Source organism: Oreochromis niloticus, linkage group LG7, assembly GCF_001858045.2.
Source record: "Oreochromis niloticus isolate F11D_XX linkage group LG7, O_niloticus_UMD_NMBU, whole genome shotgun sequence".
NCBI classification, from domain to species: domain Eukaryota; kingdom Metazoa; phylum Chordata; class Actinopteri; order Cichliformes; family Cichlidae; genus Oreochromis; species Oreochromis niloticus.
This window is the reverse complement of record NC_031972.2, coordinates 17,157,240-17,299,280: the sequence shown is the minus strand read 5'-3', so window position 1 is coordinate 17,299,280 and position 142,041 is coordinate 17,157,240. Positions and strand designations below refer to the sequence as shown.

Genomic DNA, 142,041 nt, shown 5'->3' with positions numbered 1-142,041 from the left:
TCCTGCACTACATTAAGAGCCACAAGAGTGGTCCTCACAGCTGTTCAACATGCAGCTGAAAGAGAAAAAGAGTAATTATGATATAATTGCCAGTTTTTTGGATCAACTTGTGTATCAAATTCACCTCTTCTTTTCCCGTTTTATCACAAAGTAGCCACTGAGGGGATAAACAACCAATTCTGTACCTGTTTCTACAAAAATTACTCAAAATGTGAGCTATTACTCCAAAAAACAAATGAAAAAAGGATCTTCTGTGAGTTCACCTTGCAGTCTCAATTTTGTCACATTTTTTTGCAACATTTTTGAAGTTCCCACATCAGCTCATCTAAGCTTCAAAGAAAACAAAATTTAACCTTCAGAAAGTTGCACAAAAATCTTTCAAAATGAAGTTTTAGTTCTAGAAATGAACAAGCCAGTGTCACTAGCATGACACATTTCCTACGCTGTGTAATCCACAGTGGTAAAGAATCTTTAGATCTTTTGTCAGAATCGCAGCAGACTCTTTCTTACTGCTGACAGTCTCATCCTACGTGTTTTCACTAACAGTGAATTCCTGCTGTATCTGACTATTATGTTTCAGAGTGGAAGTGACTGCTATTGTGCATCGGAGTGAGTACTCTTCAGATTTTTATTTATTTATTTTCACATTCTAGTTTGCAAAGAAAAAGAGCACTTGTTGTATATTTGCATGTGAGGTGAAGTGAAAATTGTTTTATTTCATCTCAACACAAATGAAAAAACAAATAAATAAATAAATGACATACACTGGACACAATCCAGTCCAGCATTAATAAATGTTCTTTCTGCTGTGCCTAAGTATCAAAATGTTTAATATATTATTTGGCGAACTTCATCAAACAAAGCAGCTGAGAAAAAATACATATATATATTTGAGAAGTTTCCACCAGCAAGTGCTTTTCAAACCCCAGACTGTATATAAAAGATGGGCGTAGCTTCAGCATCTCAAAAAAGAAGCTAATGCAGAAGTGCCTGTAAGCCTGAATTCTTTTTAAAGGCCACCAGGGGCCAATAGCAACATTCTTTTCTCATAAATTCATGGCTTCAGTGACTCATTTTTGGTCATACTGATTAAGAAATTATCCATTTTGTATATTTTGATCACCCTAATTGTCAGTGATATGCTCACTGACTCTTAACTGACAAGTTATTCACCAATGAGCATATGGTTTCTGCAGATCCCTCGCTCCACCATGTCTGTTTTTAAAACATCAAGACGGTAATGAAAAAATGTTCGTCTTAAGGTTTAATAATAGGAGTTCACGAACCGACGGCTGTGTCACAGTAGTAGTAGTAGCTATCTGGTCCATTTAAATCTACTTCTGGTTTGTCTTCCGCCTTGGTGCGGTTCGCGTGGGCAGGTGTGAAGACGGTAATTGGACTTAAGCACGCACCAAAACCACAGGGCCAAGAAGACCCTTTAGAGAAGGTGGCCTCAGTCCAATTCCAAAAGACACCTGTAGATTGCTAATCTGGTTTAGGGTTTATTCCTATTTTATTTATTTGTTTAACTTTTTTTCATAAAGGTAAGATTTGAATTAACCAAACCAACATGCCTCCATGAATCAGATTCACTGCCAGCATTTTCCATTATGTCGGACATATTCCTATTTAGCTCGATGGGCACCACCTGATAAAACTGGTTTTAATGTGATCTAACAGCAACTTACCCGCTGCTAATGCAGAAAACCTAATGCAACCCAAGTTTAATCTCTTATTCCAAGAAAACAAAATCTGAAGCCAGATCAGCTTTTAGTTCTTAACCTCATGTGGAGTTTAGGAGCACTAGGACTGCTTGACATTAGTGCACTACATTTTTAAGCTAACTTTAACTACAGTCTTTCACACCATTGGGACTGTAAGTGAAGATAAATAAGACATTAAGTCAAGGCCTTGAGAGTGAGCATAACCTTCACATTCTTTGGGTTTTACAGAAAGTCCAGTCCAGGTAGAAATCGTCCCTTTGGCTGTTACAGTCAAGAGAAAGGTCAGGAAAGGTCTCCATTTGCCAAATTACACAACAATCTGTCGGCTCAAGGCAAGAAAAAAAAACGTTTAATACATGGAAACTACATCACATTGTTACACAGTGTTTACTTCACATGGTGCCCTTGAGCCAACACTAATGTGGATATATAAATCAATACAGCTGTAGCAAATGATAGCAAGAGGAATAACAAAGACCATTATACAGACTTTCTATTATACAGATTCTATACAGATTCTATTGGCCTGTTTTTGAGAACAATACATGATCAAGGGAAGGCTGCAAACTCTCAAGAGACTCATGAGAAAGAAGGCAAATGAAATTTTGAGCAAGAGTGTCTCTGTAATGGTGTAGAAAATCTCAAAAGAGACAGAGAGTCAGTGCATCAGGAATGTGGAGAATATGTGAGCGTCATGCCATAAGCACTTAATAAAACAATTTAGTTTTCTGAGATTTGGTTCGAAAACAATTTGCTGTTGTTTTTTTTGTGTGCTTTAATGTTATTGCCAGTGAGTAACTGACTACTTGAGGCACGTAGGCCAAGTCACAGTAATACTTCGAGTTTACTTCATGTTCTTGGTCCTGCAGCAACCACGTTTTCTTGGTTTTTTTAAATTTGTTGGCAGCGTGGGGCCTCAGATAAAACTGGAATGGCTGATTAATAATTGACATATGGCTTATCAATTCCAGCAGTAAGTTAACCTGTTCAAGCTGCAGTTTCATTTGATAAGACACACAGGATCAAGGGGGTGAAATGAGCTATCATCAACAATGATGAAGGAGTTTTCTTTACATTATCCATAAAGCCAGGTGGACAGGGTTCATTTTCTGCTTATGGGAGTCTAAATGAAAGATTAGACTGTCTAAATCCCAGAGGTACTCTGCTTTCAGTGAACATTTGCTCTTTGTCTTGATCTGATAAGCCAAAAATCTTCTGAGGAAACCAATGTATAGGACACGCTGTGAACCTCCACAGCACTGAGGATAAAATACAAATAAAAGCTGCATGAGAGGGAAAATCTTTGCTGTTTTAATCACAACTGCCTGCCTTCCCACTAGTTTCCACCTTGTTTTAGAAATATCTTCACAAAACAGCTAGAAAAAAAGAAAAACTCAGAGAAGAATTGTGGACGTGGCGAAGGATGACATGTGGAGGGTTGGCGTGACAGACTAGGTACACAGTGATATGAAAGCAGATGAGCTGCTGTGACGACCGCTAAAGGGAACAGCTGAAAGGAGAAGAAGAAGATTGAATTTAAAAGAATTCAAAGTTCTGATTTACCCACTGGCTCTACGTTAAGTGTCACTGGTGAAAAACAAAAAGTAAAATATTTTCTTCTCAAATATAGCAGATCAAATATGAACCAGCGTTAAACTGGAATAAAGTTAAGGACATACAGGCGTAGTACTGTAAAACTCATGTATTTAATGTAAAGATTTAGAACTGCCTTCCAGATCACATACTTTTCTACTGCAGCCCTTACAAAGTGTGTATGCACACATTTAGAATTGTCACATCATTCAGTTTTGAGTCTCTTGCTGAGTATGCAGAGGTTTGTGAGCATAATGATGACTTACTGAATTATGTTTATTAATTTAAATGTGGTTGTGCTCTGCTGACCTCCAGTGGCATTATTAGGACCTACAGCAGCTGAACGCAAGCTGGTTGGAAAAGTGGGAGGATCCAAAGCCCAGTAACTCTTCCTGAACAACTCCCCAAGCTTGCTTCCAATGCTGATTTAAGTGGCATCCGGTGTTTGGGAGTCACAGCACAGCTGTTGGAGCCCCTATAGCTGGCAGAAATACCAGAGAACAGATGGAGCTGATAGCAGTCATGGTGGAGAGTGAATCGAGATAGGCTTGTAGTTGTATTTCATCAAAGGTCTAATGTCCACCGGAAATAAACAGGCACAGTCATTTAAGGTGTTGTTTATGAAAGAGGTTTTTACTGCCTCTCTAACAAATTAAACATCTACAACAGTTTGGCAGGTTTCTGTCTCTCTTATCACATTCATTTCTCAGTACAACAGACACACCCCTCATATAGAAACTCCAGCATACCACGGCTCTCGCACTTTTGAAGTCAGCCGGGTGCTCTGGCCCAATGAAATTAGGTCAAAGATCCTAAACTTTCACTGTCAACAAAGTCTAGCAGAGATTTACACAGACATTTTTTTCACAGTGTGATTGGTGTTCAGAGTATTTTTAGTGCTTATTAATCAGTTGATTTCATTTATGTGGATAAAAATGTGAGAATTAGCCCACTTTTCAGACATCCTAGGCAAAGCATTTCACTGTAGCAGAAGCCAAGAACAAGTCAGTCTTGTCTCCACCTGCAACCGAGACCTTTTTTCACATGATCAAATTCAAACTGACTGTGACCAAAACAAATCACTGATAACAGAGATTCATGGGGCTTAATCATGGCATCGTGAGAAGTCCGGCAAACTACAGCAGCTGAGAAGATTGCGCAACCAATCACACCTATACACCAACCAGTCACCTGAGGCTGGTTCCACAAAAGTGAGTCAGTCAATAAAAAGTCCCGTGTTAAAATGGTCAGCTTTACTTTTTACTGCACTAAAAAGTATGTTTACAGCCTGGTATGAAAAAACAAAAAACAAAAGAATGTCTGTGGAGAGCTGGAATGGGGTGGGCTTTTGGATAATGGAGTTTGGTTCATGGCTGCTTTGATTGACAGGTGTCTAGACACAGCAGCTGAAGTCAATAAGTGTCTCAAGGCTTCAGCTTTGCTACTTTGACCCATTAAACTGTACCATACCATCGTTTGTTGGTACCTTGGAAAGTTATCAGGCTGTATTTCATTTTCTAAGTCAGACTGATGCTTTTGATAGGATTTAAGGGTTGTTTTCTATCTTTCTTTCCTTCTTTTAGATGATGTAGCAGTTTTACACATTTGCTTAACAAGTGAAAGATCCCTGTTCCAAACCTTGGAGTAGACACAAATCCCTTGGGGCTAGTGTAAAAAATGTGCCAAATCTAATATGTGGAGCTAACTGATGTTTCAACTCCTTGTGAAAATGGCAGCAGCTTTTTTTGTTTTGTTTTTTGAGCAACATTCTGGTCCACACTGCATACTAACTGGTGGTACTAACGTACCATGAGGCACATCAGGGGACCGCACTGGGGTAGGCACTCCTCTAATGTGGGTATACTGTGGACATGCTGCACATTTATAATGGGTCCCTGTCTGCTTAGTGTGAGCAACCCACAGTCAGCCCACGCCATGAGCTGCCCCACTGGGGCCAATCTGGACCTAGGCTCTACATTACACAGTGGGCAGCCCACTGTGAAATGTAGGTCTGTTCACAGTAGCTCCACATGGGCCCCAAGAGGGCATCTTTGCTGGGATGGCTGCATGCAAGTTCTATATACAGTGTTTATATACAGTGTATTACTGCAGTCCACCCTGACTTCACAGTCCAAATGCTATAAGTAGTATGTAAAACATCAGAGCTTGTAATCTGTACTGCCACCTTTGTTTATTTGTGATTTGCTTAAAAAAAAAAAAGCATCGACCAGGCTCTATCCACGAATGTACTGTTGTGGTGTTTTAAAGTACAAAGAGAAAAAAAGGCATTGCATTGTACTCCAGGTAGTGGTAGTGATGACCTAATAGCCTGTTTTGTTTTCAACTGCTATTCCTGCAACATGGTCGACTCGGTTGTGACGTCCCTCCCATCTCTGATGACGTGAAAGGAACGTGACTTATGCGCACAACACAGAGAAACAAAGCAAGCGCCAGCAGGTATGTTAACAGGAAGTACACAAAAAAGGCAAAAAAGAGTTGGCATTCTAAAAGGATTAGTTTTGTAACATGACATCTGTTTCATGTCATTGAGAATCCTTGTTTTAATATGACGTGCCAAGTATCGTTAAAGTTTGGTTAGACCAGTTTTTCTTCATACAGAAACAATCTTCCAGAGATGCAGACGTAAAGTATTAGCGCAACAGTATTTAGCGTGAGTTGTCAGCTGTTCACGGGGTTGGCAATTCCATCTCCCCTTTCTGACCCATCCATGCAAATCGGGGTAGATTTGCATGGATGGGTCAGTGTGTGTAAAAATCTGCCTGTGGATGAGGCTGGTAGTATAAAAAGTGCTAGATACAGTAAATTACAGTTCATTTATCTTGGAATCAACTATGACAAAACACAGAGTACACAGATGGGGAAAAAAATCGTTTATAAGCTCTCACAGAAGACATTGCTCAGCTTGGGGGTCAATGCTGACTATCTAACTTGATGGTGTAGTTAGATTAGTTGTGCAACACAGTGGTGTAGACTCCTGGTCACGCGAGGACCTTGATAAAGGTATAGCCGTTGCATCAACAGGGACCAAGGCCATTTGGCCAAGGTCAGCAGTCACTTCTCTCTGGCTTGTATAACAACAAGACATTAAAAGCCTATTGATAGGGACTAGAATGAGAGAGCATATTTCTCCCACACTAGCTTCTCTTCTGTGGAACCAGCTCCCAGACTGGTATGATTCAGTAGACAGACACTCACTCTATCTTTAAGATTATATTAAAAATGACCTTTTTGATAAAGCTAATAATTAGGGCTGGATGAGGCATCCCTGAACCCTCCTGTTGTTATGCTGAAATACATCTAGCTTGCTGGGAGCATCCCATGATACACTGAGTGTTTCTTCTTCACCCAACTCTTTTCAACCTGGGTTTTTACATCACTCATTTAATTATTAGTTATTATGATTAATCTCTGCCTCAGTTCAACAGTGTGTCTTTTGTCCTGTCTCCCTCCCAACCAGTCATGGTGGATGGTTCGCCCCTCCCTGAGTGTGGTTCCACCAGAGGTTTCTTAGTGTTTCTTCCCACTGTCGCCAAATGCTTGCTCATAGGTTTTTTCTGACTGTTGGGGTTTTCTTCCTATTATTGTAGGGTCTTTACCTTACACTTTAAAGCACCTTGAGGTGAGTGTGGTTGTAATTTGGTACTATAGAACTAAAACTGACCTGAACCCGTGCTTGTGTCAGATGCCTCACAGTAAGGCTCTAGGTTTCAACCTGTCCAAAGACTTGCTTGTCCGGTTAACTGGTGATTATGAAGTGGCTCCTTGGTGTGACAATACATGTTTGGGGTGTCTATACCACACCTCTCATCCAGTGTCTGGTATAGAGTCAGTAGAACTGGATAGAGTTGAGCCTAAGATAAAGAAGCCTTTATGCATCAAATACATGAAGTCTGTTGAAATAATGTGAATATATTGGCAGCAGATGACTGTCTGAACCTAACTGTATGCACTACAGTGCTGTCAAAGGCATAAACAGATCATCAATCTGCACCACACAGTGTAGCTGCAATTATTAGTGGACCACTGGAGCAACACATAACATATGTGTCATCTCAGTTATTTTGTTTTTCGTGAGACAGAGAAGCTCTGAAGAAGTTTTTGCGTTATAAATTTTCCATTTCTAGTACACCTACTCCCCTCCAGCAGATAAGGGACCACAGTGAGTTTCTGCACACTTACCTTCAAATCTAGACAATAATCAGCAACATTGCCCTTGAGACCTTCACAGAAGCGAAACAGGGGGCACCACACAAAAGACTGCAGATCATCATTCTCAAAAAGCGCTCCGCTGGGTGGGACACTATCAGACCTCCTCAAAATGGTGAGAACTCACCAATAAGTACAGACCAACTGCATTCATCTACATTCACATTCACCAGACGGACATGAGGGTAAATCTTCTTAATATAAAATAAATCTTCTTATTCATCTCTCTGCATTTTCAGACACCCAAATTATTAGTTTGAGCTGACCTCCTTGGTGTAACAGTATGACATCTCTACCTGCCATATTGTAAACAACACTTCTAAGAATAGCGTGGACATAATAGCTTAGCATGTCGATACCTAATAGAGAATGTGCATGACATTTAAGGTTCTACTAAGATGACAAAATTGTGAATTTTAAACTCTTAAGATAATTTTGAATGTAGTGAAATCTCTCTCTCATGTTCCTTTAGCATACTTTTAGGATAATACATGTAACAGCTGCTGTGCATGTGCATGACATATGCAAAGCTGTGATGGTTTTAAGGATAAAGTCAGTTACAGGATAATTCCCATTTGGGGATGTAATCCTGCAGGTTTGTGCCAGCAGGATTACATCCTTTTATGTCGAAGGATGATGGTGTGTTATGTTCGCTGTCACACTGGTATTTTTTGGATCACACTGCTGACACAAGTTACAGAACCATAGCAACATAACAACCACCTGCAATGAAGCATAATTACGATTTAATATGACTGCGGTACGTCTTGCATGCTTGTTTATGTAGTCCAGAGTCTGTGTTGTGGAGGATGAAATAATAGTTTCATATGAAAGGTTACAGAGATACAGTTATCTGCAGGAATTTGCACGTCAGCAGCGATTGTGAACACTTATTAGCCTGCAGAGTAAAGGCATGTTCCATTTCTTAGAGAGCACCGCATAGTGTCGGTTTCATTCGAAAAGACAATTTGGAAAAAAATGGCTGAAGCAAATGCAAATGCACAGTGCACATAGGAGGCACATTTACTGACAGGTGACATATAAACATGAGAACAAGCTTCTCTGACTTTGTCCTCACTCTCTTCAGACTACATTTAGAGTTCATACACATACAGATACACATTAAAACCCCAAAGTGAAAGGCTAGCAAGTTTGGAAACTGTCTCATACAGTGGAGCGCTTTTAGTTAAGCCAAGCCTCCACACACAGGCTCAGCTGTTCAGCCTCTGTAGCTCAGAGGCTTCTCGGCTCCAAATATACCGATCAAAACAGCCTTTAGCACAAGTTCTCCTTGTCCTCCTCCAAACCAGGAGAATCCAGAACTGCATTTTATACATACTGTATATATATACATGCTTTTCTTGCATTGCTAATGTTTCTGAGTAACAATATTCGGTGTTAGTTCATTTCTGTGGATTGCTGAATAAGTGACAACTGTTGATTTTACTGGTGCCTGTACAATAAACACTCTGATCTTGTGACGTGACACTAAAGCAAAACCAGCCGTAAACAAATAGGAGCAATACAAAAATGACACAAAGCTACTAAAACAGCAGCTGGCAGTACTCTGAAGATTTCTATACATCTAATGGTTTGTGCACATGACAAGAGTTTACTGGAGTTCATGGAGTGCCGTATCTTTGTAAAGTCCTTTTCCTTTCATGTCTTAGTGTCCATGTGTCGCACTATCTGGTCAGCCAGATCAACTGTTATCACTGCCAACTGGTGTCACAGCCTTTTCCAGGATAGCAACAGTTTATTTAGTGTGGTGCAGCCTAGCAGCACTTAGATGAGCCTGTTCCTCCACAGCAGTGGAAAAATCACCCGTGCCAGCACACCAGCAGCTAAACACAGCTCCCCGACTGATATTTATCATAAATCCTGGAAGGCATCTTCTTTGCTCTCACACTTCTTTGAAGAGTGTTAAAAGGAACTGTATAAACTCCCATAAAGTGCACCACCAGATGCACTTTATCCATAAACGCCCTTCCTTTAAGGTCTCGGTGCCGTTCACGGACCTCTGATAGCTTAAGCGAAGGTGGCCGCTATCCTCTTTTATGTATAAACGATTCCCAGACATGTGCCTCAGCTAGGTTCTCATACAGAATTTGTGAGGGCTTGCTCTGCTGAGTCGGGCTTTAAAGTTGAGCCTGTTGCATTGCTGTCCATCATCATGCCAAGCTTCTCCGTCCCATTCCGTGGTTCCTCCCTTCGTCTGTTGCTTTGCAATCTCCTCCTGCGACTGAGAAAGAAACAATCATGGCCAACAATCAAGAGCCAAGAGCTAATCATCAGTATGCAGCAGGCATACACTCTGATCCTTTACATGCATTACATACAATGGTGAAAAAACATTTCATTTAGCCCCTCACATGTACACAAAGACTTACCGTGAACAGATGAAGATGAAAACAACAAGAAGAATTAATAGCACAAGCCCTGCGATGGCACAGGCAATTATGATTCCTTGTTTGACTTGTTTCTGCCCCTCCAGGTTTAGGTACTCACACCTGGAACCAATGAAACCGATCTGACACCTGCGGCAAAGAACATAAAATGTGTTCCTAACTTAATTTTTGTCTTGCTTTTGTGTGCATTTTTTTTGCAAGGCATCTGTTCGTCTACTTCTTTAAACATGCTCGGAAGGAACCCTGGAACCACTGTCGTGTAGAAACATAAATGACAGGGCTTTCTTTTGCACCCTGTTGTTTGTTTAAATAAATGTCCTTGTTGTCAGTCTCCTGTCACTGTCTCTGCTCCACAGCTAAAAGATTTTGCAGAATGAGTTTTGTTTAAATTACATTTTACACAACTTGGAAACAGGGTTTGGAAATCTGCGCCTCACCTGCAGGATGGTGCATCCTGGTCCTTAATGTAACGACACTCCCCATGGATGCAGTAATGCTCAAGTTCCTCTGGGCATTTTGAGAAGTGCCCATTCGACTGTCCAGTATCTATAGTGTCTTCGGGAGGAGTAAAATGTGAGGAAAGGGGAGGAGTTTAATCATTGCCTGCAAGCACGTATAGAAGCTCATAAATACAGAAATTAAACAGTGATATTTGTCAGTTGTTCTATATAAAGCATAGTTTTAATCAGTTTTGGTAAAATAGTCTACTGTATGAAAATGTCTGTGACCATCAACAATGACCCCGTCACTATTACTAGGCATAAAATAGTCCCTTATGAAAGCCCTCACAAAACTACAACTTGGGCTGGTAGCTGGATTTTGTTCCCTTTAACCTGAGATAGATGAACTGTGTTCCCTTGTTACTTGTCTTTTTAAAACTACTCAAATGCTTATATGTAGCTATGGAGTCCTCCAGCTGTACTTATGGGGAAAATATGTATGTTGCATATCAAAGCTATTTTCTTATGCCATGTCAAAAATAAACTTTGCTTAGAAAAAACGAAAAACTTTTTTGTTTATGGTTTGAAAAAGTAAAGCACAAAAAATGTTATTAATATTACCATTTATCAAATTCTAATGTCACTGTCATTGATTGTATACAAAACAGATAGATATATATGTCGAGCATATAGACACCGAGTGAAGTCAATGTGTTAGTGCCTTAACCCTGCATTCTTTCTAATGGGGGAGACTCTTGTATGGTGGCCCCTAGAGACAAAGCACGTACAAACTCCAAAACACGTACAAATTCCAAAGCACGTACAAAAACCAAAGCACGTACAAGCTCTGGAGCACATGCAAACTCCATAACACAACAGAAGTGCTCCAGGACGCTAGGGGCAGTGTTGAGCTTGATTTGCAAAATAAAAGGCAAGTTTGTTGCAAACACATGGAGTTGGATACCGGCAGAAAAACCTGCAAGGATAGAACAACCACACTTATATATATTATGAGCTTGCACGTGTTTTGGAATTTGCACGTGTTTTGGAGTTTGCACGTGTTTTGAAATTTGCACGTGTTTTGGAATTTGCACGAGTTTTGGAGTTTGTACGTGTTTTGGAGTTTGCATGTGTTTTGGAGTTTGCACGTGCTTTGGAATTTGCACAAGTTTTGGAGTTTGTACGTGTTTTGGAGTTTGCATGTGTTTTGGAATTTGCACGTGCTTTGGAATTTGCACGTGTTTTGGAGTTTGCACGTGTTTTGGAGTTTGCATGTGTTTTGGAATTTGTAAGTGTTTTGGAGTTTGCATGTGTTTTGGAGTTTGTAAGTGTTTTGGAGTTTGTACGTGCTTTGTCTCTAGGGGCCACCGTACTATTGTGACTGCCAAAAGAAATCAGATTATAGAGAAGTCTTTGAGTAAATTATCCTACGCTTGATTTTGGAAAACATTTTCTTAAGTGACTCAATGTTTTAAAGCCTTCTTCAATACAGCCTGATGTTTATTTCGTAAATTATGGTTCCAATAAAATGGTTACCCCTGAGAAGTCCTAGTGCCATGTGCTGTCCTTGATTTCAGGTATTGGTTGCACTAAAACAACTTCTAAGAATAAGCTGTATCATTACCTAATCAGCTCAGTCTCTACTTCAAATACTTTTGAGCTAATTTCTCAAAAGATAGCAAGACCAAGTTCAAGTTAGAGCCCCCGCTGCTTTTCAGATTTCTGTCTTTCATATTGCCTACAGTGTATGGCTAACACAAAAAGATTTTCTTTATGTGCAGCCTCATTCTAGTATATAGGCCTAATGGAGTTCTATCAGTCACCTTGTCTAAATGAACAAATGTACCAAAAGCAAATGAGCTCATTTCTCCAAACGTCTATTTCTGTAACTGTGTCATGATCTTCTTTGATGTACACCCTCACCTTCTGGCATGGCATGATGTGTGTATATATAGACTGTTTGTAACACGATCCACTGAAGAACTGTGCAATGCATGCCAGGAAAGGCCTGGTGTCATTGAGATCTCATTAGGCACGTGTCTGTACAACCTAAGCTCCAGAAGAGTTGGGATGCTGTGCAACATGTCAGTAACAACTGAATATGATGATTTGCAAATCTGCTTATTCTATATTTTATTCATGATAGAACATAGAAAACATATCAAATATATAAACCGAAAATCCTTTAAGAAAAAGTTTCGCTCATGTTGAATTTGATGGCAGCAACATGTCTTTAGAAAGCTGGGACTCGGCCATGTTTAACAACAGTCTGCAAACAATTGCAAGACTTTTGAGAAAGGAATGTTTTCCCATTCTTATCTGATATGAAATTATAGCTGCTCAACAGTCCTGACTCTTCTTATTTTCCATTTCATGATGCATCAAATGGATTCAACTGGTGAAAGATCTGGACTGCAAGCCAGTTTAGCCCCTGGATTCTTCTACCATGACACTTATTGGCCTTGGGGTTAGGGTTAGGCTTTGCTTTGGAGACTTTTGACCTGAATGCTGATCATAACCAGATTGTCTTTGTCCTCCTTAATCCAGAGGACACCATGATCCTGTTTTACAAAAAGAATTTCAAATTTTAGTTTGTCTGACGACAAAACAGTTTTCCACTTGCCCTCATTTTAAATGAGCTTTGGCTCAGGCAGCATTTCCGGATCATGTTCATGGCTTTTTCTTTGCATGACAGAGCATTTGTAGTTGGCACGGTGAACTGTGTTCGCAAACATTGATGTATTGAAGTGCTCCTGAGTCCGTGCCAAAACGTTCCTGCCAGAATCATACCTGCTTTTAATGCATACTGATTTTTAGTCTTGTCGCTTACGTACAGAGATTTCTCCAGATTCTCGGAATATTTTGATGATATTATGATATTATTACCATAGATGATGAGATATTAAAAGTCTTCGCAATTTTGCTTTGAGACATATTATTCTAAAATCGTTCCACATTCCACATTTATTTTGCAGATTGGTGAACCTCTGCCCAACTTTACTTCAGAGAAACTCTGCTTTTCTAAGAGGCTCTTTTTTAAAACGTTATCGTGTTGGTGACCTATTGCCAGTTAACCTAATTAGTTATAAAATGTTCCTCCAGGTGTTTTTTTTACCACTTACTTTTCTGGCCTTGTGTTGCCCTCATGACAACTTTTTTAAGACATGTTGTTGCCATTAAATTCAAAATGAGCTCATATTTTTCACGTAGTAGTAAAATATTTCAGTTAAAAGATCTGATCAATTTTCTATGTTCTGTTGTGAGATTTGACATCATCCTGTTTTTATTCATCCCAAATGTTTTGGAAATCAAGTTGTTTCATTAAAATTCTTTACAAAATGAAATGGTTTTATGTTTTTGTCCTCTCCTTTTTCTCTATCACACACACACATGATACAACACACCCTGACAGCTGCTGGTTAGCCATGGAGATGAACTTCTGACCACCAGTTTCACATAACACTTCTTCTGACTACCGCTATCTTTACAAGCGGCTCTCATGACATTATCTTTGAATATTGAGCTTGTAAAACAATAGGGCTGTGACATCAATGAGAGCGCTTCACTTGTTAGCTGAAACACGAGACCCAGTTTGCTGTCATGACCTCAGTGCTGAAAGGAAAAATCTCATGTTACAAAGTTTAAAGAGATAGTTTGGGAAGTAGCTTTATTTGCTTTCTTGCCAAGAGTTAGCCGAGATGGGGCAATCGATACCACTGTCACTTTGTGAGCTATAAAGCTAACACTAGCTGCTGGTTAGCTTAGCAAAAACTGTGGAAAAGGGGACATAGCTAGCCTGAACAAGTCTTTAGACCCTATAAAACTCACAAATTAAAATACCACGTCTTTAAAAAAAAAAAAAATCAAATCAAAGTGAAAAGCGGTGCTAAATAGTGTGTTTCAACCTGTTTCTGCGCTTTCTCCACACCTTAGCTAAACAACGATGATTGTTTTATAGCTATACAAACATAAAGTCAGTGTTTTCATTTCAAATCTTAAATAGAATCTATTAATTAACTATTAATTTGGACTCTGATTAGAGCTTTTCCATTATATAATCAGTTTTTATTTTAATTTTATTTTGAGTGTTTGTCTTATATTCAGTTTAGTTTCTAGAGCGAAAGTGTAAATTTTAGTCTTTTTTTAATCAGTGTTGTATAGAGAGCATAATTCAGAAGCAAGATATAAGGAAATCAGTAAAGGTATTACAATAAAAACTCTGAACTTTCTTGAAGAAGTTCACATACAGTCTTATAGATATCCACAGTGTCAATAAACATGTCCATCAATGCCTTATCAGCAAAGTCGTAATAAAAACTTTTACCAACAAATACTAAAACTAAGCATAATTCTCTATATTTTTTATTTTAGTTAGTTTCCCAAGTTCTAAATTAATCTTCATTTTTCCAAAAGAATATATATATATTAGATTTTAGTTACCGAAAATGCTTTTTTCACATGTAGTTTTAGTCTTTAGTTTACTTTTAGTTAATTTACCTAACTAACTAACCTTGACTCTCATACTGAAAATACTATGCAGTATATTATTTAACAAAAAGGTGTCACTACACCAGGAATGGTAGGAGACTACCATTGTTGTTGAGTAGTTACAGTAGTTAATAGTACAAGATAAGAAAATATTGATGGTTTGAATTTTGTGCTATTGTACTTAATCCCATATAAAATACAACACCCATGTTATGGGTCTTATCTAGTGGTTTATTTCCCAAAACATCCATCTAACAATGATGAGACTGCAGTTAAAATTTGCTTAATTACAGAAATTACCCAGCAGAGGTTGTTGACAATACCTCTGTACTAAGGGTTGATACATTTTATATTGTGTATTGTATATTGTAACTCCTCAACAATGTACTTATAACATACTTATCCAAGTGTGTATATGTTTCATACCAACATCTGTCCTACTACTTCTACTACTGAAAAAGTCAAACCAAAGAAGCAGTTATGATACCGTCACGGAAATGCCCCCTGCACCACCTTTCCATATTTACCTGTGCAATTGTCTCTGTTGCCATGGAGATGACAGTCGGACACAGTTCCAGTGGGAGGCACGTCTGTGGCATTCCACTCTGCCAGGCAGTATTTGCATAAGGCCAGAGCTGCAGCCAGGAGCACAAACAAAAAGCCAATCACACACAACCAACTTACTTACACATGCACATTTTAACCAGTGTTTAGCCGCATTGCACTTACAGGATCTGGATAAGAGATGACAGGACCTTTACTACTCTATAAACATCCTGTATTACTTTTCCTGGTGACTGTATTGGCAAATAATTGTTTATTTAATATATAAACCTATAGAAAGGACAACGTCACAAACAGTTTCCAAACCTGATTTTGAGGGAAGCCTGATTTGATGATGATTAATGATCACAGAAGATGCACATTCCTTGTGCATGAGCTCTTCATTTAATCATTAACCACAAGTGAAGCTTATTGTACAAGTACAATTATTCCACAAGCTGCTCAGCGGGGAATTGCCCTTAAACCTGTTTTGGCTCCATTATTTTGATAACACATGGTTTTAATACCAGTCAAAACAACATAGAGCTATTCAAATGACAGTTTAAAAACTATATATGAGAAGAAAACTGGAACAGTACAGGACATGCATTTAAAATAAGAACTATTTACATATCATTTTAATGTTATCATTTTGGGTTTTTAGCCTTCTGCTTATGGACAATGAGAAAGAAAGGTGAACAAGAGAAAAGATCTTACCTATTACTATTCCTACATAGCGTCTGTACACTTTGGCCATCTCCCCACTTGATAAAAGTTTTCATCCAGTATATTAAAGTTCAGTTTCATTAACAAACAAAAGTCAAACTGGTTCAGTCCTTTTTCAGGGGTCAGCGACCTTTGAAAAAGGTGTGGAAAGGCTGTGGAAGTTCCCCTGTGGTGTGTCGTATTGTGGTTCTTCATTGATGGTGGCTAATTTCATAATCAACCGGGAATACTTGAAGCTATAACCAAAGCACAGTCCAAAGCTCGCTCGCTAACTCTTCTGTGACTGGCCTGAGCTGCTGGGTGTGAGAACAGAAAAAAGGAGGCGGCACTGAAACTCAACTCCGATCCCCGCCCATACCTTTAAAGGAGAAGACAACTCCATTCAAGCTATTCTGTTTATTTTCTCTTTAGAGAACAAGTTTGCCTTTATACCTGAGGTTTGCTTTCTTAAGAATGAAATGACAGGTGGAGCATTCATTGACAATACGTGGCACCGGTTTAGCTTAAAAGGACTTTAGATTCTATTTTTAATTTTCCATTCCACTGTCCGTCCCACATTCCCTGGAACAGAAAGCAGATAAATGTAGGTGGATGGGTAGGTGATAAAATCTGATAGTAAAATAGATGGCTGGAACAGCTGGATTCCTTGTAGGTCTGCACTGATTCCTGGAGAGTTTAAGGAAAGTGAAATAAAGTTTAATGCAGAAGTTTAAATGGTTGTAGCAACCTTCTTTTACTTACACTTTAAACTTCATTTAAACCATTTCATTTAGTCGTTTTACTACTTTTAGGTGAAACTTTGGAAGAAAAAATAGAGTAAAGAGATTAAAAAGAAAATAGGAGTGGTGAAGAACCATTCAATGCATCATGGGAAGTCCCTTGGCAGCCTCGGCTTATCAAATAGCATAGCTTTAAGGTCACATGATCCAAGCCTAACTATCAGCTTTATGAAAATGGAAAGTTTTATTTCTAATTTTTAAAAGTGGAAAGGGTGTCTCAAAGCACAGCTGTTCACAGGAGAGAGGCCCAGTAGCTGAAGGCTCTCCCTTCCATACTTTTGTAAACTCTAAACCTGACCAGTAGATGGTGTAATTTCACACTTTTCCATACATTAATAAGTGGAGTAGAGGTGGAGTAGAGGTGGAGTAGACACATAGTAACAGGTCTTTGAGAGCCAGAATTCTTGCTGATTGCCGGGTGTTCTAATACTTATCTGCAGCAGTGCTATACAAATAATGTCTTTAAAAATCATAAAATGTGATTTCTTGAATTGTTGTTTAAATGCTGTCTCACACAGTGGGAATACACCTACAATGTGAATTTCAGACCCCTCCATAATTTCATGATCGCAGGGTGTTCAAATATTTGTTCCTCACTCTATGTTTAAATCTATATGCATAACTATGACCCTGTATGGATTAAAGAAAATCCAGAATCAATTCAAACTTGTGCACCCATTTCTTGTTTTTGTTAAAGTCATTAAAGATGTGTAATGCTACACAACCATTCTACACTGGGAAAAAAAGAATAGTTCATCAAAATCATTAAAATCTCAAAGTTATCATGATACTCATGCCATACTCGCCACACTTTAACCCCCTTTATCACATACAGTTTAAACTCACCAATTAACCTAACAGGCATGTCTTTGGACATGGGAGGAAGGCGGAGTAGTGCATCCATGCAGGCACAAGGAGAGGATGCTAACTCCATACAGAAAAGCTCCAGCTAAGATTCAAACTAGGAGCCTTCATCCTGTGAAGGCATAGCGCTTCACCACCTTGCCACCTTAAAATCAGTTGAAACCGGATGTTTAAGCTGGAAACATGAACTTGTGGTCAATAGCTAGATTAATTTAGTCCTTTCTTTCTTCACTATGAGAAAAATAAATGTTGATTAGCTGAGGTTTGTCCATTATGAGTTTTGACTTGGATTCTATTAGAGAGACTTATATATTTATTGTAAATTAGATTATGTGCAGAACATTTGCTTTGGTTTGTTTGCACAAGATGAAAGACATCACCTAAGTGCAAAACTCACCAGGCTGTGAGGCTGTATGTCTACCTATAAACCAATTACCAGCACTTGTAAAGCTCAGTGCTTAACACCCATTTTATTTTTATTTTGTTTATTTTTTTTTACATAAACATATATTTACACTCTGACTGTAAATACATGCTTACATATGACAATACTGTCTTAAATCCCTCTTCTCTGACACTCTGAAATCCAGACTTCTGCTAAATAAACTGCAAAGATACACGAGAAATGAGAACTAGGAGTTTATTTAAAGCATCTGCAGAAACCGCTAAAGCCTTGTTTGCAGAGCAAAGGTTGCTAGCAAAGGAGGCATCATGACAGGAGAGCTATTGAGACTCGCCCATGCAGCGACAGGAAAAGGAAGTGATAAAGCAGAGCTGTCTCATGACTGGCTAGGCTTGTTTTAGGAGGATTAAACAGTTTCTTGAACAATTTAGACATATCAAAAAAATAGAAGTTCTGTTTTAAAATAAAATATACAAATAAACTGACTAAACAGAAAACGACTTATGTAAACTGTCGCACACAAATACAATGAACAACATGGTTTTTATATAGTTTGTAAAGCACCTTCTGCACAGAGTTCATTTATTTTATTTTATCTAAGCATTCTCTTGAGCTGGAACATCCAAAAGTTTTAAAAAGCTCAAAGGATAAGTGAAAAGTGGCATTTTGTCTTTGCAGTTTTGAACAGGAAGACCCAGTTTCCTCTCTCTGGCTGTGTTCCTGACTTAGACTGAACATCAGGAAGCGCAGACGCCACGAGATTCCAAGGCATAATTTAGAGCTCAGCAACAAACATCCGCTTTGAAAACTTTACAGATAATCACTGTATGACTGTTTGGTGCAGAAATGGCGTTTTCACAGGGCTACCTTTGTAAAAGCAATTTAAAAGGAAAACTGAAAAGACTGCACGTTCACGTGATGTGCTTTAATGTGTTTGGCAAAAGAAAAATGATGATTTACAAAACTGTGTAAAAATATTTTTAGAAAAACATGAAATTTAAATCTATTACACTATAAAAAAACCAAAAAAAATTAATATCTTCATTGAGTGAGATGCCACTTGTATCCACTTTGTCTTCCACTGCAAAAGGTGCAAAACGTTTTATTCCACATTTGAAATCTAGGCGTAATAATAGGCGTTACAAAGAAACAAAGCTGCACATTTTATGGACCCTGACCTTCACACTATGGCACAAGAGCGTGGTTCTCTGAAAGGGTTGCTGCCTGTGGGGACTCCAACCAGCAAGGCGTCTTTTCCTGCGTTCTGCAGACAATACTGCTGGAGCTCTGCAGCTGCCTGGGACACCTGGAAGCAGAAACAGAGAAATACACTCAGATGGTACAACTCTGTTACTCACATATTCTTTGAAAGGATTTTAAAAAAACAATTCAAGTGCAGGCTTTTTGGTTCCTGGGTTGTGCAAAACCAAAAACTTGTTATATCTATAACTGACACCCAGAGTATATTAGCATTTACAACAGCAGATTTGACGGATTAATAAACTCCTTCATTTAAACAATAAATCATTCATAAGATTTCCTGTTAATTTTAAAAGCACTGATGCAAAAATGTGCCATTATAATATAATATAATGCTTATAATACAGAATACAATGATAGTAATACAATAAATAATACAAAATTATAAATAGTTATATACTTTTATAGATTATTAGGGTTGTAGTTGAGGTGGCACTAAATATTTTGTATTGTGTATTGATTATTCAGTTTTGTTTTTTTTACTAAGTAACACTCAGTAAATAACCCAAATCTTAAGATTATTAACAATAAATTGGAATTTAGTAGTAAAAAAAAGCTAATCCGGCTTATATTTATAAGCAGAAATCCTGAACTTTTTGGACTTTTACATTAAAAATCATTTTTTGACTTAATGGTTAATCAATGGTGTGTGTTATATTAATGTAAGCATTTATAAATTTATGAAACTATACAGAGTGACTTTTCTGTAGCGTAATACTGTACACTAAGTGTTTTAAATAAAATAGAAGTAAAGAATTATATTCCAAAATTAATCTAGTTGCACTTTACCAACATTCATAATGTACACATTAAATAAAATAGTTACATCAATCAACAAAAGCTAGTTTGTAGAAAGCAAGCAGTCGTGTTCTGTAAAGATGCCAGCTTTACCTTGATTCTTTCCACACTGGCCTCAAGCTTCAGTTGTTCTACCAGCCGTCGCATGTTGGATAAATTGGAATTGGAGGTCATGTTGTTTGTAATTGTTTTGGGAGAGAAAATGTCCTTGGGAAGGAAAAAGGGGGAAAAAGACGTCTCTTTAGTCTTTTGCTCTCAGCAGTTGCCTTCACTAATGGGCAGCAAATGCTGGACAGGAACAGAGTGGCCGGGTTTCTTTCCAAATGACCTCAGTGCACTCAGCTGAAGAAATAAGGAGAGATACAAACACACTGACCTCCCTTTGTACTACTACTAGAGACTTCATAGAAAAGTCTTTTAGAGCTGTATTTTAAAGGGGAATTCAAGCTCCATTCACCCAGATTAAAAGTACTAGTATATTCAAAAAAGACTGTAGTCATTTTATTAGTGTGTTTCCTTAGAAATACAATTGAAAACCAAAAAACACAGAAGTAATATTATGGTTTTATAAATCTTCTCTCAAATATAGCACAAATACTTCTGGAATCTACCATTAAATATCTTTAATGACTTTTTTCCCCCTATGAGGCTTAGTATTAAGTAGCTTTATGTACATAAAGGTTTACGTAAAGTGGTATTCAGTAGATCTCTGTTATAACAGATGATGTCATTTGTGACATTATTAATGAATCATTTCATGTTTGTTTTGTTGTTTCCCTCTGTTGTGTTTTAAATTTATCTCCCTTCTTTTGCTTGTGATACAGAAGCTCTTTTAATAGAGAATAGAATACAATAATTCTTTAATACGTTATTATTACTGTGAAAATGATTTATCCGTTTCTGTCAGTGTTGCCTGTATGCATTAGTACTGAGACTAAAATATAATCTATTCCCTTCTTTTATTTCTAACATGTAAATAAAAATACAATTTTATGAATAGGTATCAAAACTACATTGAAGAGAGGAGTGAGACAAAGTATAAACCAATAATTAATAATCAAATAAGTTTATAGTAATTTACTTAGAAGTAAGTATACCCTTTTTAATGCTATTGGATCATAATTAACCTCAACACACATACCCACATGTGATTTTTAAAGTTTTTTAATCGTATGTCTAGTTTATAGCTTTGCGCCTGCGTACACCGATACCGGAAAGCGTCACGAGACGTCGTGCTTTTCCTACTGCTATGGAGAAGTTATGCTAGCTGCTTCTGAATGCAGTGTACGTGCGCGCGCGTGTGTCTTACCCACGTGGCTAATGAATTACAGCGGTTTCTGCGTCCTCATTGGTCCGCAGGCGATTATCGGGATTGGCTGTAAGCTGCTTTTGCGGAAAGGTAAACAGAACCTTCCTCGGAGAGTCCACACTTATGAGCGTTGTGTTCAAAACTCGGCAACAAATATGAGCTAAACAAATCTCAGAGCGTTTCAAAGCAGCCCGACTTCAGCAGACATGGTGGAGGTATTTTCCGGACGCACACTCCTGAACAAGGACGGAGAGTTTGTGGATCCCGAAGAGGCTCTGCGGAACAAGGTGGTGGGAATCTACTTCTCCGCGGGATGGTGCCCTCCGTGTCGGGACTTTACCCCCATTCTGTGTGACTTCTACACGGAGCTGGTGGAGGAGAGGGATCCTCCGGCTCAGTTTGAAATAGTTTTCGTGTCTTCCGACAAGTCAACCGATGACATGGTTGAATATTACCACGACATGCACGGAGACTGGCTAGCTCTACCTTGGACGGATGATTACAAAAAGTGAGTTTCATAATCTAATATTTCACATTTGAACTCAACGTAACATAATGAGGTGCTTTATTTATCTTATACCTACAGAGTGCAGTCTGTACAGTCTACTAGGCAGTGATCCAGCTTACGTAAAACGCTGATGCGCGTCACTGTCGAGGATTAGGTTTAAGTGACAGCAAGTCCAGACTGTTCTCTTCAAAGTTCGCTTTATTTATTTATTTTGATTTCCAGGTCACGTGATTTGAGTTATTGGAGGGTTGCGTGACTAAATTAAAACAAAACAGAGTCAGATCTGTGCACCTGTGAGTGCAAAATTTTCTCTCTAACATTTTTTTGCTAAACATAGGTACTTTAAAGGTGAGTTTCAAGTTGTTCAGTTAATAATCTTGGATGGAGTTGCAGCTATTCTCTTGATTTTTTTTTCTTCCCAAAGTTAAAAGTGGACTCTTTAAATGTTCTGTTTAACCATACCAATAGTGTGATTTAAAGATATTCAGCAAAGCAGATAAGTATTGAAATAAAAACATCAAAACATCCATGTGCTATTAAGTTAGCAACATTTTAATGCTGTATGTAAGCAGAGTGAAGCTGTTCTTCTTATATTGTGTTTAGGTGTGAGGATTAATTGCAGGCATTAATCATGTTTTATATGTAAAATTTGAATTTGTGAGATATCTGTAGCCACAGTTGCCATCAAACTGCGTTGTTATGTGCATGAATAAATGTGCAAGAATCTCACATTTATTCATGCAAAACTATCAAGTGTATAATAGATTCTTTACAGTGGAGGAAGTGTCCTTTCCTAATAAAGGCGCCTCTTTGTCTTTTTGTCCTCTCGCAGTGAGTTGAAGCATCGCTACAAGATCACAGCAGTGCCCAAACTGGTGATCGTGAAGGAGAACGGCGACGTGATCACGGACAAGGGCAGGAAACAGATTCGAGACCGAGGCCTGGCCTGCTTCAGGTCCTGGTTGGACGCTGCTGAGATCTTTCAGAACTTCAAGGGTTAGGAAACAAGGATGAGGAAAATAGAGGGCCTAACGAAGCTAATAAAATCTTCCTGCTTTCCACTTCAGTGTAGCCGTCTGAGAGGTCGCTGGATCACTGGACAGCTTGTGTTTCTGTTAGATGAAATTCTGCTTATTTTTAATTCATCTTCTGCCCGTTTTCTCGTCAGAGGTCGAACACCAGTAGTTAAAAATGCAATTTGAATGAAACATTATGAGAAAGAAAAAATCTCATTTAGATTCCAGTCATTCATAAGGGCTGGTCTAATGATGGTTTTGCAGTTATTACTTGGGCATAAGGAGTCAGTCTTGATTGCACAATGTAGTGGTCATATAGTTGGAATAATGACACCGTCAGTGATTAGACTGGATCCATCACTATGCAGTTCTTTTTGCCACTGGGTGTGAAATCTGCCTGTAATGTAAAGGCTCGACTGCACAACCAAAACAGGACGAGGGCAGCACTCGTGAAATGGTAGCTGATGAAACAATCTCTTTATCTATGGAAAAGAAAAATTGTGACATACTGGGAGAGAAACTTCTCAAATTGCAGATCTTCTATCATCCTATGCATTAACGATAAACCCTCAGGCACGCCCGATAGAGAAATTGACCATTTCATGTGACTAATTCAAGCCAGCTGCTGCTGTTAAGTACACGTATACAGTTAATGTGCTCTTCAAACATTTAGCCAGACTTTGTCTCTGTTACATAGATATTTTATTTCTATATTACTTACCTTTGTACATAAATGTAGTTCTATCTCAAGCTGCCTGTATATTTTTTATATATTCTGTTTTTTAATGAGTTGTTAAGATGGGCTATTATTAAAAATTTAATAGAAGAAAAATATTCTGTTTTAATTATGATTATTATTCCTTCTTTTTTTTCAAGGTTTGATTATGTGTTGTAGTGCTGAAGAGCTGTTTGATGAACAAACAGAGCGATTCCCTTTTGCCTCATTAAACTGTGGAAAGCCCACAGGATCTGTTTCCATCGTGCTGGCACATCGACACGCATGGTCCTAATTACCTGTTTCCCTCGCGTGCGCTGACACAGCTGTTATCACTTTGTGCACAAAGCATCCAACAGACCTGGTGAATAATGATGCGTGTGCGTGGGCCATCTTCTCCAGGTCTTGTCTGCTTTTTAAAAAGAAGACAAGACCAGAAGCTCAATTCGGAGATGAATTGAGTCGAGCATCGAGTGTCTCTTCAAGGACCTTCGTCAAATCTCAGAGGACTGTGCAGACCAAAAGATCTCAGAGTTTATTGATGCAAGTCTTCAAGGTAACATAACTCAAACTGCCACGTTAGATGGATTATTTATTGTGATAAAACTGCACTTTGCATCATTATTCCTCTGGGAAAAAGTTTGAAGACGTTGCATTTCCATGGTGTGCCATGTGGTGTCGCTGCAACACCATTTATGAGCGTACCATTAAGACCGGCGGTTCAGTTTTGTTTTATTGAAGGGTGTTTTCACATTTATCTGCTTATCGCGGTCAATTGATTTTTCATCCGAGTGGGGGAGGCCTGATCTGAGTAATGTCTGAGTATTTATTGATTGTGTTGAGGAGTTATTAAAAAGAGAGCCACCGGCTTGGGAAGCTATTTGCCGCTGTTGAGCCGATTTATAATATAAGGCAGTGCGGTTGAATTTTATTCATTCATATAAAATCTTTATGTGCTTCGCGTGTAAAGGCCACTCATTTTCTGGTCCTCTAATGGCAATGGAAAGTAACTTTTCTTGTAGGCTACTCGTTAAAACAGTTTGGAAGTAGCTAAGGATATACATTTAATCCTAGTGCGTAATTCCTTCCAAGTTCAGAGACAAACGCTGGACTCTTCTGTTTATTAGATATTTCTAGTTTCTACTTACTTGCTTATCCAAAATTTAATAAATAACTTGTATATTAATGCAGAGTGTGTTTCTAAAGTGTATCTGAGTACTTCGCCACCGCTGTGTATCAGTACCCAACAGGAGAACTACATTTTTACTCCAAAGACAACAGTTTTTGCTCCGTGCCTGTCACATGATTTGGGTCCTCAGAGAGCCCCTCGGGTCACTTGTAGATGAAGATGTGGACTACACATTTGGACTTCTTGCTGGCCTTACAAATGAAAGGCAGTAGTGTTTCCTGCTGCTGTAACGGTGTCTTGAGTAACAAGGCTGTCTTTATGCGAGGACCTGGAGGGAGGGAGGCGGAAAGCTGGGCGGACCGGCGGACCTGCACGGAGAGAGCGCCTCGGGGTCAAGTTGACCACATTAGCAATCTGACTTCCGCTGATAACCTTCAAAATAAAACTTGTGTGTTAACCCCCCCCCCAATTTATATAGGTTTTTCCCCCCAAGGTTGTTGCTAGATTTAACCTGCTGTCATTCAGATTAGTCATTAATCACTAAAGTTGTCGGATTTAAAAACCTGCGGCAAGTCAGTAAGATTAATAATTACATGATGGGGATAAAGCTTTCTGAAGAGTTGTATAATAGGGTGGCTGGAAAGATATACATGGAAAGATGAATGAAAGAATGAAAATGTAGACAAAACATTTTGTTTTGTATTATCAGAGCTCTTAAGTTAAAAAAACAACAACAAAAAACTACATTAGTGCCAGGAATGTACAGATTGTTTTCCTGTTTTGAAAAATATGGTAAGAAATACAAACAATACAGCAGTACGAACTCTTTTTGGTTTTCAAAAACACACAGAACAAAACAAAACACAGAGAGCAACTAACAATGTCTTTCTCACTGAACGGACAGAATAAAAATAGTAGAGGCAAAGTAAAACAAATAAGTAGGCATTGCATGTGGGGGTTAATGTACAGTAAGATTTGATAAATATTTAAAATAATGAATACATTTCATTTTTGAAAAAACCTACAACCTTTCACTATTAAGCTGATTTTTACATGATTTAAGGCAGGGGCGTAATTTCCAGGGGGGTTAGGAGGTTATGACCCCCCCCAATAATCAGACCCAACTAATATAACCCCTCCAAGAAAATTATGAATTACCTTGCATAAATAGGCTGTTGACTTTCTTTACTCATTTCATTACCAGCAAAATAGTTATATGTTTAATCATCTGTGAATTTACCCAGATTTCCAATCATGATGGCAACAAGCCACATCATCTCTTAACTAGAGGCGATCAATCGAGTTATTATTGATAATGTGATACCAGTATGACTGGTATCATATTGATACTAGCGGATCAGTACTTTGTTTTTAACCCTTAAGTTCAGTATGTAGCCCACTGGACTGTATTAAATACGTCGTTTTCTTGGAAATGAAAACAACAACAACAACAACAACATCACATTGATTTAGTGGTCATTATAATGTGTTCAAAAGTTGCAAAAATGATATCATGATTCATATCATAAATCATGACACACTGCTCTCCCACAAGTTTCCTTTATGGGTTAAAAGTATCAGTATCGATCAGCATCGCCAATACTGGCCTTGTATTTACTTGGTATGTCGACTCTTAACCACTTTTCATTATCACAAATTGTTGCTTGTAAGAATTTGTGGTTTAAATGAACAAAAATCAAATAACTAATATGAACTGGAGAGCTTTGAATAAGTGCAGGTAACTATACTATTTTCCATTTTTATTGCTTTTATTTTTATTTCTCTTTTTAAGCTAACGTAACTGGCTGCTAGCTGCAGCTAGCTTAGTTGAAAAGCTTCAGCAAAACTTGATACGTAATTAGTGCATTTTATTGTGAAGGCAGCAGGCTTCTCGTGTTCCGGTGCTGCTCTCGCTGCTCCGCGGTACAAACGCTCACACCCGCTCCTGGACAACCGAAGAGTCGCCTGTGGACCGGTGGAGGGCTGGAGGACGGTTCCGCAGCACCGGGACTAAACAAACCTCCGCCCCGCTCACAGTGGACCGGACTGACGACTGCTGGGACAAGAGGTAAGTTGTCCGCATGAGAGGACACTGCTGATATACAGATGTAGCCTGTCGATAGCCGTACTGTAAAATAACAAAAGCCTAATATTTTAATAGGGAACATGTGTTGAGTTATTCTCACTTATTCTCTATCAGTGTAAATTGTTAGTTTATATTTGGATTGACTATAATTACAGGGTTTAGCCATCACCTTTTTGTGCGTAATTACGCCCAACTTAACTATAAATTAATCAAGTCATTTTCCCCCATTAAGGCTTTATACTGATATCAGGAAGAGGCGAGGAGACGAGCAAAAATGTGTCCACAATTTTGAATTTAATTTGTGTTTGTTTTTGCAACAGCGCCTTTTCTGACATTTAATTCATCCGTCCCACACTAATATTTAATACCAATGCAGCACTACTCACTGACAGGGTCCAATCAGTGACTCATGTTTAAGGTCACTCCAGACCAAAATCACATAGAGGAACTGAACAAAACATCACCCACAATAATTTCAGCTGAGCAGACCCAGATAATAAAATTACATGCACTCAGTCAAAGTGTAGGCTTCTTTCTAACAGTATCCCACTGAATCTCACTCTCTCTCTCTCTCTCCTGCTCTCCCTCTCTCTCTCTCTCTCTCTCACACACACACACACACACACACACACACACATGCATACATCCAGTACACACTGCTGGAGGTTTTTATCACAGAAAAGGCTCTAATCCTGCTTAGTGCGCTTACTAACAAGTACCTAGCACCCTGAAATATTTGGTTTGCATGCTGGCAGAGTAGATCAGTTTTTTTTCCTCAGACTTGAAGAGTGAAACTTGAGGGATTACTCAGCGTGTGAGTTTGTTTGGCAGGCGGACCGTGTGTCTGTGTGTGTGTGCTACAGGTCTGTAATGGTGTGCACTTTTTAAAAGCTGAGGAGGCAATAACATCAGCTTTTATGTGTTAAGTGCACGTCTGTGAATGTTTACAGTTTCGCTTTCCCATGCTACGCCACCGTGTTTCACATTTCAGATAACAGTGTCATGCGGGATAATTAGCCATTGACATTTCAGATGCTCTGATGTAACATCCCTGCAGCACAGTGACAAATTAGATCTGATGATATTACAGTCACCCTCGCTATGTGTCTTTTGATTCTTTCAGATGGTTCCAGTCTATTAAGTTAAATGCAGATCGCATAAATGGCACTGATTTATCACCCTGTGGGGGTAGGGCCGGCTGACGGTTAACAGTATAAATTATCAACAGCAGATGGTGGAGCTGGTTTGGTAGCAGTTAAAGAAACCTGTTGTAACCCCTTAAAGCCAAACCACAAGCCTTCACCTTAGCCTTGCTGCGAGGTTAGAGTTGAGAAACGTCTGATGGTAATTTCTGTGCTGCGGTGTGCTGCCTCAGGGAGAACAGGGAAGTCATGAGTTTGCCTCATAATTGTTTTTTGTTTTTTTTTCCATTGCACAAGAAAAGCAACAGTGAATGTGCTGCAGGTGTTTCTGGTTGAGATGAGCAGGTGTAAAAAATGTGGATGCGCCGGATTTATTCATTTTGTGTCAGCTTCAATTGTTTGCCGTCTTGCCATAATCTATTGTCATCTATTTATAACTGTCCACTTGCAACCGTCACCGTCAACAGGCGGTAAGACCTGTGACACAGGGAGTGTCTCACTGTGCAAACCAAGATTTATTATATTACATTGCGATTATGCAGAGGCTTACTGTGCCCTCTTCGAATTGGATTGCGGTTTTCATTGTGCTTCTGTGGATGAGTTACTGCCGTCTCAGAAAGGGCAAATTAGCGGGCACTGTATATATATGTGTGTATAACCATCCATCCATTTCCTTAACTGCTTATCAGATCCAGTGTTGCACTGGCTGGAGCCTCTCCCAGCTGTAATAAGGTGAGAGGCCTGTTGTGTACGGAGCATTGTGAACGCTGGCCGGCAGGAAAGCTGGGGGGGGGAAACAAGTGCGTCAGATATCAGTGTGTTAGTCTGTACCGTTAATTCCCCTGTTATAAAAGGTCCAATTGCACTAATGTACATTTCACGTTCATAAAAAGCAGGAAAAGGTTGAAATTTCTGACATCAGTGAAGCAGAATGGGGAAGTAATTTGATTTTTTTTTTTAACTTAAGAAGTGTCTGCTTTATTATCAGAAGAGTTGCCACTCTTTATTCCCTGCTGCAATGACCCATTTTCCCCATGGGGACCATTAATGTTTAATCTGATACAATCTAACCTAACCGTGAAGAAATGGAGCACTTGAAGAGAGGGAAAGCAGGGGGCGGGGTTGGACGGTGCATGTTAACAGCAGACACTTGTAGTGAAGTAGAGGAGTGTAGGCTTTTTCGTTGTTTTCGTTTTTTTAAGGGCCTTCCAGATGGCACGCCGACTGGAAGGATCCGGAGAAACCGGCCCCTAATGAATGGGAGGGAGAATCACCTGAGGGGACACGAAACATCAAAGAAACCTTTCTCTCACCTTCCTCCCCTCCCACAGGCTCTTTTTATCCCGACTTTTTCCTCTCTCTGCTTCATTTTCTCCTTGCAGCATGTATCTCATCTACTCGCTTAATAGTTCTCCTCGAGTTATCTGAGGATATAGTTGTCAAACTCACCACCGGCTTTCTTTTCCCACTCGTTTTCAAATTTTATCTTAATTAATCTCTCCTCCTCTCCTCTCCTTTCCTTTCCTCTCCTCCGCTGTCCTTCCCTAGAGGACGTTCCCCAGTTTTACAGTAAGATAGCCAGAGGGCAGGCTCAGACAGCGCTGTCTGAAAAGAAGACATTCAGTGAGGCCAACAAGCACACAAACACATTAACATCCCTGCCCTGCACGGTAACAAGTATACCATCCGCCAGAGGCTGCAGAGCTAGGATGACGGAGAGACAGACAGTATGGAGCAGAGTTTAAGCATGCATGTGTCTGTGGTTTGTACGGTTGCTTGTAGAGATCTTAGGGGTCAGTTACTCACAGACAGTTTATGTGTATGGAAGGAAAGGTAGGAGGAGAAGGCTGTTTTTAAAAGATTAATGTTCTCTCATATGAACGTGCTTTTCAGATGAGTATATGAAATTAATGGACTAAAAGGAAGATTTAAAGAACACAACAGTTTTTGCAACCACTCATAATTGTATATGGTCAGCAAAAAGCATAGCATACTTGACACTTTTTCATAAAATTCCAGTGAATTTGTTTTTTATTTATTTGCATACAGTAGATAAAGCTATTGCTCCTAGCTGGCCCTGGAAGCCTGCCTGTGTTGTGATTGTGAATTCCTGTTTTTTGCCTTCAATATTTAGTTTTGCTCACTGCAGCACCAAATGTGATTGGAGGAGTGGGCACGGCTGCATCTGGGTGGGTTTACTATGAAGGGAGTTGAACACAGCCAGGCTTTCTTTTTATTAGCTGGCTCGACAAATACCAATCAGAGATAAAAGTGGGTGCTTTGCGGGTCATGTGGTTCTTTTTCTGCACAAAGTGATCCCTGTGAGTGCACCCACTCCAATCAGGGATGACCATGATAATAAAATGGTGATAAAATTCTATAAAGAACATTAATAACACAAAATAAAAATATGACACGTTTGCAAATAAGACAAGAAAAAAAGCTGTTAATTTGGAATTTAAAGCACAGAGTGGTAAACATTTTAATTAAGTTAATTTATCGCTGAGCGCCCTCTGAGTGCTTCTGTTTATTTCTGAGATGACGACTGCTCATTAGAGCCCTGAAACTTTAAACTGGATCCATTTAAACATTAATGGTTACTGTTCCGTATCCTGATAACAGAGACGTTAGCTTCCCAGCACAATAAAGTGAGATAAATTTTATGACTTAATAGACGTGTTGTGTGTTCCAGTAGCTGCAGTTCCAGCAGTGTGAAAGAAGCTTAGGAGCAGATTTTAAAAAATATATACATATAAAAAAAACCATTTATACATTTTCAAAGTCACCGAATAATACAACGCACAGTTTGCACTAGTGTAACTTTCCAGCTCGGTTGAATTTGTGATGTTGGTAGCAGCTTAACAATTTGCACATGTAAATGTACTCACCCAGCAAGGAATCTATATTGGACTCAACACATGCTGTAAATAAAAGAATGAAATTAATGCAAAGTCTGACCATAGTTTGCTCACCATAAGTTACCATGGTGATTTAGGTAAAAAGAGAGCCACTTTCATGACACAGAAGACTCTGACTTTAAGCTAAACCATTAATCTCACTTGTTAGTACACCCCTCTAGGATTCACATGGTACCGTGTTTGTGTCTCTTTGTGTAGGTATTTGACTAGACCCAGTCAAGGATTCTGGGCGTGCAACCTACACAAACAAAAGAAAGCAACCGCATCTGCTCGACATGGATGATATGACGTGAAGAAATGTAATCTATGATATGCTGATTATCTGAAGAGTGGGGATAACTTATTTTTTTTATCATTTTATCTTGAAGACGTCAACTTGGATCCGCTCTTTGAAGCTTGGCTTTCTTTCTTATTGTGGTTTAGTAACAGTGCAAATAGATAAATGAATCACTTAAAGCACATTTGTTAATGATTAATATCTGATAAAAAAAAAAAAAACGTCCACTAGGTTTACAAGAAACAGTCGATCAGTCACAATCCATACAGTTATCTCCAGAAAAGTTGCCGGCTGTGTGGCAAATTTGATTGGCTAACTGGCCAAAAAAACCAACAAGAGCTCTGCTAGACGACAGTTTATGCATCAGAAACTGTTCAGTAATCTACATTTTTTGTAGATTGTTTTGAGAGATATTGCAGTCTGTTAAAATAATAAACCTGGGAAATATTGGAAAGTCTGGCACTTGACTGTTTTTGTGTGCATCCGGCATGCTCTATCTTCTCAGGCTACACTTTGCTCACCTTTGTTCTAGATTGTATTCTTCCTAATTGTTAATTTTAAAAAAAGTGCCAACTTTTTCCCGTGTTGCAACACATATTTTGGACACTGCCCTCTAGTGAAAATTAATAGCCAAAACATGTCTGCAGCAGTCTTTTAAAACTTGCATGCAGGCTCTGTGTAGACCACCACATGGGTGTGATTGTAGAGGTAGAGCTGGAATTGTCCAGAGGCTCTGCAGCCTCTCCTGAGATGTCAAGTCATTACTAGCTGTGACCTCTGAAGTCAACGGGAAGTGGCATAATTTGCAGTTCCCTAAAAGTGAGTGGGTCATAATCTTCTGTGTTAAAATGGCCAGCATGTTTGGAGCCTGTTACAAAAGCAGTTTTGATATGAAAAATAGGCATGCAAAAACATGCAAACACAGAAAACCCCCAGCATTTGATTCAAACCCAGGACCTTTTTACTGTGAGGCAACAGTGGTAACGACTCCACCACTGTGCCTCCCTACGTCTAGCCCGCTTCTTTAAATTGTTTTAAGGTTTAAAATGAATGCATAACTAAGGGCGCAGAATAATTCATGGGTGCCATTTTTCTTTGTTTGGGGTTTTGTTTTTTAGCTGTTTCCTATTTGCCAAAATTAGCATTCCACAGTGAAGGACAGATGAAGAAACTAAGCTAGAAAGCCAGTGCTATCATGAGCTGAGAGCATGAAAATATGGTCATATCTAGTTTCCAAACCCAATATGGCACCAGGCAAAACAGCTGGGCTTAAGATGGGAGTCCACAAACTGTGGGGTGACGTCACTTTGGCGACATCTATCTTTCTGTCATAATCATGCAATCTGTGCTGGCATTCCTTTTATATCTTCAGTCTGGCACTGCCACCATCCCCACTGATGTCTGTGGGAGAGTATAAACAAGCACATCTTGAAAACAGCTGAATGCGAAGTAGGGTGAGTATTGAAGCTTTTGTTGTCCAGAGACTAAGATTTATGAACAGTTTGCTTGTTTGTTTGTTTAGTAAAATGTGGTTTTTCAGAACGTGTTCTGGTATGAGCATGTTAAGATTTCCCCTCATGTGCACTGTGGATCTGAAAACGATCAAAACCTAAAATGCACAAAGTAATGGAAAGCAGTGGCTGCCATGAACAGGAAGGAAAAATTCTAAAACTTTGAAGTGCAACTATATAATAATTCAATAGGAGATGTAGATATGAGCGATAAAAAGCTTAAATGTGCAGAAGTGCTGATAAAATCCTGAACAGTTTCTGCTTTACAACCACCCCGCCTAATTTTCCAGGCCATTGCACTCTCTTTCACACAAACACTCACACCCTTTGAAAAGATCATATACTGTGAATTCCCAGTGCATACATTTTTATGAAAGAGCGGTCTGATGGAGACAACAAAGACAGTCTGCTCTTTAAAAATGACAGCGGGGATTAAGATGCTTCGTTTGTCGCGACGTTGGGGTCACGAGGTTGCTTCTCAAATGCCTCAAGCACTTAAAGGTTGGCCTGAAGCACAGAGAAGAGCACACAAACAGAGATATGCTGTCACCTGCGTGTGATTTCTGCTTCACCAGTGTGACTGGGACTCACAAAATGGGGCAACGGACAGAGAAGAAATTCATTCTTTCTCTTTTTCCAAACTCCTGCAGCTTCAGCTACTCGCTCAATACTCGTTGCTACACTTTGCTCACACGTTATTTCCTCTCTGACTCATTTTCATAAATATGAGCACAGCACTTCTAACAGGTGTCAAGAGGAAGACAATATTTTTGATGCACAGATGCACCTATTTCAGTAGAAACACACACACGCAGTGAAACAAACAGGCATAAATCCCCTGGGGCCAGGAAACAGCAGCGGGAGGGGAGGAAGTGATTTTAGCGGCTGACCCAGATGCTGCTGCTGGGAATATCTCTGGTCACCAAATACTAAATCATTCTTTTTCTCGGTCCTTACTTTCTTTTCTTCGTGACAGGCAGATTATTTTTCCGTTCTCTACTGGATGTCTCTCTGCATCTGTGTTTCTATTTCCGGCATATCTGATAATGGGGACAGCACATTTATCAGCTGCGACATCTCAAAAAGTGAAGAAATGTCATGTGTTGGTAAACAAACCAGCGTTCGTATTGCCTGTAGATGTATTCGATGCATTCTGCAAAAGAAAAGAAGGAAAACGATTTCTCAAACAGAGTAGCTCAGTGTACTATAAGGACTGAAACCACCATCAGGAAACTGTTATCAGGTGTTGGCCCTGCCAAGCACTGACTTAAAGGTGGAGGTTGAAGAGACACAGAGGCAGAGAGAAAACACACAAACTATTGTGGTGAACTTCACGGCAGGCTTTTTTTTTTTTTTTTTTTTTTTTCGCTGTTGAAATTGATTTATACTGAGAATTTGATGTTTAAAAAAGTCACATGATCATTTTGTGTAAGTTCCTTTCTGAGAAACAGTATGTTTGGATTTACGGTAGATCCAGACATATTTAGTTTTCAGGCCTCTGAAGGATCTCCACAACAAAGTTTTCTGCTAGCACAGAGGAAAACTTTAAATGTTTTTGAATCTATAGCCACACCTGCACATAGATTACTTGATGCTTTACTTGGCTAAGGGATTTGAAGCTTGAAGTGCTAACACAAGAATCCTAACAACATCAATGGTGATATGCTCCTCTTAAACACCTGCAGTCACCAGCATTCAGATGCTGTTAAAAGGAGAAGAACTCTGCTTTTAACAGGAAGAAACCTCCGTCAGAACCAGGCTCAAGGAGGGGCAGTCATCTGCCGCGCCCGCTGAGGGTGAGGCGAGTAAGACGGGACAAAAGACATACTGTGGAAGAGAGGTGGAGATCATAATGACTAATGATAACTAATGGCAAAGTGGAGAAGAAAGTTTTTCAGAGGACTCTGTGCAGTCCTGTCAAACTTTTAATTTATCCTCAACTGCTTCCATAGAAATTAAGAGGACGAGTAGCAGCCAGGTGCTGCTACTACTTGATTAACTGATCATCATTAGATAGACTCACACTGTATCTGTGAGTCTATCTCCACAAAAACATTTGGTGGTCTTTTGCTGGGGCATTCAGATGTGTTAACACAATGTCACAAGGAGTGGATGAGACCCTGCAATACTCAGAGAAACTGCAGAAAGTCCAAGAGCTACACGTCAAACTCTGCATGCCTCAGTTAGCATGTTAAATGTTTAAGTTCAGGACAGTACAATTAGAAAAAGACTGAACAAGTATGGCTTGTTTGGACGGATTACCAGAGGACAGCGTCTTGTGTCTAAAAAGAGGATCGCAGCACAGCTTAGCTTTGCAAAGCTGCAAAAGAACAAACCACAAAACCTAACAGATCTGTGCATAAACGGATGCCTACAAACCTCAATGGACTGAAGCAACACTTTAAAGTAGAGCGGGTTAAATTTCCTCCAGAGCCTTAAGAGAGACTGATAAAGTCACACAGAAAATGATTACATTAAATGATTACATTAAGTGAGTAAAGGTGGTTCTACTTTCTTTTTCACAGGCCTGGATGATGTCTCTCACTATTTTACCGTAGCTTGTTAGCACAGATGTAGCACATGTCAGACACATTGTGAGGGTAAACATTTTATGAACATGTGTTTACTTTAGTGCTAGATGGTAACAGGAAGCTATATGCCTGTAATTATTTCTCTGCAGTGTTCTTGTGAGGCCACGGCTATCCCCGTGAGGAGTCAAATAACCAGGGCTGAATCAATTCATTCATTCCGGTGGCACTCGGTGGTTTGACTGTGGGACTCTGCTCATAAATCAAAGTTACACCAGCCTTCCTTGCAGTGATGAATTTTTCTCACATACCTTTATGACTTGGAATGACCACATTGTCATAGACAACATATACTTTTGTTCTGTTAGGGGTACATTTGCAAAGGTTTCGAGAAGCTAACCCAATCTAAAATAGCGCAGGGAGAGAACAATCACCCTAGCCTTAGTCAGCTGATGGCTCAGTTGACGATAATCAAATAGAAGAACTTGACATTTTGCGAAAAGTTCTGCATGCTAACCTAATCACCTGCTGGCTGTAGCTTCATACTCTGCTCCCACCATGAGCTTGCATTTGACAATGCAAAGCAGCACATTTGTTCCTCAGTAAAAAAGGGAAATTGACCTTCACAATGCCAGACCCAGGAACAAGCTTTAATTCGTGTGAATGGCTTGTGATCACATTTACTGGCATTAGTTCGAGCGCAACTGTGCTACAGGAAGTCAAAATCATCTGGAAAAACCGATGTAATTATTTAGAGGAGGTTCCCTGCATGCGGCCACAACTCCCAGCTAATGAGAAGCTTTTGTGAACGAGCCAAAAGGAACTGATTAAACTGCCATTAATGTCATGCCACATTTTTTGAAGATCCATGGCTCCATATAATGATATCATGAGGACTTTTTCTCTAATTCAAAGGACGATACTCCATGTGAGGAGCCGCAGCGTGCTCTCCAGCACTACCTCAGCCACTTTTCCCCGAGCGTCCTCTCCTCAAACATTTTTTAAGTCAGCAGCGGAGGTCCTGCTGGAGAGACGCCCTGTCTGTCCTGATTCAGCCATCTGTTAGAGCACAGTCCAGTATTCACTTCTGCCATATACTAATCCTTTCATTACGCTCAGCTTCAGGCTGTCCTGTCAAAGAGCTGACTGTGTGGGGAGTCAAGAGAGACCGGGACTGATACACAGAGATACATTTACAGATACATACAGGAACACTGAAACACCTTCCCACAAGAACATATATATGCATATACACGCACACAAAAAGTCTATTTATGCTTGCGTTCAGACATCCAGATACACCATACTGCTGCTCACCTTTCCCACGTAGAACACATAAAGTACAAAGTTATCGCTTAAACTTTACAGCTTGTTGTTCACCACTTAGTTCTACTTTGTGACATGTGACGTTTTTGGATTACCACAAAACACAAAGTACGTCTGGTGCTGATCATGTCAGTGGTTGTATCTGCATTTGGCTGGTAGCGGTGAATGTTTGTCTGTTGTGTAAGATCAATTTTGTGCTGACTAAATGTTCTAACATGGCTAGATAAAGTCTTTTTTGGGATGACGGTTCCTTTTTTGGGACAAGTTGTTATTTTACCATCTGTGCCAGACAAAATGTCATAAGATCATCACTTTCATTACAGTTTTTCTTTCGTAACATAAATCGATGGGATTTTCTAACCAAGCCCACAAAATTTGTTATAATTCATCATCTGGGGACTAAAACGGTGGTCCAAACAACTAATGTTGCTATCCACAAAAGCCATTGCAGTAAAAATGCTGCTCAAGAGCTTTTGTGAGTAAAGTTTAAATATAGTCCTGCAAAAAAACAATGCATAACCCATCATTCAGAAGCATGTAGAGGCAATAACATGAACTAATGGTTTTCTATATGGCTATCAGTCTCTCATATTGCCATAAAGGAAATTTGGGCTACTTTTCTTTACATTGTTGCTTGTTGAGTTTTGCAAGCATTCATCATATACATTTATGTATCCTTGAAGGGCCTACTGCGGCACCTCAGTCCAGGTGAGCACCTTGATTCTTTTCTTTTTCAGCCGTTCTGTTTTAGATTTGCTGCTGTTCTTGAGATCTTTGTCCTATTACATGACAATTTTGTGCCAGTTGACAAATTGTCACATGGATGGCCTCACATTTGTCTCCAGAATACTTTACAGAGTTCATGGTTGACTCAGTGACTGCAAGGTGCCCAGGTCCCAAGTCTGCAATCTAAGTCACCACTCCACTGTGCAGCGGTTGACATTGGGTATGAGGTGTTTGCGCTGATATGCTGTGTTTGGATTTTGCCAAATGGTGGAAACACCAGACATCTTGTGGTTTGTGAAAACCTAACTTTAACATTAACATGTTAAATGAGGACTGCAGAGTTGGAGATGTTGCTTTTTGATTTTTTGCAGTTCGTCTGAGCATTGCATAATCTGAGTTTGGGGTGAATTTGCTGGAACACCAATTCCTGGGAAACTTGTGGTATTTTGGAGGCTCCGGACCAGCAGAATGCCAAGATTTTCTTTTATACAGGTGGTCAGAATTTATGCCAATAAGTTCATCAGTTGCATCAACAGCACCTGGCTGATAATAACCCTCTTAATTCATATGGAGAAAGTAAGGGTGTAATTAGTTTACTGTCTTTATTGCATGACTGTGGATACATAAAGAGCGATAATATGACACTAGTCCATTTCATGTGCACATACCAATACACACACTGCAGGTACAAATAAATAGCTGCATAGGTGTATACATATTTTCCTCTCTAAACCCTGATCTCTCTCTCACACACACACACACACACACTCACCTTAGCACATATAAGCTATAACTTCTGCAGTTTCAAGCTCACACTCCCTTACTTACTGCGTCATATCTTCAGTGACAGCATTGTTTTCCAGGAGCTTAAGTCCTGAAGCAATGCTTGGTTTGGCAACTTCTTGCCACCCTAAAACTAACATGTCAGAGTAGCCTGGTCTGTTTCTGATTCAGTGCATATTTAAAGACACACCCTTCCGTGTTCAGAGAAAGCTGGTGGACGTCAAAATGTTAAAAAGAATTGTTTCCAATAACAGTCCTTTCTGTCTCTCTCCTTTCTGTTTCCTTTGTCAGGAAAACAGCTTTGGGAAAAAAAACACGGATGGCTACTGAGGATTAGAGTTCTCTGAATTTTTTTTTCTTTCTTTCTGCATCAGTCACATTTGTATAGGAGACTATTTGGCTGAACATTCGGATACTGGAAGGAGGACGGGAAGAGGACAACATGGACTTAGTGGGAGAGTCAGAGCAAACAGATGAGTCACTTATGAGTGACAGATGATGCAGCAGTGTCTGGAACAGTTTCTTCTCACAGACCATGGAGCTAATTGGACCAAGAGAAAGGGAGAAAGTGTTTTTTCACAAGTGTCTGCCTTTTTTTTTTCCATTTATTTTGCCAGTGACACAACAGTCTGAGGCAGTTGGGAACCAATGACCTAATTCAAATTAAATGACCTCACACTGATATGTAGCCCGCCTCCTCACCGGGTGATGGAACATAATCACAAGTCAGATATCATTAAGGCCAGATGTGTGAGGTTACATGATACTTTTAACCAGGAGGAGTGAGTTTTGATGTTGCGTGCAGTGATGTTACGGCGCGGATTACTGTTATGGGTGTCCCGTGTCGGGGGGCTTCTGGTACTCCTCTGCTGCTCACTTTCGCTCCTTTATGTGATGAGATGCAGCCCGCCATACTCTAATGACCCTCCACTGAGTCATATATTACCCCACGCTGGATCTAATCATCCCAACCTGGGAGGCACGAGGCCGGAGACTGGAGCGGGAGCTGCTGGGGTCGGAGGAGCTGGGCCCGCCCACAGCGGCGGTCCTCCAAGTGCCCACTCTTACCAGGTGCTTCTCCAAGAGCGTGAGGAGCAGCACCGCCTCCACATCTCCTCCTTGAAGAAACAGATAGCTCAGTTGAAAGAGGCATTGCAGGAGCGCAGCCAGCAGTTGAAAGGAGTACAGGAAAGCCTGAAAAGAGCCAATGGAGGCCCAGCAGAGGGGCAGGAAGGAGGCGCTGCCTCACAAGGAGGTGGTGTTGGAGAAGCTCACGGAGCCAAGAGCCAGCCGGCGGACCTACAGGAGTTCCTGAAGGCCCAGCTGTCAAAGGCTGAGGTGACCTCCGGCATCAGGTTGCCCAGCGAGTACGCCGTAGTGCCATTTGAGAGCTTCACCCTGCAAAGAGTATACCAGCTGGAGATGGGGCTGACGCGTCACCCTGAGGAGAAGCCTGTGAGAAAGGACAAACGAGAGGAGCTTGGGGAGGTCCTGGAGACAGCTCTGCATAGCCTCAATACGCCTTCATCTGAGCAGGACCGCAGGAGTGCAGCGGAAAATGCCCAAGCTAGCAAAGTCTACACACCATCTGACTTCATAGAAGGTGAGAACATGTTAAATCTCAACCCTATCTCCAGAAATATGTGTTTATCTGCAAAGATTTTATCAAAGGTAAATGTGTATGGTATCAACAGATCCATCAAAGTCTCAGCTTAAGGGTTAAAAGTTGCGCTTTTTGAAATGTGTTGGTAGCAGCGGTAAGGCACAACTTTTACTTGGAGGGTGAATGTTTCTGATTTGCGTTGCACTTCTTCAAGTTTCACTACAGCTCAGAGAGTGTTTGCAGACAAGGCGGCATCTTCCACGCAAACTACGGAGCAAGCAAAGCTATCATAAGGAGGTTTTTGTTGTAGCACCTTCTTTGCAGCCAGCAACCAACCACCAACCAGTGGCAAATACCCACTTTTCCCTTGCAACTCGAGGTTGCCAAGGGGTCACTAACTAGTCTCCAGGCCTGTCTGAGACCCAAGTTGAGCTCAGTTTGGAGGGCTGTAAAGGATAGCGTGACACTGGATTTATAATGCAAGATAATACGAGGCCAGCAACACAATAATCATCCTATTTTTTATTGTTATGTAATTGTATTTGAATGTGCTAAATTGCCCTGCCACTGATGGCTACTGGAATATTGTATAACTAATATATAATGGAAATCACTGAAATTCAAGTTCCTTAAGAGCTACTTGGTTGTGTTCTACCGCTGATTTCACTCTTTGCCTTTGAATTTAACAAGTTACACATTAAATAATTAATAATAATAGAATTAAATGCATATTTCTTTGTGACACTGTGTTGCTATCTTACTTTACCTTTCTCTCCTTTTCTTTTGTCAACATGAATCCCTGGAAGGTCAGAAATATATGAGTGTATTTGTGCACAACCACAGTCATGATATCCTCCTAGTTTGTTCTTCTGCAGCTATGATCATAACCTCAGGAAATGAACACAGCTGCTGCTCAATCACAGCGGAGGATCTCTTCAAACACGGTGTTTTAGTGTGTGTGCCTGCTCTTTGAAGGTCACCATCTTCACTGTGTGAGTGGGTGGAGGTTTTAAAGAGAGTGATGGGGCACCCGGCTCTGTAGAAATGAGCCAAAGGTCACCATGTGGAGCTCCATGCATCCGTATTAGCTTGTGTGTGGTCCTGTGCAATCTAGGTCTGTGTTTATGTGGTTGTGGGTTTAAAGGATGTAGATGCATTTGTGCATCTGTTTGTGTTCACTCAAGTGGTCTCCACATTTCTTTAAGTCAACAGCAGGGGAATGCAATTTTTTTGAATGAAATGGGGACACTCGCTCACATCTTTTGTGCTTTTTTCCCTTTAATGGACTTGGACATCGATTTTAAGTGATTCTCGAACAAGCAACGTTTTATCCAACCAGTCAAACAAGTGAAAGCCAGTCTCGATAGCCAGACTAACACAAGCATCTTTGGGGAGTTTGAGGGCTGCATTAGCAATCTAGTGAGCTGAAACTGTACACAAACACTAGAGGTATGCAAAATGAACTTGCCAGCAACTATGTTGTGGCCTCAGAAAGAGAAAAAGAAGCGCAGTTAGACTAAAAAGACAGAGACAGGAAGTGGCGGCACTCAGTCTAAATAGTTTAACGTATTTACTAAATGAAAGATTATGGTGTCCCTTTGGGAAATGAGGCCTTGGCTCACAGGAAGCAGGCCAATTTAACAGGAAGGCCTTAATTCAAGCTGCTATTAGGCTAAATCTATGGCCGCAGAAATCCCTCTGTTCTCTTCTTCTTTTTACATCAGTAGTCTTTTGACTCTCTTCCATCTGTCTGTCAGCTCTGTGTCTGTCTTCTCTCTTTGAACACCAAATGCCTCTTTGCAGGAGTTTTTTCGCATCCAATTTCCAATGTTTTTTTTTCACCAGCCTCATGGGGTATGTTTGCAAGCAGTAATCTGTTAGTAATGTCAGAGTAATTGGAAAACAACCTCTCTATGGGGAAACAAGCTGACATAAGGCGTCCATCAAGATAACTGACAGAGACCATGGAGAATATTTCTGGTTTACGTGGCCTCATTTGCCCTCTTATTTTTTCCACACAAATCATATCAGTCCAGCAAAAAAGTATTGATGACAGAGATGATACTTGTAAAAATAGGATTCCATGAAAAAATTGAAATATTTTACATACTAGAGATGGAAAAATATTTTACTTAGCACACAGAACTCTTATGGGGAGTCAAAAGAAAGATGCACTGTGGAGAAACCAGGAAAAACAAAATTATTACAACAAAATAAAACAAAGTGAACTCAAGAACAAAAATTAAAATCTGTCTTTGATTCTGGATTGTATTATATTGTCAACAGTTACATTAGAAGTGTGATATCACTCTTTTACCTGGGACATGAACACAGAGCTAGAGCCATTTCCTGTTAGCTTAGCCTAGCTTAAACACTGCAAGCAGAGGGTAATGGCAAATCAGCAGAGGAAAAAAAAGCTTTTAAATAATTGAAAACTGAAATGAAAATGATTTAAATGAGTCCCGCAAATTCTTAATGTAGATCAATCCCATCCAGGCTTTTAATTATCTAATCGCAGAATCTCTGCTACTGCTAGCTACTTGAATGAATTCTTTTAGTGGTGCTTACCCAAATCTAGACTCAATGGGCATTTTATAAGTTACAACTTGCTAATACTGGGTTGGACCTCTTTTGCCTTCAGAGTTGCTTTTATTCTTCCTTGAATGTATTTAGCAAGGTGCTGGAACCATTCCTCTGAGAGTTTGGTCCATATTGACATGATAGCATCACACAGTTGCTACAGATATGTTAGCTGCACATACACAATGGTAATCTTGTGTGTCTCTATCGACTTGAGATCTGGTGAGTATGGACTATGAACTTATTGTCATGTTCGAAAAAACAGTTAGAGATTATTTGAGCTTTGATGCTCAAATAAATGACATGTTATCCTGCTGGAAGCAACCATCAGAAGATTGATACACCGTGATCATAAAGAAATGGACATGGTCCAGTAAGCTGGGGTGTTTACATGATACTCAGCTGGTACTAAGATGCCCGAGGTGTGCCAAGAAACTAGGCCCTAGGACCATTATCCACCATCTGTCTGAACCTTTGATACAAGACAAAAACTTTCTAAATTCTTACCCTGCCATCTGAAAGTCTCAGCAGAAATCGAGTCATCACACCGGGTAGTCTTTTTCCAATCTTATTTGTCCAGTTTTAGTGAGCCTGTGCCAACTGCAGTCTTAGTTTACTGTTCTTACCTGGCAAAAGTGACACAGATCATCTTGAACATGTTTACACATTTAAATTAATTGCGTTTATGCCAATTGATTAGCTGATTAGATATTTGTAATAAGAAGCGGTTCAACAGGTGGATGAGTGAGTATATAGTGGAAAAAATGTACACCCCTACTGTTTTACAAGAAGAAACAATGATGGTGACTGTATTTAACTTATCTGCTCCTGATTTCATGCTCCAAATCTCCCCCGTCAGGTATCACACGTACAGAAAAGGACAAAGGTACGTTGTACGAGCTGACCTTCAGAGGGGAGTCAAGTAATGAATTCAGACGCCTGGTCCTCTTCCGGCCCTTCGGACCACTCCTGAAGGTGACAAACGAGAGAGTGGACACAACCAATGTGCTCATCAACATCATCGTCCCGCTGTCCCGACGCACGGACAAGTTCAAGCAGTTCATGCACAACTTCAGGTGAGTTAGACGTTTTGAACTGCAAAGTCGACAGACAGACGCACCCCTATAAATTAATCATGACGGCTCTTTCTGTCGCATGTTACTAATTCAGAAAAATGCAATACTCAGTGTTATTCAGACCAAGTTTCAAACTTTAATTAAGGATCAACCAGACAGAGGCAGGGGCTGAGGAGATTAGAGGGAAGAAAATTAACATCAGAGAGATTTTATTTTTACTTTTTTTGCGGGGGAGGGACATGTAATTAACATTTTTGAAACTGCACGCGTTGTCTTATCAGTTAATTTATTTTGCTGCTGGTAGGCATAATCTGAATGTAAACAAATCTGAGAGACTTAAAATGACTCAGACCAGAACATGAATAAAGATGTTCTCGGTGATCACAGCCATTTTTGTCACCTCATTACCATAGGGAATCTATTTTCATACACACTTTTAACGCGTATGACTAGCACCTCAAACACACTACACTGTAGCTTCAACCACAAGTAGAGCCGAGCGGGTGCGCGCATGAGACAAAATCACGACTGACTTTTTTTAAGAAAAAGGGTCAGGGTTAATGGAGTTTTCTAAGGTGAAAATAAAATGAGTCATTTCCGTCATTTTCGTAATAATTCACACTCACAGCTGTCAAATCTAATCACCTGAGAGCAAAACGTGCTTGGTTCAGCCCTGCAGCCCGTCACACCATCAGCTGAGGAAATGTCTTCCTTAATGTCTGTGATTTATTGTGCTGCTGCTGCTGCTTATCACAGCTCTTTTTACATGGTAAATCCTACTTTAGTGGCAGTGTTGCAGCCCATTAAAATGCCCCCCTGGCAGACCAGCGGTACTTGATATACAGCACGGCAAGAAGTGTACTTACTTGAAAGACTTGGGGAGTCGCTGAGCAAACACTTCACCCTCATCTATTATAAAAGTGCACCGAGTAAGAGAAGAGTGTGTGTGTGTGTGTTCGAGATAACATTTGGTAAATCCACGCTTATTATGAGTTCTTTGTCCACAGTTGGACTTGAAAATATGCTTATATTTGATGCTAAAAGGAAAGACTATAGAGATAAAATGTGAAGTCCTGCTTGAGATTTGTTTGTATGCAGACAGATTTTTAAATTGATTTCTTGCTTTTTACACAATCAAATAATTAAGAGATGGGTTTTTGTCTGCTCTGTGGCCCCAGCACAAAATTAGACTGTCTCATCAGATCCCAACAAAAAATCCATTTATTCCAATTTACTTCTAGACCAACATTTATAGAGGGCCTTTTATGCGACAGCGTCAATAATTGCAGCAAAAATGTTGGCTCGGTATTCCCTGCACATTTTTTTTTTTCAAGCATTTTTGCCTCATGTTGCTGAGTGCTATGAATGCTATGAATCCCCCGCCCTAACGTTCCTTTGGGGAAGATGTTGACAAACTGCGTGTGCACATCTGTGCATTTGCATGCGTACCTCGTGGGAGAGGTGAATTATCTGCAGCGTGTGCTTGTGATATATTTGACACATCTCCATCAAAGAGCCTTCAGGCATCTCCACCTGGTGTCTCTGTTACTCCCCACCTGGCATCTGTTTTACTCACAATAAAAGCTTCCTCTGTGTGTTAACACGGGGTCAAAATGGGGGGAAGCCTTGAATACAGATACAAATGATGAATTTTATTTCCTTTTTTAGAATAAATCATCAGGAAATAGTGAATGTTTAGGTTCCAAGGTCCAATCATTTTATGAATATTCAGTCTACTGCCCAAAGAAATTCAGCTTTATAAAACAGAAATCAGAAAATGGCTCTTGCGATGAACTACTTAAGCAGCTATTCACTTCATTATAACAGTTGTTGTGTTTTGGCACTGCACGGATAGATCCTCCCACCAAAGCTGTATTTTTAAAACCCCTCAAGTCGTCTTCCTTCCTGCACACCCCCAAATCCCATTCTCCTCACACACTTTCATCCTTAATATCGCTTCCTTTGCATGTTTGTGTTTATGTACAGGGAAGTCTGCGTGCGTCAGGACGGCCGGGTCCATCTGACGGTGGTGTATTTTGGGAAAGAGCAGATGAGCGAAGTCCAGAGCACTCTGGAGAACACATCCAGGTGGGTTGGAAGTGGAGCCAAGATGAGGTCTTTGAATTATAATTCCCAACGCAAGAGTATGAAATGCAATTTACGTAATGAAGTGAACGCAGCCCCAGCCGTGTACCCTCTTTTGGAACGCGCTGTAGAAATGTTTCCACTGTTTCAACTCTTACCCTATAAACATTTGCTTGGTGCACAAAGCGCACACACCTCCTGGCTCGCCATTCTGCCACAGCCAGTCATCTGTCTGATAAATAATAGAGCAGTGTGCCACCCATGCCGGGGAGCTGAGAGCTACCAGCCAGCACAGATAAATTACAACAAGCCTGTGATCCTGCTGCCCTCTCACACGGACACCCACATCTCTCGGAGAGGGATCGCTGTCGCCCGATCGGGAGTCAGATCCGCTGTGCCGCAGATTCCCTGAGGGGGTTGCTATGGTGACACTTGTCGATTCCCCAGCCTCGAAGGTTTTTGTGTGGCCTTGAATCAGTAGGACTATCACCGGGATCACACAGCGTGTCTTTGTCTTGCCGTGCTGAGAGGAAACCGTGGAGATAAAAAAAAGATGGCATTGCACAGTCTTAAAGCAAAGCGTCAGATCAAGTGTAAAGAAGGCAAATTTAGAACCGGCGAATGTGGAAAGGCAGACACAAAAAACATACAGTTAACCCGAGGCCTCATTGATTTTAGTGTGGGAGCCTTCTTAAATAAGTGACAGTGAAAGTTTGTACAAAACAGAAATTGAAAAGAGTTGGAGCTGAAGGTGCAGTCTGGGAAAGAACGGCTTTAAATAAACTGGAATGTCCGGTAGTTTTTCTGCTTTGAACGTCCGTCTCTTTGTACTCTTCTCATTCTACTGTATTCCTGAGCTATGTGGAAACATATCTGGGTGTGAATCACTGGCTGTAATCAAGCCTGCACTCCTCTTCCCTTTTAACATTCAGGCTGTGGCTGAAATGACTGGGAATTATCATGGCTTGTTGTTCTCGTATCTGGGATCTGACACAGACAGACTATGCACAGATACAGTCAAATGTAACCTGCTCTTTAGCTTGCAAGGAGAGGTGCACGTCCGTATTTGTTGCTGCAGGTAATGATTTATTTTTAAGAGTTAACCATTTTTCTTTTTTATAAGCGGACTGGAGTGTATAAATGCCAAGTATAGTGACAGAATTACATCCCAGCTCTAGTCTGACACTTTAACTGTTGTCACCCATTTGGTGTTGGAAATTAGCTTTGACTATATAATACCCAGGACACTGCTTTTAAAATTGTCAGTGTTTTGTTTTTTGGGGGGTTTTTGTACAGCCATAAAGATTAGATTAATTTACATAATCTAGTACATGGCCACGCAGCAGTATTGTTTGCTGTGTTTGTGCAGTTGTTAAGCTAATCACTATGAGAAAAGTCAAAAATAGCAGTGGTACTTCCTCTTTATATAAATAAATAGATAAATATAGGAGTCATTGTGTGCAAAATGGATTTACGTCTGTGTAATTAAGGGACCACATCAACCAGTCGTTGTCTGGTTGTCTAAAAAACAAGTGTATTTGTTGTACACTCATCATCCAAACACTGCCCTCCCATTAAGTGTGTAATAAATTATTGGTATAATAACTTTCATCATGATTGCATAGATGTATGATATCTATGGGTAAACCATAGATATCATACATCTAAAACATGCATCTTAAAAATGCAGGAAATGAAATGTTGGAAGGAAAGATGATCCGGGCTAAATCACATGGCTTGAATTCTGTATAGCTATTTTTTAGACTTTTCATATAGTCTATAAATACAGTGAATATAGTTAAATGATGTTATACATAGGCAGACAACTATTCTCATGCACATACACACCTGTAAGGTGTCGCAAATCATCTAAGCTTTTTTAAGCTAAATTACATCTCCCAAATGTGAGCTAATGCTTATTTTATTTTTCCGTTTTTTATTTTTATTAATTTTTTCCTTTATACATACATAGCTCCAACTTACAATAGTACTTTCTAGGCACGTTATATTATATACCCTGCGGCATTTTCTTATTTTCTTCAGTTTATCCAGATTCCACTTGAACCCTAAAAACCAAATCAAGGAGAGGACTGACCAGAGGGCTGTTTCTCTGAAAGTGTGAAACGAAATTGGTTCACACAGAGCACATGCCTTAATTGGCCAGCAAGTCAATATCTGTTTGCAGCATGTTGACATCATTAGCGACTGATTGCACTTCCAGCAAATTCAATTTAACACTATAACTTGGTTTAGTTTGTCACATATCACCTCTAGCTATTTGTCTTGGGTTTTTTATGTTTTTTCTATTAAATCACATTGCAGTCACACTCCCCACTTTTAAATAGCACAGTGTCCCTGCTCAAATTTGTTTGGGAAGCATTTACATGACTACCCACAGCCAATATAAACTACTTGAGGCAAATTTCCCAAGAGCTTAACAAGATCTAAATTGTCCTGGATCTCAGGCAGCTTTTAAACCATATCAACCTCTCTACAGGGTTTAAATTATTACCTTTTTTAACTGCAGGTGATCATTATTTAAGAGTATATGTATTAAAAGTCAATATAAAACTATTTGCTATTAAAAAGCAAGGTTCCAGAAAGCAGGGCCTTACTCTTCAGCAATTCAGTCTTTTTTAAAAAATACAGAAAATCAGTTGCAGCTTTCAAATGTGGTTCTTAACACATGCACACTTCAAAGTCTAAACTCAGACTCAAACCAACAGGGGGCTTGTATGTTTTCGAGCCTTACGTGCTAGAAAATAATGATTCAACACAACATGAGTGGAGCAGAAACCAATGGAGACGGAGAGGGGGGCGGATTGTGTGTAAAGGATGGAGAAGAATGAGTGATCTGTTCTGTGGAGATACCAGTCGATACATATGAATAATTACTGTGTTTCAGATGCAGAGGGGAGCCAAAGGCTGAGGGAAAAACAGAGGGAGAGGAAGTAAGAGGAGAGGTGTAAAGATAAGATATGAGAGCTGAAAGAACTTGAACAAACCACAGATTTTTCCGGTGATGGAAAAAGGGTGTCACCAAGGATTATACATGAAAATCTGACAAAGATAAAAAGGCCCAGAAATTTGGAGAGACAAAGCTTCAAAGGATGAGATCACTTTGTCATTCCTTTCTCTTTATCTTGTAGCAACTTGCCTTTTGCAATTTGTGCCATTACTTCATTGCACAGAAGGGTTAACGATCTCAGAAAAACCCACTGGGAGCTTTGAGTGAGCACGAAAATAAAGTTGAGCAGAAGTTGGAAGAACATTATAAGTGTATGAAATAATATCCAAATCTCTGATGAGTTTGAAAGCTGTCCAATATTCATTATGAAGAGATCTGATGCCTTTAATACAGATCTATTTTGAAAATGACTTAGCGTTATTAACTTTGGTAGGTGTCTTGCTTAAGGGCCTCAGTCAGAGACTGATCGTGAGTCTACATTTTTTATAGTTTGCACTTACCCCTTTATTACATGCGTGGACTGCTGATTCTCCAGCTCCCCATAAAGAACAAGCATCCAGAGAGGATATGCCAGCCACCCCCTGCTCTGTAAACAGAAGACAGCCAAACATTAAGTATGAGTCATTTAAAATTTATTGCACGTAAAAAAATTCATAATGAAAAAAATAACACAGCTACTGGCATCGCTGAATGCAGAAAATATTGAGAGCTGTTGAGTAAGTGGAAGTTGACTTTTTTAATTTATATTTTTATGTATGTATTAGGAGAAAACTACAGTTGTACCAGTGAGTCTATGAGGCTGGCCTAAATGCTGAATGCTCACATGGCTGGCACGGCTGGCAGCCTTAACCCAATTTCCCTCGGGATGAATAAAGTACAATCAATCAATCAATCAATTAATATTTAGCAGGCGCAATTCCACATTTTTATTTTGCTAATTTTAGTAAATCAGCACTAAGGACAATTTATAGCTAAGGCTGATAGGAATGTTCTTTTTTTCAACATTTCAGTTTTGATCAAACAAATATTTGTTATTACAGAATTTGAAACTGGATTAGGTGGCGAGGTTTTGCAGACACATGTGATGTTAACTTTTTGGACGTACGACAATCATGGTGACAGTGTAGGGCAGGGGTGTTGAACTCCAGGCCTCGAGGGATCTCACCCTGGGTCAACACACCTGAATCAAATGATTAGTTCATTACCAGGCCTCTGGAGAACTTCAGGACATGTTGAGGAGGTAATTTAACCATTTAAATCAGCTGTGTTGGTTCAAGGACACATCTAAAACCTGCAGGACACCGGCCCTCGAGGCCTGGAGATCAACACCTGTGGTGTAGGGTGACTCGTCTCCAGCCATTTGGCAAACGTTGGAAAAAATGCACATTACTAAGAATATATATTTCCTACAAATATGCACATATTCTTTTTTGCCTTTTATTAACTGGTTGACCAAGACTTCCTAGCAACTGCTTTGGTCGCTAGCAGATTGTGTCCCGTAGTTTGCATGGAAGGCGCCAACTTGTCCAGAAACACTTGGCTACTCTCCAAGCTGGAGTGAAACTGTGGAAAGTGCGACTCAAACTGGAAACCCACTGGAGACCCTTTTCCTTCAAAGTAAAACTTGTGCCTCTTGAAACATGTTAGCACAGCTTTTGCTTTTAAGGGGAATGTTTTGCATGTCCGGTTTGTGTCAAGTTTTGCCACTGCACGGCTAGTAGTTAGAATTTGTTTGCAGACAGGTCAACACCTTCTATGTAAACTACCATCGACTGAGGCTGTAATGTAATGTAGCAGCATCCAACAACTTATATGTCAAACAACTCTCTCATGGTATCACACTAACAGCGTCACAGCTAACAGATTGGCTAGCACTAGCTATTTATTTGTCAGCCTGATGTGATATTAAATAGGGTGCCAACTTTGGTTAGTCATTAAAAAAATAAAATCCTGGATTCTAATGCAGTCTGCAAATTTTCTTTGTGGATTCCTTCTGATTACTCTGGCTTCCTCCCATAGTCCAAAGAAATGGGGTTGCACTTTGGCAAATCATTCAGACATACCGCATGACTAAATTGCAAGCTTGCTTCTGTGATATCTTCAAGAAGTGTTGAAAATGAAGAGAAATGTGTATATGGCCTCATATTAGATGCACCATATTTGCAGTCAGTCCTCCCCTCCCTGTCCTGACTGAGCAGAACTAACAGGATCAGACCTGCTGCTTAGACACAACAGGGAAGCTCTTTACAGACTTACTCAATCTGACACAATTTCAACAATTTCACTCCTACTAAGTACCATTAGGTACCATCACGCCTACAGTAAACAAATTGACTATTTTAGATCATAAAAGTGTGTGTGTTGGGAGGAGGAGGCTGATGCCTGTGGGTAGGAAGGGAGAAAAAGAGCAGATATAAAAAGTAATTTAGAAAACAAGGATTTATTTCAGGATTAAGTTGACACACAAATGTAGGGTCTATGCTCATATTTCTGGAGTTGCAGTCAGGAGACACAAATATACATAAATGTGTGGAAGCATTATTCAGAGAGGAAAATCACTTGAAGCAAAGCTTAGATTCTGTATTAAGAGCGACGTAACAGGCGGCGGCATCACCCGCTGCTTTGCAAGCCTAGAAAACCGCTTTATAGTCAGCGTCATCGTTTCCAATTCGAGCCAGGACTTTCTAAATACAGGAAGCATTTTAGCAGTGGTTTGTTAAGTAATGGGACTCATTCAATATACAAATTCTTGATGTATAATATTAAATATAATAAGGATGACAAAATTTTTAAAAAAAACACGCACACACACCTACTGAAACTGAACTGTTATTAAAATGAACCAAAGAACAAGCCATGATAATTACAACTGATTAAAGCAAGATAATGAACAGCAAACTGCCTTGAAAATAAACCGCTTACTTCAGTATCAAATTACAAGACAATAACATTGATTATATCACAAATAAATTAACTCCAGTTCACTGTTGAAGGGCCCTCACGGGCTGCCTCATCCAAGCTTTTTGTCAGTCACTCCAGAAAAGGAAATGCAATCAAGTCAGTTATCCCCCCGCCCCGCAAACATACCTCTACCAGTGTTTGTGGAAATATTTTTAAAGCACCACCCACTCGCGGACCAGAATGAATATTTATACTGCATACTTATCAGACTGAGCAAGAGACAAACTCCTGGAAACAACTGGAGACGGTAGCATTTAAATAATATTAGTAATCAGGAAATTCTGACTAAACTAAATGTCTCTGTAAATATTATACACACTAAGCAGCTAGATTAGCATAAAGACTGGAAACAAGGGCGAAGCAGCCTGGCTCTGTCCAAAAGTAAAAGTTAACAGAGAGAGGCCTATTTTAAGCTGCTCCTTAATCTCCCAAGGGATGGATCCGCATGTTTGATTTGGCGCAGATTTTCCAGATGCAGCGCTCCCGTTTTTATCTGGGCTTGGGACCAACAGTAGAAGTGAACTAGCTTGTGGTCCACTAATGCTGGGTTTGTGTCTCCTTCCAGTCTCTAACAGGGGACCTTTCACGTGTAGGACCAAAGTGTCAACCACTACACCGATGGAGCCACCAATCTGACATCTAAAATCAGTTTTAAAGAAATAGTGTGGTATCTGACATGTTCTTGGTAGCAGGTATATATTTAGTGGTACCACTAACTTTACAAGTCCTCAAAGTAGTATAGCTTAGCTTGGCATAAATACTGGAAACTGGGGAAAATGTCTGGCTCCACGTCTCTGTCCAAACGTCCTTAAAAATGGTATCTATAATGAACTAGTAGCTCATGCTTTCTATATTTTTTTTTCATTCTGAAATTATGATCCCCCTTTTTGTTTCATTCTTTTAAAATCTTCAATGCGAAAATAACTTTAGTTGTTGGATTTCCTAGCAAACAGGGATAAACTAAAGCTTTAAAACTAAAGACACCGAAACAAAGAACAGAAGGACGGCCGGCAACTTCACATAAATTCTCGACGTTACTGTGCGTTCTGGTTTGTTTGCGAGAATCATAATGTATTTGCTGACTGAGCCGATGAGAAGCTCGTCTCCCATTAAAGTAAAGCCTGAATCAACATGTGAATAAAGCTCCTGTTGCGTTAACATTGTTTAAGACAAACAGAGCTATTGTTCTCCGTCTCTGCCATCTGTGGACGGTTTAGTGCCAGCGGGTGGGTCCGCAGGGACTCTTGTGTGTAGACAGTGAAACAGACTGACTCGGCTTGAGTTTATAAACTCGAGATGAAGATGTGGAGACCAGCACAGAGCAGGCAGGTTAATGCGGACATCCTGATATTTCTACCTGTATATGAAAATTTCGCAGATTTTCTAAAGTTATGACATTTCTAGGATGTGAAAGCTTTTTTTTTTTTTTTTGGTCTGTTTCTTTTCTTTTAATGACAGACAGAAGTGGTTGTTCAGACTTTGAAAAAAATAGTCTCATTACTGGTGTCATGTTTTTGTTTCTTTGGAGTTTAGAGCCATTGGGGACCAGAGGGTTTCATAATGTCTTATTTATGGGGGAGGCTGAACGGAAGGGAGCGAGACAAAAGCTTTTACACAGCAATATATATGAATCAATTTCACACACTGTTGAACATTGTTGCAAACGTGACACACTCGCACAGCGGGGATTTGGAAATGTGGGGAGTATGATTCAAACCACCTCAGGCCAAATGTTTCTTCTGGTCATCCGGATTTTCCTTGACAGAGCTGAGTGCGTCTGCCCCGGCGCGCTTTCTTTCTTTCTTTCCCACGTGTTTCCCAGCATGGATGAAGGAGGGTGATGGATGCAGTTTGTTCTGCCTCACCCTGAGATATGCCAACTGTTTTTTTTCCTTTCTTATTCATCCTTTATTCAAAGCCAATGCAGATGTGTGTGTGTGTGTTTGTCTGTCTGTGAATGCGCATGCATGAGTAACGGATTAGTGTAAATTGTTATGCTTAAGGAAAAAGCCGCAGCTGTGTACATCTGGATCCAGCTGTTTCTCTTTACTCATGCTTCAGCCTTGAACAACTCAGTGGCCAGTGACAGAACCGGCTTAGTTTCCCATGAAGCGGAGTAAAAAGAGTGGGAATTTGAGCTGATGTGCATTTTTGTGTGTCATCATGTTTAATCTTTGGGTGGAACGTTCAAAAAGCAGAAATCAGAGGATTAGAAATGATAAAGTTGGTTAAGCTGAATTCTGGCGCAGGGCCCTTCAGCGAGATGAGGCTTTAAGATTTGTGAAAAATGTGGGAGCTGCGCTATATTTCAGTGTTAAAGTGGCTGCATATTAAACAGTCAAATCACCATTACCAAAGTTCATTACCACCAAGTAAGATTTAAACACAGTTCAGCTAAGTAGAAATCATAAATTAGAAACACAGTAGCAGCGCAGTAATGTGTTGCCGAAAGTTTTGTGAGGGGAAATTAAAGTGTGCTAGAAAAATGACTCAATCAACAGCAGAGCCCTACGGCCGAGATTACAGTTAGATTCTATTCATCAGCATAAATACGGCAATTAATGCTTAATATGTGGTATGTAGATAAAACAGAGTCAGTTATGGACCACAGAATCTGCAAACATAGGAAAGATCTGCCGTATATAATAATGTATAGAAAATGTCTGACACCACAGGGGTGCAGTGGTAGTAGTGCAGCCTCACCTCATAGCAAGTAGCTCCTGTCTTTGAATCCACTGGCCCGCTGTGGCCTTTCTGTTCTCCTCCGCCTTGCACGGGTTTGCTTCGGGAACTCCGGCTTCCCCTCATTGTGCAAAGACATGCATGTTAGGATAACTGGTGATTTGGCTACAGGTGTGAAAGATTTTATGTCTCTACATGTTAGCCTGCATTAGACTGACGACCGGACCTGAACCAGAGAAGCGATTAAGAGAAGGGATGGAAAAGATAGCCTTCAAATTATGCCGCAAGAACAGTTTCATTTCGATATAAGGGGAGAGCATTTGGAAGAATTGAACATGACTTATTGAGATGCGGGATTTAATTAAGCTGTTTAGTGATTAGACTCCGATGACCCATCGTGGGAGAACGGATCGTCAGAGGTGATAGGAATAATGACAGGACCCACCGGAATCTAGACACTAGTGGTGAAGATGAAGATGGCGGCTTGGATGGAGCTCTGTTACTGGGGTGAGGCAGCGATGGGGAGGAAGTGGGTTGCATGAATGATGCGATGATGTCAGCACTGAGTTTGATGGCGTGGGAAAGTGAAAGTGACTTGAAGAATAGACTCGCAGCCCAACATCCAGGCAAGCAGGCAGATGAGTGATTACAGATGCACATAAACTACATTTGTTCAGAAGAAATCATTAAAAACTTTATTTATTTGAGTGCAATCAATAAGAGAAGTAAGTTCTGCTTCTGTAGTGGGTAAATTGTAGAATGAGGATAACTGGGGACAAAATGTGGAGCGAACAAAGTTGAGTGAATATGATTTTTGGAGGCTCTTCTTCTTTGTGTCGGTGCCTTTGTCTCCTGACCATACATCATAGCAGGTCTCACTACTGTCTTGTAAACTCTCCCTTTCCCTCTTGCTGCTTTCCTTCTGTAGGCAAAATAAACTATCTTTGCAGATAACACCATGCTGCTTGTTATTTCACTGGAATTCAACTTTAGTCCAATATTTTTCCTTTTATTTCATAAACATTATGAGTTGTGAGACTTTTTTAGCTTCTAAAATGCTTCTAAAGTTGGTTAAACTACCCGTCTGACTTTTCTCTTCGCCTTTCTTAAGGGAGGCAAATTTTAAGAACTACACGCTGATGCAGCTGGACGAGGAGTTCTCGCGGGGGCGGGGTCTGGACATCGGCGCCCGAGCTTGGAAGGGAGGCAACGTGCTTCTTTTCTTCTGCGACGTGGACATCTACTTCACCGCCGACTTCCTCAACACCTGCCGACTCAACGCACAGGCTGGTGAGATGACTGCTGTAAACTCACAAGAGGCATGCAGTGTGCAAAAAACACTTTAATGACAAGACAAAATGCCAACTCTGGGTGTTTGTAACAACCCTGGTGACAGATTTTTATGACTGGATTTTCAGTTATCTCAGCCTGAGATGAGTGGGCCTGTTAAGTTTTCTTCTTATTTTCTATTGTGTAATAGTAATACATACATCCCCATCAGATTACAGCTGATTCATCTAACAGTTCTTTTTTTCTGCATCTCAGGTAAAAAGGTTTTCTACCCAGTGTTATTCAGCCAGTACAACCCCAGTGTGATCTATGGGAGTCCCGATCGTGTCCCAGCAGTGGAACAACAGCTGGTAACACACACACAGACACACATACACACACCTTCTTCTCGTCCCTTTTTCAAACCCTGCCACGCACTTGTGGAAAATACCACACTCAGCGTGGTGCTGCATTGCAGAACAGTTTAAAAACACTTCACCTCTCCAGTTGCTATAAGTGGACAAATCCTCCTCTGTGTTTGTGTTTGTGTTTGTGTGTGAGTGTGTGTGTGTGTGTGTGTGTTGGACTGGTATTTCTTTCCACAAGCTGTTTAACACTCGCTTATTTCCTCCTGTAGGTGATCAAGAAAGACACGGGCTTCTGGAGGGATTTCGGTTTCGGCATGACCTGTCAGTACAGGTCCGACTTCCTCAACATCGGTAAATATCACGGTTATTTACAATCCTGACACGGGCATCGTGCCCATCGGCGCATCTTTGCAGTGAAGGAATTCGTAAACAGTTGCTCCTGGGGGCTGATTATCAGTGTGCAGGTGTTACGTAACGCAGGGCGAAAATGGTCCTCCTGGACGGCTCTGAAAATGTGCACTTTGCCACTCTTAACGGCGCCACCGCTTAATGGATGTGAAAAAAAAAAAAAGAAAAAGAAAAACCTCACGGCCCAAATGGTTCAGTATCGCATTACTTTTCTTAACAGGGAGGAGATTTTATTATATCACTCTGCGTGAAACAGCTCTGAGCTGCAGCAGCATATATTAGCATATCTCATCGCCCCGTGTCCTCTCCATCTGTATATCTGGCAAGGAATATTGGCTCTGTAGACAGATTTACATCAATTTAGTTTGCCTCCAAAGTGAAATCAATTAGAGGCTACTGTGGAACTCAGAGTGTTTTATTGTTTAGGGCCCACACACACACACACACACACACACACACATGCACACACATTCATGCAAATGTCCTCACTTAACTGTGCCAAATTGTAAAACACAGCTCCAAGGCCAGGAGTGTGTTGTAAAAGGATAGTGTGGCATTATGGGGAAATAGTAATGTTAACTCACTTTATGTTCCAAGTTGTATTCCACTTCATGTATTTATTTATGAGCGCGTATCGATCCCAGAGCTGAAAACTAAATGGGATCTACAGAAAAAAACACAGAAGAGACTAGAAACAGAATGAACAGCTAGCCTGGCTCTGCTGAGAGATGACTAACTAACACAATATAAAGATAAATATACAGTAAAAAAGTTTAAAAGTTTAATTGATGTATGACAAGTTGGCAGATTATTTTACATAAACAGAGGCCAGCTGTTTAACCCTTGTGCGGTGTTCGTATTTTTGTTACTCAGCCAGTGTTCATGGGTCTGGTGGACCCGCTAGAGTTTTCGCTTTCCAATTAACACTACCAAAAAAATTTATGTTAAATTACTCAACAGATGTTTACTTCATCCCAATTACGAGCCATGTGAACAGCAAACATGGTTAATTTTTTCCTTTTACCTTTGTTCGATCTCATTTATGAATTAATGTGCTTCTCGTTTTTTTTTAATAAAATGTTATAGAAAAAAAGATAAAATCAGTTATAATCAAGTGTAAATATCTTTATACCATATTTTCCAGGTTTTGATGGTATATACTGCCTAAAGAGGCAGCGGCCTCTAAATGGCATGGGTCTCACAGACCCGAACACCATACAAGGGTTAATCATTCAGCGGTGGAGCCAGGCAGTTTTTAGAGGAGGGCAAGGATGAGATCTTTACTCACATTATGGTAGCGCAGAAATCATCATTATTATCATTATAAGGATGTAAATACACTCATCATCCATGTAATTAGGTACTCCTTGTTAGTTTCAGGTTGGACACCCTTTTCTTCTTCCTGGCACAGATTCAAGAAGGTGCTGGAAACATTCCTCAGAGATTTTGGTCCGTGTTGACATGATAGCATCACAGATTTGGTGCAGACTTTTCGGCTGCACATCCATGATTGGAATCTCCCATTCCGTCACGTCCTGAAAGTAGTCGATTGGATGGAGACCAAGTGACTGTGGAGGCACCGAACTGATTGTCACGTTAGTGATACCAGTCCAACCGCACGTATCAAGGCAAAGCGTGTAAGAGACACGCTGCTCCGCCGTGTCCATTTCCCCCTTTGGATCTCTAAAACGTAAATGTACATGCATGCAGAAGTTGCAGTAATCTGCATTAACAGCAGAGGGAGAACTACCAGTAAAAGGAAGCTCTTAGGAAAAGAAGGAATGCCTGTAACGTCTTTGTAGACTGATAAAGTTTTATTTCCAATTTCATTCATTTAAAAAACAGCTTTAATCCAAAGAGGATGAGACGGGGGGAAAGAGGATTTCCATCTGGGTCAACAACAACAACAACAAACTGAGAAAAACAATTACATCCTAATTATTTCTACTCAGCTGTAAAGTGGGTGAGAGAAACAAATAATGTCGTAAGTGGGTCTGCTTCTGTGCTTGTATCACAGATTTCTAAGCGCATCTTTAAAATGAGACAGAGAGCACCGTATTCCTTTATGAAAGCATAATTTAGTCATTCATGTTTGCACTCTTTGTTTCATCATAAGGCTGTCCTTTTTTTTAGGCCACGAGTGCATATTCAGAAACAAGCACAATGCATCCATTTGTGCAAACGTTGTGTCTTGTCTGTGTTTGGCCCTGCAGCTTGAATTTAAAACAAAAAACTGCAAAATAACAAAATAAGGCAGACAGGGAGAGACGGCATAATCAAAATAAAAATGCAAGGAGGCACAAAGTGCAACTGAAAGCAGGTACGAGTAGTTCTGGCGTCTAATGTGACAGGTTTAAGCACGCCTGGTCACAAAGTCCAAATGTCTTTTCTGTCCCCACAAGAAACAACAAAACAAGGCCGTGATTGTGATCACAAACCACAAACTCTAATCAGATTTCGTAATCAGCATCCCAAAACTCTGGGACTAAAAAAAAATGTTTGGAAAATTGTAAAAATAAAATACAATTTTTAAATTAAAGCTGCAAGCAGCGATATGAGGGCCCTCGCACCCCCGGCGCGTCGAGCCAAGCCCAACACCTAAAACCAGCGCTTCCGATCTGATGTCACAATGATGGAATTCATGCATTTAACCACCAGCTAAAATTTCATCTCATTCAACCATTATTATAGTCCTCCCACTAGGTGGCGCTCTAACCATTACTGACAAATGGCATAACAAACATTTCCGAGCTCGAGTCTCATCACGCCTGTGACCTTTGGGAGAGATTGGACATTGTGTTTTTGAGCGACAGCAGGTTACTGCTTTTTGGCGAGTGATTGAAACTCCACGTGCCGCCATGACCACCCCGTTTCCCTGAACGTAAAAAGCTTCGCAATTTAACATCACAAAGGTCTTTAGATTCCACACACAGGAGATCGCGTAAATCTAATGAAATCCCTTGGAGGAGTTCGTCAAAGTATGAGGCCTGAAAAGAGGGGAAAATGTCGCCAAATTTACACATTAATTTTAAAATGGCTGACTTCCTGTTGGATTTGGGATATTGCTCCAAGAGACTTTTTTGTACAGCTTGATATCTCCAATAAGCTTGCCAGGTTTCAAACTCATACATAAAACACAGAGCAGGGGCTGTTGTTTTGAAATTTTGTAGGGGGCGCTGTGGAGCCATTTTGCGCTGTTCAAGGAAAATGAACATATAAAAAGAAATCCCTCATCACATTAGAGGTGTGCGCCAAATTTCAAGACTTTTTAAACTTTTCAAGCCCCTCAAAAGCCACTTCATCTTTCATGGTGAACTGCGTTGCCACCAGGGTGCGCCGTTCAGTTTATAGTCACAATTTTCTCACTGAAGCATCAAGAGGGACTGATGGTGATATTCACCGCTTTTGAGGTGGCCACGATTAACCTGTGAAAATCAGTACAACAAAATGAAAGACATGACATTTCCTGGTGCCACTAGGTGGCGCTCTACGTATTCCTGACAATGGGCATATCAATCTGTTCAGGGCGGGTCTGACATCATCCCTGTAAAATCTGGTACTGATCAGATTGGATTTCATTGAGTTACACTAATTTGTTTCTTCATGGCGAGACCTCAATGTTCGCCATGCTGCTGGGGTCACACCCTTCAGCGAAAACTCACAGTTTTCTCTGTAACCCAAGACCAACTCCTTAAGGCTTTCCTGGAGAAATTTGAGGCTGCAGATGTCACCCATTACAATACTGTACCCCAAAGTGTAAAACATGACATTTCCTGTTCCCACTAGGTGGCGCTGTCCCTGATGTCAAATATGGCAGTTGAAATATGTTCAGGGGTGGAGCCTTATCATATGTGTCCACTTTGGTCAAGGTCGGACAATGTATGACAGAACGAGAGGCAATAAGATTTTCATGGCGAGTCATCGAAATTCGCCGTGGCGCCACGGCCTCACTGTATACCGAAAACTCAAAAGCTCCGCAATTTAACATGGCCCAGGTGTGTAGTTGACACTGACCAAATATGAAGCTTGTACGATGAAATTCCAATGAGGAGTTCGCAAAAGTTCGAGGCATGGAAATGGCAAAATTAGAGCCAAAATGTCACCTTCACTTCCAAATGGCGGACTTCCTGTTGGGTTTAGGACATGGCCATAATAGACTTTTTTGTGCGTCTCCAAACGTTAGATATGTGTTCCGAGTTTTATATATGTAGGTCATACCCATCTCGGGGGCTCGCGTTTCTCATTTTTCTAGGTGGCGCTACTGAGCCAATTTTCCCTGGACATGTCTACGGACATTAAAATACGTAAATTTTCACCACACCTGACGCGTGTGCAAAATTTCATGAGTTTTCGAGCATGTTTAGGCCCTCAAAAGGCCGATTCATTTGCCGAAATAATAATAATAATAATAATAATAATAATAATAATAATAATAATAATAATAATAATAATAATAATAATAAGAAACAGAGCAGATACAATAGGGCCTTCGCACTCTCGGTGCTCGGGCCCTAAAAATGCTGAAAGTTTCCCATCGCACGCTCTCCTTCTGTTCTCCCTAGGAGGTTTTGACATCGACATCAAAGGCTGGGGCGGCGAAGATGTTCACCTCTACAGGAAGTACCTCCACAGCAACCTTCTGGTGGTTCGAGCGCCGTCGCGAGGCTTGTTCCACCTGTGGCACGAGAAGCAATGCGCCGACGAGCTCCCGCCCGACCAGTACCGCATGTGCATGCAGTCCAAGGCCATGAACGAGGCCTCGCACGGCCAGCTGGGGATGCTCTTCTTCAGGCACGAGATCGAAGCTCACCTCCGCAAGCAGAAACTGCAGCAAAACTCAAACGCTAAGAAGACTTGAATGCTTGAGTCAGCGGCTGAATTACGATGGCTCTCTGTGCAATCGGAGCTGGTGAACCCAGCTGATCTGAACTTTATGCTTTAAGCGGATTGCTGTGAAATGCTCTTGTTTGCTGTCTTGCTGAGAACTATTGAGATGGTTTACTTGGGAAAATCTCTCCCTGTCTTGTTGGGTTATGCTGACCTGTAAAAAGAAGTTTGTTTTTTTCATCTTTTGGATGGGTCCGTCTAGTTCTGTTTTACCTGCGTTATCAGTCTTCACACTAGGCTAAAGCGGGCTTAAGTCTGTCTTGTCATCTAACTCACAGCTAGAAAACAAACACGTGGTTAACAAAATGTAAAGCTTCTCGTTTTAATGACAAGATGTGAGGACTTTATTGTTTTTAAGGACTCAACATAACAGAAACTGTTTTGGCTGTGCGTCTTCACTGTTGAAGTGGAGAGTCGGACACTTCCTGCAGCATCCATCTGTACTGTAAGGTGCTTTTCAGCGCTCTCCAGAAGAAAACGTGGAGCCTTAAATTTTGAGCTTTAAGTTGACTGTGAACTGCGTGCCTTCTGTGAATAACTCCTGAACACTGTCTCCTCTGGATGACCAGTAAAACTAAGTGAACCTTCCTGCAGGTTTTATATATATATTGGGGAACACTGCCACCCAGTGGGCAGGGGTTGAATAACGTGCTTGTGAACAATTAAGGACTTTTATAAAGCCTTAAATGCCCTTGTAGGTTGTTTTTAATATATACATATAAATTATTGTTTATTGATCTTCTTTCTTTTATTAATATTTTTTAATATTTGTAAATGCTACAAGCTTCAGGCAGTGTTTGGTGTAGGCGTTTCACTTTTGTAGTGAAGTGAGAGTATAACATGAATCACTTAATTTCTGGGTGTTTCCCATAAAGTATGGCATATACAGATGGGTTATGAATGACAGGAAAACCCAACATAAAGTTATGGATCTTAGTAAGTTAATTGACTGCCAGTTGTCAGGTGTTTGTCTGTCTCACACATTGGCCCAAAATATGTGTTTGAGCAGGCTGAGATTTGGAGACTGTGAACCCTCGTGTCCTGTGGACAGGGGGATTGTAATCACATCTGGATAGACATGTTTCATTAAGCGATTGAAGGTGGTGCGCTGGCTTGCAGCAAGATTTCCCTCTAAGTAGGGATGAGTGGACCATTAGCCGTGGGGTTGAAATGCCCATCACAACATAAAAGAACTAAATCCCCTCGCTGTGGGGTTCTAGCATTCAGGCCTGTACCGTTTTTTTATGCCAGACATGAGAATGGGATCAAGGATGACTCATCCGGCCATGGCACTTATTTCCACGTTTCTGGCAAATCGTGCTTTAGTGGGTTCGTCCACAAAAAGTTCAGCTGTGCATTCAAACCACAGCAGCATCCCTGATTGTTATGCTGATGCCGTCTGATCGCTGACACTCTGCCGCCTGAGGAAGAGTCGCTCCTCCGTTTGTCTTCGCACACATCAAATGCGCGCCATCAGTTGTTGTTTTTAAACCTACCCACTGATTTGTTTTCCCACTCTGCTAAATGCAGATGTCACTTTAGTCACTGTTCCCTGTGAAACACCAGCCAGTCGAGCAGTCTCGGCGACCAAAGCTTCCTTTCTTCTTCATGCAAAAGCGAAATCAACTGGACCCGCCCACCATCTTTTAATTTGTAACCCATCTATACATATTTATGCCCACAGTGTGACTAAAGCTCACTTCCTTTTTAAATATTTAAATTAAGATAGAAGTGACCATATAGGCTACTTTGTGTTTGTCATTTAATTAATTTGCGGTCACATAAATTAATGCGATAAAATGTAAATGTAAATTATTGACGATGACTCAGAAAGTCAGAACGGGACTTTTAATCTTAAGGTTTTTATTTTACGTGACTCAAATGTGACAAAGATATGAATACTTGCCAGTGCAATACTAAAGAAGAAATGTGACATTACACATGTTTGAGTGTAGTCACAGAGATACACAGAGATACTGCACCTGATCTGTGATTGGGTTTCATTTTACACAAAATCACATTCTTCTGTGTGGAAGTCATTCAGATGACTCTTTTATATTTGATTCTTTTATGTTCAAGATATTTCTTTCACTCCATGTAAATGAGCTAAATAAACATTTGTTTATACTTTATGACTTTGCTTATGTCATATTCTCTAGTTATCAAATCCAGTGTAACTATAAGATGGTTTGTATTACAGAAAATATATTTTTTTCTACTTTCAACCATATTTTGTCACATGTAATAACACAAACATGTTCATCTTTGTTTAGTTCTTTCTTATGTGCTAACTCTTGATCCAAAATGTCCAGTACAAATACATTTTCTAAAACGTGTTTTAAAAAAATGTAAAAATTTGTTATTACAGGATAATACCAAATGATGTTATTTATATGGGTTTTTTTTGTTTAGTTTGCTTATTTTCACAATAAATATGTCATCTAAGTTTTTACATTTTTTTCTGTTATTTGATCATTTTTCCAGCGTCTGTTTTTCTTTCATTACACTGCTTTTTTTTCTAAATGTTATATGTCAATAAAGACCATCAAGGCAGAGTCAGTCGTATGTTCTTTAAAAGTTAAATAAGGTTCTTTTCGTCATATTGAATAAAGCAGTGTTTCCCAACCAATGTGCAAGATTATCTGGTTTCACCTGAAGAACTAAGCGACCGTCAACGGGCAGAACAATTACATTATCTTCCACTAGAGGGCAGTACAACTACCTGCTCTAATTTCTTTTCTTTTGTTTATTTTTTTTCTACCTGCTCTAATTATATGGGTTGCCAGCTGCCAGTAAAACAGAAGATAACGAAGAAATTACATAATGGTCATGCTGTGAGACAACAGGGAGTAATTAAAAAGAAAACGTAGTCAGTCTGACCTGGGTCCTGGGGAAAACTCCCACCCAGATGAAGACCCTAGCATGAATAGTGGCCAGAAGAAAGCAAGAAAAGTATACTGGGGACAAACCAATGACTGTAGAAAACAGTCAATTCTACAGCCATTGGGACAAACTGAACCAACTCCGCTCTGCCTCGGTGCTCGGGGGAAAAATTATCAATATGCTTTTTATGACATTTTTGTTTGGTGGTGTGCCGTGTGATTTTTCTAATGTGAAATATGTGCCGTGGCTCGGCTAAAGCAACATGCTAGGCCAACAAACCATTTTTTAAAGGGGGCATTTGCATCACAGAAGAGCCAGTGATGGTTCTGATATCTTTTTCTTTTTTTCTTTTTTTTTGCTTAAAAACTAATTAATTTGATAGACCCTTAAATCATCTGACTCTTAGGGGTTTGTTTGTTTTTTTAAGTTACTGTAGAAACACAGGCTAGGTAAAATTAGTACAAACACAGGGGAGTGGGCTAATATAAGACAAGAAACAGTGACTTTATTTGGATAACTTCATATTATAATAGAAATTAGAGGTGTTGGGTAAATAACTATGAATGGCAGGCGAGGTTTGAAAGGAAGTTTTGTGTTTTGGATGGTCCCAGTTTTCGCTTCACTCTGATGTGTTGTAATCTAGTATAGGCGTTTCCTTTAAAATGTCTCTTTTGGCATGCCGTCAAGTTACACACCCCTTGGCACAAATGTTTGGCTAGCCCTACCAACTTGTTTTTCCCTCACAGCAATATTAAAGACTAATCGTTGCGTCGCAGCAGTGGCACAGCCAGTTATGTAGTGTATGTGCCAGTTCCCTATCTCAAACCGCTACAGATTATACACAGCTCTAATTCTTACTAGTACTGAAACCTAAGTTGTCTGTGATGTGTGTACCCATGTGTGAATTGGTTGCAGCGGTTTCAGAGTTACACTGTGGTGTGATCATTTGCAGTGCAGTAGCATACATTATTCTTTCTGGTTTGATTAGGAATGTCGATATGTTCTCTCATTTAGATTTATTGTGTGCTTTGGTGTCACTTGGTATGCATAAAGTCTTTTGTTAAAGTGGCAAAAGTCCAACAAATTGGTAGAAATAAATACTTGTTTGGTGATTTAGAATTTCTCTCATCTCTGTGGGTTAATTTCGCAATCTGCTCTCAAGTTTAAAAGCAAGACTAAAACATTTTTGGGTGTTATGAATGTGTGAGAATAAATGAAGCACATTTATATCACCGTTAGTCAGCAGCCCTGATGTCATCACCAAGTACAGGTGTGCCAAATATCAATATATGCAATACTGATAATGGCTCTTTCCTCGTGAAAGCTGATTCTGAGCACTACAGGAAGCACTCAGAGGTCGTCATGGAGACATTTATTGTGAAAGCAATCTTTCTATGCACCGTGATTGTCACAGGCAAACATGTTAATACAGTGTGTCAACATGTTTAATACAGTGATTTCACTTCTTTACATTGGGGGAAAAGAAGTGAAATCCAAGTCTTTAACTTATCGGTCCTTTAAGACTATATATCTGTTTATTTCTCGTGCATTAACAAGTAAGCAAAATAGTGATGGCTGTTGAAGTAAACTTTTAAAAATTAGCACATCCTCTTCTTTTTTTAACTTTCTAACCTCTCTTTAACTTTGTCTCCAAACTGATCAAACTGAGACCTGAAATGTGCATCACTTGGATTTGAGATTTGTTCACTGATGAATATGTAATCGGGAACAGCATGAGCGTGTAATACATCAGGTATGCAAACTGAATTCATAAGGTTTTAAATAAATAAATAATAAAATAAATAAATTTTTTTATATATAGCACCTTTCAAGACAGAATCACAAAGTGCTGCACATAAGATTACAAGTCATAAAAAGATTTAAAAAGACTAAATAAAACAGGCAAAAAATGAACCAAAAGCAGTTTTAAAAAGGTGAGTTTTGAGTTGTTTTTTAAAAACAGCTACTGAGTCCACAGTTCTTAATGCTTGGGGGAGAGAGTTCCACAGTCTAGGGGCCACAGTGGCAAAAGCTCTATCACCCTTAGTCCTCCTCTTAGTATTTTTTATAGCAAGTAAGCCCAGATCAGATGACCTCAAAGACCTGCTAGGGACATAGGGCTGTAACAGATCAAAAAGGAACTAGAGCTGTTGCAAATGGCTGTACCGAAGTTAGTGTTTCCTCTTTTAACTTTAACTCCTTCATGGACATTTGACATGCAGTGTTTTGTTTAGAGGGTTATATAACCAATGTCAGTCATTTTTTTGTGTTTAAACATCTGCAGATAAATCACGGTGATCACGGGACTTAAAACATTGGAATGTGAATCAATGCTAAAGAAGTGCGCACATTCAACCACCGGACTCTAGAGGGCGATATTGATACAGCGGTTCAATGAAAAATGTTTATTTATTTGTGAAATTAAAATACAAAAGATATTCTAAAAGGAGAGCACGCATTAAACTTTTGTTTTTGTTAGACATTAGCTATAATTATGTACATACAAATTATAAGCCATAGCCTAAAAAAAGTTGTTCTCCACATCTTTTAAGATGCAATAAAATATCCAAACAATCAGGCCTAATATTTGTTTAATACATGTATTTAAACATTCAGGGTCGCCAGAGGCAAATACATAATTTGCCTCATAATTCTATTGAAATTTCTCAGTGGAAAAAAACGTTAACTAATAGCTAATAACTTTAAAAAAATAATTAATTTTAAAAAAAATGATTCATGTAAGATTCCAGATTTGGTTTGAAAAAAAAAAAAAAACTCGGGATGGAATGTGATATTTAACAAGTTAGCCCAGTAACTTCTAACACAGCGCTGTTAATTACTACCGATATTCAGCGCTTCTTTTTAATCATTGGCTTGTAATTGTAAAAACCTTTTTTTTCAACAATCTACCGATATTATGTGAACGCACCATTTTAAAGCTTCATATTTCCCACATCTTCGCGCGGGTACGTGAAGGCAGCAGCGGGCCTGGCGTGGTTGCGATCTCCTCGGGTCTCCTCGGGTCCGCCACAGGCTCGTGTTTCACTGGATACACACAGCGACACGCGGGACAGGTGCGAGCCGAGACTCGCTGTTTGTTTTTATCACGAAGCTTTTTATTTCAAATCGGCTGTAAATCCATCATGAAGCATATGCGGAGTCATCGGCTGCGCTGCAGTTCACCACCACCGCCCCCACCCAACAACATCAACAAACACAGCAGCGAGGCCGGTCTGTGAGCCACACTCGCTTCTTTTGATATGCAGCTGCTCTCCTGTGTCCGGGGTGGTCTTTGTGTTTCTTTGGAGGGCGTCGGCTTTTATTGTGCTTTTTAAACAGCTCGCTGCTGCCTTCCTTTGGCTCTCATTCAATCGGAAGGAGCACAGCAGCAGCAGCTACGTCCTGAGGAGGAGCGTCCCCCTGGTGTTTTATTACGGCAGAAGACCCGGCAGCAGACAGGGACTCAGGACAACACAGACAAGAGACAACATGTTCGACATGAGAGGGATCCCCTTTGTCCTACTAGATATAGTCTGTCTGGTTCTGGGTATGTATTTAAACGCCTTTTCCCCGTCCTCGCTTTTATGTACTATGCTGTTAGTCTTATTGATATAAGCCGATTTGCGGAGCGGGTATAAACCTGCTGAATGGGTATTTAGCAGCTTTCCTTCACGTGAAGGGAGTGGTGCTGGATTCACTGACGTTGTATTTAGGCTGTTTCAATCTACAGTGTTGCTACAGTACAGCTGTAATATGTGAGCTTATCTTCAGCAGCTTCTATGCAAACTGACTTTTCAGTTTGTGCTGGCAAAGCATGTGCTGATAAATAATTATGACATTCGATGCAGTGTAAAACTAATAATTCATGCCTTGAATATCATATTAATTACACTGAACCAGTAGATTTGTCTCCTGATCTAGTGGTTTGGTACTTGTGGCTCACTGACGTATTCTTTTACTCATGTAGGGGGAAGTTTGGAGTCTATATGCTGCTCTATAATCCGTGACTCATTTAAGCCAAACGTAAATTTCCACTCAGTTTAGATTAGAGTGCTACCTCTGCTCAGAAAAGTTTCCTGCTACATGTGACCGCACGTTCCCTACTTCAAAAGGTCTGAAAGCATTGCAGACCAGATCTGAAACTGTCCTGTAGACGTGTTGAATAGCCCCACATGGTGGGACCCGTGGATTGAGTTAGAGACTCATTTCTCAGTCTCTGTTCCCACCAAAGATCTTCTCCAGACACGACAAACACAAGCTGGCCATTAAAGTGAAGCAAAGAGAGTCTACCATTGTAATGAAAAGCGCTTTTTAACCACCCCCAACAGGGCTGGGGGGCTGGGGCTGCTTGTCCCCGAGCCTGGTTCTGCTGGAGGTCTCTTCCTGTTAAAGAAAGTTTTTCCTCCCCACTGTCACCACGTGCTTACTCACAGAGTGTCGTATGATTCTTGGGATTTTCTCTGTATTATTGTAGGGTTTGTTGTTGTGGCTTGACACTATACAAATAAAATGTCATTAAATTTAATTCATATCATGTTTCAACAGGTCTTATAGTCGTGTTGATATTTCTCAATTGGCCATCGCAGTAGTTGCTATGTCTTAGATTTAAGGTGAGCAAAAAGAAACATATATATTAATTAAAGGATGCAGATTTCTTTCTGCTCTACACCTGAACCTGTGTTGCCCTAAGAAGCTGCTTGACTGCCTGCGTGCAGTTCACATTCACCCTTTAATTCAAAGGGGCTATTAAATTACAAGCAGGCATCTTGTGAGAGTCTGTTTCCAGACAGACGGAGGCTGTTAGCAGCAGTCATGCACTGCTGCATGTTGCCAAACATGCACATGCATGTTGTACGGTTAGAGTCATAGGAATGTCATCTGGTAAATGTGAGATTAAGATTTTTCTTTTCTTTTTTTTCTTCTCTGCCTATTTGTTTGTGTTTGGCTACTCGCAGCAGTTGTAAAGTTAGCTGTGAGCTGGCTGGAGTGCGTTTCTGTCCCAGCTTTCTGGCATCTTCAGCTGCTCCAGGCCGTCAACTTCAGCTGGTGAGGAGCTGTCCCTCATGAGGGTGAGGACAGCTGCAGAGGAGGCACGCAGAGCGGAAATACCAGGCCGAATGAATGGGCAGTTTATTTGTAGATGATGGCATATCCTGACGTTGTGCGTCTGTGCGCGCCCGTCCATTTGCAGCCTTGCGCATTAAGGCTCACTGATGGACTCATGCGTTCTGCTTAAATGAATCTTGTCTTCTCCGCACCGTGCAATGGGCTAAACAGGCCAAACAGGCTGCAGGAATGACAGCAGCATTACATCAAGACTTTGGACTGTCTAACTAATCAGCCCGTTCTGGTATCTTTATGGTATTTTATCTTAGCCGAGTCCACAGCTCCTCTCACATCTGTGCGAGTCAGTCGTCCTGCCACAAACTTCTCAGCACAGTTTGCTGACAAATTGCCCAAAGAGTGGTTATGTCACTCGTGCCGGGAGACGTTTTCATCTTCAAAATGTAATGTTGCAGAATATAAACCAGTATTTCTTGTGCAACCTGATGTAGTTCTTACTTACTATTAGGACGGGTACTGCATTTCATTACAAGGTAGTGCAGCTGTTGTAGATGTCCAGCCTTTTTCACCAAATAATCACCAGTCTGTGGCTGAAGTAGTCCTGAACTAATGCCACACATTGTTCCTAATGTTCTTGTTCTTCAACATTATTAATAAAAAATGAAATAAAACAAACAATGTCTTATGATATATTGATTTTTGATTTTGTTTTTTTCATCAAATTTAACAACAAAAGTACATAATAGGGTTTGTGCCGTTTGACTATGACTCTAACTCCTTCGTTGTGTATGATATGTTGTATTTTTTTAACGTGTGAACTTTTGCTGTGGTAATTCCTCCCGGTCTCTCCTTCCACAGGAGGTCTGCCTCTGGCAGCCTTTAACCTGGGTAAGATCGGTCCCTACCAAAGGGGCTTTTTCTGTACAGACGACAGCATCAAGTACCCTTTCCACAGCAGTACAATCACCTCCACGGTGCTCTACACTGTGGGCTTCGCCCTGCCCATTAGCTGCGTAAGTAGGAGTCGCTTAAAGCAGGCTCAATATACATACACGACCCGCCTCGCAGCCAATATATTGACTTGCCAACAAGCACGTGTTCTGATCTGAGCTGGTTCCTGTGGTGTGACGCATAAGCGGCTGTTTTAGTGCCCCACCTGCATGGGAAGCAGTCTTTACTGTTGTTATCAGCTTTGGCAAGTCAAAATATCCACTGTGAGGCGGTCTGTGGGGACTGATAGAGCAGCACATTAAAAAATAAACATCCAGAGTCGAATGGAGGACAGCTGTGACACCGCTGACTGTTACTGAGACTCTGAAAATGTGTCGGCTGCTTTTACTGGAGGTGTATTAAAAAGAGTTAAAGCTGAAGGAGGATGTCCACTTTACAACAGCCGCAGAACAATTAATAATAGTTGATCTTATTATCATTGTCAAGCACTACAGATGGATTTGTAGGTGGAAAAAACCCTGTAATTCACTTGTTTGGTTTCCTGACGCAGTGAAAGAGCTCTAAATTACATTTAGTCCAGCAGAGCACACAATCGACTATTTCCAGATATTTAATTGTGGATAATGACTGAGGCCAGGCCTTTTGGGGGGGTGTTTTTATGTAAACATCAGAGAGAACTTTATGTCTCTGTTATTAATCTGTGCAACAGACATTCAGGCTGCGTCCTCTGTTCCTTAAAATAGCTGGAATGCTCTTCTGGAACCGAGCGGTTGTTTCTGGAGAATGACGGGAAGCGCAGGAAGAGCTGCGTGCGTCTGCCTTCTGTTGCTTTTGTAGCATCAGTGATTCATCCCTCTCTTTTTTTCCCCTCGATGTATAATAACTGCTGTTCAGCGTTATTACGATTGACTCCATTGTTCCTTGTCTGTTAATGTGAGGTTTGGGAGGATATGTGGGAATATGGAACAGGACCACTGAGGAAGTTTTTTTTCTTTTTAGGAAAGAGGAAAGTGTGTTGATAACAAAGAGACCGAATCAGCCTAGAAACGCGATCGCCGCTGTTCCCAGCACAGGAGCAACGGAGATGCACCTGCTCAGCTCTAATCTTTTTTAGGGTTGACTTCTCTTCATTAACAGAAACACTAACCACAGTTTCACCATAATCACTAACACTTTAACCATTAATGATGTTCCTGAAAGCCGGACTTCAGAGGAGCGTGGGTTTTCCCCCGACGCCCTCTAACGTGGCTGCTGGCTCCTGCTTTGCATGGTGGAGAGATCTCTGTCCCGCTGACATCTTGTAACCTGTATTTGTTTCTCTGTCTCATTGCTTCTCTGGTAGCTGGACTCCCATTTGCAATTCTCACTCTGCGACACAGTCCTTTCCACCGGGGCTTTTTCTGTAACGATGATTCAATCAAGTACCCCTATAAAGACGACACCATTTCCTATCAGTTGTTAGGATGTGTCATGATTCCCGTCACGGTACTCACTGTAAGTGCACCAGTGTTTGTTTTCTGTTCACTTCTGTACATCTTTTTTTTTACTCTTCTTCAGTTTGGAGTTTTGCTGACTGCTTTTATCCACTTCTTTTTTCTTCTTATACTCGTGACCCTGCTCAATGGAACTGCATGGTTATAATCCTCAATGCATGATTTGTTTTTCTTTTTAAAAAACTTTTTAACCCCACTCTACTAATGTGCTAGCAGTTTGATTTGTTTAAATCATTTTTGAATGTTCTACATTTAAAGAGGAAACAGAAAAGAGGTAGGGTTTTTTTTATTTTACCTGACCTAATCTGCCGCCTCGGATGTTAAAATAGAGCAGATGTGTAACCTACAGATGTGAGGGTCTACGCAAACCTTCTAGTGGTGACCGAGGTCAGGTTTTATCATTTTAAGTAATGAAACAGCTATTTCGAGTTGTTAAACCTACACTATTTTTAACTGTAAGTCGAGTTAAAGCAGCTCTTCTGCTGTAAAGATAGTCAGAAATAATGAAGCAGCAGTGTGTTTAAGCCTTCGAGGCCCGTTGCCTGTTCATAGCATTGCAGAAACATGATAACGTGCTCATAAGCCACAGGTTTCATTTAAAGTTTCAGATGAACTGAAAGAGAGAGGTTTGCTGTGTTAAGTGGACATCCTCCTGTGACCTCAGCAGCTGTTGCACAACCCTTCCGACTACCATCAAATGAGCATTTATGTATTTAGAAAACAGTTCGACATTATGAGAAGGATTCTCTTCGTTGTAAAGGATTAGATCAGAAGATCAAAAAAAACAAATTTGTCATGACATTTTTTTCTCTATTTAATCTTAGCATAAAAACTGTATGAAGAAATAGCACAGATTTAAAGTTGGCAGATGGCTGCCCCTCCCTGTGTCTGGTTCTGTTGGAGGTTTCTTCCTGTTAAAAGGGAGTTTTTCCTTCCCACTGTCACCAAGTGCTTGTTCAGATGGGTTTGTCTGGTTGTTGGGGTTTTCTCTGCATTATTGTAGAGTCTTTACCTTACAGTATAAAGCAGCTTGAGGTGGCTGTGTTTGTGATTTGGTGCTATTTAAATGAAATTTAATTGAATTACTCATAACCACATGTCCAGTCTTTGCTAATTTGTGGGTTTATATTCAGGTCCTGATTTGACAGAAGAGTCAATCTTCTGATCTAATTCTTGTTTAAGAAGCAAATCGTCATAGATGAGTCTTCAAAAACAAAATCATCAAGTGATCCTGGGATTTTGCCTCTGACGTTCATTTATCTGCATCTTCAATTTAAATGTGTCATTCTGTATAAAGATGTAACTCTGTGTCCTCCCGCCCCTCGTTGCAGATGATTGTTGGCGAGTGTCTTTTAGTTCATCTAAACCGCATCAAGTCCAAGTCGTCTTTCGGCAGCTACGTTGCCTGCGTTTACAAAGCCATCGGCACCTTCGTTTTCGGTGCCGCCATGAGCCAGTCTCTGACGGACATCGCCAAGTATTCGATCGGCCGGCTTAGGCCGCACTTCCTGGATGTGTGCAGACCCGAATGGAAACTGATCAACTGCTCGGCAGGGACTTACATCGAAGACTTCACCTGCACTGGAGATGCGAAGCATGTCAACGAGGCTCGGTATGTATGACCCAGCACCAGGAAAGGAGAGCTCGAAGCAGGATTGTCAGTTTGAGCAAAAATGATGTCCAGGCTAGCTTCTCAAGCGTGATGATTCAGTGCTTATGTTGTCTAATGTCTAGCTGGCCTTTTATTGGAAAAAAGCAAACCATTTAAACAGATCGCCATGGATTCTGATTTATCCTTTTTTTCTGATGTTTGGATTTGAAACTAGCGGTTGCAGCCAGAGTTCAAATAAGAATGAATTCGTTTTCTTTTTTTGATTTCAGATGTTGAAACGAGCACCTCTTTTCCAACTTTATGCACACCAGCTTTGTTTGTTTTGGGTTTTTCTTGTTGTTGAGCTGATTATTGGAAAAATCCCCAGGCCATTGTTTTGTAACATGTTCACAGCGTAAGCACGAAGGGCAGAGGTCAAGCATGTCACTGAAAAACCTCTGAATAACCGTTTCAGAGTTGTGGTTCCGACTTTCAGCTTGTGCTCAGCATTCACTTGTATTACTGAAGCATAAATGAGAACAAGCACATCAAACCTAGCAACGTCACTCCAATGTGAGAAACATTTAGGTTCCAGTTATACGCGTAAGACTGAGTTGAGATGACCCCTTTTGATATTGTAAATAAACTAGATTCTCAGCACTCACTCAGCACCATATCCTGCAGTAGATAGTGGTTCAGCAGCCACAACCATGAGCTGTATTTGTAAGCACACAACTCTGCGGTTGTTCTGACACACTTTAAGTCTCAGGAAAATAGTAGTATTAAGTGTTTGATTACTCTCCCACAGTTACAACAAAGCAAAGGGCTGTACTGTGAAGCTGGATTTGCTGTCAGCGAACGTCAGGCTTCTTAGTTTTCAGCGTTGGGACAGTTCACTTCCCATCGGAGCACATCACCGTAGTAACTTAAACACCAAACCTTCCCCAGAACCAGGCTGATTAATAATAACTAATGATCTATAAGCACAGTGAAATATAAGTGAAATTCATTTTTAGATTCACACATCCTAAATTTAGTTGTCGTTGCTGCCGCAGCAGCTCTGCTGCTTTTAGCCTGGATTATACTTCTGAAGTCTTATTTGTTCTTTATAATGTTCTTGTAAGAAATATCCAGCTTTACTCCCATCCATTGTCCATTGTTTACCGTCGGTCATTTAGCACCACCGCTCATACTGAGACCCAGAAAAGCCGGGTCAGTTAATTCAGTTGAGAACCACATGACTGCTTAATTTGATCTTGGTCGTTAGGGAAGGGAAACAAACCTTGTTCATGTTGCACTCCTTCATAGTACAGTCGTCATTAATGATCTTCTGGCATAGATGAAGATCATTTTTTTTAAAAACAGCTGTGAAGTGTTTAGATGTGGTAAATGGGTGAAATCTGCGGTGCGAGCCACTTTGAGTAATATCACAGGAATGTAAAGCGTATTTTGATTTAAGGTCCTTGTCTCTTATCGGCTCAGAGCAGGAGGAAGAGTATTGGGAGGAGAGGATTTCCTCTTCTCAGTCTGATGGAGGCCCCGGCCACAGAGGAATACAGAGTGTTACATGTTTATTATGGGCTGTGAGGAGGTTTACGTTACTTTTGATTCTCCCCTTCTTTATCTGTTTAAAGCGAGACGGGGAAACATTTGCTCGAGCTGCGGCCCTTGAGCGTAAAGCGCCCACCTACCCATTACCGCTCTGGGGTATCTGCTGTATGTTTATCAGGGCGTGGCGCACAATCGTTGCTTCCTGGAGCACCATTATTACTCAGCAGTCTGCTTTTTTTTTTTTTTTTTTTAATAAAAAGCTGCTCCCTGTCTTTGTTGGGATCTGCTGGACTCTAATGCATCTGATAACTGCAACAGTTGAGGAGAGAGGAGGCTGAGATAGACTGCCCAGCATCATCTTACAGTAATATGACACCACTGTGTCTAATGTTTACTGCCCAGCAAAGACACAGCTCACTGTCAAGGATTGAGTTCGTTTCCATGGCCGCGGAATCACAAATATTGATTTGTAAGGTGGCAATCATGGATTTTTCATGCTGTGATCCCTCACAGGGCGCCACAGTCCTAATCTGATGCCACTTTCGGGGACTTATGGAGGTCTGCATTGTTATTGTGTTTACTCTGCTGGGTGTAACCAACAGCCACTGCTGGGGAGTTGATTTATAGATTAACTTAATTGTTGATGATGATGAAGATTTTCAGCTTTGCCACTTTGAGGGATTTCCTGTAGAGCTTTTAAAGAAAATAGGTGTCATGTTAACAGCTCTGTGGGCCTAAACTGTGCTTTTAGGTCAAAGGATAATTCTGGGTTTTTTATTACAACCTACAATATTTCTCATTTATTACAGCTACTGGGGCTCATGCTAACCTGGCTCTCTGGGGTTAGAGGAAATAAGATGTTGAATTTAAAGCAGAGTATTGCAAGTATTGGTTTATAGAGATCCCTAACGCAGTAGCTGATTTTTTTTTTTCAAATTCCTCCACATAATCCACTGATTTTCAACAAGCAGCAGGTTGTTCTGCGCTGCAGTCCAGGCCCTAAATCTGATCAGTAAAAGCCTCCTGACTGTGAAAAGTGTGCCACAGTACCCACTGTGCAGTACCCACAGTGTGTGCACATGGCTGCTGATGTGGTGTTTCAAACGAGAGCTAACTAAAGCCGGGGACTCTCCAGTCAGCTCAGATCGCTGTGTTAATAAAAACATGTCCTTACTCGGGTGTTGAGCTGTGCTTTTGTCTCTCTGTTGCAGGCTCTCGTTCTACTCCGGCCACTCGTCTTTTTCCATGTACTGCATGCTCTTCCTCGCTGTAAGTATCTCAGCCAGCTGCATGTTGATCTGTAATCCCATCCGTCAATGTTTGACTTGACCGGTGTGGCGACTGAGGAAGCAAGGTTATTATAGTTAACCGAAAACTAAAATTCGATGTCAAAGAAACATTTTGGCTAATCAAAAAACCCCTAAAAATCACTCTTTGAAAAAGTAGGTAAAATCAATTAAAACAAAGAGAAAGTTTTAGTATTTGTTAGTTTGTTAAATTTTATGGTAACTTGATGGTAACTTTGATGGACATGTTTGAGAATGTCCACAAGACTGTGAGTACTGTTGTACTGATCTTCCTAAATCTTGCCTCTGACCCATGCCCTCCAAAGAAAAAGACTAAAACACTCAACTATCCATCCATCCATTCTTATATGCTTATCCAGTCCAAGGTCGGGGTGAGTGGGAGTTATTTTCTTATAGTTGAAAACCTTTAACTTTAACTAATTATAAATACATTGAAACAAATAAAATCTTAATTCAATTGAAAGTTTCTTTATCGCGCCAAATTCCAACAGTCACCTCAATGCACTTTATATCGTAAAATAAAGACACTACAGTAATACGGAGAAGCCCCAACAGTCAGATGACTCCCAGTGAGCAAGCTCTTGGCGACAGTAGGAAGGAAAAACTCTCTTTTAACAGGAAGAAACCTCCAGCAAAACTAGGCTCAGGCTTAGAGAGGAACCGTCATCAGCCCGGTTGGAGGTGAGGGTAGGGAGAAAAAAACCCCCAACCAAACTAGTTAGTTTAGTTTTTATTGTTTGAAAATGTTTAGCATTTTTAAACAATAAAAACTGAAGTTACTTAAGCAAACCTGCTCTGGGAGCAGAAATAAAACTGATTAGAAGTTGTGGCTTGGAGTTTTGTTCCCCACAGAGTGCAGGAACTTTCCCTTTATTTCCCAGCAAAGCTCCACTTTTTACATCATCCGCCTTTTAATGTACAGCTACGCCTGTCAGTCGCTGAAAACAAGGAAACTCTATTTCAGATGGGCTGATGGACACAAAGGCACCCTTTTTACACCTCTCCGCTACGCTGACAAGTCCGTAACTGTAGCCGGCTTCCTGGTAGTTTAGAAGAAATTATACAAATGCTTCACCCAGGCTGTTTATGATAAGCTGAGTGTCTGCTGGCTGTTGTTTCATGGCGTCACGAAGCAGACATGATTATTTTCCAAATGATTACTTACAGTTCTTTAAGATTACATCTGTGCACCTTCAACCTCACGCCCGTTATCAGCAGCACTTCTGTGTGTTGTTCTGAGGAGATTTTACTGCCCTGCTCTGATGGACTTTGCGGTCTGCTGACTCATTCAACAGCAGCAGATATAAATAGACGCAGGGACAAAGTCTTGGCACTGATTTAAAGCTCTCACACACCCCCTCCGGCAAAAAGCAAGTTTGAAGTATGGAAAAGCGCTGCCATTTAAGTGACATTTGCGTCAGAATTGAAGTTCAGCAGGAAGACACGAAGCATGAATCTTTGCAAAGCCATGGAGGTTGTCTGTCCTTGGGGCCACACCCTGTTTTAAACGTAAACAAATGAACTCACTGGACAGTGTTCCCGAGGCAAACAGAGGTAAAGAGACATTTATCAGCTTAGATCATCGATCAATTGCAGATAAACGGCCTGAATTGAACAAATTCCTTCTATCAGTAGAATTCTGAGACCAGCAGGAGGTTTTTTTTTTCCACATCCTTTCCCTTTGTGAACGTCCAGCCTCTTATTGCGGAAGCGGGAACAGAAGTGTGTGCTAGGCTTTGACAGTGACACATGTGCTTGTTTGAGACTGTGTGAAAAAGCATGGCCCTTGTGTTTCTCAGCTCTACCTGCAGGCTCGGCTTCAGGCCGACTGGGCGCGGCTGCTGAGACCGACCGTCCAGTTTTTCCTGATTGCCGCCTCTGTGTACACCGGACTGTCGAGAGTGTCCGATTATAAGCATCACTGGAGCGACGTTCTCACCGGACTCATACAGGGCGCGCTCATGGCTCTGCTCGTGGTAAGTCCTGCACTGATCTTTACGTTCAACCAAGGGTGGGCTTTTTTATTGATGTGTAGATGTAACTATTCAAACCTCATTTTTAATTATTTTATTCATTTATTTTTTTTATTCCTTACAGGTCTTCTTCGTGTCAGACTTTTTCAAGCCACAAATGAAGCCCCGTAAAGAGGCAGACATCCCACACACGACTCTGCAGGAGACGCCGACAAATGGAAACCACTTTGAAAGCCCTAACTAAGCTAAGTGAGCAGTGGAGGCGACCTCTGCTCTGTCCAAACGCACTCCCGGGATCCCAGCTCTCTAACCTACCATCTCACGCCAATTATCTCTGATACCCTGCATGGATTTACAACGTGAAGTACTTGATTGTGCATTAAGTGCGCCGGTGGACAAAAGACATCCTAGAAAAACAACACAGGCACAGTTTCTTCTCCTCGTGGCTGGAGAGAGCTGAGACAACCTGTACAATCCCTGTAGTTAAGCTGACTGAAGCAGATGTAGGTTAGGGGCTAGAGGTTCTGAAAGGATGGAAATCTTTCTTTTTAGCATGTATGAATCTACTGAACCAATGGAAAGACTTACCTGCATGCACCCACTAAAGGGTCTGACCACTGCTGGGAGGGGTGGGGAGGTTGGAAACCTGTGAATGTATCTCTGCTTAGTGCTTTTCCTGACCTGGAGTCAGTGTGCTGGATGATCTGCTTTAGGGTCAGCTTGGCCTCCATCCTTCTTACCATGCTGCCTCAGGTTCATTGTTAATTAAAGGGCTGACGGCAAAGCCGATCCTAGACCAGAGGCTGTCGACACAGCTGCCGACTCCAGGTCAGCACCGTCTTCCTCTCCAGCTATCTAACCTGAAGTTTGATTTGTATCACGATTGGTTAGAGTGCTGCAGAGTAGGCTATCAGTTCAAGTCATGTGTTGCCTTTGCTGGACTGCTGCTGCTATTACAGCTTCCTGTGTAACTAATGTAAACATAAATAAATGGACAGTGTGCTTTTTATATAATCTGTAAGTAAACAAATCACCCTACAGTCATTTATTGAAATATGTCAAATATGTACATTACGCTCACTCATCTAAAAAAAATAAGGAAAAATAAAGCTGTTTACTAACATCAGCAACACATAATTTTTCCCGCATACAGGGTTTTTATTTTTAGTCCTCGACGAGGTGCTGTGGGTAGAGACTGGCAGCAGGCTTTTGAGCTTTGTTATTCCTGCAGGAAAAGAAGTCAAAGAATGACTTTTTCAACATGTTTTACAATATTTATATATCTTTGGCGATCGTGGCTCAAGAGTTGGGAGGTCGCCTTGTAATCGGCAGGTTGCCGGTTCGAGTCTTGGTCGTTATAGTTATTTATGGTAAAGGAGCACAAAGTGCTTTTTACTAGCTGAGTATTTTTCTATTGAGCTCTTTAAAAAAAAAAGGTCTTCCATTAATAGTCTAACATATTTACTTTCTGATTTTCCTCAATATTAAGACTTGAAATATTTATTCATGTAAAATCAGCATCATAGAAATGTTAAGTTGATGCAACACAGTTACTGTGATAAAAAACAAAAGTAAATTAAATCCTCCCTCAGCTATTTAGACTCCGTTTTACTTTCTTGTTATGATGCCATTCATTATGTCGCAGCTGAGGTCAGTGCTGGCACTCTGATGTCGGTGGACTCAAACTGCACACAATAAATCTCAGTTACAAGTGCGGCTCCATGGTGGTAGAAAAAGCTTTCATATCCTTATTTAAGGATGTTCAGGGGAAGCTTCTGTTAAAGGTGGTTTTAACTACTATATACACTTTTGGGTTTAAGTCATGTGGTCTCATCCTTGGGTTGGAACCCTTTCAGATGTTCACAAAATAAGCTTATGGGGTTGAAAGAAGATTTAACATGGAGAGCGGAGTGTAAAATACATATTAAAATGTTGTTTTCTGATCTCTTCTTCAAGAAAACAACATTCAAAGCAGCTGTTTCAGCTGGAATTTCTCCAAATACTAAATGGTGTAGAAACACACAGCCAATCGGGCTGGGAAGCTATCATCTCCAGCTGAACTAGCAGCAGGTGGTCTTTAGTGACAGATGACAGCCCTGCATACACCAAACACACACACACACACACAAACACACACACACACACCTTTATGTCCACAAATTAAGGACTAGGGAGCGAGAGGAGTAACAAAAGTCCAGCTGAAAGAGTCAGTGCAAAGTAGGCCTAGAATGACTAAAGACAAAAAAAAGGTTAAAACACTAACAGAAGACACTAAATCCTCCCCAGTAGCTCCAAAACACACCACTGAACTCAACACAGTGAACCCACAAAGCACCAAAGATCATCACTCTGAGGCTGCTCCACACTGAGACTCCAGTTCCTTCATTATTCAGTATTAACAGTTCAGAGAAGCCAGTGCTGTTTGAGTGAGCCTGGTTTGCTGACAAAAGTTAGTGGATCAAGACCATCATCAGAGCCTTCCATCAGCCTTGGGGGGTGGTAAATATGGCAAAGTCAAGGACCATTTGTTGGCTGAACCCACATTAAAAAATCCACCCACCTGAAGAGGCCAAGAATGCAAAAGGAGCTCTAATGTGCGGGAATAGGAATAAAGTTGTTTATGTCAATGTTCGGGGAAGGATGAATATTTGTACACTGAGTCAAAGGAGTGACGTGTTTGTGTTCGTTTGTCCCCACGTTTTCCTGGAAGACAAAGCAGGACAGCGAGGCGGTGGCTTGGTCAGCTGTCAGATCATTCAGTTGTCAGAAACTGTTGGACATCATCTCAGTCAGCAGGAACTCAGCAGGACTGGAAACATTTACTTTTATCTTTCTTGATCAAACATGAGCTTTTAAAAAACTGAATCTGGGAGGAGGTGTGACATGAAGAGCTGCGGCAGACGTCTCCTTAAGCTAAATTACAATTCTCTGACGGCATCGTGACTCAGGCGATGCTCAGCATTTCACCATGTGAGGGTCCAGTTTCATTGTCTCATCAGTAATAAATGAAAACCGGGCTGCAGCAGAAGTGAAAAAGACGCCAGCGTTGATGTGAACCCTCTCTTGTAACGCGTCTAATGACAGTTTGATTATAGCACTACTACTCAAACTACTCAAACTACAGATTTGTAGCATGAAAATAAAGACCAACAGCATCTTTTAACAGATTGTCAGATGCTTTAAAAAACTGATCCCATACTGAGCAATTTGCCTTATGAAGGACCAATCAGATAGTGACTGAACAATCATGTTACACACAGCTGAGTCATCATGCTGTGTGTCTCTTGTAAACCCTGTATTAGAACTGATATATGACTTTTAAGACAGATACTGATATTTGGTGGTTTAAAAATCTTTTTTTTTTCATTCACTCACATGAAACATAAACTCATAAAAAAACAAGTCAAGTACTATTCAGTTTGCTTTAATGCACAGGCTTATTTAGACTAGTTCTTATATAGCGCTTTATACAACATTCCTCACTCACAATCCAGTGAACACTTGGGGTTCACCAGTTTGCCCAAGGACACTTTTTTCATGCAGACTGGCGCAACCAGGGATTGAACTACAAACCTTCTGCTCTACTTCCTGAACCCACCCCAATTTCTGTTTAGAAGCTGCTCCACCCAGCAATTTGCCATTCACACTGTGGGGTGTGAGATTAGTGTTTATGACAAGCAACCTTTTTCATATGTAACTTGTTGGACTTCTTTCGGGGTTCCTTACAAAGCTGTGCAATAAGTACCAGCTGTGTTGCACATGAGATCATTTCAAGCACCACTTTAGCTGTCAGAGTGATGGAGAGGAATGTGAATGAAAACTGCATGCTTATCTAGCACCAACAATTTCCTTTATCTGCTAAAAACCTCTAACCCTCATCGTTACAACACAAAGATTTCACCAGCGCAGCTGAAATCAAAGCAAGAAACTCTTAAATCTCAAGCCCAGCTTCTCTGTGCTGGTGGTCGCGTTTGTGTCGGTAAAGAAAAGAGATCACGCATGCACACTTAAACTGTAAAGCTAGGACTTTCTTATACTTGTCCTTTCAATATCTGAAAGAAAAAGTTTAAATGAGCCTTTAAATTCACATAATAGATTTTCACCATGAGCACTACTCAGCTCTGTCACCAACATCATTTGCCATTTTTTCCCTTTTAGAAATAAAAAAATAAAACAGGATTCCCGAGTGTGAGATCTAAACTTGCTTGGTAAACCTAGTTGTTTTTTATTATTGATGTTTCTTATTTAAGTTATACACTGTCTTGGTCTCTTTTGATTGGCGGCCCCTCATAAACTTCACAGAGAATCTACCAAAGTAAACAGTGATGTTTTTGCACCAGGATGTGCTCCATTCTGTTTTGGAGTTTATGCCTACTTAAAGGCCCTTTTGAAAGCATTAGACTTAGTGCACTTGCATTACTAACCTCTGTCAGAAAGGTCCTTTTTCAAATAATTTTTCCCTCTAGTGAACAAAAAAAGCTTTAAAACCCCATAACAAGTATAGAAATGTAGGTTTATGAATGTAGGTTTAATGAGCATAGGTATTTTGTGCTGCCTAAAGTTGAAATAATAGTTCGACCACAAAGTAGAAATGTCGAGATTAAAGTTGTCGACAAGTGAAACTGATGTCAAAAAATGCTTTGTGTAAATGAGTTGAAATCGTACTTCACAATCATTTTTAGTAACGAGAATATTATTTCCCTTGCAGCTCATAAACACAGTGTGCTGATAAGTACAAGGATGTTGAAGAGATGGTGCAAAAAGCTGCATCTGGTCAGAAGGAAAAATGACACAAACTTGGAAGAGTTGCCCAGATTTGTGCAACACGAAACAGCTGGCAATGGACAGATGCAAGGATACTGATGGTTACACCCTTGTGCAGTACAGAGGACGGATGTTGCAAGACAGACACAACAAGACAGCTGATCAAGTTGCTTCAAGTCATCTACACAAGACATTTGGTAGATGAGTTGGTTTAGGGGCCATAGCAGTTGTTTGACTTGAAACAACAACTTTAATCTCTACAAATGTAGGTTTATTGACACTAGATCAATATTCCAGAGTCCTTTTTTTAAAAAGTCACTCGTTTATCTTTCATTTTAATTGGTAACACACCTAAATATGGAAGCACAGACTGTACATTTAAACACAGATCATATGAAATAACAAAAGTTCCCATACCGGGAGTTGAACCCGGGCCGCCTGGGTGAAAACCAGGAATCCTGACCGCTAGACCATATGGGACTTCTCACAGCATAGGAGTATACCATGGTTGCTTTGCTTCTGTTGTGACACAGAGTAAGTACAATGCAGACTTGTGACCATTTGGATGAGCCATTCTCATGATTTACATAGAAAGTTGTTTCCTGTTTCAGTGCTTTCCCTGTGTGTGGGCAAAATAAGAGCCCACCAAAAAACAACAACAAACAAACAGAAAAAAAGAGATCACTGTGTCTAAAACGGTCATGCTGCACAGCATGAAACAAAAGTCACTTTCACTGAGCGTAATATTTCTGTGAGATGTGCAGTTCAGCCAGTGCTACCTGCTTTGTTAAACAAATGTGTAAAAAATGTGAATCACCAACGGTGGCGTCTGTAAGGACTGGAGTGTAGACAGATGAAAGAAGAAAGATAAAGGATCGCAGCAGGAGTTTGAAGCTGTTAGGAAAAGTGGGTTAATCACCAGCCTACAAAGGAATCAGTTTAGTAATCCAGTTTGTGCTGGACTAGTTAGTTTAGCATTTCATTTAAACTTAACCGGGCTAATCCTCAGCACATTACAAACTTACTTTGGTTCCTTAAGTGTTGCTCATGTACTTCTTATTGAAGTACCTTTGACTGTATAAGTACTTTTAGACCGTATTGTTCTGAACATGTGTAAACACCTGGAGATACACAAACTGAAAGGACTCATGCAAATTACTTACAGTTTATATGTCAGCCTTTAAAGGCCATCCAGGTTGAATTGTCCCTTTCTCTACAAATGCAGGGGGGGTGGTGTGGGTGGGCTTGTAATAAATTGCTGGAACACAGCCTGATTTTTTTCTTTGTCTGTTTTTTTTTTAAACACAATGCAGTTAGACCTTTTGAACATAATGTACAGGATAAAATAAAATCTACTTATGATCATGTTAGGAAGTTTTCCACCATGCCACCTACACAAGTAGGAATAACGAATAACGCCCTTGCTTTCTTCCTGTGTTTGTCAGAGTATATTGGTCCGTAACTGAAAAGCAAAACACAATAAAAGGTCACTAATTCTTATCTGACAAAAGGTACGACTGTAGATAAACAGAGAAGTTTAAAAATGTATAATTTAGAAATATAATCTGGTGTTTAATGTCGTCATAAGGCCTGACATTTACTCTTTGACTCCTGGATTTCTTTGCCTATATTGTTAGGGTGCCTGGGTCGTCGACCCAGAGTTTTCTGTTTTGCATTATTATTGAACTTTGATTTTGATATTATTTATCATTTCTAGTCTTTTGGTTTCTTTGTTAGTGTTCTGGTTTCTGGTTTCTGTCCTTGTTCCTTAGTTGCTCTCTCTCCCCTGTCTGCTGTATCCCCTTGTCAAGTGTCTCTGTGTTATGTTTCCTGTTTTACTTTGAAAGTCCATGTCTTATGTTAATGTGTCTGATTTTGCTTCCCTTGTCTCGCTAGGCCTGATTTGTCCGTGCTGTGTCTCCCTCCTGTCTCTCATTCACTGATTGCTCCTTCTGTGTATTTAAGCCCTATGTTTTCCTTTGTCTGTGTTGCAATCTACCGTCTTATTATGCTGTGTGTTTGTAGTTTGTAGTTTAGTTTTTGGTTTTGTTTTATAATAAATTTAAGTTTGAGTTTACCTTCCATCTCTGTGAGTCTGCACTTTGGGTCCTCCTTACCACCACTTCTGCCTGCACACAGCCTGCACATGACATATATTGGCCAGCTGCTGCCTGATTTTAAAGCACGTGACGGTGTGGTGATTCATCCAGATAGATCTTACCCGACACCTTAATACTTAATATGCTACAATATATACTTATAGCTGCTATTGCTATTTACATGCAAGTTCTATTCTTATCTGCAGTGTGTGCATATGAAAATGCTTACTCTCCACTACACCAGGCAAAGCGCTTTAGTGTCGGAACTGGTAGAAACCCATATGGAAAAGAAATATTAAAAACTTATATGATTTACTCATGAAAGTGGCCACTTTCTCATTACTTTCATATATTGTTTTAGTAAGTATCCAAAACATACAAGTTTCATCTATATAATTTTTCAAGGGATCTTATATCTGTTTTCACTCTTGTATGCTTTTCATACAAGTTTCACACAAGACAGATATAAACTTTAAAGGATTTATATATATCTTTTCCATATGGGAAGACTTGCATGCACTCTGAGTTGATCTCCTCCACACGCAGCAGGTTGAGCACCATGTTGTAGGTTAGGTAGAAGCCGCTATTCAAAGGACCTGCAGAGCCCTGCACAGCAGGATGAAATCACAAAAACACCAACTGGACAAAAGTACAGCTGTGATAAATCACGTGTTCTGATTAAAATGTCAGCTTTTTCCTAAAATGGGCCAAGAAATCTAAATAAATGCAGGCTGAAGTCATTTTCTCCACTTAAAATAGTGATTTTGTAATCACAACCTCTGAACCACAGACATCTTTCTCCAAGACTCACTGCAAGTTCAGAGCTGTCACAGCGCCAACGAACAGTTTCAAATTAACACTACTTCTTTGAAAAGCTGGCCCGCTGCGTATTTATAGCAGCGCAGCTATAAATGTGTCAAATCAAAGGCAGGGGACAAAGACTCTCTGGCTTCTTTGTGACTCTGTGTTAAGGTTTGACAGCACACCAAGCGGCCTCATGACACACAGAACAACTTCAGAGTCACTGCTGACAACCTCCACTCAGTGGTTCACACAGATTCTTAGTAGGATTGTAATTGATATGAATGACTAGAAATGCATCAAAGAGTGTGTAGACAGCTGTGAAGTGGTCTGCAAGGACACCATTAGGAAGAAGACTAGAAGTTGAAAACCTCAAGACTTGATGGTTAATAAGAAGGATACCAATTTATTCACAGCTGGGCTCACCTTCTTATTCACCGTGAAAATAACAGGCGCTCTCCTCCCAGCATGCCCAGACATGTGGATATACTCTATATCTGCATTGCTATAAATCTGCATCACTCATCTATGTTGTGATGTGGAGAGTGAAGCACTTTTCCAGGCCTCCGAGGACTGTTCATTGCATCACACATGGCACTGACTGAACTCCACATTTTTACCTCTCTTTGCAAAAAAAAAAAAGTGTTTAAATGATCCAACTTTCAATCCAGGCATGCCATGGGATCAGCTCTTGACTTGGAAGAGAGATTTTTAAAGAATGAAGGTGAAGTGTGAGTGCCTGCGTGGAGCTTTGGCACTATCAGAGGCAACAGATGTTCCTGATGAACCTCTTGGAGGGCAGTTTCACTCTCCCTCTCTCAATTTCTCCAGTCCTTCGAGCACACTCTTATAAGAGCCCCCAGCTCTTATAAACAATACGTGGCTGTTTATGTGGCAATGCAAGCTGCAGCGCTTGAAGACCTTATAAAGGCTTCAGAGCAACACACTGCTTAGTAACTGCATACTTCACAATTTATGAGGAGCTCTGCATTTTACTGGCCTCTAACAGAAGCCATAGAAAGACAGCTTTCTTTCTGGAGGTTTAAATTTTCCAAACATGCATATCTAAAGTAATACTGCTGCAGAGAAAATGATCTATTTACAAGACTTGACATTGATAACCATGGCATGACTTGCATGCCTACAGATGGTTTATTATGCAAAAGAAAGAAAGAAAATATCAATGTATGTGTCTGATTGTATGCTCTTCCAACGCTGTGATTTTTGCCGTCACTTGAAACAAAACAGTGCGAGCTGGCGTGTTGATGCCCATCGCGAATATCTGTGTGGCAAACAAGGTCTGGAATGGAAATAAAGAGCATTAAGCTCATCGCAATGACCAGAAAATCTTGAAATCTTCTCACAAAACAGTAGAAATATTAAAACTGCATAGACTAAATCTTAAAAGGGGCAGGAGTATGCTGAGCATTTTAATAAATAACCTTAATTAGTTACCCAACTTGTAGGTAGGCTTGGAATATAAATAGTCCTTTTAATAAAGAATATAAAAACACCTGCCGCTCTATGTGGAAGTATTTTAAATGATTTTGTCTTCTTCGCTGCCATTTTTGGCACCTTTCCCTCATTTCACAGTGTTTCTGCCACTGACTGTTCATTACACAGAAGTTAGCAGCAGCACAGTGCGACACTATGGCTGAAGTCAATCTGAAAACAGTAACATCTGGACCATTTGCAGAGCAGATGCTGCAACACCATGCTTCCACTCTAATCAATGAATCTGGCTACACCACATCCGAGAGCAGTTGTGGAGAGATTTTATTTTGGATTTTCTCTGTTCCATGCAGAGTCTGAAGTATACATACAGCCTCAAATATATACAAAGACTCATTTAAATCATTTAATAAGTTGTGCTGAAGGTTCCACAAGTCTTTCAAGATGACATGGCAAACTGGTAGTTTCTATTCACCAGCATCAAAACGATGTGTTTGACAGCACTCACTGGACTGACCAAAACTCGGCATAGTAAGAAAGTCCATGGACCTCAATAAAGATCTAAGGAGGAGAACTGCAGATTTATGATGGGAAAGTCTCTTGGAGCCATTTCTAAATAACTGCAGATTCCAAGATCATCAGTTCAAACAACTGTACACAAGTTATTAAATGTGTCGCCACACTCAATGGTCTGGAAAAAAGACCCAACTCACCCTCAGATGAGAGGAAATTGGTCAGAATGTTCAGGAACAAAACAGAAACCACCAAGGCTTCAGGCCTGCCGTGAACTGGAAACTGCTGGAAAACCAGCATCACTATCCACAGTGAAGCTTGACTGAAATTTGAGGCTTATGCGCAAACCAAATGCCTTCTGGAGAAAGGTTTTATGGTCAGACAAGATAAAGATTGAGCGATTTGGCTACAATGACAACAGGTATGTCTAAAGGAGTAGAGATGAGGTTCTCAAACCTAAAAACACTGCACCAACTGTCAAGCATGGTGGAGGCAGCATCATGCTCTGGGACTGTTTTGCTGCCAGTGTTACTGGTACAATGCACAAACTGGATGAAAAAGTTGGATGAAAACTAATGAAAAAGGAGAATTAGTTGAAGTTTGGTGTTCTAACAGGACGATGCTTCCAAACACACATCAAAACTGTTTTTCGAAGGGATAAAGTGGGCTTGTATTAATCTTCTGGTGTGATCTTTCCAAACCCTTATGTAGGTGTCATGGAGTTGTGCTCTGGAAATGTTAAAATTACACCATAAAAAAGATTATTTCTTACGCAAAGTGTTGTCCTAGAAACAAATTGGTCACACAAGGTTTTTCGTTTAGTTTATTTTTTCAAAAACACAGATAAAGTTTCATAGCACTGTGTAGTCTCTGAAGATTAAATATAATCCAAAACTAAAGCTCCCCTTCTTGTTTTGCCTGTGACTCAAACAGGCTTGTGCTGAAGGTGTGCTGCAGGTGTAGCAAGTCATTCGCTTTGTGTATGATGTGTTCAGTGAATTCAATGCCTAGAAGTCACTGCAAGTATGTGTTCATGCATCATTACCCATAGTGTTTACTTTATGGGTTACCTTTATTAGTCATATTCGTGTGAGCACAGACTCCCTCAATGAAGCTCACTGCCTTTTGGCAAATTAACTCCAAATTAACTGAGACCGACCAATTTTCTTATTAAAGTTAGCATCACTGAGGAGGCCTTCGGAGGAAAGCACCCTATGGTGTGTTTGGGATGAGCAGTAGCCCTCCATGATGAATCCCCCTCTATGTCTCCCTCCTTAACAGTAGCTGTTAAACTTCTTACTCAGCAACAGTTCTGCTCACATGATCACAGCTGTCGAAACCAAGGAAACAGAGGATTGGAAAAGCATCCCCAACCCTCGTAGTGGAAAAGTGTGTTGTAGGATCGGGCTGTAGTGGTCTACCCACTAACAGCTATGACCGCAACAGAGCTGGTTTTCATAACGTGACTCATCACAGCAGAGCAAAATAACAGGAGCGCAGTGTTTGAGCCCGTGTTGACATTTTGTGTGCAGCTATTTAAATTAAGGCTGTCTTTTCTGAGCAGGAAAGGGACTCTGTGGAAATGGCGAAGAGTTTTGATGAGGTTTTACAAGGTGTCAACGCCAGGTTCAGAAAACTGCTTCCTCTGGCGTGCAGAAACACCATCTCTGCTTGACTGACACAGTTTGTTGTCCTCATCCGAACGACAGTCCGATTTCTTAAGACATTTCTCGTCATCTGGAACAAACAAGCACTGCATTTTCTAAGATCCTATGCAGCTACTCGGTTCTTTTCTTACAGCTTTGAGTCATTTTAAAATGCTGCAAACACAATTCATCTTGGCATATGTGTGGTTAACGCAGAGAGGGGGTATTGTGGAACTGGCTGCAAGGAAACATCAAGCACTCAGGGACTGAGCAAGGCTCTCATGACTCTGTTGAGTTTTTGTGCTAAACACATTATTATATTTGCTGTTGCCGCTGAGCCGTCTCTGTGTCCATCTCAGTCTATGTGGAAACTTAGTCACAGGTCTTTATTCATGAAACCTTTCTGGGAAATGTTCCTTCTTATGAGGCTGTATTAATCATAACCTTGGAGCACCACAAAGTCTGACAGCTCAGTATTTACTTTTAAAATGTCAGGCGTCAGTGCGGGGGAGACTTATTTTACTTGTTTAATCATTAACAAATTTACTTTTAAAAAAGTCTAAAGCATGAGGGAAAAGCTCAAGTTCAGGCCTCGGCTTCAGCAAAAAACAAAAAACAAAAACAAAAAAACTTCAGTGATCAAACAGAGCAGGGTTGTGTAGAGGACTGTCGCCCACAATGCAACAATGGTGCCCACTGCTTTTATCTACACATTTTTCCAATGGGAAAAATGTGTAGATAAACAACAGCTGTTGCACCGAGCAAAGTGCAGGAGGTGCCCGATGAGCTCAAAGGCACGGCGTTGGCAAAGTTCAGCTCATTTGAACCTTGACCACTCCACACCGTGATGAATGCTCACACAATTAGAAGACAAAAACAGAGCAACGCTCACTGCCAAGCTCCCACATCGAGCCATCGGGAGTAAAACGCTTTCATGGAAGCAGATTTCCATCCAATTAGTCATGTGGCTTGTTGACAGCTTAGATTTGTTAGCTGCCCTCCCATTGGCTCCACTGATGTGTTAAACTTTAATTTGAATTCAGGTAATAAGTAAAAGAGGAGCAGCTTTCATTACTCCTCACTGCATGAAAGCATACCACAACCAAGATGGAGAAGATCCCAAAGTATAAGCTTTGTCATGGACTTAAAAAGGCCTTGAAGTTATAAAGGTTGAGATGCATTATGGATGAAATGTAAGATCCGATGTTCTTGGAGTTTGCCCCACACCAGGGATTAATACTGTGTACATCTCAGCCTCTGTTGAATCTATCTCAACTGATCTTTCAGTGTGATGCTACATTTCACGTCCATAAATCAGAGGAAGGCCCAAGGGTGAACAAAAGATCAGCGAGGTCAGCAGAATCATTAGGAACCATCCCCTGCAGACCACAAAGATCCAAACAAAATTCACAGCTATGTAACGAGTCCATGCTGAAGCACTTGGCTGTGCAAACTTCATCAACCTCAGGCTCTGCCAACAGCAGCAAAAACATCTGCCACACTGCTCTGCGGCCAAAAACAATGGCCTGCGGGTCAGTCTCCCGAGCTAGATCAGTATCGAACTTCTATAACTTGTCTGTTTGTTGCTGCGATTGTGCTGTTTCCTTGACTCCAACATGGCCCTGTCACTCCACAAAAGCTGCCCAGAAAATGCGCAGTCACAAGTCACAGCAGTGTGGGAGAGGGGGGACCTTGTCGTCAGGGTGCAAGATTTTTTTAAAAAAGAAGAAGGGGGAGAGAGAGAAATTAAAAGCAAAGAAAAAGACAGAGGAAGGGGAAGGAGGGGGTTGGGTGGAAAAGAGAAAAACCAGAAGAGCCACGTGGCTCCGTGTCCTCATCACAACCCACCTACACACACAAACAGAGGAACCTGTGTATACACACACATACTGGTTAAACAATGTAGTTTTCATCTGTGTGCTCGACAGAACCGGCCCCTATGAGTTTGTAAATGACAGACAGCGAAAGAAAACTTTCATGATACATTTAAAAAACTGCAAATTTACATTTACCTCATATGTTATTTGATCTACATAGTTTTTTTTCTACAGCTGTAAAACAAATTTGATATGTTGACCGGTAACTTTTTCTCCTTACTGCTGGTGCTCGATCATTATCTGCTCATTTTTCTGTGAAATCAGCTTTACCGAGAGAACTCTCAGAACTTGTGAAAACGAGGAATTGTCGTTGGCACGGCGTCTCCATTTGTTTTGTGCAATACTGATAAATCATTGGCAATCTTCACTGGATTTCAGTGCTGGAAGAGCTCAGTGTGAAAACAAAGCTTCTCATTTATAATAATGTCACAGGGCAGAAAAAACAAACAGAAATGGGGAAGGAAAAGATCTCCCACTTAAGATTTGATGAGCATGTTTGACTTGGAACAGGTGGATGTGAGCCAAGCTCAGCCTGCTGCTGGACTGTCTCCAATCACGCGGAGATTTATTCTTATGAAGCAACTCCTCCACTTATCCACTGGACAAAACAGCAGCACCAACGGTGAAGGCACAATAAGCCACACTGATGGCACTCGCTGGGTGAGGAGGATTAAATTACATTCCTCTGCCAACAATTTAGCAATTTGGTTTTATTTGCCTGATTTCATCTCCTTCCCGGACCTCCTCCCAGTTACTAAAACACATGATTTATGATGTTTCAGTGGGTAAGGACAATCTGTTTGTCATCTCCAGATTTAATCAACAATGAGCTCACTGACTGATCATTTGACCTTTAGAGCTTTATACCTGACAGTTTTATTTGAGCTATTGCTCAAATAAAAGTACATAATTGATAACAAGAACTAAGATAAGCTGCTATTAAATTAATCACCTGTAATTATTATTTTGGGCAGCAAATATGACCCAGAATGAATTCAGTATCATTAGTTATCTGTGAAATAACTACAGGCAAATCGTACCTGAAGTATCAATCCTGCGAGACCCATTCTGTAGGATCTAAAGGGCAAAGATTCAGCTGCTGTTATAATAGCTAGGCTCAGACGTGCACAGTTTACCAATCTAAAATTATCCACACTGAGGAAAGGCACTGACAGAAAGAAAACAACAACAAACGTACGTCTGGCTGGGTGTAACACAACAATATATGAGACCACCAACATCCCCATAAAGTTGACTTATTACTGTTATTAAACAGTTTTAAAAACTAAAATTGCATTTTATAGCCTTCGTGAGTATTAACAGAGGAACCTAACCCATTTAATAGCTGATAATAATGCAGATAAACAAGAAAGAAATGAATCATTCAGTTAACGTTTTTGATTATTAACAGTATGTCATGAGGCAACTTCTAGTAACTAAGCAGAGATGATATAAGCAGTTTTTAGATGAAGAGCTCACAGAAAACGCGTGGATAGACGTTCACATGTAAAAAGAATCGACTGAAGCGAAGTTTTCACTGTTTTTTATAAAAAGCTGAGTGATTTAACCTGAACAACCAGAAACTAAAGATCTCAAAAAAGATTATTACCATTTTAAGCTGAAAGACGCTGGCTTTTCACTCATGTTCAGTTTAGTCCTTGAAGCTGCCCATTTTCAAAGAAATGTTTTTGTTTGTATGTTAAGGCTCTTGACACTGGCCTATGAATAATTCAAGCAAAAGTAAGACACAAACATTCAGGGATGAACCAGTGTTGTGTTTACACATAAATCTATTACACAGGAACTCAGCTGAAAACCAGAAGCAGCAAGTTTTATGGAGTGATGACTTCAAAATTGAAATTTTTGCTTCAAATCATTGTCAATCCAGAGAAGGTCAGGAGAGAGGTACAACATGAGTGCTTACTGCAATCTGTAAAACACAGTGGAGGCTCTGCCAAGTTTGGTCAGATCTTGATCCATCATGCAATACTATTTGGAGAGCATCAGGTTGGAAACAGCTTCCACAGCATGACAATGATCCCAAACATACTACTAGTACATTAAAAGCACAGCATGCCTGAATAGAAAATCATAGAGTGGCACACTATGAGGCGTGGACTGGCCTCATTAGATCCCAGACCTCAACATTAGCAGCGTGGGATCATCTTGACAGAGAGCAGAACAAAAGGCAGCCAAAATCCAAAAAAGGGCTTTGAATGTCCTCTAAGAAGCCCGGAAAAATATTCCTGAAGACAACTTAAAGAAATTACAGGAAAATTTACCTAAGAGAGTTCAGGATGGGTTGAAGAATAAAGATGATCATACCAAATATTGACTTTCACGTTCATAAAAATTGTGCAAACACTATTTTGCATTATATTTCCCTTTGTGTTTGCACATTTCAATAAATTGCTGCACCCATTTCCTATAAACTCTGAGATCAGCAGGTCTCAGTTTCCTTTTCAATCAACTCACAGTAAGTGACTGTGTAAAAGATACGTTTAGGTAAATGATCTGCTTAGTTCACTCTCCAACATGCATCATATAAATATAGACCTGGATACATTTGCTTTGACATAGCAGCCAGAACATCCCGTGTGCTAAATGTTTACTTTGGCAAGCAAAGCACAGCATGAGGAACGTGTGTATGCACACACACAGCATCAGTTTGCTTATTATTTTGCAGTTTCACTTCGTTTGTGTGTAGTAATGGATTTGGAAGCGGGTTTTGAGCACGTGAGCTGGCGTGTATTTGAATATCAAGAAACACCGCCACCTGCTGTTCAAACCAATGAACTTCCAGATGAAGTTGACGATATTATAACGAAACATATTATCCAATTCCAGCATATACACTTGATTTAAAACAGAGGAAACAGGGACCCCCCAAAACTAAGAGCCCTATGGTGGTTGACTTAAATTGCTGGCTCAGTGGTCACCCGCTAATTTTGCTCTGCTGTGTCACTGTAGATAAACTCGTTGGTCTGCGGGGACCTCACCACTTCAGGCTGATTCATGAGCGCATGAGCTGGTGGGGTGTTTGAATCTCATGTAGCACCGCCACCTGCTGTTGAAATCAATAAATAAAAACATCATTCAAGTGAAGAAGTTTCTACCATGTTTGGTGAGAGCATTGCAGAGTAGGCTGTCAGTTCAGGTCCTGTGTTGCTTGGCTGGACAGCTGCTGCTATTACAGCCTTCTGTTTAATATCAGCATCAAGTGACTGGACAACAGTGTGCTTTTTATATAGAATCTGTATGTAAACAAATACAGACGTTTATTGAAAACTGTCAAATATGTACACACATGCAAAAACACGGAAAAGTAAAGTGGGTTATTAACATCGACACAGGTGTAATGTATTTGATGTATTATGTCATGAGCTCTCCTCAGATCAAAGCACAAAATAATTATCAGTCTAATTATGCACATTTTTGCCATTTAAGCAAAAACAAAACATGGATATTCAATGAACTGTGAAAACAGACCATATATGAAGCGCACAGTGAGGACAACGATTGGGGAACCTCAGCAGGATGCAAGTGTTTATGGAAGTTGCTGTGATTGGCCAGTCAGCATTCCCAAAGAGCTTTCAGCTGGAGCCAATGGAATAATCACCAATTTCAGTTCACTAAGGCATTACACATTTTTCTTGTTAAAAAAAAGGGTGAATAACAAAGCACATGACTTCTATAGTGAAAGAGTGATGGACTCGTTGCCTTTAACCTTTTTGGACCAGCTCACTGTTAAGTGACCATCTTTAAGTCCATTCTGAGCAAAGGAAAATCCCTGAAACCCAACCGAGTTTGGGAATGAACGTCACCGAGTCTGATACCTGTTGACTCTTTAAACAAAGAACCACAAAAGAGCAGGGTTCACTAAAAGTCACTATAAGTAGAGACTGGCAGCAAAGACGATGTCTCTCTTGATCTTTGTTATTCCTGCAGGGAGAGAAACACATTGTTTAACACAACTCAAACGCTGTCACAACTTTTACACGAACAGTTTACAGAATCTAGTTTTTGCTTCTTCATAAACGTAAATGGTTTATAAAAAACATGCACTAAATAAAGTTTATGATGCACAGGTGTACTGTCAATGTAGTTTTAACAATACAAAAATAAAATGTCCAACTTTTTAAGGATTTATCATGTTAGACTAAATTTAAAAAGGGAGCTAATAGTCATTCAAAGGAAAAATCGGTGCAATGTGTTTCCTACCTTCAGCAAACTTATTCTCCAGCTCTGTGTTGCCGATGGCTTTAGATGCAGAGCACATCTGTCTCAGGACCTCCTCCAGACGACGCATGCAGCGGATGATGCTCCCTAAACAGAAATCCAGTGTGTAGATAGATACATGTGTTAGAAATCTTTGATGATATATATCTTTATATATCTATCTATATATATTTTTTTGAGTGTAAATGTGTTCATTTTGTATCAAATAACTCATCTGACCCACAAAATCTGCCTCAAATAGAAAATATTTCCTGATACTGGAGAAAGGAACCAATAAATTGTGATCTTAATAATTAAACACCTGCAGATCTAAGTAACAAACCTTCAAAGACGTCGGTCATTTTGCAGATTTGAGCAAACGTGGCCCCGTTGGCCCAGGCATAAACCACGTCCATTAGGTGGGGTTTAAATTGGTTCAGATAGCTCTCTTCGTCCACCTCCAGCTTGGCGTCCGCTGACACTTTGGCGATGCGCTTTGCACATTCCTGAACACAACAGAAACAGCGATGCTTTCATTTCTACTAAAATTCAAGCATGTAAAAAGATACAGCTCCACTCTGATGCCATCTCACCTGCATCTGTCTCAGCGGTGCAGCGAGCTGTTCAGTTAGTTTTGGCATCTCGCTGGCCTGGAGGAAAAAAAACACAACATCTGTTTGCTATTTTAAACAATAAAAATATATTCTACATAATTATTATACGTACCATATAAATGTTAATGTTATTAAATCATAATACAGCTTAATTCCTGCACGCATGTCTACATTTTTCAGAAAATACAGGAGGAATACAAGGAGGAAAGACATCATTAATTATCTTAGCGAAGCATCAAATTTGTGGAGGTTTATGAGGAAATTTCCAAACAATCTGAAGTCCATCCTTCTACAGTGAGGAAGATTATTCATTATCAAATGGAAAGACAACTGCCAGGTGGGCATCCAAGCTAAATTCACAATAAGGTCAGACTATGCAATGATCAGCGAAACTGCAAAAAATCCAAGAGCTGCATCTCAGTCTCTATGGGAGTGTTAGCATGTTAAAAGCCTAAATTTCATGATAATTAAATTAGAAAAAGACTGAACAAGTATGGCTTGTATGTAAGGACTACAAGGAGAAAGTGGTTTCCCTCTAGAAAGAACATGGCAGCATGGATAAGGTTTGCAAAGTTGCACAAAACAAAATGACTCATCAAGGAACCAAAGCATATCAGCAGCTCATATCACCTCTCACTAACTGTCAGCACGGTAATGGAGGGGTCATGATTTTGTCTCGTTTTACAGCCACTGTACTTGGGCACTTTGTAGTCATTGAATCAAGCACGATCTCCACTGTATACCGAAGTATCCTAGAATCAAATATAAGTCTCTGTCTCACAACAGCTTGAGATACTAATGTTATTTTCATCAGAAAGCTTAGGGGCTCCTAGGCTGCCGGTATCACTTTTATAAGCAGCCACATCTGCTCTGTAAATATTTATTGTGGTCTGGATTTTTTTTGTTGGGGGGTGTGTGTGTGTGTGTGTGTGTGTGTGTGTGTGTGTGTGTGTGTGTGTGTGTGTGTGTGAAGTCAGTTGGTATTTATACGTATTCTAGTGTGCTATTTTGCATCCGAGCAGCTATTTGGTGTGCAGATGCAAACTAATATTAACAATGCACTTGATCTCAGTGAATATCTGTTTGGTGGCTCCTCTGAGAAGCTAATGTGCAGGATTAGAGGTACGTTCACGTCTGCAAGTTACCGAGAAGGTGATGAACTTGGCTCAATAGGTAACAAATGTACAATTTATTTTCAGGTGTTCTTCCGACCAAAGCTGAGTTCTTTAAAAACATGCTAATTGGCTGAAGTCCCCATCATCAACAGCTAAAATAGCAGCAGGTCGTCTTTAAAGACAGCTGACAGCTGTGCACTCACATGCGCGTCGGATTTATTGGAAACATGACAGCTGCTTGTCATTATTCCCTGTGTAAACATTTGAAGCTGGCTAATAAGAGACAGTCGGATATGGGATTGAGGTCAGAATCTTTCCTTTCACAGGACTGAGCTAATGAGAAACCAATCAAAGTCTGTTTAAACATGTGCTGATGCTGGATCACCCTATTTTGAGAGTTTGGTGTTTGCTTTGACTGTAAAGCAGGAGAAGAAGCCAAGAATGTGAAAGCAGCCCGAATTTACAGGAATGGGAATAAGGTGTTTATATTAGTGTTCGGGAAAAGATGAATATTTGTACATAGAGTGAGTGATGCATTTGTGTTTGTTTGTCCCTACGTTTTCCTGGAAGACAAAGCAGGACAGCAGGGCGGTGGCTTGCTCAACTGTCAGATCATTGAAGAGACCGTTGAACATCATCTCAGTCAGCAGGAGCTCGTCGGCACTGGAGATATTTATGCAGAAAATTAATTATATAATGACTTTGCTTCAATATCTTGATCTTTTGAAAACAGCAGCTATAAAAGAAAAGTGAGGTGGAACATGGAGTAAGATTCTGCTTTTTTATTCTAAATATGTAATTGTAAGACATCAAAACAAAAGCTAGGAACAGGAACTTCAGGTCACTCACGTTACCCCAGTTCTCAGAGTAGCATGAATGAGATGCCCTTTTTGCTGGGGTGAAGTGAGAAAAAATGCTTATCTTTAAAAAAAGATTTTGAAAAAAATTGGCCAAATAGTAGTGCAAGCTTCATAAGGTTGGGTGGCTGTCCAACGGGACAGGAGTGTTGCAATGGAATAAGGCTTTTAAGGAATACGCAAGTAGGTGCATCCCATACTGAGCCATCTCACTCATGCTGCTGTGAGAGCCGGGGTTACACAAGTAACCTGAAGTTTTCAGGTTTATCCATACAGACACAGCTCAAACATTTTCTTCACTGTCCCAGCTTTGTGTGTGTGTGCCCCGCCCTCCCCTACCTGCTAATTTCACAGGCGACCCGCCCTTTCATCTCAATGACATCAGAGGGACTGGCAAAGCCGAGTCTTCGAAGAACTCTCTTTCTGCACTTCAGCTGGTCCATCTGCAAGATGGTTCGAGCTTTTTTGAGGTCTCGCTTGGCTGTTCGAACATCTGCTGCGATCTAAAACACACACACACACACACACACACACACACACACACACACACACACACACACACACACACAGTTATGTTATGCAAATTTCTTCATTTTTAACTTGTTGAACTTCTTTCAAAAAGCTGTGTGATACATTCCAGTTGTTTAGCACATCAGATAACATCAAGCAACTTTAGCTGTCAGTGATGAAGAGGAATGGGAAAGACAATTGCAACAGATGTTCATGTGCATGCTTATCTCGTACCAACTATTTAATTTATCCACTTCAACCTCTTCTACTTTTTATAACACACATACAAAGACTTCACCAGCACTGCTCATTGATCAAAGAAAGAAGCGCAGACTTCTCTGTAATGGTGACTGGATGTGTTGGTAAAGATAAGTGATCTCACATGAACACTTAATTCTAAAGCTAAGACTTTTTAGTGCTTGTGCATTCTGTAAGATGTGTCGAGTTCAGCCAGTGCTACCTGTCTCGCTAAACAAATAAGATAAACGAGACATCAGAAATGGTAGCATCTGTAAACACCAATAAAAAGATGAATCTGAGGATTAGCAGCAGTTTTATTTCATGTTGGTGTTCAAAGAAATCAAAATTAAGTTTACTGGACTTTTGAATGTAGGAATAACATTCACAAGCGCTCATTTGTCCTATGTTTGCCTGCATGCACATATTTGACCACAACTGAACAGAAAAATCCAATAAAAAGAAATCAAGTCTCATCTAACAAAAAGGTACTTTTTGCAGATAAACAGGAAAGTTTAAACATTAAGAAATTAGAAATGTTCAGTTGTTATTTGTTACAGTAACTTGTTTTGGTATAGACAACACACCCCAATCTCAATCAAAGCTACCAATAAATAACCCTAACCAAAAGTGATGCGTTGCTTCAACACAGAGGTAATAGACAACTAAATACTTTGTTAGTACCTTGTTGTGATATATGACCCCCACAGGGTAGTAACAAAGTGTTCAACAGTGTAAGAACCTTTGAATTCACTGAAACAGTGCTCAGAGTGGACTTCCAGAGAAGCCATGATCAAAACCATTAACAAGTCAGAGAAAAAGCAAAGAACAACAGGTTATAAATAAAAATGGCAAACTGGAGACCAATACCCACACTCAGTAACTCAGTCCGAGCCTCCAGGCAGTTAATTCTTGAGGTATTTTCACACTCTAGATCAGTGGTGTGAGAAGGCAACTAGTTGAAACCAGCCACATAGTCGTTCCCGACCATATATCGTTACTCACGATCACTAGTTTACAGCTGACACAGTGGATACCCCAGTGACAGTGATATTTACTTATGCAAACATCACTTACCAGGCAAATACATGTCACTACAAACTAGGTTAGCACAGTTTGCCACCATTTAGTTATGCTCTCATGATAAGGCCTGACATTTAGCAGGGCATCCCATGGCTTGAAATTTGACAAAGTTTCTCACCAGAGCTTTCTTCTCACAGAGAGAATAGACAGATTCCAAGTTGGGGTCACTGTGCAGGGGATGGGTGTACATGCGGTGCTCAAAGGCCTCAATCTTCTGAATAACTTTCTTTAATGCAGGGTCTTTGATGCCCATGTCATCTATGGGGTCAAGCACAGGAACGCCATCTGGGAAACGTTTCTGCACCTCCTGTGGACAAAATGAGTGAAGGAAAAAAAAATGTAAATGATTCACACTAATATCTTCAACACCTTGAGAAATGGCTCTACTTGTACCTGTATGGACTTGAGCATGAGCTGTCTGTTGTCATAGGGCCTCAGGTCTTTGGGGATGTAAAGACGAACTGAGCTGACAGAAGTGAGGAGATGGAGCATCACTGGAACCACCTGGGCAGAAAAAAGTGATTTCAATTATGGCGCTCCCATTTGTGCATATGAAGTTACGTGTGTTTTTGTGATTGCTCCACCCACCTGCATCTCTCCAGTCTCCCCTGGAGCGGCAGGTTTAGCAGCTTCAGTTGCAGCGTCTTTCACACTGTCCTTACTACAGTGGACCAAAACCTCCACGACATACAGCGGCTCTGAGTCTGTAGTCGTCTAAATACGAAATGTGTGTTAGTCATAGCCACGTGAGCTTAGATTCATCTACAGGTGCCACTAACTTACCTTAACATTAGACTTCTTGCAAAAGTTTACAACCACTCCCCAGCCAAAGTCAGCATCTTCATTTTTTACCTGACAGATGAAAATACAGACTTGTTAAATGATGTGAAAATCCTCCATTATTACTGCTGGTCTAAGTGTGAAGCTGTACCTTGACAAGTCGCCCAGGCTGTAAGAAGGGCAAGCAGTATTTGGGTTTATGGATGAACTCCTGGATTTCTTTACCCAGTTTGGCCAGCTGCTGTCTGATTTTAAAGTAAGTGACCACACTCTCTTCATTGGGAATCTCAATGGTGTGGTACTGCTCCTCCAACTTCTTAATTTCTGCACAAAAACAGTCAGCAACTTGATTCATCTTAGAACTAGATCACAACCAGACAACTGAAGATGACACTTTAAACAGTCTACAAATATACATACACATGCTATTGAAGTCAGTGATTGCTATTTGTGTTCATATTTGCATATGTCTCTCAGTTACTACCGAAGTGTGCAGTGTGAAAAAGTGCATATAGAAATGCTTACTCTCCACTACACCAGGCAAAGCCCTGTAGTGTTGGAACTGGTAGAAAGACTTCTCTAGCATGTACTCTGGGTTGATCTCCTCCACACGCAGCAGGTTGAGCACCATGTTGTAGGTTAAGTGGAAGGCACTGTTCAAAGGATCTGCAGAGCCCTGCACAGCAGGATTAAAATGGTTAAAATCATTAAAATGTCAGTAATTTCTGACAAAGAACAACTTAAGAATTACTTCTAAAACTTTGGAGTCAGTGGTTCAAACAGGTGCTAGGGCCTATAAAACCTGAAACTGATGGTAAAAAGCATTTGAAGCAGCCTGGTTAACAGTACCTTGAGTAGCTGTTTACCCACAGCTGGGCTCATCTTCTCATCCACCATGAAAATAACAATCCCTCTGTCGTCCATTCCTCTCCTCCCAGCACGCCCAGACATCTGGATATACTCACCTGATGTTATCTAGACAAGGTGGGAAGACAAATTATATTATAGAACGTCTATGTACATGTGAAATATATGTGCAACTGAGAAACTGGTTAAAGCAGCATAAATGAAGGGGAAAAAACAAAACACTGAACATCTGCATATTTATTCAATTACTGCCTAGGCAATTATCTACATCACTCATCTATTTTGTGATGTAGAGAGTGAAGCACTTTTCCAAAGGTCTCTGAGGACTGTTCATTGCATCACACATGGCACTGACTGAACCCCACATTTTTTTTATTTATTTTTTTGCAAAGAGAGGTAAAAACCAAGAGTTTAAATGATCAGATCTTCATTTCACACATTCTTCAGAGCAGCTCTTGAGTTGGAAGAGAGTTTTTTGAAGAATGAAGGTGAAGTGTGAGTGCCTGCGTGGAGCTTTGGCACCATCAGAGGCTACAGATGTTTCTGATGAACCTCTTGGAGGGCAGTTTCACTCTCTCTCGCTCATTCTCTTTAATCCCTAGAGCACCCCCTTGTAAACAATATGTGGCTGTTTATGTGCCAATCCAAGCTGCAATGCTTGAAGACCTTATAAAGGCTTCAGAGCAACATGCTACATAACAACTGCACACTTGACAGAGCAGCTTTAAAGCACAATTTATGGCGAGCTCTGCACTTTACTGGCCTCAAACAGAAGCATGGAAAGACAGATATCGTTCTGGAAGTGCAACTTTTCCAAACATTCATACTATTACTGCTGCTGAGAAAATTATGTATTAAAGACATGAAAAGTGGTGAATATCTATATATATCTATATCTCTCTCTCTATATATATATATATGTATATATGCATATATGGACAGAGAGACAGAGAGTGGGAGACCATTGTGTTTGAATGCGTGAACTTACAAAGCGGTGATTCTTGCCATCAAACTTGCGTGCACTGGTGAAGAGCACAGTGCGAGCTGGCATGTTGATGCCCATGGCGAACGTCTCTGTGGCAAACAAGGCCTGCAATGGAAATAAAGAGCATTAAGCTCATCTCAATATTTACATTTTATCACTTACAAATATACACTCATGAAACTGCATCCTCGAGGACTAATAAACATGTTCAAAGTGTTCCTCATAAAACATTTGGAAAGCCATTTTTTTTCAAGTGCAAAAAGATTAGAGCAGCCAAGAACAGCCGATCATGCACAAAATCTTAACAAACAAACAAAAAGAAAAACCAACATAAAAGCAGGATTTCCCGTAAAGGAAAGTTTGAAAACTTGTCACAAACCATTTCTATTGGTTTATGACAAGTTTCCAGTCTCCATGGAGTAAATCTTAAAGTTGTGATAAAAAGGCTTTAATAATGACCTGACTTGTGTCTAAGTCTGGATTAAAACACACTGAAACATCTGCTTCTCCAGCTGCAAGTATTTCTAATTATGTTCTTTTATTTGCTGCCATTTTTTAGCACCTTTTCTTCATTTCAAAGTGTTACTGCCATAACAACCAGAAATGACCAAAAGGTAAAGTGTAACTCTGTAGTTCAAGTAAAAAGGCTGAAGACAAGACTGAAGACAGGTACACATTATCATGAACTGGATGACTGGTTACTGTAAAGATTAGTTTTAATTACACTTAAACAGACTCTCTCAAGGATTCCATGTCAACATAGTCATATTAATGGATTTGATGAATATGTACTAAACTTTTGAGCAAATGAAGTATTTCCCCTAAACGTCCGTTACAAAGAAAGTTTCAGTCCTGCAGAGACAGACAAATCTCATAAAAGTTAGAATCACCACTGTACCTTGAGGAGCCCTTCAGAGAAAAGGATCTCTATGGTCTCTTTCAGGATGGGCAGTAGGCCTCCATGATGGATCCCTATCCCCCTCTTTAACAGTGGCAGCACGTGCTCGACCTGAAGAACACAAACAAGCTCATTACTGTTGAACTTCTTACTCAGTGACAGTTTTGATCACAGCTGACGAAACCAAAGAAACACAGGATTGAAAAGCCAAAGTAACCCTCGTAATGGAAAAGTGTGTGGTAGGGTTGGGCTTTGCTGTTGCTCGTGTTGTACCCAATAACAGGTCTTTTTGCTAAGATTTTACAAGGTGTTAAGATCAGGTTCAAAAACCACATTTTAAATAAATAAATAAACCCTTGACAAGCTCAGAGAAAGCTGAGAGCATGTAGAAACACTTACCTGAGGCAGTTTCTTGTCCTCATCTGATAGACAGTCCACTGCATTGTTGAAAACCTCCTCCACCAGACGTTTCTCATCATCTGAAACAAAGAAAGGAGTCTAGTTTGAGTGATTTTAAAATATTATTCAAAACATAATTAATCCTGGGAAACGTGGGGTTAACTCGGACCAACAGAGATAGGGGGTTTTGGGGTATTGCCTACAGAGAAACATCAACCACTCAGGGGTTGTGCAAGTCTCTGTTGACTTTGGAGTTTTTGTGCCAAACACATTATAGTATTTGCTGTTGCTGGTGGGCGGTCTCGGTCCATCTCAGTCCATGTGGACTTTTCCTTATTCATGAAACCACTTCAAGTCCAATAATTACATCTGTATGGGAATTTTGCTGTAGCTAAAAGCATAAACAAATGAAATACTGAAAACTTCTTTCTTGCAAGTCTTGCAACATCAAAGGTGTTGACAACTTTATCTCCTTTTTCTGACGTCAGACTGTGTGCTGTGTTACTGTTTGTAGGCCTCTGGTTGGCCTGCATTTCTAGATGATCAGAGTTATATCACCACCTGTTGCTTTGGCATTAACAGCATGCCAAAAATGTTTTTTTTTTCCTTGCATTTTCATGTGGAGAGAGATATTTTTCAAAACAAACATGGAAAAAAACTCATTTTAAATAAGACGTCCATATGTGGATATGCCCTTTTTCTCCAGTCTACTGAAATTATCTCAGTATCTACAATTTTTATTAAGAAAAACAAAAAACAAAAGCTTTACTGAAACCACAAGAACGCAAGAAACTTGTGAAAATGAGGAACTGTCTTTGACACAGTGTCTCCATTTGTTTTGTGCAATATTGATAAATCATTGGCAATCTGCATGGGATTTCAGTGCTGGAAGAGCTCAGTGTGAAAACAAACCTTCTCATTTATAATAATGTCACAGGGCAGAAAAAACAAACCAAGATGGGGAAGGAAAAGATCTCCCACTTAAGATTTGATGAGCATGTTTGACTTGGAACAGGTGGATGTGAGCCAAGCTCAGCCTGCTGCTGGACTGTCTCCAATCATGCGGAGATTTATTCTTATGAAGCAACTCCTCCACTTATCCACTGGACAAAACAGCAGCACCAACGGTGAAGGCACAATAAGCCACACTGATGGCACTCGCTGGGTGAGGAGGATTAAATCACATTCCCTGCCAACAATTTAGCAATGTTGATTTATTTGCCAAATCTCATCTTCTTCCCCAGCTCTCTGAACATTTTGTCACAAAAACAGATGGTGTTGATGTTTCACTTGGCAAAGAAAATCCATTTGCCACCTCAAAAATCTGCTCACTGACTGGTCTTATGACCTTACCTGATACCTGATAAGTGACAAATGCATTGAAGCTATTGGTCAAATAAAAGCAACATCACTGTATAATAATATTCTCACGATCAAATTATAAAAAGTCAATAATTTCTAATCTTATTAGAGGAAAAAATAAGATTTTAATCTGTAATATTCAGAACTTGACTGACAAACAGTCTGACCTCACCTCATTCAGCAAACATCAGAGCTACAAGCCAAATGCCAGAAACACATCCTTTGATATTAATCTATCAGCTTAGTTGTCAACAGAAAACTTTCAACTATTCACACATTGCACTTATCAAACAGCACGTTTGCAAAGACCTTCTCAAAGTCTACCAGTGCTTTCATGACTGTAAACAACTTAACTTGACTGACTATACACACACACACACACACACACACACACACACACACACACAGATTAGAGAGTTTCCAGGAATGCACAGACCTCTGTTAAAGTCCAGTTTAGCCACCTGTAGAGCGTAGGCCTCACACTCTTTCTTACTGAAGCTGAAAATAATCACTGGCTGGAAGTTCCTCTCCATGATCATCTTCACTATCTTGAACACGCTCGATGGGCCTGATTAAAGTACAAAGACATGCAATCTTATATGAATTACTGAATCAAAGATTTTTACATTAAAATCCAGCAAACCCACACACCTTTAGTGCCTCCTCTCCTTCCTTTTGGATCCCACTTGGCACCTCCGCTGCTGCCCCCAGAATCCCCAGCATCTCTCAGCACCTGCATAGCTGTGTTGAAATTGTCCTCTCTGAATTCTCCCTGGAGAAAAATACAAACAAACAATCGTCCTGAATTATACATTACCTTATAGGGGCTGTTTCTAATTGATGCATCCAAATTTAGAATACACAAATTGTTATTTTAGCCCCACTTTTGTAAAGCAGAATTATCAGTGAAGGAGATGAAGCTGAGTCAAAAGAGTTATTAATTCATTTTTTCTGAAAAGCCCTAATGAGTGTTGTTTCCACGTGTCCTTACATTTTCATCAACAACCAGGTGGAGTCCATCACCCCCTGCTGGAAAGATATAGTGTTGCAGTGGAGTGGGGCGGTAGTCTGTGTAGACCACATGGCATGGCTACAGGAGACATTAGAAAAGCATAAATCAATAAACATAGAAACAAAGAAAAACTACTCTAAATCACTCATTTAAACTGTCACCTTCTCACTTAGGAACATTATAAGAACTTTAATTATACTATGAGGCAGTACAACATCCCACCTGCTTGTGTAAGTGACAAATCCACTCGGCAAACTGTTTGGCATTGGGGATGGTGGCTGACAGGAAAACATAATGCACATTATCGGGAAGAAGAATGATGGTCTCCTCCCAAACCACGCCACGCTCTGAAATACACAGACCAGTGAGACGTGTTACCAACCAAAAGCCGTCACGTGACATTTTTCTTTACCACAAAGTAAAAATAAACTTTAATTCAACTGAGCTTTAAGTGCTTCTGTTGAGAAATCAGTAAATGAAAAGACGAAAAAGAAGGTATAAACACTGATTTTCATGCAATTGTTTTACTGTCCTGTGTTTTCTCTCTCTCTCATATATATCTATATAGATCTATATCTATATCTATATAGATCTATATCTATATCCATCTATATATATATATATATATATATATATATATATATATATATATATATATATATATATATATATATATATATATATATATATCTATATATATATATATATATATACACATACACACACACACACACACATATGTATGAATAATTTGACAATATGCCATGTGCAATTTTTTCAACAGCGTATTAGTAATCTTAGAACATATATTGTATGGACAACCTCCTAATCTTTGAATTCAGATATTTCTGGTGTTACTGCAGGTGTGTTAAAATCATTCCTAAAGCCATGCAGTCTGCCTTTATAAAAAATAATCTGAAAGGGTCGTTCTAAAGGGCTCACTGAATTTGAATGTGATGCTGTAATTGGATGCTAATGTTGCAGCGAGTCATTGTGTGAGGGAGGAGTCAAATATCCATCCATAACTCACTCATGAATTCTGTTTGTACTCAGGAGAAAATCTATTTGATTCTTGGATGTTCAAAACACACTGGCCATTGGTAATTTTACAGATTGTCTGCATCACTTTTCTATTCTATACCCACCCGTGTCTCTCATGTAATGGATCTCATCGAAGACGACCCACGCCACTTCCCTCATGATCTCGGAGCCTCGGTACAGCATGCTCCTCAGAATCTGGGAGAGAAGAGGTTTATCATTTGACCAACCTCTGGACTGAGCAGCATCAAAAAACACTCTTCAATAAGGATATAACTAGCAAATGTAATAATGTCAACTCCACAAAAAAATAGTTTTTGTTTTTTTTTACCTCTGTTGTCATGACGAGGCAAGAGGCAGTGGGGTTGATGGTGACGTCACCTGTCATCAGTCCTACATCTTGAAACTCTTCGTACATCTCTCTGTACTTCTGGTTGGAGAGAGCCTTGATGGGGCTGGTGAAGATCACTCTCTGCTTCTCCCTGAGAGCCAGCGCAATGGCGTATCTGCAGAAAGATATCAGAGAAAGCTATTAAAAAATGTTTTGAGCACCTACTGAGCACAATTGCTGACCGGTCTTCATTTTTTAGTTCGTTTTAAATGAAAAAAAGTTTAGAATACCTGTTTTGTTTTTTTAAGTTCAGTCTTTTGACCAATCAGTGGGCTATAAAGGTTCATAATACCTCTCAGTGCTGCTTTCCAGCGTGTCAGTACATTTACCAAGAAGGCACTGTTAATGGTCAGCATTACATTTTCTGTAGTTTGAGTAGGGCTGCCACAAACGATTATTTTGATAGTCGACTAGTCACCGATTATTTTTGCGATTAGTCGACTAATCAGATCATGCATCCATTGGACGTAAAATGTACAGCTTATTGCACCAGCATGCGTCTGCTCTTATATAACTATCATTAGCTTACAGCTTGAAGTGTTTAAGGTATGTGCTGACTAAAAATAAAGACAAGATGATAGTTTATTACACTTTTAATGAAATTTGCAGATTGTTTCAGTGAAGTTTAATAAACTCAGCCGTCTGCTCCTTGCTATCTAAAATATAACAGGACACCGGAGTATATTCTCGAGCATCTCACACTTCTGATAATCAGTTGTCTGCTTGACGTTTATTCATCTGTGCAAAAACTATAACTTTATTTCTCAGCCAAACCAATTTACTCAGGAACAAATAAAATACTAAAAAAAAGCCAAACAATAACATTTTTAAGTTATCTAAGTGACTTATATTACATGTTTAACCTGAGTAGCGAAAGACGGCGGTGAGTTTGAAAACGATTTGCCGGGAGTCCGGTGTTCTCACCGACTCTAATGAGCCTAGAACCTCGGCTCGCTATCGAGCTGGTGGGTAACAGACGTCTCCGAAAACGTCGGAGCGCTTTTGAAAATATGTGGTGTCTTGATAGACTGAGCAGATATTTGAGGTTTACACAGCTACATTCTCACCTGAAAATATGTTAAACGTTTATTTTGTGACCCAGAAAGAATAATAAGAGTAATATTAAAACTAACTAGCTGCCGCCATTGTTGACAACTGCGCTGGGCCGCGCTATGAATTCTGGGACACAGTTTCTTCTTCTTCGGGGTTTAACGGCAGCTGGCATCCTTGTACATGCAGTGCTGCCATCTTCTGTTTCAGTCCGTTATTACACTCTTAAATACTACTACTTATTCCTGCGTCTTTTGGGATCTTACAAAGCTTCAAACGACGCGTCGACTATTAAATTAGTCGTCGACGATTTTAATAGTCGACGTAATCGTGACTAGTCGACTAATCGTGGCAGCCCTAAGTTTGAGTTTAAAATTCTAAGCTGTATTTTAGCCAAATATAATCAACTTGAATGAGGAAAAATGTGATCACCCAGTATAAATTGTATACTGATGACACTTACTCAGCACAAACAGTCTTCCCTGCAGAGGTGTGTGCAGACACAAGCACAGACTGGTTGTTGTCAATACATAATATGGCCTCCCGCTGGAAGGGATCGAGAACGAAAGGGTACTCCTGCAAGACGAGTAAGATGTATCAGAACAAAAGGAAAGCAATCCCACGGTAATGTCAGTTCTTGAAAACTCACACTAAGGCCCCTTATACCTTGGCTGCTTTTCCCACTCGTGGTTTCAGAGGTTTATATTCCTCACTGGCGGGAAGAGCAACCTGTCAGGGAAGTACAGAAATGGCAACAGTTATCATCACTATTTTTCTGCTTGTTTATTTAAAAATGAATAAAATTCTTAAAAAACCAAACAAACAAAATATATCAGATTTTCTTTACCTCATGTGAACATCCTTCCACTGTTTCCACCTGCTCCACTTTCACCTGAGGCATAAATTCTGCAAGACTGAAAAAAGAAAGAAGAAGAAATAGAACAAACTCTGATGTCAATGAACTCACGTAATCAAAATATTTATCAGAAGGAAAGTGTGATTCATGTGGAAAACGACACTCAAGCCTGACAATAACTGGCATATTGTGAGCTTATAACCAGCTCTTGTTGTTTAGCCGGCTCTTGTCAGCTGTCCGGAGACCGGAGGGTTGTATGTCTAATATGCTGACAATAATTGTGATTATATCAGGAATAAATAAGCATAATTATCCACATTTTCATGTGTTAGAGTGCGCTCTTCGGAGCACAGTTGACCCTTCAGGTAAGGAGGAAGAGGATCACATTCTATCCAGGTTGCATTTCTCTTTCCTTCACATTTTCATTTCATTGGTGAAGAGGAGCCCTTCTCAGAGAACATCTGCGATAACATTTTGATGATGACACCTCCTACTATATTTCTGATTAGAATATGACAATCATATGTAAGCCCTGTGATAGACTGGTGATATGTGCAAGGGGTAACCCACATCTCATACTATCAGACCTGGGACAAGCTGCTTCATGATAAATGCGTGCATAAACATTCCCAAGCAGGGATAATTTAAATATTTCTACTAATATGAAGCTGGTTTTACATCACTTTTTTTATGCTGCTGAGCAATTTAATAACTGTGTCCACTAACACCCTGCATGAACACAACAAAGCTTCCCTTCTTACTTTAGTTCATTCGCCGAAACTGCCTCATGTCGAGGTTTCTTCACAAACACCACCTCCTCTCCACCATCACTGTCTGCCTCTCTCTTGGCTCGGGCAGACGGACCGACATCTCTGTCTGTTTCATTTTTGGCTGCAGCTTTCCTATAGAGAGCAGAAACACACGAGCTGTTAGCGAACGTGCATAATTCACCAACGAAGGGCACACAAACACTTAGCTACAAACTCGTGTTTAAGAGAAATGGGCTCAGAGTTATATATGCCATAATATTGTTAACTTTAAGCCCAATAAGCCCTTTTTTTTGTCCGGTGTTTCTTTAACGAACCAATGGCTGTTACTATGACTGGCACGAGCACCCATGGCGCTACCGTCCTCGCGGAGAATAAAACCTGTCAAAAACAAACACAAAAATTTTCTCCAGAAAATATATATTTACCCCGGTTCTGCCGCCACACTCGCCGGTACTTTTTTATTTGTGGTATTTTGTTGTTCATCGTCAAACACGCTGAACAAACCGTCTCCAAAGGGGTCAGCCATGTTTGTTAGGGGCACACTTCCCACAATACAACACGAGGTTGTTTTCGGGTAATACTTCCGCTACGGCAACCGTGCGGGGCAAAAGGGGAGAAAACGTTTTCTCAGGTTCGCTCTTGATTCGATATCTTTACATCTATCCGGCAATTCGCCGATGTCTTCCCATCACTCAGGCACATAAAGGACTCAAAAGCGGACAGCGTTTGGATGACCTAATGGGGGGGAAGAAGAAGAAATCGCCACCGCAAGCGAGTGCTCCGGCAGCAGCGAGCCGGAGCGGTGGGGCTGCAGCGGGGAATGGAGTGGCCGAGGAGCCGAGGAAACAGGCAGCCACCAGCAAACCGGCCAAAGACAGCAAATCTAAAGGTGAAAATCACTCACAACGTGAACATTTCACTCCACGGTTAAAGCGTTTGCACTGTATTTTCACTCCAAATAATAAGATTTTAGTCTGAATTTAGCAGGCAGAAATATGGAGCATGGCATGGGTTAATCACACATATTTTCCTGTACTATTACTGGATTTACTTTTTTAACATCAACAGGGGCGATTCTAGGTTCAAACTTTTAGGGGGCTCAGCTCCCAATCATAATGTCATGCATATAGTGCCTTGTAATTAATATTAATGGAATATGCTGTTTCCAAATGAAGTTAAAGAACCATTTGTGGCAAAACACATAAGATGAGAATCATGCACAACATTATTTCAGTCTCTTAATCCCATAGAGGTGGTCCACTAAATCATGAAGCACTTTACCTTCCTCTTGTGTTATGGTCGACACTGATCCGTTTTTTAGATTTTAAAAGTATAAAAGTGTCTTTTTAAATTGGCTTATTACATGAAGCCTTTTTGACTTTGTCGGAATCTCTGTTTAAACAAAACAAAAGAAAATTTAATTTCACTAAATTATAAAAAGCTCTGGTGAAAATTATGACCTTTGTGTTGTTGGGGTCAGTTTCAACCCAGTTATAATATTAGACTATAAAACAAGAATTAGTGCCAAAACGGAAATCGTGAATACACTGTGAGCTCACTAACCAAGTCAGAGAGAAGCTAGGGGCTTCTCTCTTTAACGGTTTGTCTCCTTCCCTGAACAAACAGCCCCCTTTTATCCCCACTGCTTCACTGAAATGGTCATCCAGGTGAAATTGGACAGACGTGTACAGACCAACTCAGTTTAGTTGGTGCCTGGCAGAATACACATCTCCAGTCCATGGTGACATTTAGAATGACAGTGATGAGGAATAACTGGATGCCTATACTGGTGTTCTTGCTGAAGTGTAGAGATGCAGCAATGAGACCACTGATAGTCTCTTGGAGCTTGGTCCCATCGAGGATGTCTGGGAGAGATGGGTGCAGCTCCTTCCACTGATGCTCAGACCAGGGCCAGAGGTGACGTAAGATGAACGTTTTGCATCTTTCCATGGAAAATATTCCTTCTGGCAATACATGCCCAGCAAGTCAGGTAAATACGACATAATGTGATGTGATGCAAAAACCAGCTGTGCATGGAATCAAAGAAGACTGGAGGATTTGGAAAGGCAAACCTGCGAGTGGTATCCCTTAAAAAAACAAAGGAAAACATTTAGTCCTTGATATGACTACTGAACTGCGGGGAAACAGTATCACCTATGACAGTTTCTTTACCATCTCTGATCTTGGACTAGAACTTCTCAGAGGAAATGTACCATGGTGGGCACAATAAAACAAAACATAACAAAACAAAACAAAAGAAACCTGAGCTGCCCCATCAACTTTGCAGGTAAAGGGCCGAGCTCCACTTTCTTCAAAATATGCTTTTACAGACACCCCTGCAGTTGCTCCAAATTCTCCAACTTGTTTTTTGTTAGATAACGTGAGGCATGCTGTAAAAAGATAGGGCCTGGGGGCCATGCCAAAAAAATTTAAATCAATATTATCTTGGATAAGGTAACTGATAGGTAACAAACAAATTGGAGGATGAAACTGTGTTTTCAGGGTATTTTTTGGGATATTTTCCAGCCTGTAAAATAATAAACATGTTAGTAAATCAATGACATGGATTATTTTAAATTTTTTTTTTTTTAAACGTGAATAGTGGATTAACATGAAGTCTGACGCAGTGGTGTCTGTTTGTTGCTCTGTCTGTCCTCACTCCAGCTCCGAAAACCTACAGTCTTACCAACACCGCCCAGGTGGACACTGGTGGGGTCTCCGATAAGTCCATTCTTAAAGTAAGTCAAAAATCTTATTATATTGTGTCAAGTAGCTTTCAAGTTTAACAAAAACAAACTTGTATTATTATAACACTGGGTGTTATTTTCACCTTTCAATAAAGGTTGCTATCCAAGCTGACCTGGAGAAGAAGATTATCAAATTGATCAATGAGTTCAGACAGGAGAATGGCGACAAAGGGCCCATATCAGGAAGACTTACAAGCAAGAAGTTGCTGGTAAAGACAAAACACTTTGATTCCTTCCAGCTGACCCACACTGAGTTTTAGTGTTTTGCATCCCTGTTGTTTTTCTCCTGATGTGCTTTCAGGACCTGTACACAGCTCTGCAGAAGTTTAACTTTAAAAGGGAGCACATTGAAGAGGCGATGAAGAGTAGCGTCCTGTACGGAGGAGATCTCCATTCTGCTCTCGACTGGCTCTGCCTCAACCTTAAAGATGGTAATACGGCATCAGCAGCCATCCAAACATCGTTATCGTCATCATCATCGTGGGAGTCCTTAAAGGCAGAAGAGTAACTTTCTGGATTTATGATCTGTTTTGCTAGATGAGCTGCCAGATGGTTTTAGCCAGCAGATGCAGGAGGAGAGTCAGAAGAACCGGCCTCGATTTCAGCCTCCCGTCCATCAGAAACCTGCAGCTCAGAGCCCTAAACTGTCAAACAACACCACCCGCAAAGAGACCACCAAGGTTTGTACAGAGAGGGTGTGTTCGACGAAAAGGAGGTGTTCTGTCAAATAGTTTCTAAGTGTGTGTGTGTGGTGCTTGGCAGGCCACAGAGAAGGAGGAAGCTGCCAGCATGAAGGATTGGATCTTAAGGTATGCAGAACAAAGCAGTGAAGAGGAAGAGGAGGAAGAGGAAGGTGGGAAGAAGACATGCAATCCTGAACTGGAGGAGAAGTTTGATCCAGTAAGTACAATCGGAGCCACTTAATTCTGAGATTCTCTTTATTTACAATTATAAGAGAAAACAGACACATATTCCAAAATGTTAAACTAAGGCTATGAGATTTTCTTACCAGCCTTTATATGACGTTAAAAATGTGATCGTCTTTTGAAGTAAATGTCATTTAGGAATTTGATTTTTCATTACTATGTGTGTTTTCGTTTTTTGCTGTGTAGAATGACAGGTATTTGATACTGACTGCTCAGCTGTATGACGCTAAAGAAATGGCAGCTGCTGCCAAGACCAAAGCAGACAAGGCGGGCCAGAGGATGGCACAGGACAGGATACGCATCATACAGCAAGGTGTGTGTGCGTGTACATAAAACTAAGACAAGGCTGTAAACTCACATTGCAAAAGAAAGCGTTTACATACACTCACAGGCCACTTCATTAGGTACACTTTGCTTGCATCAGGGTGGACCCCTTTTGCATCCAGAACCGCCTTCTTCATGGCATATATTCAGCCAGGTGCTGGAAACATTCCTCAGACATTTTGTCCATATTGATATGACAGCATCACATAGTTGCTGCAGGAAGCGTCCATCACAAGATGGGCACACTGTGGTCATAAAGGGATGGACAACAATACTCAGGTGGGCTGCGGTGTTTAAATGATGCTTAAATGGTACTACAGGGCTCAAAGTGTGGCAAGGAATTATCTCCATGCTATTACACCACCATCACCAGCCTGAATTATTGACACAAGGCAGGATGGATCCATGCTCTTATGCTGTTTACTCCAAATTCTGAGCCTACCATCTGAATGTAGCAGAAGAAGTCAAGACTTGTCAGACTGGGTGATAATTAGGTGACAGGAGTGGAACCTGGTGTGGTCTTCTACTGCTCTAGCCCGTCTGCTTCAAAGTTTGACATGTCGTGCATTCCCAGATGCTCTTCTGCATACCTTGGTTGTAATGAGTGTCTGTTTGAGGTACTCTTGTCTTTCTATCAGCACAGAGCAGTCTGGCCATTCTACACTGACCTCTGACCTTTGGCATCAACATGGCATTTTCACCCAGAGGCCTGCTTCTCACTGGATCCTTTCAGTTTTTCAGATCATTCTCTGTAAGCCCTGAAGATGGTTGTGCACATGAGCAATCTGAATGATCAGATGGCACCGACATGCTCGGTTTAAACTCCACTAGGGTGTCTTGACCATGTTTCAATTACTGCCATGTGATTGGCTGATGACATGTTTGCATTAAGAAAGCAGTTGAACGGGTGTTCCTAATGAAGTGGCCTGTGAGTGTATACTGTTTCCTGTGGGGATATTTAAGATTTTTTCTAATTGAACATGGTGTTTTTATTTGCTAGAAATGAAGCAGCTGGAGTCCCACCCTATGTTCAATCCAGCCATAAAAGTGGTGGACGCCCCTCAAAAAGAAAAGAAAATACTTCCTGCGAAGGAGGACAAAGAAGAGCTCGGCTTTAGTTTATTTGAACAAGCTGAGAAGGACCCGCCGGCCGAGAAAGGTACACGGGTACACTTTGTGAGCCAAACTGACACATAATAGAGGCTGTGCGTGTTTTATGTGTCATACAGCAGCTTTAGGGAATGTCACAGTTCAAGAAATTGTGTACAACTGCAACTGCAAATGCATGCTTTATGGATTTAAAAAAATCCATTCACAAAACTGAATAACATGTAAATATGAGTTTATCCTCAATGATGATCTCTGCTCACGTTGTAATAATCTGCAGCGGTGGTCAAAGACGTTGAGGGAAAATGTCCTTCATTTGTGTAAAGTAGAAACATGTAGGATGGTTATGTTGTTCACAAAGACTCATCACAAAGGCGCACAGAAGAGGAAACATTCTTATTACACGTTATCAAAGGGGACCTATTATCCCCAGTTCACTATTTTTCATTTATATGGTACTAGTGTAGCTTTGCAGGATTGATGGTTCATAATAATCCTTCTTTATCTTATACTGGACCTTAGTCTGAAAGGAGTCATTGTTGCCACGTTTAATCAGCATCCATCAGCTGATCTGACCTTTTCTTACTTTTCTTTCTTGCAGTTGTGAAGAAGAATGAGCCCAAGGACATCCGCAACTTTGACTACACGGCTCGCAGTTGGACCGGAAAGTCTCCCAAACAGTTCCTTATCGACTGGGTCCGAAAGAACCTGCCAAAAAGCCCGCCCCCTGCTTTTCATAAGGTTGCTTGCGGCAGATACTGGAGATGCAAGTGAGTGTGTCTCCGGGCTTCTGGTCTTTGGTTCATGTACTTGGCTGTTTTACAAATTCCAAGTGATGTCTTTGTCTCAGAGTGCGTGTTCAGAGGCCAGATGATGTTCTGGAAGTTTGTCCCACAATCCTGACAGAGGACAGCATGCAAGCTCAACATCTGGGAGCCACTCTGGCACTCTACAACCTGGTTAAAGGACAGGTAACAGTCACAGCGCACATGATGCAGTGGTTTTAGGGGTTTGGCCTGCTACATTTTGCCTTCGTTTTATTCGTCTTATGTGCACACAGTGAATTCTCTCCCCTGTTATTCTCTCACAAAGTCGGTGCACCAGCTGCTTCCTCCAACCTACAGAGATGTGTGGCTGGAGTGGAGAGACAGCGAGCAGCAGCAAGAGGAGGAGAGCCGCACCGCTGCCAACAAACCTCGAGACCAGTTCATCTCCCGCCTGCTGACCAGACTCAAACAGCAGCAGAACCAGAGCCAACGGCAGGAGTCTCAGTCCCAAGGGAAGCGTGCATCGAGTGCAGATGGTGATGAAGACCCAGAAGAAACATGGGAGAATTTGGCCGGTCTCGATATCGGAGAGAGAAGAGAAGAGCAGGAGGACAAGAGTGAGAAAAGAGGTGGGAGGAGAGAGATAGCTGATCTCGAGGCGGCCAGAGAGCACTTATTAAAGCTGAAGAAGTCACCACTCGCTCGCAAACTGCAGGTAAATACGCTTGAACTTCTCCATGTTTGCACTGAATGAAGCCGTGTTATTAAACGTGCGTCCCACCTTCAAGGCAGAGCGAGAGCAGCTTCCCGTCTTTCAGCACCGACATCGAGTCCTTGAGGCTTTGCAGCGCCACCCTGTGGTGGTAGTGGCCGGTGAGACTGGTAGTGGGAAGAGCACTCAGATTCCTCAGTTCCTCCTGGAGGACCTGTTGACCGGAGGAACAGCGGCACAGCCCTGCAACATCGTGGTGACTCAGCCACGCAGAATATCTGCCATGAGTCTGGCGTGCAGAGTCAGCCAGGAGCTGGGCTGTGAGGATGGACCAGGGTCAAAGGTGAAAATGCTTCTTTTTTTTTTCCACATGTTTATCTCACCGTAGCCTGCCTTACTGACCCTGTCTCATCTTGAATTTAGTCGTCATTGTGCGGGTATCAGATCCGGATGGAGAATCAGTCCGGAGACTGGACGCGCCTACTGTACTGTACCACTGGAGTTCTGCTGAGGAAGCTACAGCATGACCGGCACCTCAACTCTCTCACTCACATCATCGTAGACGAAGTACTTACTTACAGCTATGGATGCATTTCTTCTCATTCTCATCCTTCTTCTTCTTCTCATTCAGTATATTAAACTCCATCCTCTCAGGTCCATGAGCGCAGTGTCCAGTCAGACTTCCTGCTAACCATCCTAAAGGATGTTGTGATGAAGAGATCTGATCTGCAGCTGATCCTCATGAGTGCCACGGTGGACTGTGACAAGTTCTCCAACTACTTCAACCGCTGCCCAGTGATCAGCATTCCTGGCAGGACTTTCCCAGTGGAGGTAAGACAAGCTTTACTAGTTTGTTTTCATTCAGCGTCCAACCGTGGACTCCAGGGGTATAAGCACTGGAGGACTTTTTTTTTTTTTAAGACAGTAAGTTATGAAGTTGTATTGTTAGCCTGTCCTTCCTGTTATTCTGTTGTCTGTCATTTCTGACCTCAGGCATGAGCAGAGTATCTCTAAACTTTTAGTTGCTCTAAATGTTGAGGTTTTCAAAGATTTTTTTCTACTCTTGTCTCCGTTTAATGTCAGCGAGAGTGGATATCCTTAACATTTTAGTCCCACCCACCTGCTGCTCTAAAACTTTTGTTTACAAGGGGGAGCCAGTAGGAAGAAAGATAACTTAAGGGAGGAGGAGCTAAATTAGCTTCTTACTGAGGATTAATTGAGGCGCTGCTCCAAGATCCAGGGTTACTGGGAATGACGTAAGGCTACTCTAAATAAAATTATCCATCCATCCATTTTCTTCCACTTATCTGTGGCAGGGTCGCCAGATAAACACCGAAGTATTCCCATGTCACATGTCTCGGGTCTACCTGGGAGCCTCCTCCTGCTAGAACATTCCTGGAACATTTCATCCTAATCAGATGCCTGAATTACCTCAACTTGCTCCTTTCAGTGTTAATGAGTAGCGGTTCTACACTGAGCACCTCTTGAATGAGTGAACTCTTCATCCTAAAGCTAAGGGAGAGGCCAACCATCCTTCGTAGAAAGCCCAAAATTATGGAACTGCAAATATCGCTTAGTCTGCTCTGGTTGTTTTGGATATGAATATCAGGGATGGCCTGTATTTGTTTCTGGAAACTACGGTTTAAACTAGGGAGCAAGGATAAGGCCAAGAAACGTAAACATTTTCAACAATGTGTGTGTCTTTGTTTATTCGTTCAGGTGTTTCATTTGGAGGACATAGTGGAGCAGACGGGATACGTCTTAGAAAAGGACTCAGAGTACAGCCAGAAAATTCTTGAAGAAGAAGAGGAAGTGACGATCTCTGTCACGCAAAAAGGTGGCAAGACTTTGCAGCACCAGGTAATGTCCTTACCAGTTCCTGTCTGTCGTTTTGTCTTGTCCTTTAATGCCTCACCAGGACTCTGAAACCAGAGTGGACTGTCACTGTCCTGTAAATTATTCCTAAATATGAGTTCATCAGTGTGCTCCTCGTTGTTCCAGGAAGTGATAGTGAGGGACTCGTCCTCGGGCTGGGACCTGGGTCCTGACCTCGACCACTTCAGCAGCAGGACCCGACATGTGCTGCAGTATATGAACCCTAATAAGATCAACATGGACTTGCTCGTTGACCTCATAGACTACCTAGGTACACAAACTGGCAGCATTTGTCACAGATTCATTCATGTTCTCTATATTAAATATGAAATATCTTTTTTTTTTGTGTTATTTTTGTTTTTTTTAATTTGTCTTGTTTCGCTGTTGGTGCTGTTGCCAGACAAAGCTCCACAGTTTGTGGATGTGGATGGAGCCATTCTCGTGTTCCTGCCAGGTTTGGCTCATATCCAGCAGCTGTTCGACCTGCTCTCCTCAGACAAGAGGTTTCGGGATAAAACCAGGTGGCGTGCACGCACTGATCAGTAATCTAAAAGAAGTGGTGATGCCAACTTTTCCCCCTGTCTCACTGTCACGTTTGTCTGTCTTGAAGGTACCGGATTGTTGCTCTACACTCGACCCTCTCATCGAAGGATCAGGCCGCTGCCTTTACAGTGCCCCCTAGTGGGGTTAGAAAGGTACTTCAAAATGTTCTACAATCATAGAAACAATCAAAGAAATATTACGAGATTTCTATATCGCATCACAACTGATCCTTCCATGTGTTAAACAGAACAAAAATCCTGTCTCTGCTTTGCATCACTTTTAGATTGTGTTGTCGACTAACATTGCTGAGACAGGTGTGACGATTCCTGATGTGGTGTTCGTCATCGACACTGGGAAGACCAAAGAAAATAAGTAAGACCTCAAGAAGGGAAACAGAAATGGATCTTTTCCAGTATGTCCAAATCCACAAAAATTGGGACGTCGTGCAAAATGTTAAAAAAAAAACCCCAAAAGAATGTAATGAACTGCAAATCCCATAAAGCCACATTTTATTCACAACAGAACGGAGAAAACAAATCAAATGTTTAAAGTGGAGAAATGTACCAACATTTGAAATCTTGGTCAATTATGAATAAAACATGCGTTTATGAGATTTGCAGATCCTTGAATTCTGTTTTTTATTTAAATTTTACACCGAGTCCCAACATTTTTGGAGTTTGGTTGTCTTTTTATTATCTCCTACTTGTCTGTGTCCATAAAGAGTTGTCAATAAGTGGGAAGACTAATAAAGATATTGGACAGTTTTTGACCACATGGCACTAGATAATAAACAAAAAAATGTACCCAAAGTCTCTCAACCAGATTTTATTGTATTGTGTCATTTAGGAACTTCTAGGAAAAGATGACACAAACATGAATAATAAGTACCTGCTTGTGTGTTACATGCATAGACATAACTAACTCCACTCTGCTGTCGTCTTTCAGGTATCACGAGAGCAGCCAAATGAGTTCCCTGGTGGAAACATTTATTTCCAAAGCCAGCGCCCTCCAGAGGCAGGGAAGAGCAGGACGTGTCAGAAATGGCTTCTGCTTCAGGCTCTATCCAAAATACAGGTATGGAGCTCATCGTCCACTAATGCAGAGAGCTGGATGGAACCAAGTCCAGAAAGCAAGAAATCAAATACAGTCAGCAGAAAAGACAGTAAGCGACACTTTTCCAGTTTTAGGTCATGTGCTAATTTGATGTGCTCTTTTTATCTTTTTTTAAAAACCCTCCTGAATTCAGATTTGATGTCTTCATGGATTACTCCATTCCAGAGATTCTGCGGGTCCCACTTGAGGAGCTTTGTCTCCATATCATGGTATCTACACCGTTCTGATTCACACAGAAACAAAAATTCCCACACGGGGAAAATGCTTGACTCCTCTTCCTCCTGTCTGGTAGAAATGTCAGTACGGCTCCCCGGAGGACTTTCTGAGCCGCGCCCTGGATGCTCCTCAGCCCCAGTCGGTCAGCAATGCTGTAAACCTGCTGAGGAAGATCGGAGCGTGTCACCCTGATGATCACATCCTCACCCCTCTTGGACACCATTTGGCGAGCCTGCCGGTCAACGTGAAGATCGGCAAGATGCTCATCTACGGAGCCATCCTGGGCTGCCTGGAGCCCATAGTAAGTCTAACTGTGCTGTGTGGTTGGTTCCAAGCGTGTGAGGCTAAGATCTTCCTTTGTTGAACTGTTTCATTTCATATCCTCCAAATAATATTAACCAGAGGCTTGTTTCAGGCAACCATCGCGGCAGCCATCACAGAGAAGTCTCCTTTCTTCACACCAATGAATAGAAAAGAAGAAGCTAACCTGGCCAAAGCTGCACTGGCAATAGCCAACTCTGATCATCTGACCATCTACAACGCATACCTGGGGTACGAACCAGTCTGGAGATTTTAAAAAGGCGTGGGTTGAATAATTCATTAGAGGAAACGTTCAGGAATTTTTTTCCCTTTCCTTCCTTTGAGAGTAACGTTATATATGTGTTATTTTTTATTTCTTTGTGGTTGTGAGACATTCTACATCTATTAAAAGAGCAGCCTGAAAAGAAGCTAGAAAGCCCATTATGATAAAAATCAGGACATTCAGGGAGGCTACTTGTTACTTACTTGTGTCCATCATCATACTTTCAGCTGGAAGAACTCACAGACTGACGGCCTGAGAGGAGAAATGTCCTACTGTAGGAAACATTTCCTTAATCGAACGGCTCTCATTACAATAGAGGTAAAGAGTCGTGTCCGCTGAACGTTCATTACTTAATTTTTTAACTAGGACTAGTTTTACTTCTTCCGTTTAATTCCATGTCGCTGACTCCATCTTCCCTGCAGGATGTGAAGCACGAGCTGATGAAGATGATGGAGCAGGTGGGTTTCTGGTCGTCTCGCTCCTCGTCCTCCTCCAGCTTAAAGCCGCAGGCGGCCTCCGTGTCCAAGCAGCAGATCTCTGTCCTGAATGCTGTGCTGACTGCTGGACTCTATGACAACGTGGCCCGGGTTTTATGTACCCCTTCTGTGGACGTGCTTGAGCGCGTGGCCTGCACAGTGGAGACGCCTCAGGGCAAGGCTCAGGTCCACTTTTCCTCTGTTAACCGCAACCTGCAGACGCACGGCTGGCTGCTGTACCAGGAGAAGGTGTGGAAGAAGAGTGTGTGTGTGCACGCGTGTGTGAAGTCCCTATCGATAATTCACACTTGTGTTAAAAACATGTTTGTTTTTTTATCCACAGGTGAAATACACTAAGATCTACCTTCGAGATACCACTCTGATTTCTCCTTTCCCCATGCTGCTGTTTGGAGGCGACATTGATGTTCAGCACAGAGAGAGGCTCATCACCTTGGATGGATGGATTCATTTCCAGGTCAGAGGTCACGGGGATTACTTTAGGATTAGTTTACTATAGCTTCCATTTGAGGCAATTTGAGTAGAGTGAACTCATTGTCATGTTCAAGAAACCAGTTTGAGATGATTTGAGTTTTGTGACATGGTATGTTCAACAGAAGATGGTACCAAACATCCTCCACACCATCATCACATCACCACCATGCTTTGATGTTGTTCGCACCAAATTTTGACCCTCCCATCTGCAAAAGTAGAAATAGAAAAATGCTGCCCGTCCGTTGAGTCTCAATTTCTGCTGTTGCAAGCTTTTGTCTAACTTTGGTGAGATCGTGTGAACTGTAGCCTCAGTTTGTTGTTTTCCAGCAGTTTTCAGCAGTTTAGATCAGCAGATCTAAACTGTGTTACTGAAAAGTGCTGCAGAATTAAATTCTCCTTGTGTCGCTCTCGTTAAAAGGCTCCTGTGCGGATCGGTGTGATCTTCAAACACTTGAGAAGGTTGATGGACTCTTTGCTGGAAAGGAAGCTGGAGAACCCAAGGATGAATTTGGAGGGTAAACCGACATCCTAACAAAAAATGTCTTTGTCACCACATAATGTACATAGTACATAGGAAATGAGTTGTTATCCTGAGATACAGACAAGTGTATTGTTGAGTTTTGTCTTTTCATTTGATTTTTCTTCACATATTGCTGTGTGGAAATGGAATTAAACTAGCAGTGACTAAAATTGTGCCCAAGCTGCTCTGGAAACGTTTAATTGTTTAATCGCTTATCCGAGATAAATACAGACAGATCTAATTCTGTGTTCTTGATGTAGGTGAGGCGACAATCCGGATAATTCTGGATCTGATCAAGTCAGAGTATGCTGCGTAACATCAAACCAACTGCGGATCTGAACCCCACTCCAGTATGCAGAATAAACACCGTTACGATGCGTAGCAGCCAGTGGACAGAGGAAGTGACCCTTCCCAGGAACTCTTTACTCACATTGAGGAGGACTGTACAATTTGAGATGCATAAAGTCATGCTGAAATGTACGAAAAAAAGCAAACAAGACCACAAATAAAATAAAGCTGATTTGTTTTATATTTGAAATGGTTATTTTGTCATGGATGATGATCATGAGAAAATATTATACCTAAAATACAACCTGTAAAACACAGGGATCAGAAAGGGCCTCAATTTACTGTGCTGTGGAAAAGCCTTGAGCCACCTCTTATTTCTGTAGTTGAATCTACAAAAAATGCCAATGAAAACAGATTAACAGGCATAAAATAGTGTTTTTGAACCCAAAGAGCTAGAAAACTGTTCAAATGAGGTTGCAGGTATAAAAACTATCTACAGCAGATTAACAGTATCTGACAGTCATGTCCTTAAAATACGACAAGATCCAAAGAGCTGACACAGGAGACGAGGGATCTTCAGATGATTTATCTACTGTTAGCCAAAGCGCCATCAGAAATGGTCTTGGTGGCTGTCAAGAAGTCATTCTTAAGGAAGGGAATGGGGAGAAAAGGCAGAGGTTTGCCAAACTGCACAAAAACTGGGATCAAGATCAGAGAGGTGCCTACAACCCTGTATATCACAGTTGAGGGTCTGTCATCCTTGGAGCTGCATCTTGGCTTTTAACCGTGGTTAAAAAAATGCAAATATTGACAGGATTAAAAATGTAGAAAAATACAGCCAGATTTCAATAAATAACGCAATACTACATAAAGAGTGCGATGGCAATAGCTTCATCTCTTAGCATGACAAACACAAACACGTGATCCTAAACACACTTCCACTGAAGTAAAGGCATGCCTGAACATAAAAATGCCCACTAACAGTCATGGATTGGCCTCCCCAGAGCCTGCATCTCAACATTACTGAAACACTGTGGGATCATCTTGAGAGAGAAAAGAACAAAAGGCAGTGAACATTTAAAGAAGAGCTTTGAATGTCTGTCAAGAAGCCTGGAGAACTATTCCTGCACACTATTTAAAGAAATTAGAAGCACTTTTGACTAAAAGAGTTCAGGCTTGTTGAAGAATAAATGTGATCGTACTATTGACTTTCAAACTCATTAGAATTGCACACTTTATTTCCATGTTTGTTTGCACACGTTTAAATAAATTGTTGCACTTATTACATTTAAAGGAATGAGGGGTGTCTAAAGATTTTGGTACAGCATTGTAAAAACACTGTTTAATGAATAAAAATGTCTCAAGAAGTGCAGTGAAGAACAATGTTTTTAACAAAAACCAACAGCAGATTGGTCGCAGAATCAAATGCTATCTATTTACTTTTTGCTACAAATTAGAAGTCGTTAATATGGGCAGAAGAAAAAAACACAAAAACACAGTGAAACTCTTAAAATCCTCCTCCAATACCCAGAAATATATTATAAATCATCATCACACACATTTTAATTACAGGAACGTCGGTTCAGAGCATAAAACCCTTAAAATGACTGAAAAAGTGTTGGGTGCAGGTTGCACTTGACTAGGGTGTGTCTACTGAGAGTGTGCATGAGGCTTTCTCGTATACCTGTCAGCTGACGTGACACTTTCATACTTAAGGGGAAATGAAACCTAGATTACACAGTATCTTATTGTGTTTCAAATATGAATAGGCTATTTTTTTAAATAATTAAAAGTAAAGTGTGATGGAGTTATGTAGAAGAAAGAACCTTGCATGACACCGACATATTAAAAGGCACAATGAGCCCCTACATTTATACAGGAATTCAACAATACAGCTATAGATGTAGATGTTATCACTAACCTACTGCAAAAGCATCACCATTTAAGTCTGTTCTAATTTCAAAAACCGAATCAAGCGTTCCAAAATAAAATGTTCACTATCACTTAAACCTGAAACTCTATGTGCATTTATGACACAAATTTTCCTCTCTGGTTTGACCTTCCTTTTACAGGAAATCATAAAAGAGGAAGTGAGGAGAAGTACAAAGTAACCCTGAGGTTTGACACAAAGAACAGTCCACAGTGTGTGCAGTAATTCCTCCAGCACATATGTGTGCTAGTACTGGATAACACTGTAGCCTGCGTCCTCCACTGTTGAGTAGTGCGAATCATCTGCAATAAAAGCAAACATTAAAAAACATTTAGTGTAAAAAGAAGAAGCATGGAACAAACGATATACACAAATATTCAGTTGTTACGATACTGATATGTAAATCTGATCATTTTCAGTAAAGTTTACCAGGTTTGTTAAACATTCACAAATACATGCAAATAGAACATGCCTGGAAGATACCAGGATGTATTACTGGTTCTGGTTGATAACCAGTATGATTTCCTGGTTATTATCAGCTACAGTTCTCTACAGTGTGGAAGCTACACAACAGCACAGGGTCAAAGTTCTAATTTCAGTGATGACTAAGCATGTTCTGCTCAGAGTAAAATGTGATTTGAAATGCAGGCTTGGCCCTACATTTACACCACACTAAAGTGGATGCCTTGGCAGGTTTGGCACCTTGATGTAAAAGCTGTGGCCTGTGAAGCTGTCGTGCTGCCAGATGAACACAGCAGCACTGAAAATGTACCTAAAATGTGACCACATTTAGGTATTCCAAAATAAAAGCCCTAAAAATTCACTATGCAGGCCTCAGATTTTTAGGGATGTGGTCGAGACAACTGACTGTGTGCTTTATGAAACAAGACCTTTCATTGGGCTTTTAACTATTTAAAAAAAAATTATTATGCTTGTAAAAATGACTGACGGTGCAATTTTCAGTATTTCCCCAGGAACTCAACCAGTACAATTGGCAACAGTTTGGCAAAATTTCTGAATGCTTGCTTGGACAATTTCTGTGACGGTATACTCTGAATTTAAGTTTGGCTGTGATCACACAAAAAGAACAACATTTGAATATTTTATATTAAATATTTGTTGACTGGAACTTGGAGTACTTTCAGTAACTGAAACAAATCAATGTACATAGGTTCACATGATAAGGAGTGAACCTGGGACCTTTGGGGTCTCTGGACAGTAGATAACTTTGAGGGCTGGTAGTCTACTTTGATAGTGCACTGTATTTAAATACAAATAAAGCAAACATACCATTACTGTTCTGTGCTGGCACAGGTAATGGTCCCCTCCTGCAAAGTCAATATGAGCAAAAAAAGCAAAGAATCAGAGGTGTCCCAACAATGCTCTGCACATGTAGCAAAACAAGTTTTAGAGTGGGAGAGATAATTATTTGATCCCCTGCTGAATTTGCAGAGTTTGCTCACTTCCAAAGAAATGAAAAGTTTGTCATTTTTACGGAGAGATACAGAATATCAACCAAAAAGCCCCCCACCCCCACTGTGTGTCAATGTGGCATACAGATTACAACCAAGCAACCAACTAATCAGTCAACTACAGATCAGAATCTGTACATGGATGAGACCATGTACCAAAAATCTTGGACAAGAACCTCCTTCCCTCAGCCAGAACACTGAAGGTTGTGGATGGATCTTCCAGCATGACAGTGACCCTAAACTTACTGCCAAGGCAACACAGGAGTGGCTAAAGAACAAGCACATTCCATAGAGAGGTAACCACCTCAATCCTACAGAAAATCTTTGGAGGAAGCTGAAGCTCTGAGCTGCTTTAGATTTAGATTTAGAGAGTTTCTGTAAAAAGAAGTGGGTCAAAATCCCTCCTGAGATGTGTGAAAACCTGACGACCAACTACAAGAAACATCTCTGTCATGTTTGCCTGGGGGATAAGATACCTAGCTCACTCAGTGACATACAAATCAATTTATAACTTTAATGTAATGTGGGGTTTTTTCAGGATTTTTAGTTGATAATGTGTCTCTCTCCATTAAAGTTACTACCACAGATTTCAAGTGAGCAAACAAAATGAGCAGAGGATCACATAATTATTCCCCATGCTGTTAGGAGGCAGGCTGCACCCTTTGCTGGAATCCTTCTCTTTCATACCTGTTGACTGGTGGAGGCATTCGAAAGGATGGTGCTCCAGTTGGTGATTTCTGACCACTATAGAAGTTCTCATACACAACTGGAACTGTTAGAGAGGAAGATGGAAATTGGTGACATACTGGTAACTCATGAGACCATGCTGTTAGATAAGAAGCTCTTTAAGTACAGTGCTGTCGTTGAGTCATACCTGGTGGTTTATCACCAGTCTGTCTGAGGTTTACAAAATGTTCAATATCTTCCTGGATGTCACACTGCTCTAGTGACTTCCTCACTTCCTCATACAGCTATGCGAACATGCAAAAAAAGACAGTAAAACAAGATCAGAGTCCAAGCAACTTACAACAAAGATATAAATATATGAAGCTGCCCAAGAACCTTAAACCGCAAATAACTGTGTTTTTCACACATACAGAGAGCAGAACATGATATAAATGCAAAACTGACGTATAAATATAATATGTCAAATGTCTGTGCTTATGCAGATACTGAGATTAGCATATCCGTATAAGCAGATAGTGAATAATGTCATGTCTTTTACAACAAGGAAGAAATAAATACATAATGAGTCATTTTAATGGGTACATTTAAGTAGTGCAGCTGTGTTTACTAAAGTGCAGCCTAAATTTGGGGTATTTTACATACTGCTTAAGTACTGGCGGCTTGTTCAGGGTATTCGGTCTCTCGCCCTATAATAGCTGGAATACGCTCCAGTGATCGAATTGGATAAGTGCAAGAGAATGGATGGATGGATGGATGGATGGATGGATGGATGGATGGATGGATGGATGGATGGATGGATAGGTCATTTAGTATTGCATAATTTCTTGTTAATTTTGCAGAAATACAATCAATATTTTTACATCTTACATTGGACATTGGACATACAATTGTATATTGTATTATACATCAGTGGGTTAATCTTCCCAAACTTCCAGGTATTTTACAGAAAAGGAGACGCTGCTTTCCTGTACAATCCTTTTGAAGGAAAAGGAGTGTCGGGCCCACAACGGTTCAGGGAATTACGCCCTTATTCTTGGGTCATATTATAATGTGTGACCAAGTAGTATAGCTGAAAACTTTTGTTGGCTTCGAGGTTAATAAAACCAGTGGGCGAAAGCCGAGACAGCGAAGTCACAAGCTGTAGAATCAAAACAATGAGATGCTAAAGTGGCCTTATGACCAACCTCCCTGATATTTGCCACCATTCGACCTGCTCTTTATATAAAAATACTGATTATAGTGATCGTGGCAACTGGAAACTTTACCTCGTCACTGGTCACACATTGCTGGGATAACTGGTTGAGGTGAGTCCAGACCGTGTTTCTCAGAAAGTTGATCCGCTCCACTGACTGCTTTTCAAACACCTAAGGGGACAACAAAAACAAAATCACTAGGCTCATTTCCATAATGCGTGCTTTAGTTAGAACTTGAAGGTTGTTGCCTCACCTCACAGGCTTTGATATGCTCCTTTATCCAGTCATCTCTAATCTTTCCCAGTGTAGTGACATTCTGCTGGTATAACTTGTCTGTAAATGGAGAGAGTATAAAAAGTATAAATGAGCAAACTCAGCGCATCAACTGAGAATATTTAAGCCACGTTCGGCTATGCTTCCAGTTATGTGAGGCTATACGCTGGCACTATGGCGTAATGCTAAACTTAATCTCTCCATGCCAGCACGGTCACTATGAAGATGTTGCCATGTTGAAGTTAAGCACACAGGGGCAATGGAGTGACGTGACCAAGATGCCACCATCATCACAGTGTGTGTGAATGGGTTACTGAAAGGCTCAGTCAAACCGTCCTGCTGTTGTTTGCTTTCTTACCTGCTTCTTCTGCGTTCTGTTTTGCTTGCTGTGCTTTTGCGTAGAGCTGAAACATGACAAAAAAGGAGGAATGAGATATTAAAAATGAGAAAAGTCCTCTACTGAAGGTCATACAGACATTATTCCTGTTTCAGTCTGCCACTTTTTTGTACCAAATGAGCTGATATAATAAAGAGAAGAAGTCTGAGGGTCAGAAACCAGTAGGGGTATCTTTTTCTCACTAAACACTAATGTTTCATTTGCAACCATGTGTTCATCAGTCTGCATCTTCCTTGTTAAGTATTGAGGCTTTCTGAAGTAGAGTTGTATGTTTTGCTGACACCTTTAAAAACGGGCATTAACAACAACACCTCTAAAACGGAAATAAGCACTCAAGTGGTAAGTGGTTGGGACTTACACTGCTCTTTTCTACCCTGAAGGCTCAAGGCATTATTTACCACAAGCCACAACTACCCCCTCCCACTCACACATGGATTGCTTTATTGTACTCTGTTTCACACACAGACTTTTACTCCAGTCGATGTCTCAGCGACTCAAAAAATAATAAAGCCTCTTGAAATTGTGACCAGTGATTTAGATAAGTGAAAGTCATAGCAGCAAATACGAGTACACATATACGTGTACGAGTTCAAAGAGATTTCAAGGTTCAAAGTCCAAAACTGGGGCCAATAAATGATATAATGCCTTTAGCATTTATCCTTTCATTCTTTTTATATCACATTAAATACTGATGAGTGCGGGTGTCGGCCGTTGTCACGGTACCTTTTCCATGTGCTTGGTGTTGTTGGTGTTGGTGTTTCGGTTCACGTTCTGATCCGCTTCTTCTTTGTCTCGACACTTCTGGTCATAAGTCTTTTTTGACTTGAGACAAAAGCACAGTCGGCATGTTAATTATGCATTTTGACACTTTTGTGAAAAAAAGAAGTTCCCCAAATATATAAATAAAGTCAGTCTACAGAGACCATGTCTTTTGGTGCCACCATCTGATTTTTATTGTCACCGAGCCTTAGATGACAAGTACTTCTACTTTTGGCAAAGATTTTAATGGTTTTAAATGCTGCCCTGCTCTTCACTTCCCAGACTGGTAAACACAACTTCCCCCACCAAAGAGGAAGAACAGCAAAAGGATAAGAGCGGCATTTTCACAACACAATTGAAACCCGTCTTACGTGAATCACTAATGGGAGATCTGCTTGAGGCCACATTGTTTAAATACTTCTGGTTTTCATTTTACTAAACACGGGACAGAACATGAGTTCAGGACTTCAAACCTTAAAATTTGAATAAGGAAGTGTTTGACTTTAGTTTTGCAGACCAATCGCCGCTGCTACTTCATGTGACTGAATCCACAAACTAATTATATCAAACTATTGTTTTTGTTATCACAACTAAAAGGAGCAAAAATGTTTGTGCAGAAAAGTCATCAATTCTGGTTGGTCTTCGAAGATTTTAATTTTTACTTACATCCATTGTCTTCTTGTACTGTGAGGACCTCTGTTTGTGGAGAGCATCCATTTGTTGTTCTATCTAAAATGACAAAGTTCAGTGTCATCATTAATGTATTACCTGAATGCCTTCGACATCTCAGTGCATTGCAATGTGAATAATAACCTTTTTCCTAGCTTCTTTCTGCTTTTCTTTGAAGTCTTCCAGTTTCTTGGCCTCCTCCCTCATGTTTTGGGCCAGTTGTAAATGTGACAGACTCACTTGTTCAGTCTCTGCAGAGCGAAAGTATACTTCAAATTGCAGTCATCATAGAATTTATAATCAAGGATTAGGGTAATTAAGGAATCAAGCATGATTAAGGTAAGAAAAAAAGTGCTTACGTAATTTCAACATGTCCAAGGATCTCTTTAATGTGCTGAAAAAGCAGAAGAAGACATTATTCTGCACATTGAATTTTTGGTGTTGGCACCTTACAAATACAAATCATGCATCCTGGACTATGATCAATGGTTTATCTAATATGGCATTCCTCAAGGATCCATTTTAGGACCTCTTCTTTTCTCATTATGCATGTCACCCCGTGGCTCTAGCTTTGATAAAAACAATATTCACTTTTACATAGATGATACTAGCTCCCTGATACACTTTACAGCCCAATGAAGAACCTCGGCGGTACTTAGAAACACTCATCCACAGCTCTATCATGTCTTGTGTAGACTACTGCAACTCTCTTTATATGAGTTTCTCAAGTTAACATAAAGATAAAACATCAGTCCTGTTTTAATTCAGTTAACAGTACAACTGAATTGATTCTGAAATACAGGATTTATTTAAATATCGTTTATTCATTTTTAAAGCCCTCCGTGGATCAGCTTCACAGTATATCACAGATGTCTTCATACCTCTAGATCTAAAGACAACCTGCTCTTGTCTAGTATTACTTTTGTTTTAAACATGCCATGCAAATAAAATAAACTTGATGTGGCTAATCTAAATTTACGCATGTCTGTCCAATGCACCCACATAGTCTATTGGTGCATCTTGCTAGCAGAGATGTAACATTGAGCTGATAATTTAGCATGCATCTTCTTGTCCAAATATAGTTACTTTTGGCTCCAAAAAAGAAGAAGAAGAACTAAATAAGCTAAGCACAAGGATTTAAAATTTCACAATCTATGGTGCAAACAAGCAAGCAAACCTGAAAAAATAAAATGTTCACATTTTAAAAGAGGAAGGAAAAGTCTTGTGGAGGTTTTCTAAAAGAATTACTAAGTTAAATGAATTAAATGCATAATACATGTAATTTGATACCAATTTGATACCAGTCGTAGTTTGTGATATGACTGGTCTTAAAATGGTCTTATGAATTGTGTATTCTGTCTAAAAAGTTATAATTTGTTATTTTTCACTTGCCAAAAAAGAATAACATTTTTCTCCATAGAGTTCCTCCTTTTCACCCCCTAAAGTGAAACTGGCCGGCAGGCCTCTGAATCAGCGACATCTTTACTATTTGAATTATAGAAATATGAGTCAGACAGTTCTGTCTGACTCTAAATAAAATGTTCAGTCAGATAGAACTACTAATGAAAGACAGTTATCTCTGACAGTTTCTCTAACTCTAAAAAAACAACACCAATCATTTGTCTAGAATAGATCAACTAAAATGCTGTAAATAACTATCAGAACAATGAAAGGACATCCTGACAACACATCCATTCTGTCTCCTTCTAACTGATCTCAAGGTTGCTTTAAAAACATAGATGAAAAATGCCTTTACTGCGGTTCAAGTAACTCCTTTGATAGGACATCTTTAAAAGACGAGTCTATCAATAATGCACTAAGATTTCATAAAGTAAATTATGTAGCTAAGTCGTTCCTTTCTATAATTAGTGCGAGCATTCATTAAACAGGAACTAGGCTTGCTAATAAAAGATCGTGGTAGCGGTGTCATATAAAATCTGACTACATCAACATTAATAACCAAACCGTCAATTTTACAGAAGTTCAAACTTAATTTCGAAATTCAACTTGTGAAACAGACTGAGAACAACAACAAGAACCTTTGGTGAATAGACTCATTGTTTTCTTTGACCTTACTTTCTGCACTACACCTGAGTCCAGACTACAAGGTACTGTGTCAGTACTGCAGAAACACACTCATGCATTAGATGGGGTGAGGCTTCCTGTAAATACAGCAGGCCAAGCACATAATAACAGCATATCAACACAGAGGTCGCTTACTTCATCTCACTGTGTCCACACACCTTCTTGGACAAACTAAGGAGTTCTTTGGCATACTTCTCTTCAACTGATGCCCTGAAAGAAACAACCCATTGAGAGTGAGGGCAGCGTAAAAGCATACATGCAAAGATTCGGCCAACAAACAGAACAGTCTGCCAGCCAACAGACTGTATATGAATTTACATGCAAAACCCATACTAGACATCTCTGAAAGGTAATGCTTTATCATAAATTTACATTTATACATCCCTTAGGCTTCACTATCAGTATTTTTTAGAAGTTATAAATTTACATATTAAATTATTAACTGATACAAAAAAGACAGGACAACATTTACATGTGTGGTGTTATAATTGGAGTCTGTTCTTTCTCTGAAGAGTTTTGACAGGAACATTGATGCAACGTTGGAGAAGAAAATGGAAAATAATTTATCAATTCTAATATGCATTGTACAATGATAAATATTAAAAAAAACATACATATAAATATACAACTGAATACAGTTTTACTATACAAATGCATGAGCATGCTATAATGCTGACCGCTTAAAATATGCTTAATTTGCTTATCAATGCTAATAGGAGACTTAAAATAAAATGCAACTCTAACAGACTCAAATATAATTACACAGCCACAGATCAAGATATAGTTAACACTATTTACAAAAAATCATAAAACATGCGACTCAAACAACCTAAACCAGGAAGTTCTCACACTAAGTTTGACCTGAGTCCTCCCTCCACACCGGCGGGCTGTCGTGGCTGCTCTTTGGTGTCCTGAAGAATTTGTTTTTGCATAACCGAAAGCTGAAAGAATTCGACTGTTGCCGCCGTTTCCCACAAAACACCTCATTCTGACCATGTTTCCTTACTCTACTTTTATTTTGGTAAATCTTCCCACAATTACTGTTAAAACCACTGCGGTTTAAAAATGGTGAGTCCCAAATTAGGAAACGTACAGTTATGTTTTGGCATAATATCCTCCTTTTTTCATAGCATTAACCTCACTAGGTCACGTTTCTGACTACACACTGGACTTTTATATGTGTGGAGTGTTTTTGTTTTTTTGGTATGCGTATGTGTGTGTGGGAGAGCACGGACAGATTAATTATTATAAGAGGAAGATGAATTAATGATTAGATGTGAAAGTTTATACGTCTCTATTATAAAACCTGATGCGTCACATCATTCCTGCTTGACTGGGACTTCATTTCTGCTCTACTGTGATCCACCGACGCATCACCCCTCCCTACCCCGGATCCAACGCCACCTCCAACGCTTACCTCCCCTCTGATGTGGACATCGGGTCAGTTGGAGGCGCAGTCGAAAGATTGCAGCTGTCCCAGATCAGATGTACACACTGGAACACTTTCCCATGTTGCTTGTCTGTGTTTATTGTGCTATGGTGTGTTGATATCTGTGCATTCCTGTATTATCCTTTTGTGTTACACATTTCGATGTTTATTTCCTCGCTACCTAGCCTGACCTGTCTCCCCAATGTGATGTTTGTGTATTGTATGTACGGTCGGCAAGGTCTGTCATCTCGGTTGCGGGCAAAAGACCTGCAACTGACAAATAAAGGCTATCTCATCATCTCTCATCTCATCAACAGTGTGCAGAATTAACCTTAGAGAATTTTTAGAAAGCAGAATTTTACTACTTTTCTGGTATTTAATCATATAACTGCGATAGTGCGCTTTGCACAAATTACAAGACGGTAGGACGTGTTTGTGTTTGACTGACTATATAATTAATAATCAAAATATGTATTTATCTGATTTTTTTTTTTAGATTATAGCAACTAAAATTTACTTTTTTAGGCAACTTTATTTGTTGTATTCCAGTACTGTCCTTAATCTCAAAATGCTCTAAATGCTGTCCTCCTCCACTACACTTGTCGTTCTTAGAGTTTATTTTCTTTTCACTCTCTTCATCCTAATTGCATGCCTGCAGCCAAAACCTGCACTACATCTACCTATCTTGCAGTCAGTTACATTGATAGCAACAACTGGCCTGTAAATGTAAAGCTTGAACACAGTTTTCCAGACTTTGGTTAGAGCCAAACATCCCATCAGTTGTGCATTATTATATATAAGGATGACGGCATTACCTGGCTTTCATGAAATCCTCCACCTCCTTGCATGTCCTCTTGCCATCATTGAGATACTGAATGATGGCATCATACCCGATAGTGGAGGTCAGGTCCGAGTTCTGTCAGCAAGATGCACAGACAGTATTACAGCAGACAGTTTTACAGCAAAGCACATATCTTAAAAGAAACAGAGAGCTGTACCTCTGCTACCTCTACTCCCACACCCAGGTTAACTGTAGGACAGCCACGCTCTGGCTAAACTTGTTTAAACATCCCTACAGACATAAACGAGCACTGTAGCTTCAGAATAATTGACTCTGAGTGTAATTAATGTTTGGGACTAGGCATCTCTGTAATTTAGTTAAGGTGAGGGCAACAGCTTATAATCAACTTGCCAGACTTTCTATTGGTTTAAAATACACCATATGAGGCCATACTTAGACAATGCAAAAATCCTGCAGTGAAATTTAACTACACATATTTGCTTATGTTGCGTAGAAGTTATTGGTACTCTCAGTATTTCCACTCTAATCTGCTGGATTATTCAGTTTACTCTTTACACCACTAAAGGAAATGACATTTACTATTTACACTGCAGAGAGAGAAACGTGATCTGATAAAACATTGGTCAGGTTACACATGACTGCATTACCAAAAACTCCCCATCAGTTCATATCAAGTGTTTTTAATAGCTTAGTTTTGATGCTCCTCTTTCCATACTATTTTACGAACGTTAGATCCCTCAACAGGATTCCCGTTTCTAATAATTAATACAATACAAAAATACAATTTTTTATTAAACCATCTGAAGCTGAATCAAAAAATAAAATGTTTCAAATTCCAATCACAACTTCACAGAAAGACAAACAAACAAAAAAGACAAGAAAAAACCTCACCCAGAAGAAATCCTTAAAATGAAGGTTCTTCATCATGTAAACGGAGCAGGCAGCAGACAGGCGCTTTATCGCAAGCACTCTCTGATCATGTAAGAGAAAGTGCCGACTGTCAGGCAAGAGCTGAGTCTGTCAGGCAAAGCCCGTCAAAGTGACGCAAGCGCAGTCACGTGACAACTGGAGCGCCAAAAACTTCATCGGATTCTTGCGCTGAGCTTGGTTTTGCCGCCATCTGATGGCTAATGGGCGTACTTACAGTGTTTACAGTTGGTATAAACTGGTCCGATAATAATAACAATAATAATAATAATAATAATAATAATGATAATATTAATATTAATAATAATGTTGAGAAGAACAACAAGAAGAAGAAAATACAACATGATTTAAGTAGTTCATTTGAGGGGGTTGATCCCTAACAACAAATAAAACTAAAGTAGTACACTGTAAGAAAACATATGAAATCCTAATTTGTAACGTAATCGGTAAATAGTGCTGTTAAATAAACACAGTGTAGACAAATAGGAAAACCTTACAGTGCTGTAATACCAGCAGTAGCACAGTAATGGATTAACTGCCCTTGAGCCTTTCACTGCTGAAGATTCAAAATAGCCCATGTTAATGAACAACCTCTTCAGCATCAGGGACAATCCATCATTGTCCCAAGGTGCAGGACTGAACTATCCCTTTCGATCCTTTCTATCGGTGGCTATTACACTGTGTAACTCCTAAATAACTAGAAACCAGATAGGATTCATATTTATGTTTGGATTTTATTTCATTGGTTTTATCTGTGTCGTGGTTTTTGTAGCTGGGCTTTATTCTGTCTTGATTCTTGTGCACATTAAAGGCACAAGAATTCTTATCATTCTACATGTGTTATTAATTAATATCAGTTAATAAGTTAATCAGTTACCTGAGTTGGCTTTAGTTTTACTTTTCAAAGGTTGTAAGGGTGCAGCGGTCATATGTAATTATATTAACTGTAGTGACACACAACTCTCGTTTATCATTTTCTTTTTAAACTACGTTGTACTTCAGGTCCCCGACAGCAGAGGGCAACATTTCGCTTTTACACAGCTGCAGTTACTTTTTATTTTTAAATAAATGAACTTTACTGAACAAACAACGAGTAGACAGCATACAAATAGATGAATTATACAAAAGAACAAACATGAACACTCAAAACAAGCTATGATGTCCTATTTCTCATAAATTTTAAAACATGCCACTTCAGAATTTCCCCATCACACGCCAGTCAGTATAGTTTGAGTATTTGTGTCACTTATTCATACAAGTATTAATGTGCATGTCTAGCATGTTGATCTCGGACAGGAAGTAATTAGACAGACAAAAAAGGAGGGGGTGTATCTTCACTCAAGTTTCTATATTATTCCAATATAAATTGATGTTTTGGATGTTCTGATTTACCAGCAAAGGAATTTCCAGTGTGGGTGCTTATGGAACAGCATTCCATAAGCACCAGTAGTACCAGTGTCACACAGATTTTTGATTTGAGCCCTGTAACACATTAAAAATCAGGCATGGGCTGCTGTGGGTTAGGGTCCTACACAGGTTAAACTTAACTCAGGGTAAGTTTAAACCCAGCTGACCTTAGCTTTACAGAGAATCCATTTACATGTTTTTGCTGTCTCACAAATTGACCATACAAATAAAATAAATTTTAATAATAATCTAATAAATCAAAATTTAATTCTTAATTTAAAATTTTTTCCACTTTAACCACATGAATACGACAGTTATAATATTATTGCTAATTTATAATATATAATAGGGAACAAGTGTTTAATATTTACATATAAATATATGCATACCTTTAGGTAAAGTTACATTTCCTAAGAATTTTTACATTAAATGATCTGAATTCACTTCAACCCAGATGGAATGAACGGCTTATTTAACGAACAGCTTGACTATTAATGTCACATCTGTGTACTCTTCATTTGTCACTATTTACACAAACAAAGGTCAAAGCCTGTCAACTTTTTTTTGTTCACACAAGCTACCTGCTCCCATCACAAATAACACAAGCACCGACTTCAAACCTACCCCTGAAAGCCCCCCAAAAAAGTCAGTGTGTTTTCCAATTTATTTATTTATTTCCACCAAAGCAATGTCACTCACACAAACCCCAACCATGAAGTGGAAGATTAATGGGGTGATTTCCTCTCAGAGACGTTGCAAAACAACACAAACTTTCATAAAAAAGGTCACAAGACTGCACAAGAGAGAAACCATGATAAGCCTGTTGATTTACATTCAAAACATATACTTGTACCTTAAGGACCTGGCAATAAAAGAAAACCTCAGAGGCCAATGCATTTTACAATGCTGTTATCAGCAGCAATGACACACCTGCTGTAACCATGTGACCACTGAGCTCTGTGGACAACTAGCAGCTGTGTGAAATGTGCAGTGGTGCCACTTAGATTTGCCCCATTTAAGTACGTTTACTGTAGTACAATAATAGTAGTAGTACAGTAATTAAAATATAAAGACATTTTCCCACTAACCTTTAAAATTGTTTTATTGCCATACAAGTACTATATATAGAGAGACATAAAAATATACATAGAATTATACCACTGTATACATATTTAGTATACTAATAAATGCCTGTTTCGTGTTATTGTTATGAAAGGAAAATGACAGGATCTGTTCAGCCTGTTGCTAAGTGGATACTGTCACATTCAGGTGTGTGGAGAAGAGAGAGAGGACCCAAATGCAGGACTCTCTGGCTGGTTTGGAATGGAGTAGGGATTTATTACAGAGACTGAACTGAACATGAATGACTTAACTACATTGGAAACACACACGAGGAGTTGAGGACAACGAGACAAGGAAACGAGGGCTTAAACAGACAGGATAACGGACAGGAAACAGGTGGGATCACAGCTGGAATAAATCTAACTAATGTCACAGGGGAAGTAGAACTAGACATAATGCAGACGAGACAAAAGACTATCACACTAACCAGGAAACATACATGGGAAACTAATCAATGACAAAAGTTGGGTCCAACACCCAGGTACCCTGACAGATACCAGGCAAGATGAGGGGATCATAAATATATCGTACATAATTTTTCACTTTCTATATGTTTTTTTTTTAAAAAAAAAAATGCAGAAATGTAATTTGAAATTTGCTCTCAATCTAAATTCGCTCTTAATTACATGGCCCTTTAAAGGAGGCCCATCATGTGTTTAGCAGCCACTAGGCTAAACTGCTGACTAGTTTACACCCTGTTAGTACAGGGTTGGGCCAGCTTCAGCCTTCAGTATGGCTTTATTAATTATTTGTGGCATAGAGGCTGGAAGCAGGATTAAAAGATTGGTACACTCTGGTCATCAAGACTCAGGCCAGGCAACACTTTTCGAATATTCTGTTGTCTAACCATGAAAAGCCACTGGGAGTTGAGGCCGGAATTTCCTCTTTTGCTTTAAGCTGAGTGGATATTTTCTCTTTCTCTTACTAAAACTCTAGAGATGGTGACGCGTGGGGAAATTCAAATAGATCAGCAGTCTTTGAAACTTCCAGGCCAGCTCATCTGGCACCAGCAACCACGTGACTTTTAAAGTCACTTTAACTTTCTTCCTTATTCTGATACTCGCTTTGACCTTTCACAGGTAGTCTTGACCTTGTCTGCATGGTAAATGCAATGAGTGCTGCCATGTGATTGGTTGGATGAGATATTGATGAGCAGCTGAACAGGTTTAATAAAGAGGTGTTGAATGTATATTAAAACCAGACCGACTAGCTATAACAGTAAACATTGTGGCATAGGTATTAACAGACCCATGATGCCACATACATTAAACATTTATATTGTGGTACTTTCAATAATCTAGATTTCTTAATCCTAAAGTTTGGACTTTAACTCAGTTCTCAAAAGCAAATACTTTTTCCTTAAATAAAGAAATAATACTGCAACTCTCTAAGCCGTCGTATCACCTGATTTTAAACAGCGGTATATTTTACAGGTACTTCCCATTTCGTACGAAAGGAGAAGGCATACCAAAACAAGTTCATGGCGCTTGTACTAAGCACAATGCAAATAATGCACTTTTAAGGAAGAAGCGCAATGCACATATCTTTGACTTCCACGTCACAAAGTTTTTCATCACCCTTTAGCGTAAACAGGTCACGTGCCCAGTGTGTGTAACGTGATTAGAGTGGTGTTGGCCTTGTTTGTTTTTGCATTAATTCAGTCACGGAAACTTGCGTGACACCGGTTAATGCAAGGTTTTGGTGTAAAGAAACATTTTCTCCAGCTTGTTGTTTTAAATATTCTGTGTTTGTGTTTATATAATACGTCCAATGATATCTGTCCTGTACATGGTGAACAGTGAACAGTGTTTCTAAATATCTAATCTTATCGGCCAGGAAACAAAATGTGGCTGTGAACTGTTGCCGTACATTCACTCTGTACTGTTTTCTTTATGGTTGGTTTGTGAGCTTTTTTCAGTTAACAAACTGGTCTGATGAAATGTTGCTTCGGTGGAACTGGTTCACATATTGTTTTGCTTTCTCTTTGATTTGGTTATGAGCTCATTCTAAGACTTCTAACTTTTTTAAAAAACATATGTACGTGTCAATTTCTATTGTCCGTGTTATTCTTAAATGTGACTTTCGAAATAAAGTATAGTGTAGGATATATATCTTTAGCAAAGTGAAAACATACTAAGTTTTAACCATTTTAACCTTTAACACTACTGATTAGACGCTCGTAAACAAAGTAGGAGGAGGAGGAAGTTGACTCGTGACCAACAGGGGATTTCTTTTTGAGTATGTGGCTGACGTATGTAACATGTTTAAAAGCCGGTCTGTGCTATCAATAGCTCAAACCTGTTTCTTAACATCAAGTCTCAACACTGTTTTGTAAGAAGCAAGACGATCCTTCTTGTTTTCGGACTATTATCTTTGAGAAAATGGCCAGCAAAGGTGAATATATAAACAGATCTGATTGAGGAAGTTTTAGTTAAGCCCGATATTTTACTAACAGATTGCGAGTAATCGACTGATATGATCTAACCGATGTCTTCTTCCCTCAGATAGACCCGTGGGTGCTGCTGCCGCTGTTGAACTCTGCGCACGCGAGCTTCGTCAAGCCGGCGATGAACTCTACTGGAAATACAAACTGCTGGAAATACTTATCAAGCACTACAAGACTGTCGCTAATGTCAAGTGAGACATGATGTGAGAGCTCATCAAGAGGAAGCGTGTACTATAAATCTGACTGGCCGTGAGCCTAACATTAAAGAGGAGTCTCATATATAGATTCATAACTGGTGGCAATATGGTAGCCGTAAGTGGGATGTACATATGTTTGTGGACACATCTTGCTGGAGTCGCTGGATTTGGACTGGCAGTGGACTCAAAGGAAGACAGGAGCTCTCCAGAGGAAAACTTGTGGGATGCTGTTGATCCGCCTGATACAGATCGGTGACGAATTGGGCCGAAGAGGAGCTTCAGAATGGATGATACCTGCTAAAGATGCTGATTGTCACATGTATATATACCGTATACTATCTGTGGACATTCATGCATGTTAGCTCTGTTAAAGGTTAAGCTGTAACATTTAGATTAACTGACTAAAGGAAATGACACTTGTGAATCTATAAATTCTGTGAATCTACTTAAAATGCATTTTAAAAAAATGTCAGCATAAGTGGAAGTGTGTCATGAATAGTTAATAAAAAGATATACATGCAGTAATTGTATTACTTGGTCATGTGTAGTATCTGTTTGTATCGTGGGTATGACAGAAAGCGGTTTGTGAATGTAGTTAAGAATATAAACAATGCGCATTTTCTATGATCAGAAAATGGTTAAAACTGAATTAGAAGGATTCCTGATGCTGGGTTTGTTATTAAATAGTATAAGCGCTGTGTTTTTAGTTATCCGAGACAACTGGTGTCAGGTTCTGTCTAATAAGAGCAGCTGACCTCAAGCAAACCTATGACTAGATTGAAAAGGGTTTCTAACTTCACATCCACAGCTATTGTGCCCACAGCAGACATGATTCTGAATTGTGGTAGGAGGCATGAAAACAACGAGTGTAACACCAAGTATCTTATTTCAATGTTAGGCAGCAATCACGTGTCTCTCTAGGAACCTGTTCTGATCTAAGATTTAGGGGAAAAAACAAAACAAATTGGACATGATTATCTGCTTACCAAGTGCTGCAAACCAAAGTAATCTGGAAACATTAGGCGTTTAAAAATCTTTTGGATTTCAAACATGTAGTTATGGCTCACAAGGCTTTACAGGTGTTGGAGTACATCAGCATGCAGCTGTCTTCCAGCTGTTCCACAATCCAGCCCAGGTTTAAGTCAAAGAGTAATGGATCTTTGGCTGTTCTTCACTACAGACATTTTTTTTTAAATTCCTCCTGCTGGCATTCTTTCCGCCTTCAAATCTGTCTTATAACAATTTATTTTCATGTCTAAGAACTAGCTGTATTTATATTTTTAACATTATACAGCTCTGCTTTGCTGCTACCTCATTTTAAACTGAATTCCCCCCAAAATGGATTCTGTTCATCTGGACGTAGTGTTTCCAGTGGACCAAGGGTACATCTTTCACCATCTTACATCACTGCCATTACCCAACTCTCTGTGGATGGT

At 40.3% G+C, this 142,041-nt stretch overlaps 7 protein-coding genes, 1 long non-coding RNA gene and 1 other non-coding gene across 12 annotated transcripts; 5 read left to right on the top strand and 4 right to left on the bottom strand.

Moving 5' to 3' along the window:
• Positions 1 to 8,273: 8,273 nt before the first annotated feature.
• btc (betacellulin, epidermal growth factor family member) lies at positions 8,274 to 20,602 on the bottom strand. Of its 2 annotated transcripts, XM_013275236.3 has the most exons (7): positions 20,347 to 20,602; positions 19,374 to 19,501; positions 16,141 to 19,276; positions 15,408 to 15,515; positions 10,390 to 10,507; positions 9,935 to 10,081; positions 8,274 to 9,786 (listed from the first exon to the last, which is right to left on the bottom strand). In XM_013275236.3, the coding sequence occupies exons 3-7, from the start codon at positions 16,178 to 16,180 to the stop codon at positions 9,642 to 9,644; spliced, it is 558 nt and encodes a 185-aa protein (XP_013130690.1). In that variant the 5' UTR covers positions 16,181 to 19,276; positions 19,374 to 19,501; positions 20,347 to 20,602; the 3' UTR covers positions 8,274 to 9,641. The 2 variants fall into 2 exon arrangements, with proteins under 2 accessions (XP_013130690.1, XP_003451531.1); XM_003451483.5 differs by lacking the exons at positions 8,274 to 9,786; positions 9,935 to 10,081; positions 10,390 to 10,507; positions 15,408 to 15,515 and having other exon boundaries at positions 18,419 to 19,276; positions 20,347 to 20,581.
• Positions 20,603 to 21,498: 896 nt separating this feature from the next.
• On the top strand, positions 21,499 to 23,918 carry nxnl2 (nucleoredoxin like 2). Its single transcript, XM_003451482.5, has 2 exons — positions 21,499 to 22,070; positions 22,903 to 23,918. The coding sequence occupies exons 1-2, from the start codon at positions 21,769 to 21,771 to the stop codon at positions 23,069 to 23,071; spliced, it is 471 nt and encodes a 156-aa protein (XP_003451530.1). The 5' UTR covers positions 21,499 to 21,768; the 3' UTR covers positions 23,072 to 23,918.
• A 281-nt stretch (positions 23,919 to 24,199) lies between these two features.
• Positions 24,200 to 63,669, top strand: csgalnact1a (chondroitin sulfate N-acetylgalactosaminyltransferase 1a). Of its 2 annotated transcripts, XM_025908779.1 has the most exons (11): positions 24,200 to 24,357; positions 26,810 to 26,998; positions 32,726 to 32,807; positions 38,519 to 39,830; positions 43,270 to 43,486; positions 45,473 to 45,574; positions 55,294 to 55,472; positions 55,728 to 55,822; positions 56,089 to 56,170; positions 57,602 to 57,607; positions 60,790 to 63,669. In XM_025908779.1, the coding sequence occupies exons 4-11, from the start codon at positions 39,020 to 39,022 to the stop codon at positions 61,083 to 61,085; spliced, it is 1,788 nt and encodes a 595-aa protein (XP_025764564.1). In that variant the 5' UTR covers positions 24,200 to 24,357; positions 26,810 to 26,998; positions 32,726 to 32,807; positions 38,519 to 39,019; the 3' UTR covers positions 61,086 to 63,669. The 2 variants fall into 2 exon arrangements, with proteins under 2 accessions (XP_025764564.1, XP_013130696.1); XM_013275242.3 differs by lacking the exons at positions 32,726 to 32,807; positions 57,602 to 57,607 and having other exon boundaries at positions 24,205 to 24,357.
• A 3,271-nt stretch (positions 63,670 to 66,940) lies between these two features.
• On the top strand, positions 66,941 to 79,064 carry plpp1a (phospholipid phosphatase 1a). Of its 2 annotated transcripts, none has more exons than XM_003451479.5 (6): positions 66,941 to 67,544; positions 71,355 to 71,506; positions 72,837 to 73,117; positions 75,859 to 75,916; positions 77,754 to 77,930; positions 78,052 to 79,064. In XM_003451479.5, the coding sequence occupies exons 1-6, from the start codon at positions 67,487 to 67,489 to the stop codon at positions 78,169 to 78,171; spliced, it is 846 nt and encodes a 281-aa protein (XP_003451527.1). In that variant the 5' UTR covers positions 66,941 to 67,486; the 3' UTR covers positions 78,172 to 79,064. The 2 variants fall into 2 exon arrangements, with proteins under 2 accessions (XP_003451527.1, XP_003451528.1); XM_003451480.5 differs by lacking the exon at positions 71,355 to 71,506 and adding an exon at positions 69,920 to 70,074 and having other exon boundaries at positions 66,948 to 67,544.
• Positions 79,065 to 83,099: 4,035 nt separating this feature from the next.
• trnae-uuc (transfer RNA glutamic acid (anticodon UUC)) lies at positions 83,100 to 83,171 on the bottom strand. The gene has a single exon. It is a non-coding gene; the product is annotated as a tRNA-Glu (tRNA).
• An 11,147-nt stretch (positions 83,172 to 94,318) lies between these two features.
• On the bottom strand, positions 94,319 to 110,647 carry mtrex (Mtr4 exosome RNA helicase). Its single transcript, XM_003451478.4, has 27 exons — positions 110,547 to 110,647; positions 110,113 to 110,253; positions 109,343 to 109,409; positions 109,162 to 109,224; positions 108,959 to 109,071; positions 107,386 to 107,560; positions 107,162 to 107,252; positions 106,239 to 106,363; positions 105,996 to 106,094; positions 105,656 to 105,776; positions 105,441 to 105,572; positions 103,643 to 103,722; positions 103,244 to 103,354; positions 102,349 to 102,450; positions 101,343 to 101,468; positions 101,019 to 101,169; positions 100,645 to 100,817; positions 100,497 to 100,565; positions 100,302 to 100,427; positions 100,107 to 100,217; positions 99,832 to 100,020; positions 98,223 to 98,386; positions 97,584 to 97,689; positions 95,891 to 95,947; positions 95,641 to 95,803; positions 95,301 to 95,405; positions 94,319 to 95,021 (listed from the first exon to the last, which is right to left on the bottom strand). Exons 1-27 carry the CDS (start codon positions 110,645 to 110,647, stop codon positions 94,969 to 94,971), a joined length of 3,114 nt encoding a protein of 1,037 aa, XP_003451526.1. The 3' UTR covers positions 94,319 to 94,968.
• On the top strand, positions 110,553 to 123,060 carry dhx29 (DEAH (Asp-Glu-Ala-His) box polypeptide 29). Its single transcript, XM_005456231.3, has 28 exons — positions 110,553 to 111,010; positions 112,786 to 112,859; positions 112,964 to 113,077; positions 113,170 to 113,299; positions 113,406 to 113,548; positions 113,631 to 113,768; positions 113,981 to 114,107; positions 115,119 to 115,277; positions 115,827 to 115,995; positions 116,076 to 116,196; positions 116,318 to 116,707; positions 116,781 to 117,047; positions 117,128 to 117,271; positions 117,359 to 117,535; positions 118,424 to 118,564; positions 118,706 to 118,850; positions 118,980 to 119,100; positions 119,190 to 119,274; positions 119,406 to 119,494; positions 120,068 to 120,196; positions 120,369 to 120,444; positions 120,528 to 120,752; positions 120,867 to 121,003; positions 121,262 to 121,352; positions 121,457 to 121,759; positions 121,854 to 121,985; positions 122,421 to 122,517; positions 122,783 to 123,060. Exons 1-28 carry the CDS (start codon positions 110,860 to 110,862, stop codon positions 122,836 to 122,838), a joined length of 4,131 nt encoding a protein of 1,376 aa, XP_005456288.1. The 5' UTR covers positions 110,553 to 110,859; the 3' UTR covers positions 122,839 to 123,060.
• Positions 123,061 to 124,019: 959 nt separating this feature from the next.
• On the bottom strand, positions 124,020 to 135,545 carry pstpip2 (proline-serine-threonine phosphatase interacting protein 2). Its single transcript, XM_003451477.4, has 14 exons — positions 135,398 to 135,545; positions 134,520 to 134,620; positions 132,411 to 132,485; positions 130,550 to 130,584; positions 130,335 to 130,441; positions 130,188 to 130,250; positions 129,486 to 129,584; positions 128,724 to 128,769; positions 128,346 to 128,425; positions 128,165 to 128,263; positions 127,087 to 127,183; positions 126,900 to 126,984; positions 126,031 to 126,068; positions 124,020 to 125,042 (listed from the first exon to the last, which is right to left on the bottom strand). The coding sequence occupies exons 1-14, from the start codon at positions 135,431 to 135,433 to the stop codon at positions 124,987 to 124,989; spliced, it is 1,017 nt and encodes a 338-aa protein (XP_003451525.1). The 5' UTR covers positions 135,434 to 135,545; the 3' UTR covers positions 124,020 to 124,986.
• A 4,649-nt stretch (positions 135,546 to 140,194) lies between these two features.
• On the top strand, positions 140,195 to 141,135 carry LOC100707640 (uncharacterized). The gene is made up of 2 exons (XR_266705.3): positions 140,195 to 140,356; positions 140,467 to 141,135. It is a non-coding gene; the product is annotated as an uncharacterized LOC100707640 (long non-coding RNA).
• Positions 141,136 to 142,041: the final 906 nt, after the last annotated feature.

Excerpts from the sequence above, each read along its gene's own strand:
- btc (XM_013275236.3), bottom strand. The coding sequence starts at position 16,180 with ATGGCCAAAGTGTACAGACGCTATGTAGGAATAGTAATAG. Across the intron at positions 10,508-15,407 it reads CAACAGAGACAATTGCACAG|ACACTATAGATACTGGACAG; the intron begins GTAAATATGGAA and ends CTCCTCCCGAAG. Across the intron at positions 9,787-9,934 it reads TTCATCTTCATCTGTTCACG|TCGCAGGAGGAGATTGCAAA; the intron begins GTAAGTCTTTGT and ends TTTCTTTCTCAG.
- nxnl2 (XM_003451482.5), top strand. The coding sequence starts at position 21,769 with ATGGTGGAGGTATTTTCCGGACGCACACTCCTGAACAAGGACGGAGAG. Across the intron at positions 22,071-22,902 it reads TGGACGGATGATTACAAAAA|TGAGTTGAAGCATCGCTACA; the intron begins GTGAGTTTCATA and ends GTCCTCTCGCAG.
- csgalnact1a (XM_025908779.1), top strand. The coding sequence starts at position 39,020 with ATGTTGCGTGCAGTGATGTTACGGCGCGGATTACTGTTATGGGTGTCC. Across the intron at positions 43,487-45,472 it reads CAGTTCATGCACAACTTCAG|GGAAGTCTGCGTGCGTCAGG; the intron begins GTGAGTTAGACG and ends GTTTATGTACAG. Across the intron at positions 55,823-56,088 it reads CAGCAGTGGAACAACAGCTG|GTGATCAAGAAAGACACGGG; the intron begins GTAACACACACA and ends TTCCTCCTGTAG.
- plpp1a (XM_003451480.5), top strand. The coding sequence starts at position 67,487 with ATGTTCGACATGAGAGGGATCCCCTTTGTCCTACTAGATATAGTCTGT. Across the intron at positions 70,075-72,836 it reads TCGCCCTGCCCATTAGCTGC|ATGATTGTTGGCGAGTGTCT; the intron begins GTAAGTAGGAGT and ends CCCTCGTTGCAG. Across the intron at positions 75,917-77,753 it reads ACTGCATGCTCTTCCTCGCT|CTCTACCTGCAGGCTCGGCT; the intron begins GTAAGTATCTCA and ends TGTGTTTCTCAG.
- mtrex (XM_003451478.4), bottom strand. The coding sequence starts at position 110,647 with ATGGCTGACCCCTTTGGAGACGGTTTGTTCAGCGTGTTTGACGATGAA. Across the intron at positions 106,364-107,161 it reads CCATTACATGAGAGACACGG|AGCGTGGCGTGGTTTGGGAG; the intron begins GTGGGTATAGAA and ends TGTGTATTTCAG. Across the intron at positions 103,355-103,642 it reads AGGACAAGAAACTGCCTCAG|GTCGAGCACGTGCTGCCACT; the intron begins GTAAGTGTTTCT and ends TGTGTTCTTCAG.
- dhx29 (XM_005456231.3), top strand. The coding sequence starts at position 110,860 with ATGGGGGGGAAGAAGAAGAAATCGCCACCGCAAGCGAGTGCTCCGGCA. Across the intron at positions 116,197-116,317 it reads ACAACCTGGTTAAAGGACAG|TCGGTGCACCAGCTGCTTCC; the intron begins GTAACAGTCACA and ends TCTCTCACAAAG. Across the intron at positions 121,004-121,261 it reads ATCTACAACGCATACCTGGG|CTGGAAGAACTCACAGACTG; the intron begins GTACGAACCAGT and ends TCATACTTTCAG.
- pstpip2 (XM_003451477.4), bottom strand. The coding sequence starts at position 135,433 with ATGATGAAGAACCTTCATTTTAAGGATTTCTTCTGG. Across the intron at positions 134,621-135,397 it reads ATTTTAAGGATTTCTTCTGG|AACTCGGACCTGACCTCCAC; the intron begins GTGAGGTTTTTT and ends TCTTGCTGACAG. Across the intron at positions 126,985-127,086 it reads GACTGGTGATAAACCACCAG|TTCCAGTTGTGTATGAGAAC; the intron begins GTATGACTCAAC and ends CCTCTCTAACAG.